At 50.1% G+C, this 141,809-nt stretch overlaps 2 protein-coding genes across 4 annotated transcripts; both read left to right on the forward strand.

Moving 5' to 3' along the window:
* Window positions 1–10,290: 10,290 nt before the first annotated feature.
* Window positions 10,291–83,022, forward strand: Poc1a (POC1 centriolar protein A). Of its 3 annotated transcripts, none has more exons than XR_013105734.1 (11): window positions 10,291–10,725; window positions 12,138–12,222; window positions 15,003–15,174; window positions 15,475–15,654; window positions 17,750–17,857; window positions 18,883–18,998; window positions 25,663–25,796; window positions 35,673–35,741; window positions 38,470–38,562; window positions 53,957–54,049; window positions 61,144–61,283. XR_013105734.1 is itself a non-coding variant. In XM_034525010.2 (11 exons), exons 1-11 carry the CDS (start codon window positions 10,708–10,710, stop codon window positions 81,019–81,021), a joined length of 1,218 nt encoding a protein of 405 aa, XP_034380901.1. In that variant the 5' UTR covers window positions 10,295–10,707; the 3' UTR covers window positions 81,022–83,022. The 3 variants fall into 3 exon arrangements, 2 of the variants coding, with proteins under 2 accessions (XP_034380902.1, XP_034380901.1); XM_034525010.2 differs by lacking the exon at window positions 53,957–54,049 and adding an exon at window positions 80,923–83,022 and having other exon boundaries at window positions 10,295–10,725; window positions 61,144–61,287; XM_034525011.2 differs by lacking the exons at window positions 53,957–54,049; window positions 61,144–61,283 and adding an exon at window positions 80,923–83,022.
* A 15,839-nt stretch (window positions 83,023–98,861) lies between these two features.
* On the forward strand, window positions 98,862–106,132 carry Dusp7 (dual specificity phosphatase 7). The gene is made up of 3 exons (XM_034484258.2): window positions 98,862–99,535; window positions 101,015–101,449; window positions 104,030–106,132. The coding sequence occupies exons 1-3, from the start codon at window positions 99,019–99,021 to the stop codon at window positions 104,335–104,337; spliced, it is 1,260 nt and encodes a 419-aa protein (XP_034340149.1). The 5' UTR covers window positions 98,862–99,018; the 3' UTR covers window positions 104,338–106,132.
* Window positions 106,133–141,809: the final 35,677 nt, after the last annotated feature.

Consider the following 141,809-nt stretch of genomic DNA (forward strand, 5'->3'; position numbering starts at 1 on the left):
GCATCACTATCACATGGGGACCTTTGCAAACTCAAGCTTCTGCCCTCTTTCTCAACAGAAGCCAACTCTGGCAGGCCTGAGGATTGACATTTAGAAGACCTCTAAGGACGCTTTAACCCCGTACCCTACATCCCCTGGAGCCTGGCTGGGGGGACTCACCCTATTTAGTGGCCAGCTGAGTAATGAGGCATGACAAGGTGGTACACATCATAATCTGAACACACAGGATGTGGAGGCAGGAGAATCTTGAGTTTGAGGTCAGCCTGGATACATCATGAATTCAAGGCTAGCCTAAGTTCCAGAGATCCTTTCTCCATCGAGGACTAAGTTGGGTGTGGTGGTGCATGCCTATAAACCCAGCATTGGGAAGGCTGAGACAGGTAGATCTCCAGGCCAGCCTGGTCTACAGAGTGAATCCCAGGACAGCTAGGGCTACACAGAGAAACCATGCCTCAGAAAATTAAAAATCAAAAACCAACAACAAACCCCAGGGCTGCGGGTGAGACAGCTCAGCAGGCAACGGTCCCGTCAACCGATGACGCAAGTCTGATGTTCTACGTTTGATCCCAGGAATTCATGCGAAGGTAGAAAGAACACACTCCAAAGAGTTGTCCTCTGACCTCCACAGGCATGCTGGGGCAAAGCACCACATTAAAAAGGCCCTAGGATGTAGCTCAGCACTAGAGAGCCTGCTTAACACAAGCAAGGTTTGAATTCTCTCCCCTGAAATTAAAAACAGTCTTAAAATACATGACCAGGGAATGAAGCCATAACTAAGTGGTTTAAGAGCATGGCTGCTCTTCCAGAAAACCCCAGTTCAATTCCCAGCACTCACGTGGAAGCTCACGACTGTCTGTAACTCCAGTTCCAGGGATCCAAACACCCACTTCTGCCCTTCATAGGCACAAGGCACACATGTAGTAAATTAACATGCGTATAGGCAAAACACCCATACACATAAAATAAATAATTTAAAAATATGACCATCTGAAGCCAGGTGGTAGTTTTGCAGACCTTTAATCCCAGCATTCCATAGGCAGAGTCAGGCAGATCTCTGAATTAGAGGCTAGCCTGGTTTACAGAGCAAGTTCCAGGATAGCCAGGGCCACAAAGAGAAACCTTGTCTCAAAAAAAAAAAAAAAAAAGTGTGTGTGTGTGTGTGTGTGTGTGTGTGTGTGTATACATATGACTATCTGAGTGACAGGTGACAATGACCCTTCACAGGACAACTTGGGACTTTCTGGCATGAGACTGGCTGCTGTGGGACAGTTTTAGCTCCATCTCTTTTATGTGTGTGTGGGGGGGCATGCATGTCTCGAGACCCCACCATGTAAGTATTACATCATCCTAAACTGGTACAGACTTCTTAGTCATTCTCCCCGAACACACTAGGGTTAAGAGGCCAGGTCTGTAGATAGATGAGTTCTAATCTACTGATAGATGAGTTCTAATCTTAGCACCTCTTTACCAACTCTGTGCCTCAGTTTTTCTATCAATAAAATGGGCTTAGCTCTGCGCTGCTCCTGGTGTCGTGGTTGACTTCGTTTGCATTCATTGTCTATTCACTCAGTAGGTGAGAGTTATTCTTTTCTGACCATCTGGCTTTAGGCTATTTCTTCAAGTCCCACTATGCTCTGACCTTTTTGGATATCAATGTTCAATGTCCTCAGGTCCTCTGGAAACAGCTGGAGAAGCCCTGTCACGGGGCATAAAGAGCTATGGCCAACCCTTTTCTGCCTTGCTCCAGGTATCTACGTTGGTCTAATGTCCCTGACCCCTTTCCTTCACCTGGATAATGGGGCATAGACCAAACAACTTCCACAGGTACTATAGATTGGACCCCACACCCCTTCATGACCGAAGTCCGAAGTCCGAAGTCCGAAGTCCGAAGTCCGAAGTCCGAAGTCCATTGACCACTTGGACGAAGTCAATGACTTTTCTGAATCCACAGAGCCAAGCCACATTCTGGAGCTGTGCTGGCCAACACAGTAGCCACCGGTTACACGCAGCTAATTAAATTGAAATGGCTTGAGGTACAGTAAGATGAGGAATTCAGTTCTTCAACCACTCTGGGTACTACGCACTCGCGCATGACCCATGTGCACCACGTTGGACAGAGCACCTGGACATCTGCACAGCCCTGGAAAAGTCTTTTGGTCGTCGCTGGTTTAGAGCAGGGTTCTCAGTCTTGGCTGCCCACTGGACTCACCTGGAGAACTTTAGAAACACTGATGGTGGACCAGGCATGATGGTGCACACTTTCGGTCCTAGCACACACAGGACAAGAAGTTCCATGAGTTCAATGCCAGCCAGGTCTACAGAACAACTTCCAGGCTGGCCAGGGATTAATGGTGAGACCATGGCACAAACAGAATCAGCAATGTCAGGCTGGGTATGTAGCTCATTAGGTAGAGTGCATGCCTCCTCACACGTACAAGGCCTTGTGTTTGAGTCTGGTGCCTTAGACGTGCCCCTAACCCCCACCCCACCCCAGGTCCTGACATAGTGAGTTTATGTTGACCACATAAACTGGGCCTGGTGGCACATGCCTGTTGATCCCAGCATTTAGGAGGCAGAGGCAGGAGGAGCTACATGCTGAATGGGATGCTAGCAGACAAGTGTACAGGGAGACGTTTAAAACAACAGCAAAGTAACAAAAACTAAAAACCACTGATATTGCTGCTTGCCCTTGCAGAGGGTCTACACAGTAGCCAGGCTGACCACTGCTGCTCTAAAGCTGCGGCCACTTTATTTATTGGGAAAGATCTACACTTTGAACCCAGGCCCTGTGTATTTAAACTCTGTTCTCGGCCCATGCTTGCAGGGCCCACAGCAGAGAATACTGCTGAAGAATTTGCCTTATCACAGCTGGCTCCTCCCTTGGCTCTGGGCACTGTGAAAATGGTCTGGGACTTTTAGGGGAGAGGAGAGAAAGGGCATACATAGGTCAGGCTTAGGGGATGCGACTAGAAGATCTAGAACACAGAGGCATCCCCATAGGACTTGAGCAGCCGGCGCAGTGCGGTTAACAGTCAGCTAGGATCCACACACTTCTTAGAAGTTAACTGAAGGGTTCAAAGTCAGCGTTATTTCTTGTTTCCAGGAAGCACAAGACAGTTCCAGGCCCGTCTTTGACCTGTAATGAGGGAAGAGAGGCCAAAGCTAGGTGCTCATCTAGAGGAAGCCCCCTTTAATGTAAGGATTAATTGGTAATTAATTATTGGTAAGGGATTTAAAAAAAATTGTTTTTGAACCAAAGCTGCTGCTGGACTGAGGAGCCTGGGTAGACAAGACTGTAGACCTATAACCCCATTGGCTCTCTTCTCTCTCTAGGATCTGGCCTACTTTTAGAGAAAGCTGACTCAGAGGGTCATGTCAGCTCTGCAAAGAGTACCACTGGGGCCAGAATTGCGGTGGGGATTCCTTAGGGAGGGGATGTTGCAGAATCACTCACAGTAGGTGGATCTGAGCCAGAGTCCCATCAGTCCCATCAGAGGGGAATGGGGAGCTCTTTTGTTTCACTGCAGCAGGTGGGTTTACTGGAGACGGATTCCAAGGATTCCAAAGATCTAGCCTTCGTCTTGTGTCCTCACAATCTGGTTTATCCTTGATCTCTGCTTTGTCCTGATCCTCATGTTTCTGTTTAGTTCTCTGAAGAGACCTTTGTTGAGGGTGTTACCTACAGACAAGCTGTCCTCCCTCAACCTGGTAAGGCAGCCCACACCTGTAATCACAGCACTTCAGACACAGAGGCAAGAGAACAGGAGTTCAACTGGAGGCTAGCCTGAGCTACGGGAGATTTTGATCTCGTCTGAAAACAAAACAAAACAAAACAAAAGCAAAAGCAAAAGCAAAAGCAAAAGCAAAAGCAAAAGCAAAAGCAAAAGCAAAAGCAAAAGATAAGGCTAGTTGTGGTGGCACAGGCCTGAGCACTCTGGAAGCAGAGGTGGACAGATCTCTGTGGATTTGAGGTCAGTCTGGTCTACACAGTGAGTTCCAGGCCAGCCTAAGCTACATAGTGAGACCCTATCTCCACAATGAAGGACAGTAATGAAATCAACCCAGTGTTTCAGATGGTAATAAGTCACTGGAGGAAAATGAAGCCGAGACGAGGGAGGGGAGGGATGAGGTTTTAAGTAGAGTGGCCATGATTGATGTTTCAAGATCTGATGGAAATGATAGACAAAACCAAGTTGTTGCAGGTACTGAAGTCAGTATAAACGTCATGAGCTGGGGAGAGTAGGGGAAGAGAGAGAGGGAGAAGGAAAGGGAGAGGGAGAAGGAGAGGGAGAGGGAGAGGGAGAGGGAGAAGGAGAGGGGGAGGGAGAGTGAGAGGGAGAGGGAGAGGGAGAGGGAGAGGGGGAGGGGGAGGGGGAGGGGGAGGGGGAGGGGGAGGGGGAGGGGGAGGGGGAGGGAGAGGGAGAGGGAGAGGGAGAGGGAGAGGGAGAGGGAGAGGGAGAGGGAGAGGGAGAGGGAGAGGGAGAGGGAGAGGGAGAGGGCTGGGAGTAGGGACAGGAGGTGTTGGTTAGACTGTCGCTGCAGAGGAAGTATGAAGTCACCCGCTTTCATATTAAATGACAGAGGATGGTCAGGCTCCAACATGAATTAATAGCTCACGGGATTCCCCTGTCCTCACTGTAACAGGTATAGTGCTATGATCATGCTATTACTGTGAGCAAAGAGTCTGGGAGGGGTGTTGTGACTCTTACTAGCTCATCCAGCTTGCAGGTGGCTGAGGATGGATGCATCCCCAGACCAGCTCAACCCTGAGGACAAGCCCTGAGCTGCCTTGGTACAGAATTTCAAACAGAACAAGACTGCCTGACAGTGTTGATGGGTTTTCCAGGCTGGGATGGACTGGGCTAGGCTAAGGAGAGGGGTGCCTGCCTTTCCTATCTCTGTCTTCATCCTGTCCTGGATGGCCTGAGGACTGGGGGTGTGGATGGTAGAGAGATTCATGCAGATGGACAAGCCTGTGGCCTCAGGCTGAGATCGAGACTTCCCTGGAACAGAGGCCTGAACAAGCAGGGTGGCACTTTAACATTAAGGTCCCTCCCACACGGAAGCTCCTCAAACATTGACCTCTGACACAACATGGATGCCCAAGTCAGAGCTGCAGTCCGATCTAAAGGAGCTGACGAGGGTAGGAGGGTGTCTCATCGCGGTGGGCGGCTCACTGAGGTGGGCTTCCCTTGTCTCTCTTCTCTGGCTGGTAGGGATAGAAGACTGCAATTTGGAAATCTTGGAGGAGACCTGGAGACCAAGCAAAGTCTTCCCATGACTTTAACTCGGAACACGACTGACATTTGAAAACTATTTTACTTAAGTTTTCTTTTGTGTTTTTTTGTTTTTGTTTTGTTTTGCTTTTTTGAGACAGGGTCTTTCTATGTAGTCTTGGATGTCCTGAAACTTACTCTGTAGACCAGGCTGGCCCTGAACTCAAGAGATCTTCCTGCCTCTGCCTCCAAGTGCTGAGATTAAAGGTGTTCACAACGCCTGGCTCAGAAGTTTTTCCAAATTCCACTTACCTTTTTCTTATTTATTTTGTGGTACTGAAGGTGAGATTTTGGGCCCTGGTGTGGTTACAGCCTCAGCTTCCGCTTTTACATACTTTATTTTTACATTTGTTTACTTTACTTGTGTGTGTGTGTAGGCACATGTGCCAGGGTGCAGGAGTGAAGTCAAAAGACAACTTGGAGGAGTTGGTTCTCTCTTTACACCTTGTAGGTTGCTTTCTTTGGGGTGGGATGGGAGGAAGATGTGTCCCTGTGATTTTGATGGCTACCAGAGTAACGATCAAGGGAAGAAAGAAGATAGTTTGGTTCAACACCACTAAGTAGCCAGTGTTGGCCTAGACTTGTAGACTCTGACCACAGTAATGTATCTTAGGTATATTTAAGCATAGCACAATTTGGTGAAAATAATCCTAGTGACAATTAGTTCCATCTCACGTGCACAATAAAGCAGAAGACATGATGACATTGAAACTCTTTGTATGTGTGACACCTACAATGGACAAGCTCATACTAAGGGTCCCCGGGAGGATCCCGTGTGATCTCAGCCACACAGAAAATGTGTGATAAGTGTCATCAGGCTATTAGCCACATTTGCTCCTAGCCTCCTGGACGGATAATGGGTAACACATCCCTTCCTTTGAAGGAACAAGCCTATGTGTTTAACATTCCTGGTTCCCTTAGTGCTTCTCTGTGAGCACAAACACCTCCGTGCCTCCCACACCTTCTGGGGATTGAACTCAAGACTGAACTCAACTTGCAGCAAGCTCTTTTCCTGCTCAGCCATATTGCTAGCCTTTTCCTTTAAAAATACCTATCTACCTATCTATCAATCATCCATCCATCCATCCATCCACCCATCTACTACATATCTAGTTTGTTTTGTGCGTGCGTATGTGTGTGTGTGTGCGTGTGTGTATGCGTGGGTACCGGCCTCTGTGTGAAAATGGAAGTCAGAAAAGGTGGGGGGAAGCAACGAGTTCTGGCAAACAGTTACTTACCCTTTTTGACTCTTTGTTTTGAGACAGGGTCTTACTGAGTTTCCCAGACTGGCCTCTTACATTTAACTTACTCTGCAGTGCAGGCAGGCTAAGAACCTGTGACCACTCTGTCTCAGATTCTCCAGTAATTGTGACTACAGGGTTGAGCCACTGAGCCCGCTTAAATGTAGTCTTCTGAACTGAAGATTTCTCTAACCAAGGGTATTTAACAGGTAAAATGGACAAAACCCCACTACCAGCTCCCTCCCCAAATGTTTATATTTATTATTATTATTGTTATTATTATTATTATTACTACTACTACTACTACTTAGAGACAGGGTTTCTTTGTATACTAACTAGCCTTAGCTGTCCTGGAACTCAGGCTGCAGACCAGGCTAGCCTATGAACTCACAGAGATCCACCTGCCTCTGGCTATAGTGTGCTCAGATTAAAGGCATGCACCACCAAATCCAGTTTAAATCTTAAATTTTGTACACAGACTTTTCTGCATTTTCTTTTTTTATCTCACCCCATAACCTCTCATCCCCTACCCCTGTGCCTTTAATGTTTAGCTGGCTATGGAGACAAGGTTGTGTCCTGCTCTAAATTACTCTACATTGTGTGAGACTGAGGCTTATCAGCTTTGCCTTGCCCGAGGGGACTCCACGGAGCACAGCAGAAGCTGGCTCTGGAGTGAATGCAAACACAGAGGAAGAATGACTCTTTGTTTGTTTGTGCATGTAGCTTATCACCAGCTGTCTAGGTACCAGTCATGATATACAGAGTAATAAACACCTCATCCTGTCAAATGAAAAGTCACCACCTACATCCTTCTCCAAGTAGGCACACAGGTGGTTTAAAACCGTACCAGAAACTCCAGGCCTGAGGACTTTGTTATTATTTTGTGCCAGGGTCTCACTCTGCAACTTTGGCTAATCTGGAAATAGCTGGCTTCAAATTCACAGAGACTCTCCTGCCTCTGCTTCCAAAGAGCTGAGATAGAAGGCATGTGCCCCTTGAGAAATTCTCAGAAGAGACTAGACCAACGAAGGCTGCAACAACCTGTCTGGGTCCCATGAAAAGAATATCTAACACCACAATGGTAACAGCCCCACCAACCTGTTTTCCAGTGACCAGTCGCCCAGTCACCAAGTGACTGTGTCAGGGAGCCAACAGAACTCACAGCCCTCAACATGCTGTAGCTCAGCACAGCTCCCTCTACTTAACTTGGCCCATTCGAATTTCTGTCTGTCCATCCATATCTGAGATGTCCTGTATCTATCTCTGCAGCCCCCATGCCTCTGCAGAGTGGCCCTGAGAACCTCTGGCAGCTCTCAACTGTGTTCACTAATATCATGTGTAACAATGTACATAACTCCTCCCATCTGTATCTGTTCCCCACCTCTCCTCCCAGCAAGGCTTCTTTGAACTCTGTAGCCTCTCATACCTCTCTATAGTCATTTTGTAGTCTTCATAATAATACACTGTGCATGCATATGTATTTATATACACATATATTTCCACGTATATTTTTTATGTAAAGGTAAGAGATCTGTAAGGAATATTAGTAATTAAGATTGTAATCATGAAATTAGAGTTATAGCTCAGAGGGGGCCTTGCTTTGCCTAGCATGCATGAATCCCCACCACTGTGCAAACCAAACACGACGGTATAAACCTGTATTTCCAGAACAGAAGCAGGATCATCTGAAGTTCAAAGCTTTCTTCAGCTAATGTAGTGATCTGCAGGCCAGCCTGGGCTACATGGAACCCTTCTTGTAACAGGTTCCCAGACCTTAGCACAACTGACTCCATGGTGGAAGTACCATTCAGGCTGTAAAACCCAGTACATAGATAGCACCACCTGCCAAAACTAAAACAAACACCTAATCCATCAAAGTCCAGAGATATGGGAAATGGTTTAAAAGCACTAACCTTGCCTTTGGGCTTCTGTGCTTCCTCTTCTGACTAACTGGTCTTGTTAACTTAAGTATGTCAACCCAGAACATGGTTTTATGCTTAAAAGCTCACCCTGAGAAAGACTTGTGGTTACAATGGGATTTCAAACAACACCCAGTGTAGTTGTTGGCTGGCTAATAAAGACTTTCTATTGTCTTACCCCATGTCTTAGCAGTCTTCTCTGGTGGCTACCCCACAACATTCTCAAAAAAAAAAAAAAAAAAAAAAAAAAAGCAAGACAAAAGAAACAGATTAGGGTAAAAGAGTCTGTGGCTGGTTGCTGGAGAGAACACCAAAGGGTACCTCTGCTCTTACTGAGGACCCAGTTTCAGTTCCTAGCACCCACATGGCAGCTCATTTGTAACTACAGTTCCAGGGGGATCTGATGTCTTCATAAGACATCAGACATAAGTGTGGTACATATACATACAGGTAGGCAAAGCACTCATACATATGAATCTAAAAAAGTAAAAATAAAAGGACCTGTGGCTGCCAGAAAGGAAGGAAAGCTAGGACTACATAGAGAGACCTTATCTCGAAAATAGAGCACCAGCAGCAAACTGATACAGCGTGTGAATATATGGTTATTCAATACATTTTGACATTGTAGGAATATACATGTTTCTGGAGTGGGCTGCTGATGACACTTATAGGCAAGAAAAAAACTGAATACTGTTTATGGGAAGCCTGGGAATTCGTCCTCTCAACAGTGCTGAATGATTCAGAGTATATCATGTATGTGAGCGACTATTTTTGTCTTAGGACTTTCACAATGCCTATGTTAAATTAAGCATTTCCAAGTAAAGGAACCAATTCTATGCCAACATAGTTAAAATAGGATCAGATATATATCCTGTATCTCTCATCAAAACATTAAAAATTATTTTTAATGATGTGTGTGTGCGCGCGCCTCAGGAGACAGTCAGGAGGTGTTGAATTGCCTCAGAGCTGGAGTTACAGGCAGTTGTAAGCCATCTGACATGGGAGCTGGGAATAGAACTTGTGTCCTCTGGGAGAATCGTATACATCCTTAACCAATGAGCCATTCTTTTAGGTCCAAATACACGCCCCTCCTACCCCCCACCCCCCACCCCCCACCCCCCACCCCAGTTTCTGAGTTTACTGTCCCTGCAGATTTAGGGACACAGTTTCAAGCCTAGGCATTTAGTAAGAAACCTCAGGAAGCAGCCAGCTCCTAATTAGTGTTTGAGTATGGACGAGTTGGCCTGCCCAGGAGAGGTGATGGAAGGTTCTTGAGTCTTACAAAACACCCAGTTCAAGTCAGATGCATATTAAGGTCACTCCAGGCCTTTGCTGCTTTTACTGCAGAAAGTGGGAAAGGGCGGCCTCTGGTGGTCGGACCCGTGAATTACTTCTTTTAATTTTTTTTTTTTCCCCGAAGCTAGGATCAGGCTATGGAACCCAAGATTATCCTCAGACTACCCAGAGATGGGAATACATCAACTTCTTCCAGGAAAAGACTTCTTAAGGCTAAAGACTTCTGAGCAAGACAGGCCGCAATCACATCCCTTCTTAGGACAAATGGGGAGGCAGATCCTCAGAGCAGACGCTTTTTTTAAGAACTGAACACAGGTCTCTCTACTCCATGGTTCTTACTTTAAGTGACTCCAGTTTTTTTTTAATAGACACTTAGGAGCATTTAAAGGAACGAACCATTTATTCTGGGGTCCCGAAGCACTAACGCCTGGTTCTCAATGGCGCCTTAGGCAGAAGCTTTAAGCCAAGAGCAATACCAGTGTCCTTTTTCCGGGATCCTTAAGGCCGTCACTCAGAATGGTAAAACTCCGCCCGCCCCGGGGCATCTCGGGAAATGTAGTTCTACCTTTACTAAGACTGTGGGGGTAAGCGCTATGTAGCACTTCATTTCCCCAATGGCTGCGCGCTCCATTATCTGAGCTAGAGCTGAAGGGCCGAAACCTTCATCTAGGATTTTTTAAGTTCTCAGGAGGAAAGTGTGATAGCGAACTGAGGCTTTTGGCTGCTCGGCGGGTTATTTCATCAGGCAGAGCTGGAGGACAAAAGCGTGGCGCCTATCGAGCGACCCAACTTCCTGTCGGCGGGCAAAAACCTAGGGCGCTTCTCCTTTAATTGCGGTGGGCGGGACGCGGCGACGCCACCGGCGTTGCTATTGGCGGCGATTGGGGGCGCGGAAACTGAACTGGCACAACTGCCGACCCAGCTATCTCGGGCATTTGGGGTGCCGCTGGTCCTGCCGGCCCCGCCAGCCCTGCCATGGCTACTCCCAACCAGGTAAGTCCCTGGAGAGTGGGCGCCTGGCTGCTTGGAACAATGGCCGCGAGAGGGGCGGGTGGTGACGTGGGGTTCTAGGGTGACCTCCTCATCCAAGGTTACCGGGTGGGTCCGGTCACTGACTTAGCACCCAAGTACCAGGCTAGATGCTGGGCCACCAGGGCGAAGAAATAAGTCCCTGCCTCTGGAATGTACGGCTTATCGAGGAAGACACAATCAAGGCCCGACCCTTGTGGTGGCCTGGGACGTGGCCAGGGACGTGGCCAGAGTGAGCTTCATAAACTTGTTCTCTTTTGAGCAACAGGGTTTTTTTTGGAGGTGACATCCTTTTCCAACAAGTAGAAGCAGTAGACCATTGGGATGCCTGGGATGGCGGAGGCCTGCAGTGTGACCTGGGCTCGATTCTGACCCCTCTTCCCAGTTCAGAAAAGGACTCCAAACTGGTCTTTTAAATAAGAATTTGCTTCCACAGGGCCAGGTGGGAACTGGTGGCTCTTGATGCACCCGGGAAAACTTGGTTAGAAATAGCACCCAGACTTTTGACTGCCAATTTGATATTCTGTTTACATTTAGCCCCACACAGATTTTAGGGTTGAAGAGGCCTACAAGCAGGAAACTGCTCAGGGAAAAAGGCATTGGGAAGAGGTCTCACTGATGAGGGTTGGACCTGAACATGCTTCTGCCCACTGAGTCTAGGATGGACACTTCCTCACTCTTACGTTTCTAAGAGGCTCTGGTGAGGGGTGAGGACAGGAGGCAGAACGAGCACTTGCTGCTTAGTTGGAGCCTTCCACCTGAACTACCACTCCATCGGTTAAAAGGCGTGGTCCTGAAGGAGTGTTTGGGGGTGGAGCTGGGCACTGGGCCTCACCTTTGTTTAGGGTAGAGTTTTGTGAAATAGCAATGGCTTTGCTGTGTTAGAGAAATATCTTTTCCCAAGCTGGGTTCCTTGGAGCTCCTAAGGTGTGGGGGTTTTGATTGTTTGTTTGTTTCCTTTTGTTGTTGTTTTTAAAATTTTTGGTGTTTGAGGTGGAGGGAGATAACTTACTATGGTCTTGGCTATCTTGGAACTTATTGTGTAGTCCAGGCTGGCCTTGAACTCACAGAGTTCCACCTGCCTCTACCTCCCAAGTGCTGGGATTAAAGGTGTTTGCCCCTACACTGGGCCTATATTTGGTTCATTTGTTGTGGATTTATTGATTTGTCTGTTCCTTTGTGGATGTGTGTTTGTTGATCGTGAACCCTTCCTTGCTGTACTAATTTATTCTAGTAGTTTTTAGTGGATTCCTTAGGATTTTCTACATACATGAGATCATGGTTTGAGTGCTTTTAACGTCTCCTCGTTCTAGGAAGTCTTAGTTCCAGAGTAGCCCCCTTTTCTGGTTATAAGCATTTGACCTTGCTTTTCCTAGGAGGACCCCTCACTGGAGAGACATTTTAAGGGCCACCGAGATGCAGTTACCTGTGTGGACTTCAGTCTCAACACCAAGCACCTGGGTAAAAGAAGGCCTCTGGATTCTAAACTGAGAAGGCTGAGTTTCTCACTGGGAGATATGGGAACACCAGAGTACAGGAAGGACACGTTGCTTTTTCTAGTCCTTAGCTTTGCTTCTAGCTGCCAGCCTTCTGGACTTACTTATTAGGCGCCTTAACCTCCTTTTTGCATGAGAAGAGTATAGTGTTCACAGAGGTTAGGAGCCTTGACAAGGTCATGCAGCATTTATTTATCTATTTATTTGATTATTCATTCATTCGTTTATTCCTTTTATTGAAACTAGATTCTTTTCTTACAAAATATGTCCTGGTTACACTGATTACAGTTTCCCCTCCCCCTATAACTTTTCCCAGTTCCTCCCCACCTCCCCTGCCATCTTGATCCACCCCCTTTCTGTCTCCCGTTAGAAAAGAACAGGCTTCTAAGGGATAATAATAAAATATAAGAAAATAAAATGTAGTAAGATAAAACAAAGAGTATCGTATCAGATTTGAACAAGACAAACAAACAGAAGGAAAAGAGCCTAAGAAGGCACAAGAATCAGAGACCCTGGGCTGGAGAAATAACTCAGCAGTTTAAGAGCACTAGCAGATTTTCTAGAGGACCTGACCCAAATTCAGTTCCCAGCACCCACATGGCAGCTCACAACTGTCTGTAGCTCCAGTCCCAAGAGATCCGACACCCCCTCACAGATATACTTGCAGGAAAAACACCAAATGCATATTTTAAGAAAAAGTATTAGAGACCCACTTGTTTACACACCCAGGAATCCCATAATGACATTAAATTGGAATTTATAGTATGTACCACAGAAGACCTGGGTGCAGACCCATGCAGGCTCTCTGTGCATTGCTGGTAATGCAGTCTTGAGAGAGACTAGGACCAGGCGTGGTGGCATGCAGCTTTAATCCCAGCTCCGGGAGGCAAAGGCAGGTGGATCTATTTGAGTTCCAGGACAGGCAGGGTTACACAGAGAAACCCTGTCTTGAAAGAGAGAGAGAGAGAGAGAGAGAGAGAGAGAGAGAGAGAGAGAGAGAGAGACTGACTGACTCTAATACTAGAGGGTTAGGTTTTCCCCTGTACATTCTGGCTACTTCTTGGGTCTGTTCTGTGGCATGGGCCTCAAACTAGCTTCTCTTCCCTCCCCGCCCCCCTTTGGTTTTTTTGTTTGTTTGGTTGGTTTTTGCTTTTTGCTTTTTTTTTTTTCAAGACAGGGTTTCTCTATGTAGTCCTGGCTGTCCTGGAACTCACTCTGTAGACCAGGCTGGCCTCAAACTCAGAAATCTGACTGTCTCTGCTTCCCAAGTGCTGTAATTAAAGCTGTGCGCCACCACCACCACCCATCATACTAGCTTCTTTTGAGTCTTCAGTTTGATTGTCCACAGTAATATGGCACATTTTCTTGTTTTAGAGGCCTGCAAGTGAAAAAGATGTCTAACAGGGTCTGTCTCCTAACTCCATACCCCTGCCACTTCCTCATACACACTGGGGTTCCTAAACAGCTTGCCTGGCTACAGCCTGCTTATTGCTTGGATTAAGCTTGCCTCTATATTTTATTGTTGAGGTTTCCTGCCAGACACTGTTGATATAGTGGTTTGCTATAAGCAAAGAAGGAGCTGAAGCCATTTTTTTGTCCTCTTCTTGGGCTTCTTATTAAGTTTGGTTCTTTCATTTTTACTCAATCTACCTACCTACCTACCTACCTACCTTATCTATCTATCTATCTATCTATCTATCTATCTATCTATCATCTATCTAATCTATCTTTTGGTTCTTTGGGACAAGGTTTCTCTGTATAGCCTTGAATGTCCTGGAACTCACACCATAGACCAGGCTGCCTTGAATTCACAGAAACCGCCTGCCTTTGCTCTCAAGTGCTGGGATTAAAGGTGTGCATCGCCACTGCGGCCACCACCTGGCCTTTCTTTTATTTTTAATTTATTTTTAGATTGTCTTATTTTATGTACATGAACGTTTTACCTGCATATACGTCTGTGCACCACATTTGTACCAGGTGGCCCCAGAGTTCAGAAGAGAACATCAGATCTGGAACTGGAGTACAGACTATTGTGAGCCACCATGTGGAAACTGAACCCAGATTCTCTAGAAGAGCAGCAAGTGCTCTTAATCACTGAGCCCTCTCTACAGCCCCAAATTGGGTCCTTTCTTTTATTTTCTTTCTTTTAAAGATTTATTTACTTATGTATATGGGTGTTTTGCCTGCACATACATTTGTACACCAGAAGAGGGCACTGGATTCCATGTGACTACAGTTGTAGGTGGTTATGAGCTACCTTGTGGGTGCTAAGAATTGAACTAAGGACCTCTGTAAGAGCATCCAGTGCTCCTAGCCACTGAGCCATCTCTCCAGTCCCAAATTGGGTCCTTCCAATAGTAAAAGGCCTTTTGTGTCTGAATGGCCCTGAGTGTTGGGAATACTTGCCCCTGAGCTCTTAGAGTATCAATGGGGAGACCATGGGTTGGTCATACAGGTTTAAATTTCATAGGAACTTGGGTTGCAGTACAGAAATGTACTGTGTACTAAATGTCCTGTTAGTCTTGTGTTGGCCTGCTGCAAGGAGAACTGCCAGGCTATAACTGTTCAAACTATAGGTCAGCAGTCATAGGAGATGTGGGCCATCCCAATGGGATCCTATCCTTGCCCTGTTGGGAATGCCTGTGAAGGTGGAGCTGGGCCTGTTGCTCTCCTGTATCTCTAGCATTGAGGTGGGTGCTCATGATTCTTGAAATCTGAGAATCATCATGTTACTTCCCTCCTCAGCCAGTGGCTCCATGGACTCAACCCTCATGATTTGGCACATGAAGCCCCAGTCACGTGCCTACCGCTTCACGGGCCACAAGGACGCTGTGACTTGTGTGAATTTCTCCCCATCCGGACACCTGCTTGCCTCAGGCTCCCGAGACAAGACTGTTCGCATCTGGGTACCCAATGTGTGAGTTGTGGACTTCAGGGGACTGACAGCATTGAGGGACTCGGTATAAGAGCTTTCCCTCCCTGGGTCCTTATCGTGGCTTTGAGCTGGTCACAGTGGGACATGTTACCTCTGAGCTGCCAATTGAGGCTGAAGCTTCACTTCATAAGGGCTGTCTCCTTATGTTGGAAGGACTGCTGTGTGGTGCTCTTTGGGGTGAGACCGGGATAGTCGGGCCTAGAGAGGTGGTGAGCACTTGGGGTCCTTGTAGGTTCTCATGTCTGTTATGAGTCTCCTGAGTCTGGATATCTATCCTCATAGCAAAGGCGAGTCAACTGTGTTTCGTGCACACACGGCCACAGTGAGGAGTGTCCACTTCTGCAGTGATGGTCAGTCGCTCGTGACAGCCTCTGATGACAAGACAGTCAAGGTGTGGTCAACTCATCGCCAGAGATTCCTGTTTTCCCTGACCCAGCACATCAACTGGGTCCGCTGTGCCAAGTGAGTATTTCCTGTCTGGAGAACCTGGGAGGATGAAGGGGTTTGGGGAGACAGAAGAGCTCGTAAGTGTCCGCTTTTAACCTTGGGCAAGTTGCTTAGCCTGCCTTTTGTGTATCTCCGAGTTCTTTACACACACACACACACACACACACACATTTTTTTGTTTTGTTTTGTTTTTGTTTTTCGAGACAGCGTTTCTGTCTTGGAACTCACTCTGTAGACCAGGCTGGGATCAGGCTGGCCTCGAACTCAGAAATCCGCCTGCCTCTGCCTCCCAAGTGCTGAGATTAAAGGTGTGCGCCACCACTTCCCGGCACCCTGAGTCTTACTTTTCTAATGTGTAGTATGTCAGTAGTGGTTGCTACCTTGAACTTGTTGGGAAACATTACTGAGCTCATGTGTGATACATATTAGTCAGCCATGACCCTCTGCAAGGTGTGCGGAGTACTCCCAGGATCCAGGTAACAGCAGCCACAGCAGCAAGGGCCTCAGTGCTACTGTGTGCTTTCTTGTTCCTGAGGACAGTTCTGCCAGCTAGGCAGCATCATTTTCATTTTGCAGAAAAAGAAACAGGCTTAGAACAGAACAGTATCTTTGCTCAGAGCTTAATTATGCTCCAGAGCTACTAGATAAGGACTTGGTCCAAAAAAAAAAAAAAAAGGACTTGGTCCAGAGGCCCTGGTTTTGGTGTGTGTCTTAGTTAGGCTTTTACTTGTGTGAACAGACACCATGACCAGGGCAACTCTTATAAGAACAACATTTAATTGGGGCTGGTTTATAAGTTCAGAGGTTCAGTCCATTATCATCAAGGCGGAAGCATGGCAGCATCCAGGCAGGCATGGGCGGAAGCATGGCAGCATCCAGGCAGGCATGGTACAGGAGGAGCTGAGAGTTCTACATCTTCATCTGAAGGCTGCTAGTGGAAGAATGACTCCTAGGCAGCTAGGGTGAGGTTCTTAAGCCCACACCCAACATCTACTCCAACAAGGCCACACCTCCTAATAGTGCCACTCCCTGAGCCAAGCATATACACACCATCACCGTGTGGGAGGTGACGCTGTGACGTGGGATGCAGGTGACTTGAAGCATTATAGAGACAGATATTCCTGCCTGTGGTTTTTTTTTTTTTTTTTTTTTAAAGATTTATTTATTTTATATATGTGAGTACATTGTCACTGTCCTCAGATCCCATTACAGATGGTTGTGAGCCACCATGTGGTTGCTGGGAATTGAACTCAAGACCTCTGGAAGAGCAGTCAGTGCTCTTAACCGCTGAGCCATCTCTCCAGCCCCCTGCCTGTGCTTTTGTCAGCTTCTTTCAACAGAGCGTTCTCCTGTCACAGCTCTGCTCCAGAGGAGGGGGTTAAGGTGTCCAGTGAGTACTAAGAAACCATGAAAGTCTGAAGTTGGGGGCCATTGAACTATCTTCCTCTGGAAATTTTTTATCCCTAGGACAGAACCATTCTTTATTCTGGGAGAGCCCTGTCCTGGGAGCAGGTACTGATGGTGAGGGCAAGCCAGCAAAGTGGGGTTCTATGTCCTCAGTAGGCCTTTGATGGTAGGTCCCAGGACCTCCTTGTGCTTTTGTTGGCCCAGCCTATTTTGCTAATGTACTCCTGTGGAGCTCCTGACCACCGCCAGGCATCAAGCAGCACCATCTGTGTACTGCTTCAGGCCACATGCCTCCTGGGCAGTCTGTGCTTCTGTGTGGTTACTGTGTGTTACAGTAGAGGACGGAGCTCACAGAGAGGGAGGCTGCTTGCCCAGGATCACTCAGAGTATCAGAGTAGCACATGTGACGATAGGTGGTTCCTGGGTCAGGCAGCTGGTGGTCCACACTTATAGTCTCAGGACTTGAGAGGCTGAGGCAGGAAGATTGCCACAGTTCTAGGACAGTTTGGTCTACATATAGAGTGTTGCAGACTAGCCAGTGCTACATAATAAGACCCTGTGTCAAAACAACATTTAAAAAACCCTAAATGCCCAGAGAGTTCCTGGATCAAGCAATAGCATGTGAGAGGAAGTGGCTGTGGAGAACACAGTGTGGTATTCAAAGAGTTTATTAGTAGTGTGACTTATGGCCCTGTCAACCTAGGTTCTCCCCTGACGGGCGGCTCATCGTGTCTGCCAGTGATGACAAAACTGTCAAGCTGTGGGACAAGACCAGCCGGGAGTGTATCCACTCATACTGTGAGCACGGCGGGTGAGTCCCTATTGTCTTCCCTCTGCAGGTCCTACAGAGTGTAGGTCAGGGCATGAGGATGCCCAGGGGCCTTCAGGAGCTGGAGCTGTGCATGCATCAGCCTTGCTTGCTCTCTTCAACTGAATCTGCCTTTCATAGGAGCTTTTACCTTATCCTTTGTGGATGGAGAGTTAAGCCCCATCCTTACCCTATAGACAGCAGAAATCTTACCTAAAGTCACAGTAATTCAGCCTCTTTTTTTCTCCCTTTTAGTTTCTAGTTCTCAATTATAATATGTCTCTCTGAGCATTGAATCAACCCCCTAAACTGCATGTTAAAAATTAGCATCACCCATGGTAGTGGCTCTTCATTCTGTGCCACATTATACGTGGAGAATGGGAGGAGCCTGCCCTTGGGCGGGGCTTTATCTTCTACATGTCTAAGAGGACTTGGCTTCATTCCTCATTCCCTAAGCTGGGACTCACCGGCAGGGGCCCCTCCAGGGTGCCTGAGTATTATGTGTATGCATTGAAGGCTCTTGGCCTGGCTTCTAGAGACAGATGGTGGTGAGCAGCCCTTGTAGCCCTGCTAGGCCTTTCCACCCAGACCTCAGTTGGTGGGACCTGTCTTGGAGCTAGCCCTGGCAAAGGAACCCCAGAGCAACTTGGCTAACCTGTTGGTCTAAAGATAGCTATCTCCACTTGTACTTAAAAAATCAGCAGTGGGCTGGATGTGTTACACTTGTAATCTTAGTCCTGAGGAGGGGAGGTGGGAAGGTCGGCCATGGCGACATACTGAGTACCAAGATGTTCTCTCAAAAAACTAGACAGAAAGGAGGGAGGGAGGGATATGGTCCCTGCTAAGTCTACTTTACGTCACTACTGGTCACTGTTGTCATCTGCTATTTGCTCTCTCTTGGCTACCTGGTAAAGCAGCGTGTTCCAGGTTGAGGGAACTGTGTGAGCAGACACACAGGGAAAGAGCACTTTGGGTCCATTCTACCCAGGGAAGACGTCTTATGGTATATGACTGTTCTGTCTCTCCAGTTTTGTCACCTATGTGGACTTCCACCCCAGTGGTACCTGCATTGCTGCTGCTGGCATGGACAACACGGTGAAGGTGTGGGATGCGCGGACTCACCGGCTGTTGCAGCATTATCAGTGTGAGTGCTGAGCAGTGTCCTAGGCCCACAGGCAGCCACTGCTGAGCTGCTGCTAGGGCTGGGCATTTGTCATTGCTGTGGTGCTTACATAGCTCCCAGGGACAGTCCAGTCTGGGAGACTTCCTGTGGCTGTTGGGTTCATCAGGTGAATAGTTGGTGGTATAGCCATCTTGGCTTGGGGTGTTGGTACCCCGCTATGAGATAGCAGAGTCTCACACACACTGTAGCTGAGGAGTCTTTGGTGAGTGTCTGGCTAGGACTGTCCCTGAGACCTCCTTCTTGAAAACCTCATGCTACTCATTTCTCCCTGTGACAGAGATGACTTTCCAGGGTCAAGAAGACAGGGCTGCCCATAGAGGTTGGTGGGACCTTGGCCTCATGTTATCTTCCACAGGTCTGCCTAGAGCCATGAACCACATAGAAGGTTGACTTTAGCTGGGGGCCAGGCCCTGGTACCAGGCCTAGGCCTATGGCCTCTTGTTTAACTGCCACTTGTGGATGCAGAGCAGCGGGGAGTTAGCGTTGGGTTTGGAGTTCAGTCTTTAGCACTCTCTACCCCAGTGTTCCCATAAGCACTTTCTTGGTTGCTTCTTGGATGCTGGAAAGCAGCACTTTCTTGGGTAACTTATGTGAGCAGATCTCCGGGAATTGGGAGAAGTTCCTGGCTTGGGACAGGACAGAATGGAGTGTGGATTCTGAAGCTGTGTGACACTAGGTGGGTCAGTGGACTCCTCCGAGCTCTTGGGACAGTGATAGGGTTCGTCTTACAGGTGGCAGGACAAGTTTTGAATTAGCTCTTGTTAAGAAGAGTGACTGGCACAACATGGGAACAGTGACAAAGATGCTATTACTGCTGTTTGAGGCATACAGTACACGGTGCCACCACTAGGTGGCAGGGCTTAGCCACAAGAACTAGGTCTTTCCTATTCAGAGAGCCTAGGCATCTACCATTGATGTTCTTTCAGAGGCTTCTAGAGCAGAACAGCAGTGGGGATTGAGCTTCCACCGGGACAGCTGTGGTCCCTCTTTTAGGCTTAGAGACTTTTTTTTTTTGTCTTGGCCCAGGCCCAAGCTAAGGACTAGGGTTGGAGACCGAGTACTATCTCCATGTTGACTGGTGAAGGTGGCAGAGCAAGGAGGGTTTGAGCAGGGAGAGATGAGACAGGAAAGTGACCAGGAGCACAGGCTGTGTTCTCTGACCCTTGCCCACAAGGTGGTAATCTGATGAGCGAGTATATATAGGTGTTATAGTATAGTGCATGGTGTGGTTGTCCTAGAGAGAGTATATATAGGTGTCATAGTATAGTGCATGGTGTGGTTGTCCTAGAGAGAGTATATATAGGTGTTATAGTATAGTGCATGGTGTGGTTGTCCTACAGGAGCCCCTGCACTGGGAGAAGAGGATTTCTAGCTGTCTCTGGAAGAGTCTCTCTGATGGATTGGGAAACCTGGGCCTGGTGTTCATGAGTTATAGCAGCATGGAACCATTGGAAGAACTTTGAATGCCAACTTTAAACCTAAGGTCCCAAATCCTAGGGCCTGGCACTCAGAGCAAATGGAGGAGGGGCATTTGAGAGGACAAGTGTTGAGTGAGATTCTGCTGTGATGTGTGGTTGATAGACCCTGGTCATTGGTGCATGGATTTCCGTGCCCAGTGTAGCATGAATGTATCAGAGTGGTCAGGCCAAGGAGCTGCTTATGTAGAACAAATAGAGGCAGAAGCTGATGCCGTGTTGGGGGAGGGGCCACCTGGGCCTTGGGATCTGGGACATGAGAAGGGCCAGTGCCATATTCTGAGCCATTATGGCTGAAGATAAAAGGTCTCCACAGCAGCCAAAGTGAGACCCAGGAGATAGCCAGGGAGGGCAGAGCCAGGAGGAGACTGGAATCTCAGGAGGGGCCGGCAGGAGGTGGAACTGTACAGAGGAGGTAGGGGAGAGGACAGTGGGTTTCATGGGAGTGGGCTTGGTTACGGGTAGAAGTGCAGCTCAGGGTTAGCAGGGCCAGGAGATATGTGGACTTGGGTGAGCACCAAGGCCAAGTTCCGAGTGCACAGGAGTGCTTGCAACCCACAGGTTCCTCTGAAAACTTTCAGTGGGCGTTTGCTGTTGTCCTTGCCTCTTGGGATGGAACTCCTCAGCAAGGCTGCAGGGTCATATTTCTCGGCTGTCCTGGTGTGTGTTGGAGCCTTGTGGGGACATTATACAGGCTATAAACACAGCCGGCTTCCTCCTGAGCTTCCTGCACAAGGCTGTGGCACCTGGTAGGTGTTCACACAAGAGCAAACTCAACCCCTAGCTTTGGGAATCACTTCCGGGAGAGGGGAGGGAGAGTCAAGGGCCTTCACAGAGAGCTCCTTGGCTCAAACACTGCAGAGACCATCACACCTCTTCAGTGCACCCATGGGTCTGTTTGGAGGCTCTCAGCACTATTGTCGTAGCAACCCTCTGATCTCTCCTCTGTTCAGATTCCTAAGAATCCCAGATGAGGGTTTTAAGGACACAGAGTCCAAATGTCTCCCTTAGTGATGTGGGATGGTTGCCAGACACTTGTAAGTGGCTCTCTGACTTGAGAGGCTGATGGGCTCTTCTAAGAGATATGGTTAGTGCTACTGCAGTGTGCACCCAGCTGCCCCGTGCTCGTGCTTCCTGCCCTTGCCTCAGTTGTTGGAGTAAAGCTTGCTCCAGCTTTGAGCTCCAGCATGTAGCCAGTGCTGTTTGTGTAAGGTTGGCTGACTGTCCTCCCAGGCAAGGTGTTTCTTGGCTCCTGCCTATCACTGCAAGGAGCAGTTCTGATTTCCTAATTCAGTGAGGAGCTGATGGGCTGGTAGAACCCTGATAGTGCCAGTCCCCATGGAGGTGGGCTAAGCGCCATATGCTCAGGGCCCACGTCAAGACTGTTCAACCATCTGAGCAGCAGCCCCCGCTATCCCCGAAACCCAGAATGTGCTCTGTGGTTTACAAACATATGCAGGTACGTAATTCAGGCATAGGCCTGGGTGACCAGCAAGGCATGGCCACTCCCGCCTCACCCACAGGTAATGTGAGGCTTGCCTAGAGCCACAAACTGGAAGCCAAATCTAGCTCTTCAGTAGGAAGGGTGGGAGTCTGCCCACTGTTCCCGCACTGCGTCCTACACACCCTAGTGTTTCATTTACAAAGTTCCTGGGAGTGGTGGGTTTTCTTGACGGGTTGTCAGGAGGCTTGGCGTGGTCATTTCCAGGAACTTGAGTTCTCTGGTCACTGGCTCCTGAGAACATTTGTGTACCTCCACCCTACCCAAGGTGCGTTTGTTTAATTTTATTTATTTCTGTAGGTATGAATGTTTTGCCTATACATATGTTTGTGTGCCAAATGTGTACAGTGTAAAGAGGCCGGAAGAGAGAGAGCAGAGTTACATACAGATTGTCGTGAGTAGCCATGAGGGTATGACCCATGACTTGAACCAGGGTTCTTCAGAAGAGTAGCTAGTTCTTGTAACCGCTGACCCGTCTCTGCAGTTTGTTGTTTTTAATGTGGCACTAGGAACTGAAGCTAAGACATCATCATGCCATCATCAAACCTTATACCCCAGTCTCATTACAAAGGCTTTTTTCTCGGTTTTGTTTTTTGATTAAAAAAAAAAAAATTGTGTGTGTGCTCTTTTCCTTGTCTCTCCTCTTTCCCTCCCCCTCCCCCTCCCACTCCCTCTCCCCCTCTCATTTCCCTCTGTCATTTGTCTCCTTCTCTTTCCCCTCCCCCATCCTCATGGCAGCTCTCCTGGCCTCAATCCTTGAGGCTATTGGGGCCAGTGAACTTATCCAACAGCAGATTCTAAATAAACCTGCATTTAATATTAAAAAAAATTGTGTGTGTGTGTGTGTTGGTGCCTGCAGAGGACAGAATAGGATACTGGATCCTCCAGATGTTGGGAACTAAACTTAGGTCCTCTGTAAGAGCAGTACACGTTCTTAACTGCTGCGCTCTCTCTCCAGAGCATCACAAAGGGCTTTTAAAAGGCTTTGTAGCTAGCAAGACACTGAGCCCTTTATTTGGTGTTTTAAATTTTTTAAAATTACATTAATTAATTTAAATGTTTGCTTGTTTGTTTAGAGAGTGTGCATGTGTGCACACACATGTATGTACATACATGTGAATGTGCCATGGCATACTTGTGGAGGCCGTAAGGCAGCTTTTGAGAGTTGGTTCTCTTTCTGTCATGTCGGACTCAGAGATTAAACTTAGGTTGTCAGGTTTGGCGAGCACTTGTTATTTCTCTGGTCCTACGTTGAGACTTAATGTATTTGTCAGGAGCAGTGCTGGCCAACCTACCTCACTGTCTCCTGCCATCCCAAAGTGGCCATTCATATGACCTTTGCAAAGAGGGACACATAAGGTGTCCTTGCTGCTAGTCTCAGGATACATTTAGGTATATTCAGCATTCCTTGGAGACCCAGAGGCCACCGAGTCACTGGGAAAATGAGTTAGCATCATGAGGAGCATGGTGGTCACTTGGAAGTGAGCAGGCCCATTGGTGACAGGATGTGGAAATGCAGCTCAGCCTAGCACTGTCTGCCTCAGAGAATTCCATCCTACCAGGCACCAGCCATTCTCTGGGTCCCTTGGTGTCCCTGGACTCTGTCAGGCTTAGATTTGCCAAAGGCTTCTTCCTGTACGCAAACTAGTGTAGGTGGAAAGGACTGTGTGTACTTACTCTCTTCAGGTTCTCTGCTGCCCACAAACTGTAGCCATTTCCTGGTGTTTGGGGACAGGGGCAGCAGGACCCCACTGGCTCCTGGCTGACCCGTAGCAGTGTGCTGCTGTGCATCTCGCATGAGTTCCAGTCCCCACTCTAGATCAGCTAGGGGCACGTGGCTACCAAATGATAATCTGTTGTCCCTAACATCTGCCACAAAGCCAAGGTGACCCAGACAGCTCAGGACTTCATAAAAAGGAGGTTGTTCTTGGACAGTCACTACTCAAGACATTCTGAGGAGAGGCTTACCCCTTTGAGGGCAGTTGAGCCCTTGAGTGGGAATATTATTCAGGGATGGCTTTTAAGATGAGGCTGGCCTAGATGGGTCCTGTCCACTACCTCAGCAAAGCAGAGTAAAGAGGCTGTGGCCAGCAGTCTAGGCAGGAGAGCAAGTGGGGAATAGTGGGAGTGGGTTCCATGTCTGGATGTCCCCCGAAGCCTGACATATCAGGCTCAGTCCTCCTTGGGAGCATATGGCTGTAGAAGTTGGAGAGCCTGGCATTTGTAACAGAGTGGGGCTTCTGTTGTTCTTCCATTGGGGATAGTTTTCTCTCAGGTAGGGGTGGGGTACATAGTGTTGTGTCTACATAGACTGCTGTCTTGGTGGTTCTGGGGAAGCCCAGGGCTCCTTGAGCATGCCTCACTGTGCTCCACCTTTCTGCCACTGGCTGTGTCTCTGCTGCTTCGTCTTAGGTGGGGCAGGGGTCAGGGTGGCCTTCATTCCAGGGCAGGCTGGGGGGTCTCTGTTCTGTCTCCAGGAGTTGGCTGCAGAAACCTTGAGATCTTTTCCATGCTGCTTCCCTGAGTTGTGTCATTGGAACGTGTTGTTCAGATATAAATATCAGGTTACATAACGCCTTGGCTGTCTCCCTAAGTGTTCCTGGGAACATGTCTGCACACTCCCCGCACATTCATACACCAATGTGGTTTGCATCTAAGAGGCTCCTTGTAATCCTTGTGGGCTCTGCTAAGGGCCTCAGAGGTTCCTGCATGCTCTCAGCCCAGGTGAAGGCCTGGGTTTTGAACTTGTCTCTATTTATGGTGATGCCTACCTGTCAGGGCCATGATTGCCTGAGCTCCACTGTTTCTTCACTAGATCAGGAAGGCACTGGGCTTTGCCTTTGCAGCATGTGACTTTAAGTGGAGAACTTTATGATCAGGGACAGGGAAAGAGACTTCTAGACCCATTGGGAACAGGGGATGAAAAGGCTCCACGGGTGGGTAAACCACCAAAGTTGGGAAGACAGATTCTTAGAGCGTGAAGGACGCCAGAATAGATGGTTGGCTTGGTGGGAAAGGAGTCTTGAATGGGTAGAGGAGAAGGGCACGGGGCGGCCAGAGGAGAGGGACACCCACACTGGCACTGGGGCAGGAGGTTCAGTTTGAGATTCACTGGTAGCATCCCCATGGCAGCCCCAACATTGCTATGGTGCCAATAAAGAAGATGCCCAGTTCAGTCAGAGTGATTGTTTAGGGTCACAAGGCAGGCCAGCCGGAGACTAGGATGGGAGCCCAGGCCCCTCTGGCTCCTGCAAATCTCTGCATCTCCTACTTGTCTGTCCCCACACAGGTCCTCGCCTAGAGGACAGTGCATGTGTTAGTATTTTGAGGGTTTCCCTGCAGTAACAGAATTCAGCACTATATCTGCGTGTTCTCTTCTCTTCCAGCTTTGCTGAGCATTGTGGGAAAAGGTGAAGGATCATTTGATCCTCTCGTATGTTTCTTCCTTGTGTCTTCCAGTGCCTGCCCTTGGTCCCCACGCATAGATTGTGCCACTCTCCTGGGAATCCATGTGGGGTTCCCTCACTTGCTCATCAGTGGCCATCCCAGGGGGCCATGCTGAAATGCTGTTGATTCTTACCGCCTGTCTCAGGCTTCAGCTGTATTCTGGGGCCTCCCAGCCCGTGTCTGATGGCTGTCCTTTCTCCAGTACACAGTGCAGCCGTGAATGCCCTCTCCTTCCACCCGTCGGGAAACTACCTCATCACAGCCTCCAGTGACTCAACCCTGAAGATCTTGGACCTGATGGAGGGCCGGCTACTCTACACACTCCATGGGCACCAGGTGAGGGGCATGGCATGGGGCAGAAGCATAGCTTTGACGTAGGTGCGGGGCTAGATTTCACCTAAGGAGATTCATCTGAGAGGCACTCCCCTGGAGCCCACCGTGGCTCCATCTCAGCATAGAAAATGCAGTGAGACACAGAGATAGGCCTGGTACCAGCAGGAGCTGACAGGCCTTTTTTGTGACCTCACTTGATTGCTGGGGTTGAACTTGGTGTGCCTGAGGAGGAAGTAGGGAACTAAGACTGGAGGAGGTGTGGGATGAATGGAATCAGTCCTATAAAGAGCTTAGGCTCCTTGGTCTGGTGGGCAAGTAGTGCCCTGGAACCCTAATCACCACTGGTGTTCTGGGACCCACTGATCGACTCCCCATGACCTCAGAGACGAAGATACAGTTCTCAGAGGTTGGGGCAAGAGAGGGAATCTGCTTGTTTGTTTGAGGATTTCTGGCATTGAATCAAGGGAGCAGAAGCTTTCTATCTGAGTGGCTTTAAAGAGCGTTAGCCCTCTGAACTCTTAGTGGGTGGTGGCTAGTGTTACGGCTCCTGTGGTCATTCATTGGAGTTGGGCTGCACGCAGCTCTCTCGAGCAGCTAGCCTGGGGCCAGGTCTCAGCTGTTCCCCTTACCAGGGAGTTGTGATGTAGATGTCTTCTCTAAACAGATCAGTTACCAAAGTTTCATCTGTTGGTACATAGTCACTATGCACAAGTCAGATAGAGTGTGGAGTCCATGGATTTTAATTGTGTCCTTTTCTCCATCTGTGAGCTGGAAGAAGACAAGATAAAGGGTAGGTCCTCGAGGGCTAAGGGGGCCCTGGAGCCAGGCGTGGAGGAGCTAGTCTAAGGCTTCTGAGCTGTTTTGGGAACCTGTTATCTGCTGTTAGGGCACATGGAGCCTTTTGGACATAGCCTTTTCTTCTTTCTTGGGATCTGAAAGCTACTTGTTGCCCCTAGCCTGGTGGTGAGGCCTGTCTTCCCTGTGTTGAGGAGTAGTTCTGTCTTCCTTGGGCAGCCACAGCCAGATCCAGTGTGCAGTGGCCTGGGGTGTAGTGACTGCAAGCTAAACGCTTAGATTCACGTGTAACCAGTTTGGGTCTTGTAACAGGAGGGCCTGTGAATGCCACCTCTCCTGCTTCCCGTGGGCAAAACAAAAGCACTCCTCAGAAACAACATGGAAGCAGGTGCATATCAAATGATGGTCTTCTCTCTCAGCCCAGGGACACTTCAGTGTGGATTGCAAATGGCATTCTCAGTATTCTGGTGCATTATTCAGCACACAAAGGCAAACCTGTTGACATTGTTCTCCCTGCATCTGTCTGTCATCTACTCCCTGCTCACTGGGTCATACAGGAGGGAGACAAAATGAAGGTCATGGTCCTACTCTCTGAAGCTTTACAGCCTGGGCTGTGAAGGACTGCACTTAAGGCAGAGGAGCTAAGGGACTAAGTCTTAGGAAGTACTGACGACAGGGTTGGGTAAGAGTGGGCAGACCTGCCTGTGTCCTGTGGTGTAGCTCAGATGGAGGTGATAGAATATAAGGTTTAAGCATTTCTCTCTACTTATCCTCTAAGTTCCCTGTCCAACACAGAAATGGTTGTTTGTCACAGGTTTTACGAATTTCTCTTCTTGAGGTCTATGATGCCCAGCCCTCTCTTGTGGTACTGCAGACCCAGGATATCCTAGACTTGACTTCTTCAGAGTTCTGCAAGTTGTCCAGGATGCCTGGGCTTGCCTGGCTCTGCTCCATGCCCATGTTTCTCAGAATTCCTGCTCTTTCTAGAGGCACTTGTTCTTTGTCTACCTCCTTCCTCTTCAAGGCCCTAGGCAAGACCCCTGTGCACTCACAGGTGGTGGTGGCCGCTCATGGCTGTTCTCAACACCTAGTTTCTTCGTCCTCTCAGTATAGGGTGGCTGCTTTAAGCTTTCTTTTGGGTGCTTACTAATGTAGAAGTGGTTTCTGTTTGAGAAGTTGAGTGTCAGGGTTAAGGTGAGGCAGTGAATGTGAGATGTGAGGTCAGGGGTCAGGGGTCAGGGCTGAAGGGACAAAAGGAGCTGACTGCTCTTAGTGCCTGGAGGAGGAGGCCTGTTGTAGATGAGAGAGAGATCAGAGCTAGAGGCAGGGACATCTGGGAGTCTAGAATAAACATGATCCGAAGCCAGGCTGTGTGAGGAGGGAGGGGAGAGGAGACCCAGGAGAGTACAGGGTAGACAAAAAGGATTGGTAACCAAAATGGCTGGATTATATAGGGAAGGGCAGCCCAGCCATACCCTGTAACAGGTAGGAGCTGAGGGATGCTGGGAGCGCCTGGCTGCTAAGGCCACTTTGATATGTTAAATAGGCACCTCAGCCATTTGTTATGGTTTGAGACCTAACAAGGGCTGCTTGAGTCTTATTTACCCCAGCTCAGTCCAGCTCACCCTCCTGGCTCTGCCCTGTATGGAGGTTCAGTGTCAGCTTCCCAAAGGGGAGAATGTTACAGAAGAACAGCCTTGATGATTTGAGTAGCTGGTTAAACCAAAGCCCACCAGCTGGATGGAACTGTGTGTATGGAGAGCTATGGCCGAGAGTGGAGTCTGAGCCGCTCCATCCTTGGAGGTTGGTCTGGGCTGTCTGTGACTTGAGAGTTTGTCAGCTGCTAGCAAACAGGTTTGGCTTAGCTGCAGGAAGAAGTACTCTCTGGCTGAGTCCTTGAGAGAGGATCTAGCTGGGAGTCATGTCACAAGAGGCTGTGGACAACCGGTTCCCAGTCCCAAGAACTACTCTTGGGAGGTCCATTTCCTGCCTTGATCTTCCAGAGGAAGTGCAGGTGGGCTCTGATGCCTTAAGCTTTCATATCCTGTTCCAGGGGGCAGTGGCATGATGGGGGATGAAGCGCAGCTGTTACCAGCCCCCACCCCCCACCCCCAGCTTTATGTGGTTTAGAAGCTCTAGGGCTTGTGATTGGCTCTGCCCTACAGATAAGCAGTGTGGCAGATTTGGAAGCACTTCTGAGAACAGGTGACATTGAGACCCTCATGAGCTTCTCAGGACAGTGGAGACAGAGACAGGCACTCACATCACAGTTTCTGCCACACCCACTTGCCTGTCACATATGGCTTTGACATTTGTGGTGTGGTTTTTATCCTTGGCTCTGCATCACTGGTCTGGATAAGGTGCCAGCAAGCCTCATGGCTGCTTCATCCCTACTTTATTGCTGTGTGACCTAATAGGAGGGCCACCCCATGAAACTCGCTTAAACTCGGGAGATGCAGCTATGGGTTATGGGGCTCTCACTGTGTGGCATTCCCCAGGTATAATCCCTAGACCTATGTCACAAAGAAGTCCACTAAGTAAAGCAACTTCCTTGTGCTTCTATTTCCACTAGCATGGGCTGAGGGTGGAGCCTGGGGGAGGTCAGCCTCAGAGTCATACCAGGAAGCAGCCCTTGGCCAGGAGGGAGGGGGCTGTGTATGCTGGAGAGCTGTGCTTCCGTGTCCTGTCAGGACAAGGCGTAAGCAAGCCCTTTTGAGGAGACTGTAGGGGAGGGTCCTACATAGGAGGAAGAAGGGTCAGAGCTGCAATGCTTTGGGTGTCTTTCCATCTGGGTTGAGGTCATAGCTGCCTCAGTGCATCTTTCCATTGTCTCCTTGGGCACAAGGGCATTAACATGAAGTAACTTGTCAAGCACCAGGATGATCTCAAAATCAATTCAAATCAGCTTTGGGTTTCTTCGATTGGACCTGTGTGCAGATATGGAAGGCAGATATCAGCTAAGGAGTCTGCCCATGTGGCAGTTTGGTCATTCCCTGGTATATGATGGGCCAGACTTCCCAGTGGCCCACTTGAAGGGCATTCTATGCAGCAAGGGACTTGTTATAGGGTAGAGGGCCCCCATTGTGATACTAGGGTCTCACTATGGGGTGAGGGGCTCACATTGTGGGGCAAAGGACTTAGTTTTGGTGAGTAGCTTACTTTGGTGAGCTAAAGGCACACTCTGAGTTGAGAGGCTCACTCTTGGGTGAGGAATTTGCTCTGTGTGGGAGGGCCTCACTTTGGGGTAAAGGACTGATTCTGTTGAGCTAAGGACTTCCTGTGTGGGTTCCGGGGCTCTCACTATGTAGAATGAGCCGAGGGCTCACTGCAGGGTGAGCAGGATTGCCTAGCACCATTTCATGTTTGCTGCAACAAATGCCTTAGTACCAAACCTCCAGGCATGGTTGCATACCCTAGCAGTCTGTTGAGGAGCCTAGACCCCAAGGTTTACAAGTTCAAGGACAGCCTGGGCTACATAGTAAGCTGTTGTCTCAAAACAACAGCTATAAATAAAAAATTTACCCAAGTTGGGCAATCAGTGAAGATAGGAAGTTGTTTCCTCATGCTCTGAGACTGAGAGAGCCAAAATCAAGGTGCTGGCCCCTGGTGAGGGTTGTTGCTGTTCTCTGCTTTCAAGGTAGTACCTTGACAGCACCTCCTTCTGGGGAGGAGTCCTGTGTCCCGTGTTTAACTCACTTGGCAGATAATAGATGGGCAAAAAAAGCCAAAATCCCTGTCCGTTTATAAGGCACAGCCTGATGGCTGGATTTCCTCTTAAAGACCACACTTTAGAACACTGCTGCTTTGGAACTAAATTTTAACATGAATTTTTAGAAGAACAAAAACATTCAAACCATCAGAGAGATAGAAATTGGTAAGCTTATTGTAGGCATGAAGATTTTGGTGTTGTCATGTGGCCCTGGCTTTGGGATTCCCTTAGTCCATTGTACAGTCCATGTTGCTTGCCTACACCTGGGCTTTGTGTGGTCGGCTCTTCTGAGGTTCTGTGGGAATACTGCTAAGTGACATGGCTGACAGGCCAGAGAGCCTTTGCTCTTTGAGTTCTTTGCTGGCTTGGACTTGAATGGGCCTTGGGCTTTTATCGCTCTGCCTTGGCTTGGAACCTCTCAGCAATGGTGGGAAGCAGTGGACTCTCTACAAGCCTGAGTGGACACTGCCACACTTTCATTCACTGGATCAGCTCAACTCCAGAGGGCCTGCTCTGAGTCTGAAGCTTGGGGGTCTGCCGCCATGGTGACAGCTAAGCAGGAAGGAAGGATTCCCAGCTTGTCTCTCCACTCAGTGCAGATTTAGGGAGTTGAGATCTGTATAGGAGCTGCTGTGTGCCCCCTCATCTTACATCAGGGAATACTGGCAGGAGAGGGAAGGGCTTTCCCACTAACTGCCGCTGTCATTTAAAGCTTTGTGCCCTGAGCAGGGCCCTCACAGATCCGTGTGGCAAGTGTGGGGGCAAGATGCTAGAAATAAAGATTGATTTTTCTGTATTTTCTGAAACACAGTCTTGAGGCACACTCATTTTGGTTTAAATCCCCTAGAGCTATTTGGGAGAGGATGGTGGGTGGGCGTGGGCAGAGAGTTAAATCTGGTGTTAGTGGCTGTGCACTTGGTATGCATGTTACGGCAGACTGTTACTGTGGAGAGACTGAGTTGCACATCATCCGGCGAACACAGGCGTCTGCCCTAATGTGGGTGGGAACGCTTGCATTGGACAGAGGCTGCTAGCTATACTCGGTGGGCTCCTGAGGGTTCCACAGATGTGTTCTGGGCACATGGGCCAGGCCAGGCCCTAGGCTGGGGTTGTGGAACTGGAGGAGAGAGAGGAATCTTTGGTGCTTGGACAGCCGCTCGGGCTTCAGCAGTGGAAGTGAGATTCTGGAGCATGTCTGCACTTATCCCTTTTCCAGTCCCTTCGTTTTGGAGTGTGTTGGTCATCGGGTCTTACTTGGGCCATTGTAGACAGGGAGTAGTAACGTGCACCCCTGTAAGAAACCTAGAGTCAGCTTGGCCCCTTGTCACCTTCTAGCAACCCAGAGTTGAGAGCTGGGAGCAGGGTCCTCGGTCAGGGTTGAAAGAGAGACTTGCTGTCCCTGGGCAGCACCTCCTACCCAGAGTTGCAATGTCCCTGTGGGTCACCTCTTAGATATATAAACACCTGATAGACTGGACTGAGTTTCAGCACAGGGTCAGAGGCTGGAGCACCCACACCAAGAGTTCCCTGACCTCCTAGTCAGCACATCTCTGATGGCACTCTTCTTTTTGTCCTCGAGGAGTGCGTGGTGAGACAGCTCTGTTTGCTTACTGTTACATGGTGTGTCAGGGTGCCTGGCTAGACTTACAGCATAGCTCTTAGGGTACCATGGTCAGAACCAGGTGACAGAGTCAGGAGAGTGTGAGTGAGGGGAGTGCTGAGCTGGATGGGCGCTTAGCGGTAGCAAAGTGTGCAACCAACTTAATCACTGTGGGGTCGTTCTGCCTGTCTGCCCGCCCACCATCCCTCCTTCCCATCCTCCCTCCTTCCATCTTTTTTTCTTGTTATACTGTTTAAAGGAAATAGATGGGGAACTGACCAGATGGCTTGTGGGTAAAGAACCTTGCTGCCAAGCCTGATGACCTACATTCTATACCCAGAACCCATGTGGTAGGAATAGAGAACCAACCTCTGCAAGTGGTCCTCCTACTTCCACATGTGTGCCATGGTGCACACATGTTCTTGCTAAATAACTAACTAAAGTGTAGAGAAAAAACAAACAAACGGAATAGCATAGATTCTGTGAGTCTGGAAATGGACAAGGGAAAAGAGGCATGTGGTGAAATGACTGGGTGTGAGTTCAGCCAAGCATGATAGGGTGAGCAGAGAAGACAGGGTAGACAGCATGTGTACGCGGTGTTCATGACAGATTAAGAAATGTCACCTCATAAAGCAACTTGAGGGAAGGAGAGGTGTTGGCCTCAGCTGAGCTTGTGAAGCATCTGCATGGATGGAGATGTAGTTAGGACCCAGACATGGAGCAGGGCTGCCCGCCTGGCCACTCCGCTGCCGTAGGGTGCAGGGAAGCTGGAATCTACACTGCTGAAGGCCCAGCAGGAGATGATGCTCAGGCCACATTTAGGACTCGATATGGAGGGACCAGGGACAGGCCTGTCCTTGGGAGAGAACTTAGCAACATCCCTGCCTGAAGCTGGGTACAGTGCACTAGGAGTGATTAATCAGATGGAAGGAATCGGCCGTCGCAGCTAGAATATACTGTATTTGATCAGTGACATGGATAGAAAGGAAGATTCATTCACTTCCAGATAACTGACTGCCCGAAGAAGAACTTGAGTCAAAACTGGCAGTTTGGGAGGGCATGTGTGTGAATGAGTTACAGACTACATTCTGAGATCTGGCTAAGATGGAGTCATAGACAAATGTATTTAATATGAAGGCAGATTGGAAATGGCTGAAGAGCTCAATGTTGGGGGCTCTAGAAGGAACACTGAGGAAGAGGCCATTTTTACCCAGCCTTTGAGGAACAGTGAGCAGTCGTAGGTTAGAGCTCTGGTGAAGGGAGGAAAGAGCCTGGCAAGATGAGCAGAGGCTGGCTTGTCAAGGCCTGAGAGCCTCGAGAGGCCCAGAGCAGTCAGCATAGAGAGCCTGGTCTCAGTCAGTCTGAACAGTACATCATCATTTGATCTGTCGTCAAGCAAACGTTGTAGCCTGTACTTCACACACTGAGGTGGCCACAATGGCACGGTGATGCAGTCTGATAGGAGTATAGGCTGCACTCAGTGCCCGGGCTGCTTCCTGGGGGTCTGGACAAGCTAACAAGCCGCTGGATGAGCACCGTTCTTCCTAGGAATGCAGTGGATCCTGGTTGCAGGTGTCTTGCAGTCCTCTTAGTAGACAGGCACTGCTGGGAAGGAGTGTGGGCCCCACAGAGCCTCGGGGTGGCTTGCGCGTCCCTGAACATGAGCACCTGGCCTCTAGCCCTGATCTCCCTGTAAGCTGGGTGCAGTCTCCAGTGAGTCCACTGCTGTTGCTGCTGCCATCTTGTTCCCAGCTTGGCATCCGGTGTTGGAGTGACGCCAGCAAAGGGAGTGAGCCACCAGTGTGTGTTTGCTTGCTTCATCGCTGGTCCTTCCTGGAGCTCTTCTCATGAGCTCTGGGTGGGCAAAGGGGCCCGTCTGCTTTTGAAGCTCTGTTCTCTGGTTTCCTTCCTGTTTCTTTCTTTCCTCTTTGTTTTTCCCCCCTCAAAATGAAAAGGCATTTTGTTGTCTTATTTTTTTTTTATTATATCACTGCCATACATTCATTAAAAACTTCCAAATATGAAAATGGCCAAGATTGTCAAGAATCAGGTAGCCATTCTTGGAAAGTGTATCACCTCTCTCCATCAGCCTTGTAACCCCTTGCCAACTGTTCACTGGAAGGGCCATTCCCCACCTCCACTCTGCACATGCAGCCAGTGTTACTCAAAAGTGTAGTCACATGGTCCAGGATGCCTTGCACCTGGTATTTGACACTCACTGTTCACAGACGTGAGTGAGTGGGCATTGTTCTGTATCAGTAAAAGTGGGTCCACATTATCTTGGCTAACGGTAGCCTAGAATTCCTGGGGCTGCCAGGGATAGAGTACACCAGAGCCTGTGGCTCCACTTGTGTGGAGAAGGGAGGTGACAGGCAGGCGTTGGCTTTGTATTGTGTCCACTTGGGCTTTGTTTCTCACAGCTTGGAGTAGTAAAGGCACACACTGTCCTCTGGGGATTGGCTGGGTCAGTGCAGGTGCAGGGCTCCGAGCCATCGCTAGCTGATGTGGGACTCTGTGTCTCTCACTCCATTCTGAACACCTTTGAGAGAAAGAACTAGAAATGGATTCTAGAAATGTGAGCAGGCATGCACCCTCTTGTCTCTGCTCAGCTTTCCTGTCTCTTGGGGGAGGAGAAGCTGCACATGGCTGTGAGTCTCTTTCTAACCTAAGCCATGCTGAATGCAGGGAGTCTCCCTAGGTTCCCCTTGTCTCTAGCCCAGGCTCTGCTGCTGAAGGCTCCTCCTGTGGCCAGTTCTTGTTACACTCTGGTGGTCTAGAGGAACTGAGACGACCTTTGTGACAGATGCAAGAGACAACCTTTGACTTGGTTTTGCCTGTAGAATGCCAGGCACTAGCCATGGTAAATGTACAGCTGGAGAGAGATGGTTGCGTCTGTGGCTGTGACCAGAACCTTGCTTGGCTTATCTTTCTGGAATGGATTCCCGGCATATGGGGAGGAATGTTCTTTCTCTATTGGGAGATCATGATCCTGCCACCCCCAACTCCCCACCTGGGCGTGTTTGTTGGAGAGTGCTGCATAGCATGTATTTGACATTCCCCTTTAGATGGTCACTCTGACCTTCAGTCCCTAGGAAGCCAGAGCAGCACACTGCCCAATGTTAAGGCCCAAACTTAAGGAAAATGCATGTGCAATTGAGACATTGGCGTCATTTTGTCCACTACCCAGGCACCTTCAGTGTTTCCTTCCTCGGCCTCCTTCCTGTGGTTCATTCAAGCCATTGGCTTCCCTTGGGTCTCCCTTTTCTCTGGGCTGCAGTAGGGCAGTGCTAGGCCTGTATCAGAGAGGTGAGTGCTGATCTCAGCTGTGCATTTCTGACCTTCTGCTTCTCACTGGGGAAGCCATGGAAATGGTGCCAGCCTGGCCAGACTGCCAGTGTGGGTGTCCTGCTCTCTCCCTTCTGCCTACCCTTAATCCCACAGCCTGGCCTTTGTTGAGATGTTTGGAGGCTGAGGCCCAGCTGTGCTTCTTGTACCTGAATACATGCAGGCTTCTTGGACAGAGGCTAAGAAGGACTGTGTGCTGAACAAGGGCTCAGACTTTTGTCCCACTGCAGCTCCCATTCAGAAACTATGCAGTTAGACTCAGAAAGTGACCTTCTGGGAGGGTTGCAGGGTGTATATTGAAATAGGGTCTTATGTACCCCAGGCTGGCCTAGAATTCCTGATCTCCCCACCATCACCTCCCAGTACTAGAGTCACTGACATGCCACTATGTCCAGCTGACCTTCAGTGTTTATTCTGTTTATTCTGCTAGGGGCCTGCTACCACTGTTGCCTTTTCAAGAACGGGGGAGTATTTCGCTTCTGGAGGCTCTGATGAACAGGTAAGAAAGAATGGCCTAAGAAATCAGAACCCCTTAGGAGGCTGGAGGCCATCTGAAGATAGGATGAACACACTGACAAAGTGTGGATGGGGGCACGCAGGTCCAAGGCATTGGCTGTTCCCCAACAAGTCTCCTTCAGGGATGACCTGTGGAAGTATCTCAGACTAGAATGGGTTGGAAGGACTTTGAGCTAATTATCATGGTGAAAAAGTTGAAGATTTTCAGGGTTTTTTTTTCCCCTGATTACATAAACAGTGAAGTATTACTGGCTACTTATTGCAGATCTGGTAATGTCATCAGTGTGGCAAGAACTTCATAGCTCATTTAGTTCTCCTGAGTCCTGTGGGGCAAGTCTTCCTATTTTATTCTTATAGATGAGAAGAGTCTGAGCAGAGATGGCGGAGAGGACAGACCCTAAGCCAATCTGACTGCTGGGCGTCCTATCCTGGGAGCCTCTGCTCCATTCTTTGCTGTCTTTTGCATCCCAGCTCGCTGTCCATCTAAAGGATCAGCATTTTCTGTATCCTTGGCTGTAGAGAGGAAGTCCTGTCCCACCTTATCACCACTTGCACTGAGGCTTCATCCTGTCAGCCCAGTGCTTCTTTGCCCAGACTGCTAAACGCCACAGGCTTATCTGCTGGGGGAGGGAAGTACTCTGACCTTGGTGTCTAGCTCAAAGCCTGGCCCAGGAAAGGTGTGGAGCACTGAGGGATGCACCTGTCAGCAGTCTCCCAGAGTATACACAGTGCCTTTTGTCCAAACACAGCAGAAGAAAAAGTGGTGGCCATAAACATGCTTGGTCTGGCGGGCTGCCGAGAATGTTCATCCTCTGGGTGCCCAGCCTTTGGGTGCTCAGCCTAGACAAGTCCTGCTGGCCTTCCATAAGTCCCAGCTGCAGTAAAATGTACTGATTTTACAGTAAAGCAGAGGTTAAATAATGTTCTTTGTCCATAGCCTAGATAAGAGCCTGCCTGTATCTTCCCACCCATCACTAGGTCCTAGCTATCAAGCAAAGAGGAGGAAGGTACTGGAAAGCCTTGAGCCTCCGATGAGTGTGAAAGCAGAAACTGTGTGGCAGATGCTCATGTTAACTGTGTAGTAGATGTACACACTAAAAGCCACGGTAAGACAAAGTCACCCGGCACAAAAAGTAACCGACTTGCTATGGCCATCCTCACACAGCAAGGCTGGCAATTCCCTCAACTTTTTACAGTTTGCTCATGTTTTTCTGGGGTGACGGTTATGTTGCGTCTACATTCATGCTGGCCACTCTGCTGTTAGTACTGTTAGGTCTCCACAGTTATATAAGGACGTGTACATGCTGTATGTATATGCCAACATTCTGTTGTAAAATGGTAGACGAGGCAGGTGCCATAAGCCCATCTCTCTGGGAGGTATAAACAGTGGTAACTGTGAGGAGCCTCTGGAGGAATCATGTTCATTGCTGTGTCTCCTCCCCACCCCCAATGGGTGGCATCCAGGATATGTCAAGTCTTCTAGGGTGATAGAGTTCTGGGGTTTTTGTTTTGCTTTGTTCTGGTTTTTGTTTGTTTGTTTTGTGACAGTCATTGACTACTCATCATGTTGCATGATCCCTCCTCTGATGGCCAAGCCACCCACCCTGAAAATAAGCCTGGCAGCACCCAGCCACCTATGACTTCTAGCTACCACTAGGGGGTGCTCTTACTTCCTAGCAGAGTAACTGAGCTTTTGTGGAATGCTTTTAGGCATTATCCTGTTTTGGAAGATACTGAATGTGGTTAGTTATTTATTTGGGATTTTTTTGACATTTATTTTTGTATCTTTAACTGTTTAAAAATGTGAATAGGTGTTTTGCTTCTATGTATATCTGTGTATTATATTTATGCAGTGCCTGTGGAGGCCAGAAGAGGGCGTCAGATCCCTGGTACTAGAGTTACAGAGTTATAGTAGCTGTGTTGGAATCAAACTATCTATCTATCTATTTATCTATCTATTTATCTATCTATCTATCTATCTATCTATCTATCTATCATTTGTGTTGAGGCAGAATCTCACTCTTTAGTGCTGGGTGGCCTATGTAGACCAGCTTGGCCTTGAACACACAGAGATTTACCTGCCTTTACCTTCAGTGTGTACGCTACCATACCTGGCTAAGAATGTATTTTTTTTTTATTATTAAACTTATTGGGCTTAGTATAATGAGTGTGTTACTCTCCATTCCCTGGTGCCAGTGACTGTGTCACACTGTGTCCTCTGAGCCTCGTAGCAGCTCTGAGAGCTGAGAGCTAGCATCTTTTCACAGAAGAGGGCACAGACATATGCTGAATCCCTCACCTAAGGCCTCACAGTAAGGGGCTGGAGCCAGGACATCAATCCAGTAGGGTGGTCTGGAGTGTATGTTCACCACTTCCCACAGTGTCATGGGCAAGCTACCACCCTCGAGCCTTCCTTTCCAGATCGGCATGACAAACAAGGAAAGGGAACAAATGGATTTAACAGTGATTCTGACATTGAGACAGCTATGACACTTGGGTAGAGAGACAAGCAGGTGCTAAGATCTAATCACGCTATGTGGTGATACCCACCCTGGCACCACATGCACCAGGCCTGTACCTAGAGAATCCTCACCAGGGATGTGAGGCAGGCCCCAGAGTTGAGTTGGTATATCAGGTGGGAGCCACTATGGCTGAGAACTTTGGGGTTGACTCAGTTACCTCTCTTATTCTCTACCTGTTGCTCTTGGCAGGTGATGGTCTGGAAGAGTAACTTTGACATCGTTGATTATGGAGACGTGAAGGCACGGAGGCCCCCACCCCTAACCAGCTCTGCTGGGACTCTGGTAAGTGGCTTGGCAGTTAGGGCTTGAGCCTTGTGACTCTGCGATAGTCACAGTGGTCAGCACAAGGCTTGGAGGTGAAGAGGCCTGAAGGCTTCTCTGTCATGAGAAAGGAACCCTGGTATTGTCCACCAAATAACACTTTGAGTCTTGACTCCAATCCAGACTGAACAAATGAGACATAAAGGCTGCAGAGCAGTTTTAGGGTCCAGAATGCTGGCCCCTCTTGTGGGGATACTGTCATGGCATGTGCTGGGAGGCCAAGGCACACAAAGGACCTGTCCAATGCTGGGCCTTCCTCTAATCACAGGACCCACGTACATGGTTCCTAGAGGGCTCAGCTGGGACGGATGGGAAAGACCCTGGTTTGGTTATTCTCACTTCTTTATTCTTTTTCCTCTTAAACCATGGAGAGGAAGTTTCTAAGCCACAAACCATTTTTAGTACTTTTGTTGGTTAAAGGACATTCAGTATTCTTGAATAAAAAGAATCTCATTTTTTAAAAATAAATCACTGAGTGAAAAAATGATAACTGATAGAGGCTCATTAAATAAACCTACCACTCATTTCAACTTTGGTTGAAATCCCAAAGGCTTTAGGCTTCTATGGCCATGGACTGTTTTATCCTCTCCTCCTCCTGGGCCAAAGAAACACTGTGGCCTCCTGGGTGGGAGGAAGCTGGCCTGAGCAACAGGAAGTGGCTCGCCCAAATCCCCAGCAAGTCAAGGCTGGAACTCAGAATAGAACCAGGAAGCCTCCTAGTCTGTCCCAGGCTTACTGTGGCTGACTCTCCTACCACGTGCCCCCAGTCTGCACTAGAGCTGCCTCTGGAGTAGGCCACATTGTGCCTACAATTTTCTCCCAAGAATCTCTCCCTTGACTCAGCCACCATGGCTGGAGGCTTTGTTTCTGCTCCGTGTTTGAGCTATGAGCTAGTTGGAGCTTTCTGGGTTGCCCCAGTGTTCTCCTTGCTTATAGTCCCTTTTCTGCTTAGAAAACACTTTGAATGGCAAGGCTAGGGTCCTGTGTGGATCCTGCCCTCTATCCTGCAGCTCCCTGACTGTCGGGCACTTACAGGGACCAGCACTGCTGCTTTCCATGTACTCACTGCCTGCAGAGTGAGTGGGTGGTTCTTGCCCTAGTTCTCAGGTGAGACTCTGAGCTATAACCATGCTGTCTCCTCTGAGCAAGGCTAAGTAGCCATGCAGGTGGCTGCTGGTGGCAGGGGGCTGCTTGATAGCTCTTTCTGTCCTATGCGGCCACTGCTCTCTGCCTCGGGGGAATGGGTAGCATCAGGTGGAAGAAAAATTGATATTACTGCTATTATTATTAAAAAGAATTTCATGCAAGTATTGAGCATATTTCTCTTACCCCCTGCCCTCTCATTTCTCTTCCCTCACCTCCTGATTGTTATCTTTGTCCCCTACAGTTTAACTTGTACTTTCATGTCATGTGTATGTATACAGGTTTATGAATCTATATAAAACGTAGGAACCACAAAAGAGAGAAAACATTTAGTGTTTGCCTTCCTGAGACTTCCTTGATTTATTTAATCCAGACATCTCTAGTTGCATCCGTTTGCCTGCAAACAACATAGCTTCATTCTTTTTGTAAGTTAGCTGTTGTGAGTGAGGCTGCAAGTGTCTCTGGGATATGCTGACTTGGAGTTCCTCCAGTAAATACGGAGCAGTGGTAGAGCTGGGCCACACGGTAGATCTGCTTTTAGTTGTTTGAGAAGCCCCCACCCTGAGTTCCACAGTGGCTACTAGCTTACGTTTCCACCAGTGGAGCCTAAGTGGTCATTTTGTCTACATCCTTGCCAACGTTTGTTGTTTCTTAATGGCAATTCTGACAGGACTGGGGTGGAATCTCATTGTAGTTTTTGATGATTAGTGAGATTGCCTGTATTTTTTTTTCTTATAATTAGGAAATTAACTTTGACAAAAACTGCCTGTTGTCCTTCAGCCCCACTCAGAATGGGAAACATACCCGCCTTGTTTCCCAGAGCTTCAGGGTCTAAGAGTCTAGGGTGCAGTCACATTACGTGGGTAGAGGAAAACAGCATGACAGGATGGAGAATTGGAGGTGAAGGACCCACCTTCACCCAATAGGACCCAGGGCAGCCAGTTGTCCCCAAACTACTCTTGAGGCCCATATCAGGGCTATTGCTGTAGTCCTACCAATGGGTGGCCCTACATGAGACTCAAGCAGGGGACAGGATATGAGTTATGGTACCATGGAGCTGCCTCTGAACCCTGTAGGGTAGTCCTGGACAAGCACCCCATCTTCCCCAGCCTCCATTTCTTCAGGGGTTCAGAGTACCCTACAGGCGTGTAATGAAGGCACCTAAAGTGACACAGTAATCTTAGAGTTATTCTTGGTTGAGACAGGAACTTCTTCTTTGTCAGAAGTTCCTTCTAGAGCTTTGAGAGAATGGATATGCCTTCTAGACACCCCCACACACACACCTAATGCTGCCTGAGGGGTTTCATTGAAAGGGAAAAAGAAGATGGCCCAGGGTATTGTTCTGCCTGGTGTGTGTGTGTGTGTGTGTGTGTGTGTGTGTGTGTGTGTATGATAAAACTGATCATTTTAACTATGTTTCAGTGTCTGTCTTAGTAAGCCATCAGCACCCACCGCCATAGTTTTTTCATTCTCCTGTGCTGGAAACAGCCAAGTTTTTGCAAAACTGTGATGGCTAGGTTCTCTCCTTAGGTAGGAAGGGACCTGGTTAGTTTCTTTCCTGACACTCAGATCCCCTGTATGGCCAGAGAGCTCAGTTCCTCAGGGGAGCCCAGGAGCACTGCTTTGTCCTGTGAACGAGCTCGGACAAGCTCCCATGCTTCATCTCTGCCCACATCCCGTCTCTCCAGTAACTCTGGGTTGCTCAGCCTCAGCAGTTTGCATTTGAGGCAAATATTCTTTGAGTGCAGTCCCATGCACCATGACATCTTTAGCATCCTTGGCCTTTACCTAATAGATGCCGATAGCATCTTGCTCCCAGTTGTGATGACCAGAAATGTCTCCAGCTATTGTCAGGTGTCACCATTGAGAATTACTGCAAAACCTCCTTGTTGAGGAGGAGCCCAGAAAGAAAGCGGTTGGAAGGCATGGGGTGAGGCTGTGGGAGGAGTGTGCAAGGCTGAGGTAGGCTGTGGGAGGGGTCTGCAGGGGGGCTGAGGTAGGCTGTGGGAGGGGTGTGCAGGGCTGAGGTAGGCTGTGGGAGGGGTGTGCAGGGCTGAGGTAGACTGTGGGAGGAGTGTGCAGGGCTGAGGTAGGCTGTGGGAGGGGTGTACAGGACTGAGGTAGACTGGGAGGAGTGTGCAGGGCTGAGGTAGACTGTGGGAGGAGTGTGCAGGGCTGAGGTAGACTGTGGGAGGAGTGTGCAGGGCTGAGGTAGACTGTGGGAGGAGTGTGCAGGGCTGAGGTAGACTGGGAGGAGTGTGCAGGGCTGAGGTAGACTGTGGGAGGAGTGTGCAGGGCTGAGGTAGACTGTGGGAGGAGTGTGCAGGGCTGAGGTAGACTGTGGGAGGAGTGTGCAGGGCTGAGGTAGACTGTGGGAGGAGTGTGCAGGGCTGAGGTAGACTGTGGGAGGAGTGTGCAGGGCTGAGGTAGACTGGGAGGAGTGTGCAGGGCTGAGGTAGACTGTGGGAGGAGTGTGCAGGGCTGAGGTAGACTGTGGGAGGAGTGTGCAGGGCTGAGGTAGACTGTGGGAGGAGTGTGCAGGGCTGAGGTAGACTGTGGGAGGAGTGTGCAGGGCTGAGGTAGACTGTGGGAGGAGTGTGCAGGGGAACTGAGGTAGGCTGCTTTAGGAGCCTGTGCAAGGATCCTGCTCAGCCGGGTCAGGTTTGGGTTCCCACCAGAAGACGTAGACCAGCGCTCTCAGCTCTCAGTCCATTTGGTAGCAATGCTGTTTGGTCTGTCAGATTCAGGCACTCTTAGAGATGTTGGTCAGCAGTTACCTTTAGCAACTGGGCTTTCCTCAGAATGGCTGTGTCTTGCCCTCCTGCCCAAAGGCTCCGACTCAGGCAATACCTAATGAGAGGCCTGTGGGTGGCTGGGGTGGTTTACTTCTCCAGTCCTGACCCAGCTGTGCTGCCGCTCTGATGTCCTTTGCCCCTTCCTTCATCTCTGTCTCCCAGTCACCTAGTCACCGAAACAAGGTGTGTACTCCTGGGCATTTGGAGTTGTCAGGGAGTTAGTTCATGGGGCCAACTACATGTGGAAGTTCTGACCTTGTGCTTTCTCCAGGGTGGCCATTGGAAACCAGAGGAACAGACCTTTCCTGGACCCCTTACTGCTCCCCCCACCCCCGAGCAGAGACTGGCAAGGACAACCTTGTGAGCCTGTGGAGGTCCTTCACCCTTGAGCCCCCTGCCTGTGACCTCGGCTCTGAACGTGACGTGTCAGCTTTCAGATCTTGGAATGAAGGCTGTCCTTAAACTCACTCCAAGCGGAGCTGTGCTCACTGTGGAGCTATTTTCAACCTCTGGTTGAAATTCACAGCTTATTTTTAGGCACATTTCATGTTGAAAAGCAAAAGCCATTTCCCAGCCATTCAGAATGAGAATAATGGGTGCCATTTTCCCTCTGTTCTTGGCTGAGTTGTACAAAGGAGGGATTTCAGGGCTCGTAGCTGGGGCTCTTTCTCTGCTTGGAAGGTTGCACATGAAGGATTCCAGGCCATGCTGTGGGCTGAGAGTGGGCAGGAATCTCCATGCTCTGCCCTGAAAGAAGGCTGGAAGGACTACTTGTGGGCAGATGAGTGCCTCCTGGAGGTGCGGGTGGGTACCCAGGGGGCTTCTCTGTAGCAGATACTTGTGCTGGTGTTTCAGGGAACTTTGCTTAGCAGGTTCCTTGCTGCAGCCCCGCCCACCATCTGTTCTTACCCACTCTCCTGCTCTCTGGACTTGAGGGTCTGTTCCTTAGGCAGAAAGACCCTGGTGTCTTGGCTAGTTTCAGAGTTAGCATTTTGCCTGTCCCAAATTTTCCCCAGGACAGATTTCTACCCCAACTGCAGAAGTACTTTTAAACTTTTTGTTTGTTTTGTTTTGGACAGGGTCTTACCATGTAGACAGGCTGACTTTGAACTTACAGATCTGCCTGCCTCTGCCTGCATATTGAAATTAAATGCATGTACTACCATGCCCAGCTTTTAAATCTACTTTTAATGAACAAGGATGCATTTATTTGGATCTGCCCTTATTTTTTCCATAGTCAGAGGCCCATTATGCAATTGAGAAGTTACACTAGGTGGGGTGGGAGAGGAAGAACACCATGTTCTAGGTAATTCAATGAAACTGACAGAGGGAAAAACCAACCCACTTCCTGAGCTCTCAAGGTTGGCTGCTCCAGGTTAGACATTAACTTTGATCTCTGGGTTGAGGGCTTTTCTTTGCTCACTTCTCAAGATTACGTTTGAAGGAGAAAAACTACCTGTGGTTAAGTCCTTGGCTTCTGGCTTCCGACCAACCAGTGATTGAATCCTGTCCCTGCCTTGTTTGAGCTGTGACCCCAGCCAGTGGCTGGATCTCTGAGGTCTTGGTTCCTCTTCTGTCAACCTGGGTCCTCCCCCTTTGATGAGATTTCACTGGTGGTATGCCGAGCAGCACTTGGCCCTGTTCCTGGCACACGGTGAGTGCTCACAAGGCATAGCTATTTCAAGAATGTTCTTTTCTCTCTTCAGTCTTTTGAGAGCCAGTCAGAGTGATCAAGTGTTCAAACTTTCTGGGGTGAGGGACATTGGACAAGAGTGTGGATGCGTTGCTGACTGGGATAATTTCAGGTGCTGGCTCCTCCCTCAGGTGGTTCTTGTGAAGAACAGGGAGGGTTTTAGACCCCTCCAAACATATATTATTTGTTTTAACTAACAAATAATAGTCCTCTGAGCTTGCAGATAAGAAAGTAAACCTGTGAGGAGGGTGGAAACAAATCATACATATACACCTACACACCACACCCATCCATCCATCACACCAGACAAACATACACCACACATACACTTATACCATACACACATATATACCACACATAGTACATCACACACACACACACACACACACACACACACACACACACACCCTCAAGACTCTTTAGGACAAAATGCCCAGGAACCTCAGAGACTTAGTGCTAGAACCTTTCCCAGAGAAGCAGTTGGCTCAGCCAAGAATATCTGCTCTTAGCCTGAGGCCTCTTTTTACTGGCCCACCTCTTCTGCCTTGTGCTTCAAGTTCTGAGGGCAAAGTTCTAGTCACCTGCTATGCTTGTGTTTCATTTTGAGTTCTGCCATGTGCTTCTGATATGGGGTGCAAAGGGGATCTGATTTCCATTCCATAGATACTTGCCCTATTCTGAGGATCTGGAGGGTCCTTAGTGCTTGTGGAGGGTTTAAGACCTAGCTTTTCCCCACAGGACCCTCACCTAAAGAGGCAAAGAGGAGACCCATTTCCACCTGCCTCAAGGATTTCATCTCAGTGCCCTTTGGCTGCTGTTACAAAATACTGTGGACTAGGTAGCTTTTAAACATATGAATGCCATAGGACACTGATATCTCACAGTTGTAGAGGCACTGGTGAGGATGTGGTGGTACAGAGGCCCACTGCGGTAGACAGTGCTGGCTAAAACCCTTTTATAAGGACACTAATCCTAATCATGGCAGCTCTGTCCTCATGACCCAGTTACCCTCCCCCAAAGACTTCATTCCAAATATGCCAGGGATTATGATTCTAACATATAAAGTTTATGGGGGTTACAAATACTCAAACTATTAGCAATCTGATTTCCTGAGTTGAATCTGTTTCCCAGAATATAAATTTCTGTTCTGGGGATTTGCTTTTTGTAGAGAGAAGTAAGGGCTCAAGCTGGTTATGGATGGCACACACCTGTAATTCTAGCCCTTGGAAGATGGTAGGAGGAAGATTGGAGGCCAGCCTGAGCTATAGGGGAGCTTGCCCCCAAAAAACAAAGCACAAAATAAAGGAAACTCAAATTCGAAGGCATGCTTAGCAGGAGGGTCACCGAGGGTATTAGAAGCAGAAAGAACCCCAGATTGTGTGTCTTAAAAAGGAACTTCTCCCTTCTCCACTTGACCCCATTTCTGCCTTTTTTTTTTTCTTTTTTTTTTCTTTTTTTTTTCCCCTCAAGACCATTAACGGGAATTCTTGGCTGACTGGCTGCTCCCATCGAATCAGATGCCCAGCAGCTGCACAGCTTGGAAAAAGGAGTTTGTTTTACCGGGCCCATCGCCCCATCATATGGCGCTGCCCCTGCCTCTGGGTCCAGGGCATCTCTGGTCCTTGCGCTGTATCTCTTTATGTGTGTATGTTGTACATCCACTGAATGACCAGCTTTGTCCACTGTGCCCCTCATCTCTGTGGGTGATAGCTTGGTAGGGAACAGGGAGTCAGGCCCTCTCCTGAGGGACCCCACTCCTCTGTTTGGTGTTGAGAGGCTTTGCAGATCTCAGACGGTTTTGAGGGATGACTTAGGAACAGTGGGGATGCTGAGACTTACCTGCACATGTCTGTGGCTCCTGGTACAATTCATTCATGCCTTCTGCATGCAGAAGAGGAACCTAGACTCAGGCCATGTGACATTCTAGTGAATGGTTCTAGACCCAGTCAAGTGCAGGCCCCTGGGGTGGGATGCAGCAAAACCAAGAGAGACTTGAATGAAGAATCAAAAGGTGTCTCTCCTTTTCTCCTTCAGCATCCTTAGACCTAAGACAAGCACCCAGACTCAGTGTGTGTATGAGTATATACTCACATGTGGAACCGTGGTGGCATTGCTGTCTTGGGGGCCTGGGAAGTCTGCATTTCTACCATCTTTGGTCAAATGTGGTCATTAGTGCCTACCACTGCTACGTAGTGTTATTCTGCAGACATGGGGTGCTGTGGATCCAGGAACAGGACGGGGGTGACAGGTAATCTGGCTGCTCAGATGCCTTCCTGGTATGAAAGTGGGAATATTACAAGGATGGATTGCATTTGCACAAGGTGACATTTGCAGGAGTCCATGTTAGCTGTCAGGATAAAGACAGGCTTTTTTTTTTTTTTTTTTTTTTTTTTTGACTTTCACTATAAAATCTTGGCTGCTGGCCTCAAACTTATAGAGATTTGTCTAGTTCTTGCTGCTTCCCCATTATTGGGATTAAAAGTGTATGGCCACCATGCCCAGTCAAGGCAGTCATTTTAACATTTGACATTTATTTATTGTCAAAAGCTCCTCCAGCTGGTTCTCAAACTCAGTCGTGCATCATGGCACACATGGGGATGTTAGAACCTAACTGCTGGGGGCGGGCATCCCCACGGGGTCTGATTTGCTAGAGAGTTTCCACTTCTAACACATCAGACACTGATGCAGCCAGTGCAGGACCCACTCTGAAAATTGGTCTATTGGAAGACAATGTATCCAATGGTGTTTGACGTCCTAGACTAGGGGTCCTTTTCAATCTTAGACATTTCTGTGACTGGTAGAAGTTACAGTTTGAGAGAAGCAATTGAAGAATAGGTTGTCTCTCTCATCCCACTCTAGTGGACAGTGAGTGTAGGGGAGGGATGTGGCTCTGGTTTGAATCTTCAATGTTGTTCCAAGAGATTCCAGTGCTGCCCTGTGGGTCTTTTAAACCTATGAGCACTCATCAGTGGGCTTAGAACTAGGCAGGCAGACCTACAACTTCTCACCAGCAGAGACTGTCAGGAAGGAAGATGCTGCCCTGGCATGGGCCATGTCAGGCTTGTCTTTCCGTCTTGCCTCCTGGCTGCTGTTAGATGCTCTGTCTATAATCTAGTAACTTATTCTTGAAGCTCCACTTCCAGCCACTGCTTTCTGCATTGTCCTCAGTGTCTCCTTTTGTCTATCTCTGTTTCCCACCTCACACCCCTTAGATGTGGATACTTAGACCAGCTTCATCCTCTAGAGAGCCTGCTGACTCTTGAATCTGCATGAAGCCCAGAGGCCTCAGATTCAGTTCTGCCTGTATCAGGACTCACCCAGCATGTAAATCCAACCACACATACCCTTTTTTGAGTTCTGCTAACTCCTTTGGGAGATCTTCCTTCTCCATGTGGGCCCAGGACTGTCGGTAGCTCCACTTTTACATGCGGAGAGATGGTTCCAAGTCAGACAACAATGGGGTAGCCAAACCCTCGTGCTTTACTTACTATAAGACACACACAGCCCTTGAGCACCTGCATCTGAGCTCTGGCATTGCCATTTTGCTGATGGTGATGACAAGCCACCTACAGCCCTGTCAGTCCACACTTGCAGACCCCTGTCTACATAAGAGCCAGCAGAGGCCACAGAAGAATATAGCCATCTTTGTGGAGCTGAGCAGAGCGTGCATGAGAACTGGGCTTTCAGGCGTTTGAGGCTCGTCCTTTTCTCTTCTTTTGGTTCTATTCTATTTTTTAAACCCAGAAAGCTGAAAGTGGGAGAAACAAGCCACATGTAGAAACAAGCCCAGATGCTTGGGCCTAGCTCTGCCTCTCGGGGGCACTGACACCTGTTCCCAGCAGAGCTGCCCTCCGCCATTGGTTTTTTCCTTCATGTAGTCTTCCCAGGTGTTTGGAGGCTGGAAATTCTTTCTCTTTTCTTTTTTTTCTTTTCCTTCCTTCCTTCCTTCCTTCCTTCCCTCCCTCCTTCCCTCCCTCCCTCCTTCCCTCCTTCCTTCCTTCCTTCCTTCTTTCCTTTCTTTTTAAAAAATCAAAAACAAAAAAACAAAAAAACAAAAAAAAAAAAAAAAAAACAGGGTCTTTCTCCATAGCTTGGCTGTCTTGAAAATCACTCTGTAGACCAGGCTGGCTTTGAACTCAGAGATCAGCCTGACTGTCTCCTGAGTATTAGCTCTTGAGTACTAAAGGTCATCATGTCCTGCCTTTTTTATTTTTAGATAGACAGACAGACAGACAGACAGACAGATGGCATGATTGTATGTGTGTTGCATTGCAGTGAAAGAGTGGAAGTCTGAGGACAACTTTCAGGAGTTCTCTCTTTCTACCATGTGACTCTTGAAAGGTCATCAAATTTAGTAGCAAGCACCTTGACTCACAGAGCTATCTCACCAGCCCTAGAAATTCTTGCAACTACGCCTGCCCAGAGCAGCCTACTTCCCAGAGTAGGCTCCCCTTTCCCACCATCAGTTAGTCACAGTTCTCCCCACAACGGCCAGTGTGTGGCTGAAACAGGATCCTGGGAGTCGGTGTGGAGGACGTATGCCTGGGACCACTGAGCAGTGTGCTTGAGAGTGTGAGCCTAGTGCCTGGGACCACTGAGCAGTGTGCTTGAGAGTGTGAGCCTAGTGCCTGGGACCACTGAGCAGTGTGCTTGAGAGTGTGAGCCTAGTGCCTGGGACCACTGAGCAGTGTGCTTGAGTGTGTGAACCTAGTGCCTGGGACCACTGAGCAGTGTGCTTGAGAGTGTGAGCCTAGTGCCTGGGACCACTGAGCAGTGTGCTTGAGAGTGTGAGCCTAGTGCCTGGGACCACTGAGCAGTGTGCTTGAGAGTGTGAGCCTAGTGCCTGGGACCACTGAGCAGTGTGCTTGAGAGTGTGAGCCTAGTGCCTGGGACCACTGAGCAGTGTGCTTGAGAGTGTGAGCCTAGTGCCTGGCTGTCTTTGGCCTTTCCTTAAGATGTTAATTTTTTTTTTTTTCATGGTTCCAGACTAAATGAAGAAAGTAACTTTCTGGCTTTGTTTGCTCCTCTGGCGGCTGATACCATGGGGTGGTACAGGCAGCTCTCAGGCCACGAAGGGAGGTAGAAGCTACTTGTCTGGACTAGACTCCAGAACTTCTTCTCATTTGAAACGGAAAACCCCTTTTTGCATTTTATATTTTCCAGATTGGCTAGTAGTGTTGACCATGTGGTGTAAGGGTGTTGGATAATACTTATGTTTATGTTCTTATTGGTTACCATGGCAAAAGAAAAAAATAAGAATAGATGGTTTCCATGGAGATTATCTTACAGTTAGTTTCCCTGAAGGTCTGGACACTGCTGTGGGCTCAGTGAATACTGTTACTGCCATCAGAGATTTTCTCTACAAAGTGCCATTGCCTTGTGCAGACATTCTCTAGACTTGGGCAAAGCCATCTGCCTCCCATGCTTGCAAACCCTAGTACCCTAAAGGTGGTGGTGACCCTGTGGCTCTGCTTCTTGCTGGGGTTTCTCAGCATGGCGTCAGCACTTGTCATCAAAACAAACAAAAGCCCTTGTGTGACAGAATAATTCAGATTAGCACTGGAGTGGAGCAGATAGCACCCCAACCCCTCTCTGGGTTCCCCACTCGCCAGCCTTACATCTTCCCCACGCTTTTTAGAATCCCAGAGCATTTCTTTAATTCCAGATACAACATTTTATGCTAAATAAGGATTTTCCTTGATTATGTAACTGTAAGGCTATTGTCACAGTCAACAATATTAATGATTTCTTCATAACAAATACCTAGAACATGCTCACGTTTTCCCACATTATAGCAAGAATGTCATTTTGGGGGTGTGGGTGTGGATATGGCTCAGTTGGCAGAGTACTGCATTTGATTCCCAACACCAAATTTAAAAAACAGGTGTGGTGATATATGCCTGCAATCCTAGCCTTTGGGAGCAAAGGCAGGAGGATCATAAGTTCAAGTCATCTTTGGCTACGTAGCAATTTCCTAAGCCTGGGGCAGGGGGAGGGGCGGGTGTCCACTTGAGTAAGGATATAAAGACTTGCATGACTGTGTGTATCATCCTGCGGTCTGCACACTGCTCCCCACCCTGCCCAGAGTTCAGAGTCAGGCCAGGAACAAGGGGACGTCCTGGACCCACTGTCCTTAGGAAGACCCAACTCTTTCTGGAGCTGTGGCAGCTACATAGGCAGCCTACTGCTAGGTGACCTGGGCCAGGCACTGGATAGGATGTGCTGGCCTTCTTTGGAGCCTGCAGGGGGAGGGGAGAGAGGGATGATGTAACTATAGTCTCTGCTGTCTGCAACTTCAGTTTCCAGGAAAGAGAGCCCATGAGACCCCATGGGACACAACCTCCTCCCTGGGAAGCATGGGGCACTGGCAAAGGACTCTAGCTAATCTGAGGCCAGCTGCCTCTGCTGATTGGCTAGAGTCAGCCCTGGGTATCTGTCTTGGCAGGCCTAGTTCACATACTTTTATGCTGTACAAAATATGAATTAACTGAGCTTGGGAGTGATGCCTGGGGTATGGTCTGTGACTCTGACACTCTCCATTGAACTAAGTGCAAGGAAACTTTAAAATAGTCTAGCCTTTGTTCCCAGAGTTTTACAATTCAACTCCAGTAGTTACAATGATCTGTCTTCAAGTGGATCTATAAATAAACTGCTACTGTTCTTCTTTGTCACCAAAGCTTCCGAGTCTCCCAGAGACGTCTCTGCTGCTCGTCTTCATCTGATGCCTCTCATCTGTAGGGCAGCTGCAGCCATCAGAAAGCTGGGCTGACACATGGAGTTTGTAAAAACAGCAGCACGTTCCCTTTGAAAAATCCAGTTCCCCCAAATTAACTACAGAGGGAGAAATAGCTTTGCTTTGGAGAAACTTGGAAAGTAGACAGTGCCCCACAGAGTCATCAGCATTAAGTCCTGGCTGCACAGGCCCTGCAGTGTCAAAGTGTGTAACCTGAATCCAGTCTCATGAAATATTAAGCAAACACAAATTGAGAAAATAACTGACCAGTATTGTTGGAAAGTATCAGTCATGAAAGGTAAAGGAGGCCTGGGGAGCTGACACAGATTGCAGGAGGCTGAATAAATTATAAAAGATGGTGAAGGAGCCTGGGAGCGGGCGGCTGGCAAAGCCTCAGCACACAAACCTGAGAACCTGAGTGTGGAACCCCAGCACTCATGTAGGAAGCCATGTGTGGCAGCTCACTGGCCGGCCAGGCTAGCTGAGTCAGTGAGCTTCAGGTTCTATGAGAAACCTTGTCTCAAAAAATAAAATAAAGTGGAGAGTAACTGAGGAAGTCAACCAGTGTTGACCTCTGTCCTTCACCGGTGTGTGCAGCTACACACATGCACATATACCACACATACATTTGATATATATATATATATATATATATATATATCACATATATAATATGTATGTAATATATATAACACATATATAATATGTATGTAATATATATATATTACACATACACACAATAGACATACATACATGCATACTATACACAATACATACACATACATACTATAATACTATATACCACACACACACACAAATCCTGGATAATATTCTGTCTAAGCTGGAGATTGGAGGATACCAGCTGCAGAAACTGGTGAAACTCATAACTTTTGGTTAGTGGTCTTTCCCAGTGTCGGTCTCCTGATTCAGTGACTGTGCTGTGGTTATGTAAGATGTTAACACAGGGGGCATAGAGTAATGGGCATTCTATGTACTATATTTTGCAACTTTTCTCTAAGTCTAAAATTAGTCCAAAGCAATTTAATCTTTTATTAAAAACCAACTATAGTCAACACTAGGGCTTTATTACAATTCTTAATCTCCTTCCTCCCTGCCCTCCAGGCACTTGCTGTGTGGAAACCCGGTGTAGCTGTAGTGGACCTTACAGAATATTTGTGGTGCTGACCGGAACACAAGCTGTCCTAACTGGGACCCCTGTGTGTCCCAAGGGAACACTCTTTCCCAGGAGGGAGTCTCTGCTTGGCTACATTGTTTCCTTTTTTAAAAGAAAAGGTTCCTGTGGGCTGACTACTCACCTTTATTCTGATTGTCTTCCTTAAATATTAGTTCACCTTTAAGATTTTTTTTTTTTTTTTTTTTTGGTTTGGGTTATTTTTCTTGTTTGTTTGGTTTTTTGTTTAGTTTAAGACAGTCTCTTTAAGTAACCATGGCTAACCTGAAATTGCCTATGAAGACCAGACTGGCCTTGAATTCAGAGATCTACTTGTCTCTGCTTCTCAAGGGCTGGAATTAAAGGGGAGCGACTCCATCATGCCTGGCAAACACTTAGTTGTTATGTATGTGTAGTCTGTCACACTTAAATGTGGAGGTCAGAGGTCAACCTGCAGAAGTCAGTTCTCTCATTCACCATGTGTATCCCAGGGCTCTAACTCAGGTCTTCAGCTCAGTGGCGAGCTGAGCCATGTGAGGACGCTCCAGAGATGTGTCTCACATAAGTCTCAGCGGGCTCTATGCAGGAAAGTGGGCTTTAGTTGGGTGGGCCTGCCTCCTCTGAGGCTCCTGTAAAGCAGGTTAAAGGACCTAGACCTCACTGTCCTTTGTGTGTTCCTGACTTCACCTTACCATGCTGCCACCAATGTGTGTCTCCTACTGTGCTATGGCAGTAATGCCCTGAACACCAACAAAAGGGCTGGTTGTTGTTGCTTCTCCCAGGAATGAAGGTTGGGGACCTCCTGGGACTTTGTGGTTATATGATGGGCATGGCCAGTTGCTGTCTCAAGGCCTCCATTGGTTTAAAGTGCTTGGCTTTCTCAGTTTCATCTTGTTCCCTCACCCCTCACTTCTCCTGAGAGCAGAGGTGAACCCTACCTCTGCATGCTCTCCCCTCTTTTGAAGACATCCCTGTACTCTATGTGAGAAATGCTTGGAAACTTTTGCAGAGCCGTGCTGGTTGTGGACCCAGGAGTAGCTGTCTCAGCCCTGGGGCAATCGGAGTGGGGTTCTGTGCTTTGCCTGTGTATCATTTGCTCCATGCTCGCAGGCCTGAGAGCAGCCCAGATGTAATGGAATCACCGGCATTCCCTGCCTCTCTGAGGGGAATCATGACATAAAAAGGTACACCATGTTGCCTTTAGTCCCAAAACAGATTACACTGGTCTATGTGGCAGGGAGGGCCTGGCATCAGTGTGTTGATCTGGCCTGTGGATCCCTTGCCGTCTATTTTAAAGACATACACTCAATTTCTAAGCAGTGAGAACCTATGTAGAGACAAGATGTATAGCTGGCTAGGACCTGGCTGGGATCTTTGGTTGCAGAGAATCCCATTCAGCTGCGAGGCTACTGTTTTGGCCTCAGACCTTGTGTTTGTCTGTCCCTCAACTTAAGCATGACCCAGCGCTCTGCCCTCCCCAGAGCCTGGTGTGGAGAACAGGCATGTTCATAAGTCTAGAAAGCCAGCAGCTGTAAGCAAACCCTAGGATCACACTTGGGCAAACATCGGCCAGACTGCCAAACAGTTAGATGCTTTTAAGAAACCAGGATTCCTCGTGGCTTCAGAGCTATGTTTAGAACCAGAAGTTCGTTCCCCTGTTGGATTCCAGGCTAGAACCCTAAATTACAAGACAAATAAGGGTATAGTACATCTAGTTTGCGAATGTGTGTGATTTAAGAAGCTAGCCCTGCCTCTTCCTCATGGGAAGCCGGGTGTGAGGCTGAGTCCAAGTGAGCTCTACCTTTTAATTCCCTCCCCAGGGTCCGGTTTAGCAAACCTGAAGGCAACTGTAACTTCTGGGAGCAGCCAGTGGCCTGAGGTCAGGACAGAGACCTCTGAGCTCCTCTTGCTAAGTGAGTAGACTGCAGTGAAAGAAAAGAAAGCTGAAGAGATTTAACTATAGTTTGTGTGTGTGTGTGTGTGTGTGTGTGTGTGTGTCCGTCCATGTGTGTGTCCATCCGTCCATCCATCTAGTCCTTTCAGTGTGGCTCTCAGCCTTTCTTTGGAAACTCAGTGATATGCTTTGATGTGTTAAGTAAGCAGTGACCAGGCAGGCTGTGCAAGGAGGAAACTAGTGAGGACCCGGCCTAGGTCACCTCAGCTTCCCCATTCTGCCCCATATGAAGCCATGGGTCAGTTCTTAGACACTGGTCCACTACAGAGTTTTCATTTTAGGAGCAGGCCAGGCAGAGGACAAGGTCTAGGGTGAACAATTAAAAGAAAAGGAGAAATGTGTACTCTGGGCAAACATTAATCATCACCCATCCACCCACCTGCAGCTCTGTTCTGTTAGTTCAGCATCGTCCAGGCAAATGGCAGGCACTTCTGGTTACTTGCCCACTGTGTGTGGTCCTTGCTTGATGCTGCATGGATCCCTGTGTAGCTAAGGGCTGCTTGGGGAATCCTGTCCATGAGAGTGTGCTTCCTCCTCTCTTCCACTGAGGAGACTATACTGAAATGAGGCGCTTTGCTCTACACATGTGGAAAATAGTTCACATATTGATGGCAAGCCTCATGGGCCTCTCACCTAGTCATCAGCCTCCAGCTTGGCCTTTTGGTGCTGCTATGTGGGGAGGGGGTGTGGGGAGGGTGGTGCTCTTCACCTTGAGTGTGGAGTGGTAGTGATGGACGGCCACATGTGGTGTGTGCTGGACAGGTGGGCTCCTAGGGGCACCTAGACGGAATAGTAGCTTTAGAGGGAGTTGATGGAGTTTTGTAATTACAATAGTAATGTTCACCTTGAAGAAGTGAGCAACTAGTTCTGAGTTTTGTCAAACAGATCCAGTTAGGTAATACCACACCCCAACACATGATCAAAATACAGAATATTTCATTTGTTTCAAAAGTTCCCTTGTGCCTCTTTGAATATACAAACAACACTAATTGACTTTCTTGTTGTAGGATTTTGTTTGTTTGTTTTTGAGACAGGGTCTCACTATGTAGGTTTGGCTGGCCTGGAACCTGCTTTGCAGTCAGGCAGGCTTCAAACTCATAGAGACCTGTCTGCCTCTGTCTCTGCTGAGGTTAAAGGCATGAGCCATCATGCACAGCTGTTGTGAGGTGAGTTTTTGGTTGGTTGGTTTTGATTTTGAGGGGTTTTTTTTTTTGTTTTTGTTTTTGTTTTGTTTGGGTTTTTTTTTTTTTTGCATATATGTGTGAGTAACATGTAAACATGTGCGGGTACATGTATATGCAGCTATGTGTGCACATGCTTATGGCATTTGACATTCAGTTATCCTCTGAACCCAGAGCTTGCTGATTCAGCTAGCCATCTTGCTCTTGGAATTCTGTCCCTGCCCCCAGAGTACTGGGATTGCAGGCTGGCCGGCACACCTGCTCAGCTTTATGAGGCTCGGTGAATCCAGTTCCAGCCCTTGTGCTTGCCTGCTAGGGCCTTTTACCCCCCTAAGCTGTCTCCCCAGCCCCAGTACTCACTGACTTTGCTGTCTAAGTTAGGTTGTACCTTTAGAATTTATGTAAGTGGAATTGTGTAATTACTTACTCATTTCATCCGGTTTCTTCCAGCCTAACTATTTTGATGTTGATCCATGTTGTTACATGTGTAAGTAGTTCATACCTTTTACTACTGAGGAGGATTCAATGGAGTGGATGTGTCACACAGTCTGTTTATCTACCTGAGGGTAAACATCAGGTTATTTTCTGTTATTTGGTTGTTACAAACAACAACAATGAAACAACAAAGCTGCTGTGACCTTTCATATGCATATTTTCTATGTATGTATGGTTCTGTTTTTCTTTCTGTCTTTCTTTTTTAATATTTATTTATTTATTTTATGTATGTGAGTACACTGTCACTCTCTTCAGACACACCAGGAGAGGGCATTGAATCCCATTACAGATGGTTGTGAACCACCATGTGGTTGCTGGGAATTGAACTCAGTACCTCTGGAAGAGCAGCCAGTGCTCTTAACCACTGAGCCATCTCTCCAGTCCTGCTTCCGTTTTTCTCACAGTGTATGGCTAGAACATATAATGGGTATAATACAAAGGTGATGCTGGTATAAGGTTTTAAGTAACTGTACAACTGCCATGGGCCCCCTGCTAGTCTTACATGCTACTGGGATCAGACCGAGGGCCTTGTGCATGCTAGATAACACACTGAGCTATATCCCTGACCTTAGCCCTTTTGGAGGCTGACAGGACAGTTCTTTCTTTCTTTTAAAAATGTATGTGTACGATGTGTTACCTACATGTATATACATGCCTTATGCCCGAGGGGATCAGAAGAGGGTGTCAAATCCCTGGAACTAGAGTTAAGAGTGGGTGTAAGCCACACTGCATAGTGCTAGGAACAGAACCCAGATTCTCTGGAAGAGAAAACAGCTTGGTTCCTTTAGGGTGTTCCCTTTTTTTCTTCTTAGGGTAGGATTGCTGCTTCCCCCCAGGTCCCAGTATCCGAGGCCCATTCGTATAGTCAGCCAACCTAGAGTCCAGCCAGGAAATCTACCCAGACTGATTTCTCTGACAACCAAGACCTACAGGCTGTTCAGGTTTGGTTTTAATGAAATTTCACGGGTTGATTCCTCGTGTGCCTGGGTGACTGAAATAGTGATTTTAATGCGTCTCTGCTGTGTATGAAGGGCGGAGCCCATAGTGGCATATGACAGGGAGCTGACAGAAGAAAAGAACCCAGGCAGACACCCTTTAAACATGCTGTGAGAGACTAGAATCATACTCCAAGGTGGCCTGAGAAGAGACCCCTATTGGTCCCAAGAGGAGTTTCCACATCTTTTTTTTGTGGTTTTGGTATTAAAATAATATTTGATATAAATGGCATAGTATGGAACTGTACATGTAGCCTGATCTTGGTGGGGAGTTTAGTTATGATGCACTGAATTATTAGGTTTTTTTCTCCTGCTGTGGGAAGAACCTAACAGAAAAAGGTAAGGAAGGTTTATTTCGGCTCCCAGTTTGAGAGGGAGGATACAGTTTGTCATGCTGGAAAGGCATGAGCCAGTGGCTGCAAGTCAGGAAACAGAAAAAGATGGATGCTGGTGTTCACTCAGTTCTCCTTTTTATTCAGCCTGGGACACAGCCGGTGGGGTTGCCGCCCACATTCAGGATGGGTCACTCCCCCTCTGTTAAAGCTTTGAAAACACCTGACAGTCAGGACCAAAGGTGTGTGCTCTGATGACTCCAAGAATAAGTATCACACACAAGAACCACTGTGGCCCCTAGGGTGCTTCATGTTAAACTGCTGTGACCTTTGCCCTTCCATGCTGCTGTGGCCTCTGCATCTCCATTACTCGGCTCTGCTACCGTGGCACTTAGCTTTCTTACGTCTGCGTTTGTGCTTATTCCCAGGCCTTCACAAAGAATGCTGGAGTGCGGGTGAGTGGGGCAGGGCCCATGGCCCTTTGCTGCAATGCAGATGCTGGAGAGGTTTTGTCACAGGAATTTCACTGCTCCTGTGGAGTGGGCCCTTCGAGGCATCAAGTATTTGTGGAGGGCCTCTGTTTTCACCTTGGTTGGCATTCCAGGATAGACAGGGAAGGGCAGTGATGCAGAAACAGTTAGGCTCAGAGGAGCTGCTGGCCTCCACAGAGATACTAAGGAGAAAGTGCACAAAGAAGTCCAGCTCCAGCCAGTTTGACATATCACCTGTCACAGACTACCTGATACCCAGGAATTTGTGCTTTGAGGTTAGATTCCAGCAGAATGATTTTGAGCAAGTATGTAGCGTGCCAGGGTGATCCTTCCTGAGAGAACACTTAGACTGAGTGTCCTCTATTTGAAAAATAATACTACCGTGAAGGACCCTCGAGGATTTAGTGAGGTGACGTTAAATCAGGGCGTGCAGTAGATGGCAGGTAAGCAGCACTGGCTAGCTTCAGTGCTGTAATGCTGGGGATTTGTTCTTTTGAGACAGGATGGCCTAGACCATGGCCTTAAGTTCACTTTGAAGCCCAGGCTAGCCTCACATTTGTGATCCTGCTGCCTCAGCTTCCCAAGTGCTGGGGTTACAGGGACTGTGCACAGCATCCAGAAGCCCAGATCCTTTTTAATTGTTTTCCCATTATATTTTTATTTTTATTATTTCTTTTTTAAATTAATACCACTTGGGAAGCAGGTGAATCTCTATGAGTTCACGGCCAGCCTGGTCTATAGAATGCACTATAGTTCTAGTACAGCCAGGGCTACTCAGGAATTTGTTTTTACTTTTGTTTTTCAAGACAGGGTTTCTCTGTATAGCCCTGGCTGTCCTGGAACTCACTCTGTAGACCAGGCTGGCCTCAAACTCAGAAATCCGTCTGTCTCTGCCTCCCAAGTGCTGGGTTTAAAGGCGTGCGCCACCACCGCCCGGCAGGAATTTTTTAAATTGAGTGTATGTGAATGCATTAGTCTGTGTGTAGTGTAGCGTGTGCATGGAGGGTAGAGGACAATATCTGTTTGTCATTTCCTTCCTTCTGCCATGGGTTTGGGATTGAACTTAGTAAGCACTTGTTCTCATCCTGCCACCCCATGTTTCCATGTGTAGCCCAAGCTACCCTGGAATTCACAGCGCTCTCGTCTTAGCCTCCAAGTGCCAGGCTCTGCATTTCTTTCCTCCGTTTCTTTTGTTGTGACATAAAGACAGCCCATATCCATGGTGTCTATGGGAACACGTATCTCCCCTGAAGCCACTTCTCCAGCTTGGAGCACCATGGCTCCAGTCTTTGCTGCTCCCTTGGATCTGCTCAGCTTTGGCTCAGAAGGAGATTGCTAAAGTTGGCACTCACTCCCCACCCCCACCTCATCATCCTGTTTCCAGGAGCTCAGTTCAGCGCTGGCAGCTTCCGGGCTGCTCTGCAGAAACACTCAGAATTTCCATTCCCTCCTTCCCAGGCAGCAGGCAGCACCAGTCTGGCTGTCCCCAAGAAGATGCCTGCTGTCGGGACAGGATGCCTGTAACCTTTTCTCAGTAGTCTGTTCTGGTGGATCCACAGTTCTCCTGCCTTGGGGAAGAGTGTGTCTGTCTAAAAGGAGTGGGCAGGGGCACAAGGCTTGATGGTGACTTCAGGTGAGCTTGTCTAACTCACTGACCCCATTTTACAGATGAAAAGGTAAAGTCACTAGTTATAGTGGTGGAGCTAAGGCCTCTCCAGCTTCTCATTCCTTACCAATGGCAGAACTACCTGAGCCTGGAGATCACTATACTGGGTCCAAGCTGTCTTGGCAAGACTGGTAGGCTTCTGAAGTGTTTCCTTATGGAATAGGCTTCTGGGTACATTGATTCCAGGTCCTGATAGCCAAGAGCTTAGGAAATGGGCACATCATACAACAGGCATGTCAACAGTGGGCATGTGGTCACAATATCAGTTTCCTTCTCAAGAATGTTGCTTTGGCTCATGTCTCACACTCAAAGTTCTTTGGCCACCAGAGCTGGCATTTTCAAGTTCACATCAATATGTCCTTGAGAGTTTGTGGTTTATAAGATCAGAACTCTTTCCTAAGAAAGAGAAATATTCAGGTAGATTCCACATGCTGACTTGTTGTGCATTCCTTTGTCACTTGAACCCTCTCCTGTGTTCCTTCTTTCCAAGGACTGTGATGTCATCTAGGTGAGTATGCCCAGGCCAGATCATTCTCTACAGCTGGGCTGACACTGAGGGGAGATGTAAACAGCCTGCGGGCTGATTGTGGGTCTATGGCATCCCAGTGCTGTCAGGGCTGGGCGGTGTCCTAGCTGAGTCCCAGGTGTCCCCAGTATACTCCACTGCCTGTGGCTCTGGGAGGTGGGCAGCTTCTGTGGTACATGGGTGATCCACAAGCTTTGAGCCTAGTGATGTCCTGGATTTGTGGGGAAAGGAGTGATGAGTACAGCCCACACAGGAGCCCCAGAGACAGGCAGCACCAATCGTCTTGTTCTGAAGATGAAGTGGCTAGAGGAACAGGGCGGGAAGGAGGAGGCCCCAGTATGCAGGGGGAAGAGGAGCTCCTGATGGGGAGGGCAGGGTACTTTTAGCAGAGGGAGGGGTAGGCAAAAGAATCCATGGAAAGGGAGATGCGATGTGAGTGCCAGGGTACAAGCAAGAGAGGATGTGGAAGGAGCTGGATATGATTGGACAGAGCCCTGGGGGTGACATGGTACATCTGGAATGTCCACTAGACATGTGTGGGTCATCAAAGCTTGGGGACTGACCCAGAGCATGGGCCATCAGTATTGCATAGTGGAGCTGCAGGATTGGGACTGTGGCATCTGCTGAGCTGCCTCCAGGCACCCGTGCTCAGGGAATCTTGCTCCATACATGCAAGCTGCTTCCTGGGGCAGGAGAAGCTTTCATTTGAGTACAGTGAGGGGCTCTACTTTTATGACTTGGGGGCTTAGTCACCCTTCAAGTCATAAAATCCCAAGTGCCTCCCATCCTTGGAGTCCTGTTTGAAACAAGCCAGCTGTGGCTGTCCTGTGGATTCTGGCTCCTACCAGCCATCTGGGCACAACAGTCACACAGAGATCTTTGTTTTTCCAAGGGATATGGGGCAGGGCAGGGGTTGGAACATCTCCTCTCATTTCTGGGCCACAGCTGCTAGGCCGTTGGGAGGGCAGAATTGAAATCAAGCTGTCTAGGAGAAGAGGGACTTCAGGACTTTGCAGTCTTTGTCTCTGGCTCCTCCAAGATGCATCCTGGTTGGTGCCTGAGAGTGAAGAGTTGCAAGCTTGACCAGCCTCCCTGAGGACCAGGAGTCCACCTGCCCTGTGTCCAGACCCCATCTAGTGTGGACTGCCGGGCACTCAACTCCACTTCTCAGTCTGCTGTGAAAGATGGGCATGTGAACCTTGGTGTGTGGAAGGGATGCATGTCCTGTCTCCCTGCTGTTTCCTGCTGACATAGAAGCCATTTCCTCAGCTCTCCTGGCTTCTCAGATAATCCTCTGGAGATGGTCCTCTCTCCTTGTTTCCTCAACTACTAAATAGACTGAGGGCCTGGTCTCTTTCTGTCTTTAGCCAGAAATGGATTTGCCTGTCCCACCAGGCAGAGAAAAGAGTCTGGAGTCAGTTCAAGGCGAACCTCAAGAGCCCATCAGCATGCCCCAAACACTGACCAGCACACTCGAGCACATCGTGGGCCAGCTGGACGTCCTCACACAGGTAGGGCCTGATAGGACTACACCCCTCATCTGCATTGGTTGGTGTTTGAACCACTTGATGTTGGTTGGCTGGTATTGAGTTTTGTTCTAATGAACCAGGGTCACCTTGTGTAGCCTAGGCTGACCTTGAACTGGAAAATCCCTTACTCCAGCCTCAGCACTGCTGCCACAGGTATGTGTCTGTCACCATCCCCAGTAACTGCTAGTTTTTTAAAGGCAAGTTCAGAGTGCCTTTGTGTTCCTCATGGACCATGTCCTCCACTGGATGAAAGGCATGGTGCCAGTCTTATTATGAATTCTCTTGCTGTGATCAAACACCATGGCCAAAACCAAAACAAGTTGGAGTAAAAGGGTTTATTTGGCTTACACTTCCACATTGTAGTCTGTCATCAGAGGAAGTCAGGACAGGAACTTAAAACAGGACAGGAACCTGAAAGCAGGAGCTTAATTAAGGCTTCTTCTTCCCAGATTACTATAGCTTGTGTCAAGTTGACATAAAACTAGCCAGCATGGTAGCTTACGCCTTTGATTTTAGCACTGGGGAAGCAGAGGCAAGTGGGTGTCTATGAGTTTGAGGCTAGCCTGGTCTATAATGTCTTTTTTTTTGTTTTTTGGGTTGGTTTGTTTTTTGTTTTTTTTTTTTTTTTTGTTTGGTTGGTTGGGTTTTTTTGAGACAGGGTTTCTCTGTGTAGTCCTGGCTGTCCTCCAGGACTCACTCTGTAGACCAGGCTGTCCTCAAACACAGAAATCCGCCTGCCTCTGCCTCCCAAGTGCTGGGATTAAAGGCATGCGCCACCACCACCCGGCTCTATAATAAATCTTAAGGCTGGTCTTAATAAGTTCCAGGCTGGCCAAAGTTACATAGTGTGAGACTCTGTCTTTTAAAAGAAGGAAGGAAGGAAGGAAGGAAGGAAGGAAGGAAGGAAGGAAGGAAGGAAGGAAAAAGGAAGGAAGGCAGGCAGGCGTTTCTGTGAATGTAAAGGGGGGGTGGGTGAAGGGGAGAATGGGCCTGTTTTCCAACTGACAATGAAATATCACTGTCTTCCCTGGGATTCTGACTGGTGGAGCTATGGAAGCCCCAGCCACTAAACTCCAAAATCAGCACACAGGTCTTTGCCAGAGTTTGCCTACCTTGGTATGGCTGGGTCACAACAGTGTTTGACAGAAATATGTCCATTCGGCTGTTCTCGCCTGCAAGCCTGGCTTTGAACTCATCTCTATTCGTGCTTTTCCCAGGTGCCCTTGGGACTTTAGTGCTTTAAACTCCAGTGTCCTGACTGTAATGCACAGGTGGTCTGGGCACTGACCTTTGCTATTTTGGTAAGATTAGCAGATTTGAATCTCTGCAGAGTGTTTGGCTCGTGCCTGATTCTAGGTATCTGCTGAGTAAGTGTTTACTATGGCCTATGATCCTTTTCAGTGAGGTAAATGTGGGTTCTACTCTTTGGAGCTTAGCTTGCAGTGGCAGCTTGCAACGTACAGCATAGCACCTTCAATAAGAGCAAAGTCTGCCACAGGAGGTGGCAGCTGCACTGTGGTTGCCCAGAGGAGCATCACATCTGAGGAAGGCCCTGACAGAAGAGCAACCTGCCTGTGGTCTGGTGGAAGCAATCCAGGGTAGCTGACATGCAGCACAAGGTGGGCAGTGGGCAAGGCAGTGTTGAAAGATCCTCTGTCTTCCTGCTGCCTTGGCTTTGGCTGCCTGGCAGGGACCCTGCAGATCCCTGCATCCCGTGCTGGCTTGTAGTTAGAAGGCTGTGGGACAGACAGCCTGCTAGGAAGGGTTGTAAAAGCAGGGAGAGGCAAGACTGTTCCTAGTTAGTCCTACAGGAGGACTGCAGAGGACAGCTGACAGTAATGGAGCTGAAGCAGCCTGCCATTCCTTCTCAGACTCTAAACCCTGGGCCAAGGGAGAAAAGCCACTTCATCTTGTCACATCATTGGTAGAGTGTCAGCCTTAGGCCCACAGATGGAAGTACCAGTGGGAGAGACTGAATGGCTGGGTGTCAGGGTTATGGGACTCCAGAGCACAGTGTACAGACATTCTGGGAAGCCTGTTAACCCTGAGAAGAAAGAAAGCCTTCTCTGAAGAGACATGAGCAGTGTGCCAAGGTTTTAAGATGAAATACCCACTTCAAGCCCGACAGAAACTGCCTCATGTTCTTCACAGCCTCTTCAAGTGAGAGGTCAGGGGAGGTGGAGTCATTAGGACTTTACAGGATAAAATTGGAAATTAAGTCTGAGAAGATAGCTAAAAATACAGGAGTATAGCACCAGAAACATTTCCTGCTGCTGACTTAGGAGAGCACGTGGAAGGTTGTTTTGTGTTAGCAGTCAGGAGTATGATAGTAGCTTTGTAAGAAACTCGTATCACAGAGTAGAAGTGGCCTGCAGCTGGGTGTCAGGATGTCCTACCTGACACTGGTCTCTTTGTAACTTCATACTGGCCTTCTCCTCTGACAGTGCCTGTGTATTCCTTGGTACCAGGAAGTGAAAAGGGTTGCCCTTGGACCCACTGTGTTTTGAGGAAGCTTGGATTCCTTAAAAGCTATGAGGCTCAGCCCCCTTTTGTACACTGTACATCCGAGTTCCTCAGACCGTGCTCTCTGGAGGCCTGGTCCTAACTGAACCAGCCCTGTCTTGAGGCTGAGCCCAGGTAGTTGCTGCTGCTTTTCTTTTCAAGTGGCTGCTTGAACAGGGCTCCCTGTTTAGTCTGTGAGTGCTGGCCTTAGGTGCTACCCCACTCCTCACTGTGTGCTTAGTCCCAAAGCTCTCTGTACTTTGGCCACCTCAGCACTGACTCCTGCTTCAGTGGTGTTCCTGTGAATCATCCCTCGTGCTGTGTGAGCATGCTTACTGCCCTTTTCCTCCTCTGCAGGGAAATCTACTCCCTCAAGGCCCCCTAGAGGAAGCTGGTACCTCCTGGTCGCTTACACTTCTATCCTGCAGAACAAACTTCCAGGAGAGCCATGCCATTGCACTGGATAGTGGACAGAGATGGTTTCTGAATGAGTCACAGGTCCTCCAGTACCCATTACAAAGGGCCCTGGGGTTTTTTTTTTCTTTCTTTTCTTGTTTTGTTTGTTTGGTGTTTGTTTTGTAGACAAGGTTTTCTATGTAGTCTTGGCTGTCTGGAACTTGCACTATAGATCAGGCTGGCTTTGAACACACAGAAATCCATGTACCTATGCCTTCCAAGTCCTGGGATCAAAGATGTGCAACACCACACTCAGCTAGGGCCCTGGTTCTTAAAGCTGGAATCATAGTTCATGCTGGCAACCCTGGCACGTGAAATGCGTGCAAGGGGCAAGAGGATCAACAGCGTAAGGCCAGCCCGATCTACAGAAATATAAACAGACAGAACCTACTGTACACACAGTCTCTGGTGTGTGCCTGTGCAGCTCCATGGGGCAAGACAGCCTTTATGGATATTTGTAGTCTGTTTACCGCCAGCCTGAGTGACAGAAATTCCCAGCCCTCTCCAGGGTGACACTCCACCCCAAGCAGCTCTTCTATAAAAGAAAGTCCTAAAGTCAGGAAACTAAGCACCGCCCCTCCACTATAGCCTCCTGTGGTGATCTTAAGAAAACCCAAGCCTCCTGTAGGTCTGGTCCGGCACCCACTCTCCAGGTCTCTGTGAATATGAAATGTGTCCACCCATGGGGCTCATCAAGCAGTGCCCAGTTGGGCTTTGTGCTCTTCTGGTGTTAGGAGCTGCCCCTGCTGTTCCCACTGCTACAACCCAAGGCTTGCTGGGGCCAGAGCATCACAAAGCCTTCTTCCAGTCTTCTACTGCCTCCTGAAGCTAGACCTTCCCAGGGCCCAAGAGAGCCATTTCTCAGCCCTTCCAATAGCAGTGATGGTTCCTTCTGTGAACACACATTCACTGAGCCTACTCTGTTTGCCCCTGTGTGAAACCCAGTGCCATCCCTGAGAAGTCTCCTTAACTGAATCTGATGTCAGAGCCAAGCTTTAAGGGGGAGCAGGCAGCTGGGGCCATTGGGAAAGCCAGGAGCCATGCATAAGGAGCCCAGCAGGTCAAGGCATGGAGACTTTGGGTCCTCTGGTGGGGGGTATGGAACACCAACCCAGGAGTGATGGGACACTGAAGAGAGCAGAGCTAGAGAGAGACAGAGACAGAGAGACTGACTGACTTAGGCAAGAGGCAGAGCTGTCACAGGCTTGCTCCTGGGAGGCAACTTCCTAAAATCTTGGAGCCAGACTTGACTACAGATCAAGCAAATGGGTGGTAAGATCAGCACAGCTGAGGCTTCTAGCCTCCCAAGCCAACAAGGTGGCTGCCAGAGTCAAGAGGCCTTGCAGGCCCCCAGCTTCCCAGCTTCCTTTATGGTTTATGCTGCATCAGAAATCAGTTCCTTAGCCCCATGTTGGGGTTGAGCTGGTTTTACCTTTTAGAGGCTCCCATGTCTATAAAGTGCACACATTAATTTTCAAAAGTGCATTTATGAGCCAGGTATGGTGGCTCACGCCTTTAATCCCAGCACTCAGGAGGCGAGGCAGGCGGGTCTCTGTGAGTTCAAGGTCAGCCTAGTCTACAGATTGAGTTCCAGGACAGCCAAGGCTACATAGAGAAACTCTGTCTTGGGGTGCAGGGGCCATCCATCTATAAGAGGAACACAGCTTTTGAAATGACCTTGCAAGGTGTGGGGTCATTTGCTCTGTCTCCTCCTGTCTGTATTTTCCCAGTCGGCAGTCCTCTGCCTGGCCTGGCCTTTCAGGTCTCCTCAAATTGTTTTAGATGGAAAGTCTCTAAGTGTGCACATCCTGATACTTGGCTGGAACCAACAGCTCTCCTGGGCTCTCCTCTGCACTCTCACTTGAGTTTGCCTTCGGATTTCACAGACCTTCGCCTCTTGCCAGGTGCTGATAAGGCCTCAATAATGGTGTCACCTAGATCCAGCCTGGGTCCACCCAGCCTGTGGCTTTGGCAGGAAGCAGGTAATCCTGATCTTAGCCACCGTGGGCAGAGCATCCCTGCATCCCTTGCTAAACAGTTTGGGTGGAATTTGGGATGTCTTCATCAAGAAGTTTCCTGCAGAACCAGCAAGACATCTCATCCAGTAAAGCATTTGCTGTGCATGCCTGCCAGTCTTTGATCCCTGGAACCCACAGAAAGCTGAGGGGGTAAACTGACTCCTCGGGGTCATTCTCTGACCTCTGTACACATGCTGTGGACTTTGTGCACTGTCTTTCAATGCTAGAGAGATGGTTTAGCTATTAAGAGAGAGTTTAAATTAAAAATGCTGGGGACATAGGTAGTGCTTGCCCAGCATTCACAACCCCCTGACTTCACCTTCTACTACTGCTGCCCACCGACACCATTTGACCTTCCTGAAGGACAGAGGCTCTGTAATCAGAACCCAGAAGGCTAGCCCCTGAGGCCATCTGCCCAACACACAAGCACACACTTACACTCCATATTCTCTCTCTATCTCCATCTCCATCTCTCTCTCTTACCTTGGCTTGTGCTCTTGGTGTAGGAGAGAGCTCATTCTTACCAGCCTATGAGGCTGCTACTTGGGGCTTCACTTGTTCCTCTGCTGAACTCATTGAAGATCTGATCCTTGCTGGATACCATCCATGCTTAGAGTACCCAGGATTCTTCAGTATCATTCATACCCACCAAATATGGAGGAGCTCACTCAACAAGCTGCCGCCTATCAGATGCCTCGACACATCCACTTTCCTAGATTTGAAGGCAACTGGATATCTTGGACCTTTGATACGATTCCTGTAGCCTCAGTTTCCTTCCTTCCTTCCTTCCTTCCTTCCTTCCTTCCTTCCTTCCTCCCTCTCCCCCCACCCCCCAGGCCCCGACAGGGTTTTTCTGTATAGTACTGGCTATCCTGGAATTCACTCTGTAGACCAGGCTGGCTTCGAACTCAGAGATCCACTTGTCTCTGCCTCCTAAGTGCTATGTATAGCCAAACCTACTAGGCTCCTTGGTTAACTGGTAAACTGGACTGAGGCAGCTGTGGTAAAGACCAGCAGTTAGTCCAGTGTTGTATGTGGCACCGTGGGACAGCCCTGCAAGCCTATAGCATGGGAACAGCAGGAGTGGACATCAAGTCTGGGAGTCCTGTGAGCTGCCAGGGAAGTGCAAGTGTCTGGGGAAGGAGGGGTGCACAGAAGGTGAAAGTGGCACTGGGGTGAAGCTGTTGAAAATTACGGGTGAGTCTTTGATCCTGGACTAAAGCATCCAGGGCCAAGATCAAAGTTCTTCAAAGATGTACACTTCTCATGACTGTCATTCTTAGAATGCAGTGACTGCAGTAGCCTGGGAGGCCACTGTGAGAAGGGCTAGGAAGGCCCAGCCAGCGCTGATTAGTTTGTTCTGGACATCAACAGCAACTGGCTCGGGGAAAATGTGGGTGTTTCTTCCTTCTTTTGTAAGATTTATTTATTTATTTATTTATTTATTTATTTATTTACTATTTATGTTTTTTGTGTTTTGTCTGTGCATTCCCATGTGTCTGGTGCCTGTGGAGGCCAAAAGAAGGCTTCAGACCCTCTGGAACTAGAGTTATAGATTATTGTGAGCTATCATGTAGGTGCTGGGAACCAAACCTAGGTCCTTTGGGAGAGTAGCCAGGCTCTTAATGGCTGAGCCTCTCTCTAGCCCTGAAAAAAATGGAGGGGGGTAGAGAGGCAGGGTTTCAACGTGTAACCTTGCCTGGCCTGGTACTCAACTTAAAGATTAAAAGCATGTCCTAGACTCTGAGTTTATCACCTCCATACAGCTACCCACATTACTCTCTCAATTGGCCTGCCTCGGTCATTACTGCTAACAAAGCTGGTTCTGCCCCAGAAGCCTATAGGGAAAAGGCAGGAGCAAGAGCAAAAATGCCTGGCCACTGTGGTTGGGCTTTGCTTCTTACAGCTTTCTGTAAGGTGGTGAGAGGCCCATGGAGTGGCCATTCCTGCTGTTTCTGCACAGCTGGCTGTCCCACTTCCCATGTTGTCCTTCAGAAACATGGATGTAACCACTGTGCTTTCTACCTTTCTGTCTTCTGAGGTCATCAGCAACTCTGGTAGAACCAGGGCTTCCCGTGAGGCCTTGTGAAATCTGCTGTGCTGCCATGCCAGGCTTGTCCCTCATAGCAAAACCTTAGGCCTCAATCCAGACCCTAGGCCATACTTGCTTGTGTGACTCGGTCATCAAGGGGCTCTAGCACAGGCTCTAACCTGCATGTTCTTTCCTCTTGTGCCCCTATATTGATGTTACAGGAAAGAAAGTTAGCTAGCAGGCAAATAGAGTCTTGATCAAGTTCAGCTCCCAATTGGCTCCCTTGTGTTACACTGTGGACTCAGAATCCTGAAGGATTGCTGGGTGGGGCCTTGCTACTTTCTTGAGCATTTGAGGCCCTGTTTCTCTTCAGGAGATGTGGTGGAGCTTGGAGATGTAGACAGCGACCCAGGAGCCTGGGAGGCTCGTGTGAGCAGCCCAGCACAGACTTAGCTAGGGGCTCAGTGGTTCTGTTTCAGGAGCCGACAGCAGAGTTATTTTTGACTCAAGTTTCACATCTTGCTGCTTTTTAAAAATACCAAGCCATGAAATTCTTGCAAATTCTTGCTCCAACTGTTTTTTTAATAGCATGCAGTGCTTCAGGCTAGCCCCAGCCATGCAGTGATGTCACAGTTGGGTCCTTATGGCTCATAGAGACTGCTAAACTCTAATCTAAGGCTTGAAATTTAAGCAAGAAGAACCAGGCCATAGAAGCTCTGCTGATTTGGGGCTCCTTGGCAGTTAAGTTTGCCAGATGTTGAGGTTCCTGAGTTCTGCTGATGTCGTTCAACAAGGCCAAGGGTTTGTGTTTGATTTGGGGATTTAGATGCCTTTACCCACCCTTCCCTGCCAAGTTCCAGCAGTTCCCTGCTTACTGGGCACCTGGCCTAAAGTGTCTACTTCCACACTAGTGGGAAAGGTGGGATTGCTAAAGTAGTTACACCATTTTGCCTATGGGTCCTCTCATGACTCCCAAACCCACTTTGTAGGGAAGGTACAGAGCAGGGGTTCCCTTGCATGCCTTCTGGCAGTCCCTGCTTACAACAGGGTACTTGTTTGTTTCCCCTGAGACCACCCTCCGCACATGTAACCACACACAGGCAGTCCAGAATGAGTCTGTCATCATCTCCATGTGGACATTCCTGGGCTACCCTTTCAGCACAGTCAGAACGGCCTGAGCCCCTGCCACTTAGAGACAAGAGGCTTGTTTGTCTTTCTGTTAAGAGGTTACTTCTTGGGAGACAAGGGACTCAAGACATTGTATAATCTGTGGTGGGGACAGTCTTGAGGCCTGCCTTTAGCTAGTTGCATACACTCCAGGGAAGAATAAGAACATGTCTAGCCCCTGCCTCCTCCTCCCCAGCCTTGTTGCTGGCTTTGGCATTCAGTCCACAGGCCCTGTGGCTTTAACATAGGGAAGGGTGGGGGAGGCCATTCCCACCTTAAGTACCAAGTCCAGGCAGTCTGCAGCCTCCCTCAAGGCGCGCAGCTTGTTAGCTGCACTCCAAAACTAGCTTGCATTTGGTATTGCGTGGCAGGCTGGATGGCAGCTCCCTTGGGGATCTGGCAGACATCTCTTGCTTTCCATCTTTCATCCCGTCTGCGGTTGTGGTGAAAAGTAACCCCCTCCCCCAAAGAGCTGCAGAGGGAAATGGGCTGGCCGATGGCTGTGGTTACCTCTGGAGCCTGGGAATGTTCACGGTTGGTCATGTGAGATTTCTTCTGAGGCTCCAAGCTAGAGTAGTAGGGCAGGCTGGGAGATGGTGAGCAGGAGCTGGGAGTGGGGACACATGAGATGCATGCAGATCATTCTGGCTGGTGCAGGATGTGCTTAGAAATGGGTGAGAAGAATCCAATATCTGCCTTGTTCATCTGGAGCTCTCTAAAGGAAGGGTCAAACACAGAACACAAGAAAGGGGCCTATGTAAGCTTTGTGTCAGGCAGCTGCAGACAGGCTGATGCTGCTTTGAGATTAACCAAGGCAAAGCTGACCCTGTGGACTGCCAGGTGCACTCTCTGCTGAAGTTCCATTACACCAAAGCCAGGGAAAGCAGGAAAGCCGCCACAGGCTTGCTATTCCCATCCATTCACTTTGAGCCAAGCCTATACTTGAGCTCAAATGCTTTCATACCCTGGGGGGCTGCAACCAGAAGAGAAAGAAGTGTTGAGCTTTGCCTAACACAGTGACAGAAGACAGTCCTATGCCTCATCCTGATTTTGGCCTGACTGGTGCTTCTAGAAAACTCAGGGCAGCCTAGTGGATTTTCCCTGGTGGGTCCAAGTGACAAAGGAAGCTTATGAAAACCCACCCTGATGACACATGCCCTTCTTTGTTCCTGTAGCTGTCTTCTTGGGCTGGAGCTGTAGCCAGCTTACCAGGCTGTAGTGATGTTGTGCAAGCTTCCCAGCTGCAGAGCACTCTTCCAGGCTTGGGGATGCAATAGGTGGCCAAGGCTCATGCCTCTACTTAGCTCTATTGGACTCAGTGTAGAATCAGTGGAGCAGAACACTGGACACGCATGCCTGGATCCTGTACCTTAGATTCTGTCAAACACCGGCTTCCCAGGTGCCTTTCCCATGGCTGCCAAAGAGAGGTGCTTAAACCCAGGTCCACGTTGGCAGGGCTGTGTTTTGGTCTCCTCTGGTGTGAACAGTACTCCATAGGTCCCAAGAGCATCTGGCTTTACAAACGCTGGAGGTGGGTCCTTTTATAGCTTCTCCTTTTAAGAAGAGGCTCTGCTTATTTGAGAGGTGGAAAGAGGGATTGCTATGAAGCCATGAGAAGGTAAATTAGTCAAAATTCCTTAATCCAGTGGTTAATCCAGTGACAGAAAATAGCATTTCGTGTACTTCCCTAAGAGCTAATCCTCAGTAGAGACGGGGACTGGGACAGGCAGACATGTCAGAGAAATCCTATACCCCTGAGATAATGGGAAACAGAGCCGAGACCCATGGGCTCCAGGAGCCAAAAGCTTGTATTGCTTGCAGCAGATTGGGGGCCGGGGGCTGGGGGGAGAGTGTTAGAGATTGTGAGGGATTTCTGTAGATTCTTGTGTTTTATGGGCCAACTATGTGTGATCCTGGGTACTTCAGCATTACAGATGTCATCATAAGAGAGGACCTCGACTCCTTCCCTCCAGACTTCCGGCCTTAAAGCTGTAAGTCATCAAGTCAGGGCTGATGGGAAGAGGAGAAACCCACAGATCCTTTGACTCCAGCTCCAACTTTGTCTTCTCCCATTTCCTGCTCTCTTAAAGTCACAGGGAGGGGGACTCTCCCAAGGCCAGGCAGTGGAGGGCCATGCTTGGGCTAGTGTCTGTCAACTCCCTCCCTCCCCTGCCACACTTAAGCTTGCTCTATCCAGGGATTAAAGTGAAATAAGTGCTGTTCAGCAGCCAGGCAGACCCATCACCAGCCTTGGGCTGCCCTTCACTCTCAGGAACTGTGTTCTCTGTACTCTCCCAACACCAGGGACTCAGCATTTGTCCATCACGTACTTTCTAAGTGCTACCCGTGTCTTGGAACAGAAGGTTTGGAACTTGTCTGTGAACAAGATTTATACAAAACCCTGCACTTTATGGTACAGACACTAGATGTCTGATTGACAGGCTGTTTGAGGGCCAGCATTGACACCCTCAGAGTTAAAAGCCCCCGTGCAACAAATCATTCGATGTGTGCTGTGACCAAGAGCCTGGGTGTCAGGAAGGATTGGACTCAAACTAGTGGCCTGTCCCTAGGGAGCTAAGTTGGCCCCTCTAGTTCCTAGTCACCTTGACATGTGACTGGCCAGGCACTGTCTACCATCAGCAAGACGGTTTCCTATATATCCATGTGTGTGTACACATAAGGCTATGTACCAAGAGACGGATTGGTGCTTGCTAGCAACAGGGTAGAGCTGGGACAGACTGCCTACCCAGCATCTGTACTTTGATTTAATAGCTCATAAGACCTCACACCAGAGAGAGACTCCCCATTTCATTGCTTCTGTTTTAGTTGTTGAGAATCTGAGTAGAGTCAAAACCATGCGATAGGGAGATTAATTCCACATTTTCTGTCTTTAAAATGAACAAGGGAGTTAGATGTGTATAGCACAGTCCAGGTCATGTGTGTGGAGCCAGTGACCATCCCCAGAACATTCCCCCAGACCTACCTACCACTTTCACTGACAGTGGTGTGCCACTTTTTTTTAAATGACACCCCTTATCCTCTAATAGAGTCCTTTACTCTATTATAGGAGGGAGAAGGTACTGGGGAGCCCAAGACCCTCCAGAAAGACCTCCTGGGGGAGCCCAAATCAGCCACAGTCCTGGAAATGATTAAAAGCAGTTTTCTATTGTAGGGGAGCTATAAGAAGCTCAGACCCTCCTAGGACTGATCACAGGAAACTTTCTTTGGAACTTCAGTGTGTCCCAATATCCCAAAGCCCAGCCAGGGCGAGAGCTAGGAGCGTTGTGTTGACCACAGTACATACACCCAGTTTCCACCCCAGCAGTGTGTGTTGAATAAACCATGAGTTGTTACGTGAGTGTTGCAGTAGCTTTGAGAGCTGCATTTTACATACAAGAAAACTGAAGCCCTGAGTCCAGTAACGTAGCCAAGGCCAGGCGGCAAGCTGGTCAAGTTCAGATTTGAGCATGGACCATCAAAGTCTGGATCCTTTGTTTTGTCATATAGGCCAAAGCTTCTCACTGAGAATTGCTGAGACATTTCCCAGGGGCATTTCCCAGCTAGAGTGGCTGGCGCACCGGGTACCTAACAGCTCACTTCTTTCTTCTGCTAAGATATATATCACTTACCATCAGTGATGGCAGAACAGTTTTGCCAAAACTCAGCCCTTCCAGACTTGTGCTGGTCACAGCAATGTCTAGAAGCCCTCTGCAACCAGCGTCCTTTATACTGCATGTGGTAGGCGCCTGTCAAGGGTGTGGTAAAAGGAGCTGTTGTATAACCCCTGCTGCAGCCACACACAAAGGAGAGCAAGGCAGGCCACAAGCATGAGCTGGGGCCAGGAGGGGATCCTGGGAGAGAAGTTGTACCTGGGCTTCAGGAAGCAGTAACGGCCACAAATGCCATAATACCATATAAGTGTCACACACACACACACAATCTGATGTCTCATGTAGAAACGGGATGTCTTAGAGGCAGTGGGAAGGATGGGAATCAAGGGTCACCTAGGACAGGGGTCACTAGGAAGCTGACATGTGGGTGTTGGAAGGACAGACAGAAGGTAAACCCCAGAGCATAGCAGGGAAGGTGTGGGTTCATAAGGCTGGTATATGCTGGAGTATGGTCCATAATGCAGTGTGTGCTAGTGCAGAAGGAGCCCCTTCTCTACAGAGCCCTGCTGTGGCTACCTTGGTTGCTATGAAACAGCCGAGTGCTACCTTCTGCCCAATGCTGCTGTCTTTTCCTAGCCAGAGTAGATCTCTGTCTTGCTCCAGACTAGGGAAGATGTCCCAGGCCCAGGCTTCCCTGCTAGACTTCAGTTACTCCTCCTCTTGCTCAGGCAGAAGCCATGTAACTGGGTGTTGGCATTCCACTTCCATCTGGCTGCCTGGCTTAGCTACTTTGCCCACTTCTGTGTTACCTGCTTTCCAGCTCATGGAGCAGGCCCAGGAGGTGCCCTCCTCTCTGGAATCTACTGTCTCTCCCAAGAGGGCCCAAGTTGGACCCTCCCAAGAGGAGGAATAAGACCTAGTCACAGGGAAGTGCCAGGATAGGCAGTAGCTTCTTGGAAAAAGGTCCCCAGAGCTGAGTGGGGAGTAGGGTAACCAAGGGAAGCTGCAGCGAGTCCTGCGCATGTGCAAACCTTCCTAAGAGTCTAGCCATGTATCTGAGAAGCATAGCTAGAGTGGCTGGCGCACCGGGTACCTAACAGCTCACTTCTTTCTTCTGCTAAGATATATATCACTTACCATCAGTGATGGCAGAACAGTTTTGCCAAAACTCAGCCCTTCCAGACTTGTGCTGGTCACAGCAATGTCTAGAAGCCCTCTGCAACCAGCGTCCTTTATACTGCATGTGGTAGGCGCCTGTCAAGGGTGTGGTAAAAGGAGCTGTTGTATATCCTGAGTGGGTCAGAAGGACCCTGAGTGTCTGTGATACTTCCACCAGAGAGGCCTTCTGCACAGTGGTAGCAGTGGCTGAGGGAGAAGCACCTGCTAAGTGTGTGGCTCTGAGCGTGTATCGTCGGTCTGTGTTCTGAAGGGCCTTCCATCCCCTACTTGTGGAACCAGGGAGCTAGGGACAGGTCTTCACCCAGAGTTCCTTACCATATCATCTTTCCTGATGGTACCTGCTCAGACATGTGGCTTAGGAACACAGCAATAGGAAACAGGAAGTGGAGGCTTCCTCTTCCCTCCCCTTTTTGGCTAGGACCCCCATTCTAACTTCTTTTCTTTTTTAAAAATTGTTTTGTCTTGTTTTTGTTTTTAAGATGGGGTTTCTCTGTATAGCCCTGGCCATCCTGTAGACCAGGCTGGCCTCGAACTCAGAAATCTGCTTGCCTTTGCCTCCCAAGTGCTGGGATTAATGGTGTGCGCCACCAGCAGCCCGCCCCACCCAGCACTTATTTCTATTATATATCTCTTCCTACCCAACACACTGGGCAGTACAGGACCATTTGCCTGGTGTCCCTTGGCCTTTCCACTCATCCTGTGCTTGAGAAGCACCACGATCTGCCACCTTGTGACATTTGTCAATCTTCTCTCAGAGGCAGCAGCCTCCCCAGCACTGAGAGCTGCAGCCTGAGGCCCAGAGCCCATTATATCAGAGGCACTATCCCAGTGGGTAAGACATTCACAGAGCTCTGCTCTCTTTTCCTTTCCCCAAACACACAGGGAAATGTGGGATAAAAGAAGAAATAAACAAGAAGAAAGAGTTGTAGAAAGATGCAGTATAAGCCCACCTTGAGAAAACCAGGCCAGAGAGGGAAAGGGACCAGTGAGACTATAGGAGAGGTCAGTGGTGAGGAGACAGGAGATGGGCCATCAGGAAGTAGAAGGGACAATAAAAGGCTCACATAACCCAGGGAGAGAACACAAGGGTCTTGGGGGGGGGGCAGTCCCTGAGGTGGGGGGATAACCACACAAGTTGTAGCTGACCATTTCACTATTTTGCCATCCCTCCACTATGGTCAAGTTGGAGGGACTCTGGTGAAAGGTTCTGAATATCTTCCTCTTCATCCCTCCCAAAATCTGGAATACTTATACCTTCCTCGTGTTATGTTTAAAGAAAAAATAAATATATTTAAGAAACCATTTTAAAATTAAAAAAACAAAAACAGAAGAAATCTAGTCTCAAGGTTCTGGACTTTTCTCACCCCTCCTTCAAATGCCCAAAGAACCTTTCTCTGGGAGTTTGCAGTGACTGCCAGCGCAGTGTGGCCACCTGTGAGGCCCTGTGAACTCGCCCTAGCTTCCTAGTCACACCAGTCAGAGAGGCCAAGAGTCTCTCCTCGGTCACCTCAGGCCAGTAGAGATACCCATGCAGAGCACCTGGTCTGGCCACTGTGGGTTCTTGGTCCTGTCAAGGACAAGGCAGGAGCTAGATTCAGCTGTTTGGGGGTCCCAGAGCTTTCTTGGGATCCTAGCGGGCCATCAGCAGACACCTCATAACTAATGCTAGCACAGAAAGGCATCTTTCAAAACGACCCAAGTGCTATGCTTCTCTGCCACTGGGGCAAGGGAGCCCAGTGCCGGACATGTCAGCTTGGCATTTTGGTGCAGCTTCTGTGAGAATCACCATGGTTCTTAGGTGACTAAAAATAAAGACTGCCACTTTCGAGTCAGTTCCTTTTAGACTGTGTAGAAGGCTCTTCAGAGGGTTACATAAAATGTCTTACTCGCCTTGAACTGTGAGTGGAAGAAGCCGCCTGTGCCTGGGGAACGTTGCCCTAACCGGAGGCAGATCGCTGTCTTCCCCTCCCCTTGCAGGAAAATCAGGATAGAAATAGAATACCATTGTTGAGCCTATCCTAGGAGGATTTTCCTCCAGAAGCCCAAGATGAGTCACACTGGCAGCCCTACCCCCTGGCCCCAGCTTCTAAATCCTCACTTGCTGTGCTGAGCCAAGGGCTGGTCCAGCCACTTGTCACTGCACCCTTGGGTCTTGTCCCCAGCACCTTACTCCTTTCCTCCTATCCATTCACCTAGGCTGGGCAGTCCCTCCATGGCTGTTCTGCAGGGCTCGGCAGCACCCTGGATTGTCCCCTTTCCTCCCTCCCGGGCTTGTGGAGGCACTGTCCTGCCCTCTTCTTCTGCCCCTCCGGCTCTCCCAACCGTGAGGATTGACTCAGAAGCACTTGCTCTGCTGCTCACTGTGCCTCCTCCAGACCTCTACAAGCCATGCATGCCCCTCCTTCCTCTCCCAGGGACCCTGCTCCCACTCCCTGTCTCTCCTGGGCTGTCTTCTCTAACCTGAGTCTTGGCTCACTCTCCAGAGAGTTCTCTTATTTTGTCTCTTTTGCTCCAGGGCTTCCCTTTCTCCAATCTGACCCACACCCACCCCTCCCATCCTCATTCCACCTTGTCTTCCCACAGCTCTGCAGCCCTCCCAGACTATCCCCTGGCCCAGCCGCACCCTCTCACTCTTCCTGCTGCTCTGAGGCTGTGCAGCCTGAGGCTGCCTCTCCTTGATCTACTACATGAGCTCCTGTGGTTGTCTCCCTTGCCTGGTGACCTCCCCAGCTCCTGCTGTTGCCTCATTTCCTCAGCATAGCCTGAGGCCAGGCAGGCCAGCACAGCCCCTGACCAGCGTAAAGCTTGCTGTTTGTCTCTTTGAACCAATAGATCCCTGTACACCCACTGACTATTGGACAAGATTGTCCCTGAAACATTACCTCGTTTTTTCTTCCTTCCTTCTCTTTAATTGTATATGTATGATGCACACACATATACACTCACACATACTCATGCTCACACACATCCCTGCACATGTACCACAGCATGCATGTAAAGGTCAGAGGACAACTCTGGGGATCACACTCAGAATGGCAGTCTTCTGTGACTTACCTGGGAGCCATCTCACCAACCCACCTTTTTTTTTTTTTTTTTTTTTTTTTTTTGTGCTTATGTTTTCTGTGAAAATTCCAAGCCTAGGTGTTTAGGCAAATCAAAGACCACTTGCCTGAGGTTTGGGGAGGGGATGCCAGCAATCTAGCTATCAGGTGTGTGACAAGGCCCTGCTTGGCCCTGAGCAAACTGGAGTTAGGAGCTCTGGGGGCCTCCGCCTTCCCTTTGGGCTGTGCATGCTTAGACATTGGGGCTGAAAGTTGTGACAGATGTTCTGCCCCTCGGGTACCTGCAACTCTGTTTGACACACATCCGTCTGAGGGACTGGGCCAGAACTAAATCACTGGAGGGCCTGGAAGGCCAGGCCTTATCTGCCTTTGTATTAAAGGCAGGCAGGCTAAGGAATGTGGACTCCCAATATTGCAGGTGTACTTTTTTTTTGTTTTAAGATTTATCATTTATGTATGTGAGTATTCTGTAGCTGTCTTCAGACACACCAGGAGAGGGCATTGGATCCCATTACAGATGGTTGTGAGCCACACCATGTGGGTGCTGGGAATTGAACTCATGTCCTCTGGAAGAGCAGTCAGTTCTCTTAACCTCTGAGCCATCTTTCCAGCCTCCTGCAGGTGTCCTTTTATTAAGGTCCCATTCACATTCTAAGGGTCAGGTATGGCCTGATGTCTCAGCCCAGACAGATCAGACCCTTTGTGACAGGAGATTCTCATGGGGTTGAAATGAGGTAGGCAGCTAGCCGCCTGTGTGACCAGGCTTCCTGCAAGGGCACTGGGCAGTCAGAGTCCTCTGGACACTGACACAATACATACTTACCAAGCCCTCTGAGTCTCCCACACGGGTAGACATGTGCTCCCTGCAGGTAAAAGTCACACTATGAAAAGGCCACATGAAGTGGCCTAAGGTTAGTCCTTACCAGGGAAGCCCCAGATGTCCACCATGATCCCCTAGGTGTTTGTACTTCCTCCTCTAGGTCCTGCCAAAGTGGCAGCAGCCTATTCTGACTGTTCCAGTGCTGTGGCCTATGCAGACCTCGGCCAGGGGCTTGCTTAGTTGCATCACCAGGCTGGGGAGTGTAATCCTGCTACTCAGATGCCCTGGTGGGGCCTTTGCACTGCTGAGAAAATCCTCTCCTTTGTAGAAGAAAAGAGCATCATGCACTGGGGATATAGCTGAGTAGGTAGAATACATGAATTTAGCATGCACAAAGCCCTAGATCTGATTGATACCCAGCATCTAACTGGGCATTAATCAGACATAGTGGCTCATGTATGCCTGTGATCCCAGCACTAGGAGGAAGAGGCAGGAAAAGTTCAAGGCCATCCTGTGCTCGTAAAGGTCTCCTGTATAAAACAAAGGAAAAAGAAGAAGAAGAAAATGTAGAATTTTTCTGGAAGGATATACAATTCCCATTAAAGTAGGTTACCGTATCCCACAGATGCTGCAGTGGGTGCCAAGAGCATGGTTCCCAGGGCACAGCTCTGTCATGGGGACCATTGTTCCAAGTGGAAATGAGTGCCTGTGTTTTATTGGAATGGGATCACTGAGAGAGGAAACTGTGAGCAAAGGATCCTAGACAGCGTTCTGATGCACAGATATCTAGAAAGCCCTCCTGCCCACTCCCATCCCTAAGGCTCAAAACACGTTAAGAGCAAATGTATCTTGTGTCATGTAGTTATCCCTGGTAGCAACTGCCGCCCACCTCCTTGACAGAATAGGCTCAGGGGCAGAGCAGATAAAGTGTAGTCCAGATGCAAAGATGTCATGATTCTTTAAGCTTGCCTGGCAGGGGGTGAAGCTTGAGAATAGTAGTGGGGGAGATGCAAGTACGAGGGGCACACTATGAAGTGCGCCTTGCCAGACATGGTGTTCTTGTCACTCATGCCTGGAAGGCAGGAAGATTGCCACAAGTTTGAGGTCTGGAGTACATACATCAAGTCTACAAAGCAAGGAGTACCCCTTCAGAACTGTTCACAAAAGTGTCCCCAGTAGGCCCAGCACCCTCCATTATTCGATTTAATCTAATAAGTACACATTTTAGGACCACATTTCTGCTGGGCTAAAGTATGGGCCTCCCACCCCTGGAACCAAGTAGAGGCCCCCAGTACTGCCATTGGCCCAGCATCTCTTGTTTTTTTAGGTCCACAGTCTCTGCATTTGGAAATTGGGTTCCTATTAAAAGTTTAAAAGCAGAAGGAAAAAAAAAAAAGCAGAAAAGGAAATGCCATCAGTCCTGCTCCCCCACTGTGGCCTTGAGTTCCGACTGTCTGTCGGTAAGGGGCTGGAAGGAGACTGATTCTGGCAGTGGAGTTTCACGGCAGCCAATGGAAACTTGCAGGAATGCTGCCTGGGCCAGCCGGGGGCTGTTTCCACTGCCACTTTTACGAGATGCAGACCTGGTCCTCCTTCCTTGGCTGGCCAACTTGGAGATGTGAGAAGTTCTTTGAGCTTAGCTCCGCCTGGGGGCTGAGGAGGGCCCAGTTCATGTTCTACAGGCAGTGATTTTTCAGGTTCTGTCCTATGACCTAGGGTACAGAGTCCTCCCATCCCTGACCAGTTCATGCAGAAGGGGCCAGCCATCAGATGGAGTACCCTCTGTGACAGCTGACATCCACACAGGATCCTGTGAGAATCTATAGCTGCATTGAAGGGGAAACTCTTTCTGAAAATGTCTGTTTTATTAAGTGTATGAAGCCTCCTTTCTGCTGGATCAAGCACAAGCCTTCATGGAGCCTCAAGGAATGAGACAAGACATTGGGAAACATGACCTGGCCTTTCTAGTGACAGTGGGAACCAGGCTTGCTACGCTTACATGCAGTGACCTTATCCTCAGTGGCTGGTGTGGCCTTCATGTATGCAGTAGGCACTCAGCAACCCTCAGTGGTGGAAATGAAATGACTGGCAGAACCTGGGGCAGCTTAGCAAGTATTAGAGTAGGCGAGACTCGGGGGCCATAAAGAGTGCCAGCCCTCTGTGAAGTATACAGCTGCCCAAAGCCGGGGGAGGTACACAGATTTTCACAGCCTTTGTGGGAGCCCTGTCTGCAAGACTGGTCTTGGTCCATGAAGTACACATAGCCTTAGGTATGCTGGGTGTGTGGAAGTGGTTCCATGTGGCATTGTCACTTGCCAGTGATCACCCTCATCCTCACCCCCAGGTGGCACTGTCTCACTCTGTCCTCCTAGGACCCACATAAGTAGAGCCGCCACCACTGCTCCCCCTTCTCCTCTGGGCTCAGGCTGGTAGGGTGGATGACACTCACTTCCCAGCTTTGCCCCCTGCCAGCCTTGGAAAGAGTGCCCTTAGCATAGAGGGAGGGCTGTGTCCTGGGCAGGAGTACCAGACTAGGGCTCAAAATTCCTTATACCATGTCTTGGGGGAAGCTATGAGATCTGCCATCTACCTTCCCTCTTCCTGCCCACAAACTCTAGAGACGGGCAGTGGCAAGGGCAAGGCCAGGCAGAGCCCACTGGTGGGAAGTGAGGCACTTGGCATTTGGGTACCAGGCTGAAGTGGCTTATAGTGATCCCTATGGCAGCAAGGTAGGCCCTCCATCCTAAGCCTGATCCCTTTTATTTTGCAGACAGTGTCCATTCTGGAACAGCGGCTGACACTGACAGAAGACAGGCTGAAGCAATGCCTGGAGAACCAGCAGCTAATCATGCAGAGACCACCACCATGATGGGGGAGGAAGGATCAGGAGTTCAGTTGACTGGGGGGACAGCAAGCCAGGGACTTGTAAATAAATAAAGGGATCCCACCTGAGGGAGCCACATCTCACCCAGTCTGGGATTGGGTGCCCTCATCCCCACCCCTCCCCTCCCCATCCCCACAAGTGCTGTTTGTACCTGGAGCCTCTCTCTGACAATGGGAAGCTCCCAGTGGGCAGAGCCACACAGAAAGGAGACTGGAGACCCAGAAGGCAGGACCACACTAATTTAACAAAAAGGAACCATTTCAACCATGTGTTTCCTCAGAATCCTAAGATGGTGGTGTGTTGGCTCGCGCTCTCTCTCTCTCTCTCATTCTCTTTCTCTCTCTTTCTCTCTCTTTCTCTCTCTCTCTCTCTCTCTCTCTCTCTCTCTCTCTCTCTCTCTCTCTCTCTCTCTCTCTCTCGTCTTGCCAGGTCTTCATCCACCTCACCTTCAGTCTCCTGACTGGTTTCTCAGTTGACAGCTCATTGCTTAGATGAGCCAAAACTGTCTTTCCATTTGGCCCCTTCCCTGCCCAAAGCCCCCAGGGGGCCCACCTGGGTCACGTTTGTTCAGGAACAAGCTAGGTGGAATAGGTAGGTCCTTTGCAATGGCCTTAATTTCTGTCACCACATATATTCACCAGGACCCATGGCTTCTTCCTCTCCATATGCATGAGAGTAAAGGAATCTGAAAATTAAAACTACTTTAACTGATCTTTTGCAGGAATGGCTTGTTCTGGGTAAGACCTTTTCAGTCCTCCCATCCCAAGGTCCCTAAGGGAGAATCACAGCATCAGTGGGAAGTGGGGTTCTCGGAGATCAAAGACACTCTTCTGTAGCTGTTTGGGGTACTAGGGTGCTGTACTACCCACACCCTCTTCCAGTACTACTGGCTTCCATAGGGAGGTGGAAGCCCCAGGCATCCTGTTTCCATTCATTCACAAGGGCTTCCAGGGGCCTCTTCCTCCACATCTGGACTGGGAAAGCCATAGTGAGCGCTTTCCATGTCTGAGTTGCTTGTGCCCTCAGCCTTGCGCATCTTGGGACTTAGCCATCAGGGAGGTCCTTATCCCCTAGCTTACTGCCCTACACTGAGGTGGGTCTCAAGTGCTGGAACTTCTCGCAAACTGTCAGTATCAGCGGTTAATGTAGTCCCAGCCCTTTCAGCTTCCTGGAGAGGCAGAGCCTGGATGTCTTAAGAGTTCAGGCCAGCAAGAGGACTAATCTGTATTGATTTCTGATAAACCCTAAGTGTGGGAGTTTGCTTCCTCCAGCTTCCAATAGATGAGGAAAGCTGAATTCCAGGGTCAGACCTTGGTCCTGCCCATCCCCAGCTATACCCCTTAATACTGTAGTCTAACCTCTCTGACGCTCTGATTATCTGAGTTTTGAAGTAATGACCCTATTCTTCCAGGTACTGCACCCTGCCCGGTGCAGAGTGCTGACTCAAGGGAACCTGTTGCTCTGTCCAGTCCCACTAGATGGCAGAGCCTATTGTCAGGGACAGCAGGTAGGGAAGAGCTAGGGCTCTCTGGATGCCCTGAGAAGCTCCTGGCAGGAAAGCCACTCAGCTGCCTCTGGGGATAGTAAGCACCCCATCCCATGAGCCTTAGCTGGCAGCCAACTCAAAGGGGACAGCTTTTGTGGCCAGCCTCATCATCTCCCACCTCCCATGTTGGCTCTGCCACCCAGCATGGGCTCTTTTGGTGGGGGCAGGGCAAGTGTAGATTAGGCCCACATGGGAGCACACGCCTTTAATTCCAGCACTCGGTAGGCAGAGGCAGGTCGATCTCTGAGTTTGAGCCTGCTCTCACAGTAAGACCCTGTCTCACTCAAAACGTAGATGGGGTGGGAACAGAGCATCAGCACCCATCCCTCCTCCTCTGCTTCCCTGCTGTGGGTTCTTGGTAACCAGCTACTTCAAGCTCAGGCTGCCATGGCTTCCCTACCGTGATGAACTGTGAACCAAATAAACCTTTCCTTCCTGAAGCTGCTTTCCCAAGTCTTTTGTCACACACCTCTCTCAGGAGAGCAGGCTTCCCCAGCCTATGCGTGGCTCTTGGGCAGATTTATGGGAGGCTAAGGCACATTTAAGACCAAGATCTCCCAACAGGACTTTGTTTTTTCTTTCTCTGAGATCCAACTCAGAACCTGCCTGGTTGGGGCGGGGTTCTACAGTGCTCTTACCACAGGGCACTGACCAGCTACACTGCCATCTCCTACACTCCGAAAGTTTAACCAGAAGCCCTGTACAGGCTGGTTTTCTGTGTCAACTTGACACAAGCTGGGGTTATCACAGAGAAAGGAGCCTCCCTTGAGGAAATGCCTCCACGAGATCCAGCTGTAAGGCATTTTCTCAATTAGTGATCAGGGGTGGGAGGGCTCATTGCTGGTGGTGCCATCTCTGTGCTGGTAGTTTTGGATTCTATAAGAAAGCAAGCTGAGCGCAGCAGGGGAAGCAAGCCAGTAAGTAACATCCCTCTGTGGCCTCTACATCAGCTCCTGCTTCCTGACCTGCTTGAGTTCCAGTCCTGACTTCCTTTGGTGATGAACAGCAATGTGGAAGTATAAGCTGAATAAACCCTTTCCTCCCCAACTTGCTTCTTGGTCATCATGTTTTGTGCAGGAATAGAAACCCTGACTAAGACAGGCTCCAAATCTTGGATTTGAGTAACTGAGCTCCCAGAAAGGCAAACTGTAGCTCCCATGGCCAATGTGCCCTATCCTTCTCCCTCCCTCTCTCTAAGAAGTAGCTAAGTTGCCATAGCCAGCTTCTCCATGTTCCAGGCCTTGGACCTCTACTTGTCAGAGACACAATGGTGGCAGGTGAGGTGGGCTTTGATGAGCACCATGCCAGGAAGAAATTGCCAAGCCTGATCACAGCCCGTGGTTTCCTAGTTTGCTTCTGGCTTACACATCCAGATCGCAGTCCATCCCTGAGGGAAAGTCAGGGCAGGAACCTGGAGGCAGAAACTGGCTTGCTCTCCATGGCTCAATCAGCACTTTTATACAATCCTAGACCACTAACTGAGGGCTGGCACCAGAGGGGGACTGAGCCTTCCCACACCCATCATTAATCATGAAAATGCCCCCCCAGACTTGCCTACAGGTAAGCCAATATGATGGAGGCATTTTCTCAATTGACGTTCCCAAATGACCCTAAATTGACCCAAACTAGCCAGCACACATGGCAAGCCCACCTGCCCCTCATCTTTGAGTACTACCCCCCAGGGGCATCTAACAGGTGGGTTCCAAGGACCCCAAAAGGCCTGTGACTATTTCACTGTCTCCATTGGAAGTCTCTCCCGGCTTCCTGCCTTCTGTCCTGGGATCTCTGTCATCTGACAGCTTTGCCACGGCTCAGGATTTCTTCCTTGTAGTGGGCATCTGGGGCAGGGACAGAAATTTTCTTCCTCATCCACTGCACCGATCCTGGCTCTGTGGTCTTGAAAAGTCCTCTCGTATTTCCTGGCCTCTGTGAGTGAATGTGGACAACATGTGACTGTCTTTTACCTTATAGCCAGGTCTCTTCCCTGGCATTTGGCCCTTCATGTCAGTGGGGACAGGGAACTTGGTTCCAGGGTCCCTCTGGTTCTAATTCTAGATGGCCTTCATTTCCTAATCCAAGAGCTCCTGCCACCGGCATCTTCAGGAGCAAGAAGGAAGTGTGAGGAGGTTAAAAACTCCAAGCTGCCACCTCCTGCCACAGGGAGGGCTAGCACAGGCTTCGGGTGGATGTTTGTGATTACCCAGAATCCCGGAAACCCAGCCCGCTGAGCAAGCGAGCACAGGGTGAGTCATCCTCCCCTCATCCCAACTCCCCTCGTTAACCTCATCTTCCTAATGACTTGCTCAACATAGGCCCCTGACAGCTCCAGCCTAAACTGGTGTGTGACCATTGGAGGGGGACCAGAAGTATGGGGGTAGTTTCTCACCAAGCAGCCCCACTCCTCTACCTGCCCCACCCCACCCTGGGCTGCTGGAGAGTGACACCATGTTTGCTAAGGGAGCACTGACAGGCTGGTGGCAGGATCATTGCCCTCAGAGCATAATTCCACTTCCTGTGAACATCGCTGGAAGGGCTTGGGACCTGGTTCCTTTGCCTGAAAGACTAGCCCACCCCAGCTACGGCACTGTGGGTTCACTTCCACCACACTAAGGAAGTGTCCCTCTAAGAGCTTCACTTTGTCTTTTGGCCCAGGATGGGGCGCTCATGACTGTGCCAGGATGGGCCTTAAACCATCCCTGGGTTCTTGCTGCCCAGCTGCGGGGGGGGGGGGGGGGGGGGGGAAGGGTGGTAAGGGGGGGAGCCAGCTTCTCTGCATATGGAAGCACTCTCCAGAGAACCTATTTATAGAGCAAGGGGAGGTGTTCCCACTTAGGTGAGGCCACCAACCGGGTGGCCTGGAGTCAGTTGTAGAAGAACCCCCAGCCCCTACCAGTACCCCACCCCTCCCATTCCTATTTCCTGGAGAAGTGAAGGGAAGAAGCCTGTTTTCCTATTGCTTCCTGTTTAGCCTCTGCTTCTCTCTTTCAGACACAGAGTGTGTTCCTGGAAGGGGTGCTTTAGTCTGTTCGGTGGGTACCCTGTGGCAGAGGTTGGGCCTTCGGGTCAGTGTCACGAAGGCAACACACACCTCAATGCCTCATCCATCTCCACCAGCACTTGGTGAGTTAGACTTCCCTAAGCACCCAGGCCTGTGCATTCCCTTGATCTCGAGGGCTAGCCCTAGTGGATGGTAGGTATGTTCACGCTCACGGCTTGCCCATGGTGACCTCTCGCCAGCCTTCTCAGGATCCAGCATCTTGCCCCATGACTGCTGCTGCAGAGTTTGTCTCTCAGAAGCCTCTGAACCCTGGAGCTGAAAGTAGCGGGTTAGCACTCCTGCCTCTCCAGGTAGCAGCTCACATGCGCCCACACCTATGCCTGCTCTCTGGAAACAAGGTACATTCTGTCCCAGTAAACGTGGCTGCTATGGACTCTGGCAGGAGCTGGGAGTCTGACCTCTGTTCTGAGGCTGTCCCTGGAGTGTGGGTTGTGAGCATCTCCCCCAAATAGTTGGGATGCACCTAGAGCAAAGCCAGTCATGAGCTCCCACAAGGATGGTCAAGCCCTGTGAAAGGTGACTAGTCTCCTGTTGAGAACCAATGCCTGATCTGAAAGAGACAGAAGTCCCATAGACCCCCTCTGATGGGAGTGGAAGTCTCAGGCAGGAATGCCAGGTGAGGACGACCAACATCCCCAAGAGCATGAACCTGTTCCCCTCCTGCAGATCAACAGAAAGCCCAGCATCAACCCAAAGCCTTTCCAACCTTTCTCCCATGCCTGCCCCTGGCAGCACAGCACTCAAGCTGCCAAAGGGTCAAGCAAAAGAGAGTAAATAATAGAAAGCTCATAAGACGCTCACCCCACTCCTGCTCAGCCTCCAAAGGCAGGCCAAGGGGGCCCTCATTTTCACACACACCCCCATGGTGTATTCTTCACTACTCAGCCCCAGGGTTCCTGCAGCCAGGAATGCAGGACCTCACCTCTGAGCCTCGGCCTTCACAGAGTGACAGCAGCAGTAGCCTTGTTGGCTGCTGAGCCAATTCACAGACGATTCTGAGAGCGGCAGTTTTTCTGCAGTGAAATAAGACCCACGGCCCAGGGAGTAGATAGGAACCCAAGAGGCAGGCCTGTATTATCGGTGCCCCCTCCATGCTAGCCAGCCTGGGCTCAACTGGAGCTCGGCCAGTGTTCCTAGGAGGGGTTCCATTGTGCTCCATGATGCCTCGAAGGTCACTGCCCAAATGTCACACCTCTTTTACTGGACTCCACCACCCACCACAGACCAGCATGGCCTCTTCCCAGTGGGACTTCCAACTGGCCAGTCCAGGTGCCTCCATACAACCCCATGTGGCAGGCCTTTCCCTGTACTAGTGAGTGCCAAGGTGAGGTTCAGACTGGTGATTAGCTCCTCAAGCCACCAGGCCTGGTGCAAGGACAGGACTTGAAGAGGATAGCTCTGTCACCAATCACTGGAAGCGAGGCTTCTATCTTCATCCTCCCCTGCCCGTTAGGTTCTATACCTGTAAACCTCTGTGGTCCAGAACCTAGACAAGCAGACCCAGGATTTTGGCTTTTTCTGTTTGAGAGAAGAGCAGCCTTCTAGGGGCCTCTTGCACCACCCCCATCGGACCACTGGCCTGGGGCCTCCTGCAGGGGCCTGGGAGCCTGCCTGCCAATTTGGGGTGCAGTAGAGCTTCTGGGGACTGAGCCTGCCTTGGCTTCCTCCACAGCCACATGTTTCCAATTCCTTTCCCGGCCCCTCTCCTCCTCCCCAGCCCCTTCCCATTTCCTCTCAGCCATCCACTCCATGTGGAACTTATTAAGAGACCCTCAGGGCTCATGTAACCCAACTCTGGCCTGGGCTTGGGGAGAGTGCTCTATCCACAGGCCTCATTCGGAGATTCAACCTCTCCATGTTCACCCCACAACGTCTCTGTCTGGCCCTGAGTAGCTCTAAGCCAAGACCACAAAGAACTGGTTATGACCAAGAGTCAGCCCGTGCTGAGGAAGGAAGGAAGTAGAGCCAGGCCATCTCGGCTCTTCCTGTCCTCTCCCTTTAAATAACCCAGCCTCCTCAGTAAGAACCTCACCTCTTCAGCAGCGTTAAGAGTTAAGAGGCCTGATCCTAATGGGCAACTGGACCAACTGGACTGGTGTAAAGGCAAAGCTCCATGTCCCTGGGGGCAGATTTTGAGGCTTCTGAGCCACTGGCTTGACGACCTTCAGCTTCCTGTGTAAAAAATGGGAAAGTCCAGGGGATTAATCAGTGCTCGTAGAATAGCCACCAAGCGAACATAAGGCCACATTCGCCTGAAAGCTCATTTCATGGATATTATGCATAGACAGACAGACAGACAGACAGATATCTGATCTGATCACTCTGATCACCAGACTTTGGGAACTACCAGGATGAGTGTGTATAGCTGACACCCTTCCTTCAGGACTTGTCAGAGCCTTCAGTGCATACCTACACAGTGGAATTGTTTCCCGATGTGTGACCACATGACCTTTTGTATAGAGGTGTACATAGCAAGCCCTAGAGTTGTGTGGAATCCATTCTGGAAAATACTACAAGTGAGACAGTCAGAGGCCCCTAATAAGAAAGACTCCTGTGGATCCAAACCAGCTATTTTCTTCTGGCTCTTAGGAAAGGTAGACACTCAATGGGTGGTGATGGTGGCAGCTAAGAAGTGGCAGGAGCCTACGGGGCAAGGGACATCTATGGTCAAGGCAGGAGGCTGAAGGAGACTTCAGTCAGGCCAGGGCCCTGGTGACTCTCCGCCTAAGAAAATCTTCCTTCCTCGTGGGAGAACAGGCAAGTGGGTGGAACAGCACTGGGTGCTGAGGCCCGGGCCAGCAGGCAGAGCCTTTCCCATGCAATGAGACCTGCACAGGCAGGCCCAGGGTGTTGGGAGTGTCTGCACTGCCACCCCACGGCAATATCAGCCTGGGGATGGGGCAGCTACTGGTTCAAGGTTCAAAAGAGTTCCTTTGTTTCTGCTTCCCACCCAGTTGGGGCCAGCCTCTGCCCAGAGTCCACTCTACCTACATGCTGGGCATGTAGGTACATGAGGGGCACAGGTGCCCCTCACCCTTCCTGGATCTCTGCTCCAGAAGGCCTCCCCACCAGGGTCCTCCACTAGTCTGCCTTGACTGAACAGAAGACATACCAGAGGCATACACGGGGGGGGGGGGGGGTGCTAGGGCTTTCACACACATGTCCACAGATCCTGAGATCCTGTCTTGTGGAGGGCTTGCATGGCATCTTAAACCCACTTCACAGAGAAAGAAACAGGTTGGGGAGAGGCAATGATGGCTTGAGTGAACCAATTACCTTAGCTTGGGCTTCACGGCTTCCACCTCACTCCGTCTCCCCCTGCTCTGTCTTGAAAGTCACAGCACAGCCTGGCAGGTGTCTGTACTTGATCTTATTCAACACAGTCTGACCAGGCCAAGACTACTGCTACATACAGAGAAGGGGACAGAGTCTGTGCTCAGCCAGCCCCCTTGGCCACAGAAGGCTTCTCCAGTATAAGAACCTGTCAGGCTTCCCTCTTCCTTAGAGGAGTTAGCTAGGCAGATGGAGAGAGGGAGGGCCACAGGCTGGAGCTCCACTTGGAGCCATCCAATTGACAGCACAGCTTTGTCTTTTCAGTCCTCCAGGTCTTTGTGCTGCTCTCGGAGCTGCCTAGGAGTCCCACATCTGGGCAGAGCCTGGGCCCTGAGGAGTTCCTGCACTGGGGGCAGTGTTCCTGGACCAGCTGTTGTTTTATAATCTCTGCTGAATGCCTATAGTCAAGCAACTCCTTAGGGCCCTTTCCCCTGCCCTAGGGCCCAGGTAGACTGTCAGACTGCCTGGGGATGGGGGTCAGAGCTGGGCTTCTGTTGTTTTGTTTTTGCTCTCCTGCTCCTGCTCTTCCTCCTCTTCCTCTTCACTTTTTACTTTTTGAAGGAGACAGGATCTCACTTTGTAGCTCTGGCTGTCCTAGAACCCACCATATAGACCAAGCTGGCTTTGAACTCACAGAGATTAGAGATCACCTGCTCCTATCTCCTGAGAGCTGGGATTAAAGGTATGTGCTACTATGCCTGGCTCATGCTGTCTTCTGAGACTTTATGACAGACACTTCATGAGCTAATCAGAGCTAGATGCCAGGAGAAAGGAGGCAGCTTCTAGCAAAGCTCGCCTCTTGCCCATCCTATCCTCACATCAGAGAGCAATCAGAGCTCTGAATCTCTGCCCTGCCAATAATCTTTTGCATGTTTCATGAGGTGGAGGGGGCCTGCCTTGGGAGGGACACCTGCTGATGTACCAGGTATAGGGCTGGGTGCAGCCAGGCCAGATAGCATATCCTCCCACCCCCAACCTATTTCCTGGTGTTACCAACCTGGGGTCAGGCCACCTAGCTCCAGGACAGCCCAGCTTGTGTGAGATATACTAGGTGTGACACCTAGGACAGGGACCTCAAGCCAGCACCCATGTCTAGGCCAGGCCAGGTGGTTCCCAGGCCATTTCCCTAGCATCATCATGGCCACCATCATTGCCACCATAATGCCTCATAGGAGGGATTCCTGAAAAACAGGGCTGCGTAGGCTGGTAGGGAGGGGAACAGACAGGCCCAGGCGACAGGCAGATGCTAATGAGGTAATTAGGCCTAGCAGCTACAGAGAGACCTGCCCACCCAAGACAAGCCCAGCCCAGGCCCCTGGCATATCCGCCAGCCCAGGCCAGGTGCCCTGGGAATTCCTGGCCTGCTCCACCCTAGCCACCTCAGAGGTGGGACTAGCTTCCTAGTCAAGAACCTTTTCACTCCAGCATCCCTAGTTCAAAAACCACGGTGAGTTTAGAAAGCTAGAGCCAGGGGACCTCTAAGTCCATCGCTACTTTTTACGAACAAGTTTAAGGGTTTAGCGGGGGCCCCAACCCATCAGTACTCCCTGGCTGAGGTAACCATAAAAGGACCTGAAGCTTGATGCCAGAGACCAAGGATAACATGGTGATGAGTGGCTGCCAGCAGCCAAACACCCTGCTCCCCAAAGACGTTCAGGGTGGGCTCATGGGAATGCTGCCTCTAGGGAAGGACAGAGTGCTTGGGATTTTGGAAAGGGGGATACTTTAAGACAGTGACCCCTTTCTTTCCCTCTCTGCCCAGCCTACCTCTGAGGCCCAAGAAAAATTTCAGCAGCCTACCTGATTCCCCTGGCTCTCTAAGGATGACTTCAGTGTCAGAAGATGGGGCATCTGGCTGAGTCAAAAATCCTCCACACCCCTCTTTCAGATTTAAGGGGTGCTGGCTGGTATGGGCCTGGAAACCAGGCTCAGGAGCCTAAGGAGTTGACATCCACAAAGAGGCTAGAGTTCTGGTCCAGCTTGTGGAAAAAAGGGTATGCCATCCTGTTCCTGGCAGGGGAGGGAAGAGCTCTGACAGGGGGCAGAGCAGAGGCTAATGGCAGGGAGCCTTTAGGCTCCAGAGAATCCTACTGAGCAGTGCCAGGCAGGTCAGAAGGGACATAGTGAAGGCCACATGGGGAATGGAAGCTAGAAGCTCTAGAGTTATACCATGTCGCAGGGGAGGCCCCAAAACATTTTAAATCATAGGAGCACATGCTATGGCTGACAATGTAGAAGCTTGCTGGGGTGGGTTCTAATCCCAACACAGCCACTTTGCGGGTATCTATTCGCGTCTAGAAGGGGACAGGGGAGTCTGGGGAAAAAAAGAAGGTAGTCAAAGGAAAAACCTGAAAGATAAGTTCTTAGCAGAGGGAATGATATGAATCCCGGCACACCCATACATTCAAGCAAGAACTGGCAGAGGTGTCTGAGAACTGGGTAGACCTTGTCAGAGTCTAGCCAAAGGGAATGTGGTAGGCAGCTGAGACCCTGGGGTAAAGTACAGAGAGTCAGAGCTAGACTGACCGCAGTGGCAGTGGGGACTTGGGGTAGACTATGCAGGGGCTGCTGAGGCTAGCTTGGACCTAGGTCAGGGCCAGCTCACTATCATTCTTAGACGGGCTGGGGGCAGCGTATAGCAGAGCCATAGGGCTGGAGATAGGAAGTTTGGAGAGAGACTGGAGGGACCCATGGGAGAGGTCAGAAGCCTGGGCTATGGAGTAATAGAGTCCAGGGGTCTCCAGGTCACAGGTACATTACTCACATTTGCTGTAGAAGTAGAAAACTGTCCTGCAGCCCTTCCCTCTGTGGGGCTGCCTCCCACTCCCAGTCTTCCCCACTGTACTGGTCCTCTGACCTGGGATGTTGCGGGCAGAGCAGAGGAGCCCGGAGCCAGATGAGGACACCTGGCAAAGAAAGAGGAGTTCTGGATCTTAGTCCGGACCCAGGCCTTGGCCACAGCTTGACTTGTGACCATGGGTCTCAGTTTCTTCATCTGTCAGCAGAGCTGGCAGCATGCCCAGAGCTGACACAAAGCCTACATGCAAGGCCAAGAGGGAATATGTTAGACACAGTCAGATGTGCACCTGGCCAGTAAGCCCAAGGGGACTGGTGTGTGGGAACTCATACTGGGAGCCCCAGGCAGTCTTCCACCCTCTCCCCAGCCTGCCCTTCCCTCTTGCTCATGTTTATATGTTTCCTTCCCGTCACCTGGGCCACCCTGACTCACCCCAGGCCCTGTGGGTATATGAGTAACTGGCTGGGACCAGAGCCAAGCCAGTGGGCAAGACACTTCCCTTCTTGTGCCTCAGTTTTCCCATCTGTAGAACGGTCAGAGCCCTGCTCCACACCTCGTTGAGGAAATGTGGGGCCATCACAGGGTTGAGAAGGTGAAAGCAAGAGATGCCACGGAAAGAGGGCAGCGCAGGCCTCACTGACCCGGGGCTGACCAGCCCGACAGTCCCTCTCTTCTCAAGGAGACCAAGAACTTGGGATGGCAGGTGGGCCTGGCCTGACAGTGGCTGGCAGGACTGTAGGGATGAAAGGGCCCAGATCCAAAGGGACCAACTGTCTTTGAGTGGGTAAAGGATGGGAACTGATGGACCCTATAAGGGGCAGTTTGGAGCTTTGAACAGATCCTACTATGTCCAGGCAGAAAAACTTCCTGAACAGGGGGCCCCCCAGGAACTAGAGATGTGATGGGCATTGTGGAATAGACATGTAATTCCAGCAGAGGGGATGGGACTGAAGTGAGGTTTGAGAGTTCAAGGCCAGCCGTAGGTACAAAGTGATACCCTTTCTCAACAACAACAAACAATCTAGGGATACAGCCCAATGGCAAAGTGCTCGTCTATTGTGCGAGAGCTGGGAAGTTATCTCGGCAGCATCTGGGAAGAAGATAGGATGAGTTCGGAGGGTGGGGACAGAAGCCCTGAGTCTGGAATGAGGAGCGGGAGGGTCAGGATGACATAGGTGAGTCGGTGGGGAGAGGCCAGAGCTGGTATGGCTGTAAATTAAGAGTCCACCACAAAGAAGGCTTGTTTTTGTAGTACCAGGGCCTGAATACAGAGTTAGAGAACAACTGTGAGAATCGGTTCTCCACTTCTGTCATGTGAGTCCCAGGGGTTTGACTCATCCATACTCTCAAACTCAGCATCAAGTGCCTGTATCCCATGAACCACTTCACCAGCCCCTACTTTTTATTTCTGAGCCAAGTTCTCACTAAGTTGGCCAAACTGTCCTTCAGTTCACTCTATAGTCTAGTCAGGTCTTGTGAGCCCCCCACCTCAGCCTCCTGGATAGCTGGAGACTACAGACTTGTGTCACCGGGACTGGCTGCAAAAAGGTGGTATGTCCTTTTTTCCTATCACAATTATTTGGCCTGGTAATGTTTGCTGTAAAGAAGGTGAAGCCAGCCAGGCAATGGTGGCGCATGCCTTTAATCCCAGCACTCAGGAGGCAGAGGCAGGCAGATTTCTGAGTTCGAGTCCAGCCTGGTCTACAGAGTAAGTTCCAAAGTTCCAGGATAGACAGGGCTACACAGAGAAACCTTGTCTCAAAAACAAACAAACAAACAAACAAACAAACCAAAAACGTGAAGTCAGGGTCTGGCTTAGCAAGAAGTGCTACAATTGACTAGTAATGTCTGCCTGGAATAAAACATGGATGACTGCCCCATGTAGGCTCCTGCCTACTATTTTCCATTCTCAGACTGGCCTCTGGAGATGGAGCCTGTGGCTGAGAAAGGCATACTCTGAGTGATCATGGGGACTCCATGTAAAGAGGTTCTGCCCTGTTCTGCTGGGTAAGGAGGACTTACATTCATCTGATCTTACCTGAATGCCCATTCCTCTGTCTTGTATCTTTCCTAGCACAGAGAAGGCTCTCCCAAAGTGTTTGAGAAGGAGCAGGTGAAAGGCTAGCCTAAGACCTGGCTTTCTTCTCTCTCCTCTTTGCTTTTTCAAGGCAGCCTTGGGGATCAGATTCCCACAGATTTCCCAGGGCCATCACGTCCTGTGCTCTGACCCGGACATGGTCCTAGCTCTTGCTCTAGTTATTTGTTCCCCAAGGCTCTGCATTCTCACCTGCTTTGCCCACACATCTGGGCAGATGTGGCTCCTAGCTGTCCCCTAGGACTATCATTTGAGACCAGGAGGAAGGCAGGGGGCAAGCCAAGGGTAGAGTCTTCTCTAAGAACTTCAAACCACTGAGACCCTAGAACTGGCCAGTAGGAGACAATGAGTCTGGTGAGTCGTGGGTAGGAGTGTAGTTCCCACTGAGTTGGTGGGACAACCCCTCTGGCTGGCCTGGCTGCCCTACCTAACAGGAGCAGCAAATGCCAGAGAGGGGGACTGCGTATGTGTATGCATATAACAACATATGTACACGTTGTTTATCTTTTCTATATGCACTTAGGTGCCTGTGGTATATGTCTATGATGCATATCTATGAGATGTGTGTCTCATAGGTAGATCCATGTCTTGGGGGCTGTGTTGTGTGTTCTTGAATGTCTATGTGTGTATAGAAGCAAACATATGAGGGTGCGGCAGGAGTTCTGTTCAGGACTAGTCTCTCACAGATCACTCCTGGCCTACTTACCTGGATATCGTCTCCCCAGGTGAGTAACCCAAGGACTGAGCAAACTGACAAGGCTCAAGGGCAAGCAAAGTGAGCGAGTTTCCGGTGGTGGCACGGGGAGCTTCACTGGGCACAGGGTGGCTGAGCCAACAGCAGCAGGAATCATTGACTGCACTGTTCTCACTGCCCTAGCCCCGCTCATTTCTCATAGGTGACGGGAGACAGCACGGCTCAGAAGCCAATCCACTTGGTTGGAATCACAGGATACACCTATAGGCCCAGTAATCAGGAGGCTGAAACAGGAATTGTTATTTGAAGCCAGTCTGGGCTCCAACCCAGACTACAAAAGAGAGGTCTTGTCCCAAAAAATAAACACAAGAAACAAAGATGGAGGGGTTGCAGAAAGAAGAAAGAGAACATAAGTAGGAATTCAAGTTCAACCTAAATACATCTAGCTTCTTTGGAGGACAAGAAAACGACCCAAGTGACCCTTCTCTACAGGTCATGCCACTCAAAACATAATGGTCCATCTTGAAGAAATTCTCAAGCACCAGAGGAAGTCTGTTTCAAAGATGCTTAAACTGACATAGCAGTGGGGTCACCAAGCCACACGGGAGGTAGGGGAGCAGAGGGGAAGAGGCAGGTACACACCAATTCACATCTGTTCTTGGAGATCTGCAGCTCCCCCTAGAAACAGCAATAGTCAGGAAATGCCCCGCATCGTGGCCAGGCTTGTCCTCCTCTGTCATTCTGGGTTGAATGTGTACACACAGGGAAGGCAGCTTCAAACGTGCCTCATGGGTTCCAGGTAATTAGGGATGAGGCAAGGACAGAGGAAGTGGGTGACCATAGATGCCACTGGGCATCCAAACTGAAGAAGTCTGTAGGGGTGTTGCCTGGCAGCTGTGATGGAATGCAGACCAGATGGGGTCAAGGGTCCTGGAAGCTCACAGCAGCTAGTCTGGACTGGACCATCAGAGGAAGCTTCTGGTCAGGGATACCTAAATTGAGATCAGAGAGCAGACAAAGGCTAGGGGCAAAAAAAAAAAAGTCCGAGTTTTTGTAGTCTATGGTTGTTGTGTAAGAGTTTCCTCTGGGATTGAAATACTCCATCCTGCAGGGAAGCTCCTTAAACAGAGAGGTAAACAACTCAAAATAGCTTCAGGAAGTCCCTGACACCGACCAGATTCACTAGGCCCCTCCCTGTCAGAGTCAGCAATAAAAGCTGAGAGTCTGTCTAGGAAGACCAGAGCTTAGAGGTAAAGAAGACTTCTGAGACCAGAACAGCTGCCTGGAAGCAGCAGAAACCAGCTGAGCTACCTGGAAGAGGTCTAGAACAACTGAGTCACGTGGAAAGCACACTCTCCGACCTGTTGAGTTGCCTGCAGGCTGTGCAGTGAGCTCCATGTGCCCAGCTTTTGTGAACTGTCACCCTTGCTGGAGTGGGCTTTGGTGACACCGCTGTCTTTGAGTCATTTCTGCTCCTGTAAATAACCCCAATAAAACTCATGGTTCACCAAATTGAACTTTGGTGGTATCCATACTTTAGTCTGTCATAGGCTTCCTATCTGGGGCCAGCAGATGTGTTTGTTGAGATCTCCTCTAGAATTCCTGTCCCAATGGTACAAAGGTCTGGAAGTGTGGAAGAGACTCTGACTGCAAAGAGCTAAAGTAAACCCACCTGCATACCACCTTCTGGGGGCTGCTTATCCCAAGGATGCAGACCTGTGAGGGAAGCCTTTGCTCTTCCTTTCCCTCAGGGATACCTTGGTAAGCTAGGCACTTCTGTGAGATGCAGGAGGGACTAAAAAGAATGGGGTACCAGGTTCCTACCAAAACAAACATCTCCTTCAAGGGCCTTCTCACAGGATCTTTGAGGGAGGTTCACAGGTTCTGGGTGTCCATTCAGAACCAAGGTTTCAGGGTGTTGCTCCAGCCTGGGTGGGTGATGGAGGTCCTGATCCTGACAGCATCTCACAGACTGCTTTTGCTCTGCTTTGTCCCAGCCCTTTGTCTCCACAGTCAACCCCTCCCCATATGGTCTCCCTCATCCAAACTCTGATGCTTTTTCCATTCCCGCTAAGTACACCCCACCCCATCCAGGACCATTTCCAGTTCCCAGCATCCTGCAGGTGTGTGTTCCTTTGAGGGACTCCAGAGGGGAGAAAGGCCAACCACTGAGACATCACAGCTAATGTAAGGAATGGCAGAGCCCCTAGCCTTTCTCTAGGGCATGGGGTGGAAATATGGGTGCACCCAAAAGGTGTCTCTTTCAATGGAGTCACTACTGGACAGAACCCAGCTAATTCCCACCTCCCATTCCAAGAACCTCAGAAGCAAGCATGCCTGCACACAATGGGTCCCAGCCTTGCCTGAGGACAGCAGGATTCTCTTATTAATGTGACTCTGGCCTGCCCCTGGGGTGTCTTCCTAACAGCTTGTTAGTAAATCATGAAATCATCTGAGGAGAGGCCCCAAACTCATCTTTCTCCTAAAGAGAAAGGTCTCTGGGTTTGAGTCCCAGCACCACGTGGTGTTGTAATTACAACCATCTGTAATTCTAGTTTTGTGGGCTCCTACACTCTCTTCTGGCCTCTGTGATACATGGACTTAGAGAAAACAGTTAAGTCTAGTCTTAAAAATTAAAAGAAGCTGAGAGGTGGTGGTGCACACCTTTAATCCTAACACTTGGGAGGCAGAGGTGCCAGGCGATCTCTGAGTTCATGGCTAGCCTGGGCTACCTAGAGAATTCTGTACACAGAGAAACCCTGTCACCACTGCTCACCTGAATTAGCTCTTGGCAAAACTGAAACCAAGAAGGGAGAATGGGACTCAGGATATACCACACATCACCAAGTGGCAGGACAGATTGGGACTTAGCACTGGGACTCTGGAAGCTGTCTACAAGCAGTGTCCAGTGCAATTCTTTACATGTTTACAACCCCTCCTAACCTAACAAGACCCTCCTTAGCTGCCCTACTGTGACCGTCCTCCTGAAAGTAAATGTAGAAGAGAGCTCCCGAAGCTGAGAAAAAAAAGCCCTTTAAGTGGGAGATGGGGACTGAAACTGCAGCCCGACCGGACACCACTGACACCCGGACACCACCGATACCGCAATCTCGGGTTGGGGTCAAGATGACTCAGAGATCACTAGCCCGGGACAGAGTGAGGGACTAAGCTTCAAGTTAGGCCACCGTGCCTGTTAGAGAGAATCCACCAGGGGCTTGGGAGGAACAACTTCCTCCAAGGAAAGACCGCCTTGGTACAGTCAAAACTGCGCGGTAGCTACAACGCACGCTTGCCACGGGAGCCCAGCGGCTTTGTTTGAGACCTACCTGCAGATCCATTTACCTCCTTTAGCCCCACCCACCTGGGAGCCTGAACGCCACGCTGGGCGAGGCCCCGCCCACTTCCATCTGGGTGGACCCGCCGCGGGACCCGCCTCCTTCCCCCGCAGCCTCTTTCGGCAGCGATTGACTCTCTGCCGAGCGCGTGCCCGCCTACCGCGAAAGTTGATTGGTGCATGGAGAGAGGTAGGTGAAGAGAAGCTGATTATGGAGCGCTCCCTCCAACCCACCCTCCCCAGTGGGAAAGTCACGTGGCGCTTCACTCCGCGCTAGTCACCACCGCACTTGTAAAAGCTTTCTTAAAGTGCTCGCGTTCCCTTACCCAGGGATGGTCCTTTCAGAATTCCTCCAGTTCTGCCCTGCGGTGTGTGAGAGCGGTCCTTGAACCATCCCCCAAGTCACCTAGGTGATGATACCCTCAGCAGACCCTCCAACTCAGGTCTGGAACTTACGACCATCGGGGGGGGGGGGGGGATGATGCGGTCATCTGAAACTAAGACTGCCTAACACAGAGCACGACACATAGTAGGAATTCAGTTTCCATTTGTTGAATGAACGCGATCAGAGAATGAATGAGGATAACAGACAAGAGGAGGGAAGATGGGCTCTGGGTGACCGCCCCTCACACTCCAATCATGAAGAAATTCTACTCCTGTAAATGTTAGGTGGGGTCCCAATGCAGCCTTTCTGCAGGGCACAGATCTAGGAGCTCAGCCAGAGGGGATCTGCGAGGCCGCCTTGGCTCGCCCCCTGGGCAGGTGGTAGCCAGGTTCCAGCTAGGCGGGACCGCAGGAGCCGGCCGAGGGCGCTCCCGCGCCGCTTGCGGGGGAGGGGCTGCGGAGGCGCGGTGCCTTTAAGCCCGGGCGCCGGCCTCACGGCCCCGCCTCCCGGAGGACGCCCGGGCGCGCGGCCGCCGGAGCCGCGGTTTAATTGGGGCTGTCAGGCCGCGGCACGCGCGGAGGGCCGGGCGGGCGGGACTGAGGCCGGAGGCTGGGAGGCCGGGGCGGCGGGCGCGCGGCTCGGCGGGAGGCGGGCGCCCGGATACGCGGCTGGGGCCAGCGCGGCCGGGGCGCCGTCCCAGGGCTGGGTTGCCCGGCCCCGGCCCCAGCCCCGGGATCCCCATGAAAAACCAGCTCCGCGGGCCCCCAGTGCGGGTGCACATGTCGACTTCGGGGGCGGCGGCGGCTGGGGGCACCCGGGCGGGGTCGGAGCCCGGTGCGGGATCTGGGTCCGGCGCAGGCATCGGAGCGGGAGCGACGACGGGAGCGGGGGCCATGCCCTGCAAGAGCGCCGAGTGGCTGCAGGAGGAGCTGGAGGCGCGCGGTGGCGCGTCCCTGCTGCTGCTGGATTGCCGGCCGCACGAGCTCTTCGAATCGTCGCACATTGAGACGGCCATCAACCTGGCCATCCCGGGTCTCATGCTGCGCCGCCTGCGCAAAGGCAACCTGCCCATCCGCTCCATCATTCCCAACCATGCCGACAAGGAGCGCTTCGCCACGCGTTGCAAGGCGGCCACCGTGCTGCTCTACGACGAGGCCACGGCTGAGTGGCAGCCTGAGCCCGGCGCCCCCGCCTCAGTTCTCGGCCTGCTCCTGCAGAAGCTACGAGACGACGGCTGCCAGGCCTACTACCTCCAAGGTGAGGGCTGAACCTAGACCCCAGACGGCATTGGGGCTGTGCCGCTGCTCCCTGGCGCCCTAGCTGCAGACTGCTTCCTTCCCACTCGCTTGGCCAGGCCGGGCGCCACGTCGCCCCTGGTCCGAATCCGCCCTTCTGGGAGCCATCCCCTAAGGTGTGGATTTAGCCAGGCATAGGGAACCCAATCTGTGTCCTCTTTCCCAGCACCATTCAATGGCTGAAAGAAACTTTTCCTTTCCTATTTATTTATTTTTTCTCTGTTGATGGGTAGACAACAGCGCACAGGCTCCGGCTGAGCTCAGAGGAAGGGGAGAGATCGCTGCTGGAACCCAGAAAGGAACAGGGCCCACAGGCTAGCCTGGCATTTGTGTCATTAGGAAGCTTAGGATCGGGAAGGCACCTTTCACAGTATCACCCACACTCCTGTGCATGGGGCCCGTTTAGGTTGGTTTCTCTGGAATCCCAGTATGGCCCCTATCAATCAGGATCGTGGCTTCTTGGAGGCACTTTGGCAGATGTGTGGACAGTGGCCCAGGTGTGTGTGTGTGTGTGTGTGTGTGTGTGTGTGTGTGTGTGTGTGTGTGTGTGTGTGTGTGTATTCGGAGGATGGGGAATGGTCCGCAGTTCGCTGCCCCTGAGTTTATAGAAGGGGGAGGCAGCAGCCTGCCGGCCGAGGGGTGAGGGAAGCTATTGGCTGCAGCCGGTGTTTCCAATTAACATTCCAAAATGGCCTCTTGCTGGCAGCAGACAGGCTGGGAGGGGAGGGGAGTCCTGCGGCACCCTCGGGTGCCGCAGGACCATGTCTAGCTGCGTGGTGCTCCTTGTCTGTCCTGTCCTTGTTTAGCCCCCATGGCCCCTCTCTTTGGGTCAGATGCAGTGTTTGGCGTGTTTGTGCTGAGGAAGGGCTCCAGAGAAAAGTGGATCGCTAGTACCCATTTCCCCTCTTGCTGGGGAAAAGGACTTCACACCACCCTCCCCAAGTGTGGTTGCTTGGGCTCTGCCTCTGACTGGCCCGTATGTGTTCTGGCTCCTTTCTCTTTGGAATAGCGGTTTGCTGGCCTGCAGGTGCTGGCCTGTGGTGGGATTGCTGGCCTTTCTTTGCCGGTTAGCCACTCTTGAGCACTCTGGTGTGTTGGTATATATGTGGGAGCTATGGAAGAGAGATGAACTGGTGCCTGTCCTCAGGTGCTCTCTGTCAAGTGATAGGGCCGGTATACTTTAACGGTCATGGAATGGCTCAAAGCTTAGGCCTCAGTTCCCTTATTTGTGAAGTGGTAATAGTTTAGATGGCCAGAACACATGAGTGGGTACATGTGTGATGTGTTTAGCATGGTCACATTGTATTTTGACATGGACATGTTGTGTGTGGCCTTATGACATGGGGAGTCCTGGCCATTAATAGTCTTTTGTGGCCCACTTGGACTCACCAGATGCCCTCTGTCCCCCCCCCCCACACCCCCCATCTCGCCCTGACCACAGGTGGTTTCAACAAGTTCCAGACGGAATATTCAGAGCATTGTGAGACTAATGTGGACAGCTCGTCCTCCCCGAGTGGCTCACCACCCACCTCTGTGCTGGGCCTGGGGGGCCTGCGCATTAGTTCTGACTGCTCAGATGGCGAGTCAGACCGAGAGCTGCCCAGCAGTGCCACTGAGTCGGATGGCAGCCCTGTGCCATCCAGCCAGCCAGCCTTTCCGGTCCAGATCCTGCCCTACCTCTACCTCGGCTGTGCCAAGGACTCTACCAACCTGGATGTACTTGGCAAGTACGGCATCAAATATATCCTCAATGTCACACCCAACCTGCCCAACGCCTTTGAGCACGGTGGCGAGTTCACCTACAAGCAAATCCCCATCTCTGACCACTGGAGTCAGAACCTCTCTCAGTTCTTCCCTGAGGCCATCAGCTTCATTGGTAGGTGTCCTTGTCTGGGCAAGGTGGGCGGGTGAGTGGGTGGGCGAGGCAAGGTAAGGTGTGTGAGGGACGCTGGGTGTCGCCCCTGCCCAGCTGGGTACCTCTGGGCCTGTCGAGACCTGTGTGTGTTCTGCATGTGCCGGCGTGTGCCCGTGGGTGTACCCATGCTTGCAGTGACTCACGGAGTCCCTCGGGCCCCTCTACCTGTTAGGACCTGAGCAGTCCCCTGAATCCCGGACTCCCCCAGCTCTGAGTACCTATTGGACTCTCTGTTTCAACCTATGTTTTTCTGGCTTTGCTGTAGTTTCAAGTGTAGCAAGCTGAAACATCACAGCTCACAGACTCCCACGGGTCTCACTTGTTCTACATCACGCCTCGGCACATGTGTCTCTGCAGGATGGGGCTGTCACGATGCCTCATTTGCCTTTATTATGCTTCAGAAAGGGCTAGGAGGTAGCCCAGGGAACCAGATTGACCCTAAACTGACATGGTGCTTTGGATATGGGATGCCCTCAAGTGCCTCTATGGGATCCAGATACTCTTAGCTGCCTACATAGAGAAGGTGGAGGCAGCTTGAGGAAGGCCTCTGTCCCCAGCCTCAGCTGACTCAGGCTCCTCCTCCTGCTTCCTCCTTGGCCAGCTGGCCTGGAGGTCATCTCTTCTGGCCTCAGGTCTTAACCAGGCAGCCAGCAAAGGACATAGGCTCGGGATAAACATGAACCTTGTGCTCTCTGAGCCTGGTGCTTCTGTTCCTGCCCAGCCTCCAGTGTCAGGGTGAGGGAGGACCTGGACAGTGTTTTTCAGATTGATGGCCACTGTGTCCAGCTGAGGGCGTTTAGTGTCAGCTGGGCCGGGCTAACTTTAACAACAGGAAGTGGGAGGCATCCCCCGCCTCATCCGCTTACTGGGAACCAAAACTAGGTGCCCGGGCTGGGAGGAAGGAAGGAAGCTGAGGTCTGGGGGAGGGGCTGCCTAGAGCTTCCAGCCCTGCCCCAGAAGCACTCTGGAGGTGCTGCCTCAGCATTTGGGCTCCCACAAAAAGGGAAGGTACAGAGAGAAGCACCCCAGGTTGCTCAGGACTAAAGCCTGACTTGTGGATGGTTTTATTCTTAAAAGCTCTCCTCCATTTCTGGGTGAGAAACAAGAGTGCAGGATGCCAAGGTGTAAGGGAAGGTTGGTTCCCAGATACGATAAGTGAAGGAATCGGCTCCCCACCCCCTAATTAGGACTCCCTGACACAGGACTGAGCCACACTCTCAAAGCTTCTAAGGAAAAGTTTCAGTGTGGGTCATCTGGGAGTGAACCGACCGTGTCACTCTGAGGGCTTTTCCCTCACCCCTTTCCCAAATTTCAAAGTCAGGCCACATCTGCCACCTGTCCTGCCCCTAGTACCAGGAGCCATCAGCCAGGCTGCCAGTCCTACTGTTTGCTTAAGAGTAGGTCTCCTAGGTGATCAGAGATGATGAGGGGAACTTGGCCAGGCCAGGGACAGTAAAGAATAACTGGTGAATGTATCCTACAGGAGAACATCAGTTGTCACCTGTGTCCCTGGCCCAGGGGGCTTGGAGGTTGGGCTCATAAGGGGCCTGGGGCTGTCTCCTGTTAGCTCATGTCCCTAGCAGCTGTGGTACAGAAAGAAGCTACTGCTGTGGGGTCTAAGGGAGAAGACCCCGGTGACACTATTGAGTAGCTCAGTCAGTGTTTGTAGAGTTCACGCTGTCTCAGGTGGAGGTGCCCTTGGTGGCCCTGGAGGAGCCTAGAAGGGTGCGGGGAGGAAAGGGATTGCCCCTGGCAGGGGGTGTTATTCTCATCCCTGGGTCTTCAGGAGCTGGAGTTAAGACCTAGAAGACTGAGTGGGTATAGTATGTGGTCATGCTAGGCCTAGCTGCCCACTTCTTTCCACAGGCGCCTGCCCCAAGCCCTCATCCCAGGATGTGCTGGGAGTTCCCCAGGGAGCGGGTGTGGAGTGGAATGACCCTCTGTGTGCCCTGTCACTTCATTTCTACATCCGTTTTCGCTTTGACTCGATGGGCTGACTGGCTGTGGTGTCATCAGGAGGATGTGGGTGACACCCTGTGTACCACTTGTGGCCATGTGGGACTAGAAGTGATCCCAGGGGTGACAGTAATTTGTGCTTGGTGAACCCCCTTGCCTCAGGTTCCTACAAAAGCACTGACAATACCTGGGCAGTGGTAGGGCGCACCTTTCATTCTAGCAGTCCAGGAGGCAGAGGCAGGCAGATCTCTGGGTTTGAGGCCAGCCTGGTCTACAGAGTGAGTTCTGGGACAGCCATGGCTACACCCTGGTGCTTCTGTTCCTGCCCAGCCTGTCTCTCTAAATCAGGTTGCATAGTGGAGAGCACTGAGGCCCACTGGTGGTCAGGGGCTCAGCTGTAGCATGGTATTGTACTCCAGCCCCCCATCTTCACTGAGCTTTGTCAGGTCCTTAAAGCATCTGCCTATGCCAGCCAGCTGCTAAGTTCTCCTCTGTGCCTCTGCCCTTCTTTGTGACCCATCTGCCCACCTGTCTTGGGGGTTGCTTGGAGATGGCTCTACTCTGACCCATGTCCCTATGTTTCAGATGAAGCCCGCTCCAAGAAGTGTGGTGTCTTGGTGCACTGCCTAGCAGGCATCAGCCGTTCAGTGACAGTTACTGTAGCCTACCTGATGCAAAAGATGAACCTGTCTCTCAACGACGCCTATGACTTCGTTAAGAGGAAAAAGTCTAACATCTCGCCTAACTTCAACTTCATGGGGCAGCTGCTGGACTTTGAGCGGACGCTGGGGCTCAGCAGCCCGTGCGACAACCACACACCCAGTGAGCAGCTCTACTTCTCCACACCCACCAACCATAACCTGTTCCCGATCAACACGCTCGAGTCCACGTGAGGCCGGATGCACTGATGTGTGTGGCACCGGGGTCTCTCAGCCCTCTGCAGGGCTTGGTGGGGGTCCCTAGCCTGCTGCCCCTCTGGCCTGAAGAACCCACAGATGTCATCTGTGTCCAGAGAACCAGGCTGAACAGTGGCTGAGTTCCCATTGCCATCCTGTGCAGGGCCCACAGCAAGGCCGCCTGTGACAGCACTTGCCAGATGGCTTCAGCTTTCCAGACATGTTGCTGAGGTGAGCATTGGCCTCAGCTTTCAGACTTGCGGCTTGGGGGCCAGCGGGGCCTTGTCTCTGCCCCAGGACATCCTTTCTGCTGATGGCTCGGCCATTCTGGCTATTTTTAAAGACATATCCACAGACCTGAGTTTGCTACTTTTGGCAGGTAAATTCAAGCTCCATGGAGCAGAGAGTGTTCAAGCTCTTCTTGGTTTTTCTTTTCTCTTCCTTCCTTTTTTTTTTAAACAAAAAGTGTTATTTTTCAGGCTAAATGCAACAATGGGTTGTATAAACCAATATTTCACCCCTTTCTGAGAGAGAGAGAGAGAGAGAGAGAGAGAGAGAGAGAGAGAGAGAGAGATATTGAGATTGATTCTCAGTTTCTTTTCTTGTTTCAAAAAGCAAACCCATCAGTGTATTTTGTTTTCAGTGGAAAAGACAAACCCCATGTTCTTGACCAAATGCATTTTGCACATGTGTAAAGTCTGTTTTTCCCAGCAGGCCATTCTTGAGGGGTGGGTTGTTGCTTTCCGGGCATCAGGACCCTGGCTATACCCATGGCCCAGCCAGCTCAGTGCCGCATTTGCATGGGCCAGTTGCTATGAGCTGTGCCTGGTGGGCACTGGTGGTCTTTGTGTTGTCTGCTCTCCTGCCAACCTTCTGAGAGTCCTGCAGACCTCTCTGCCAAGTCCTACTGGAGGTGGTGCTGCAGGGGAGTGCCAAGCAGTAGCATTAGCCATCTGGGCTCAGCCCCTCAGAGGGCTGGGCCCTGGCCCTTTTATAAGTTACCCACCACTTCTGTCCTCATTTCTGTCTCTTACCTGGGAGTAGAGGCCCACAGTGCCTGAGTAAAGCCTTCCCAGTCCCTCATCTTTGCCGGAGATTGCATCTAGGCCCACTCCCAGCCCCTTGTCCAGGTGCACACCTGCCCTGGCCTGTGTTGCCCATGCCTTTTGCCTGCAGGTAACTTACATCTATTGCGGTCCAAGAGCTGGGGCAGGTGGGGCAAGGACTGGCCAGTGGGAGTGTGAGGCCACCACCCCAGTATCCATAGCACAAAGCCACGGGCTCCATAATGCTCCTCTGGTTTCATTGCTTCTCAAGCCTTGGTTCTTACCAGGCACCATGAGGAACAGGAAGTACTAGGGTCCTGATGGGACCCACACCAACAATGGACAGTGAGTGAGGCCACAGGAACTCCACACCACCACATATTACCTCACAGGGGTGGTTTTCAGGGATTCTTTAGGGAAGCAGTTTAAATCTTGCCACAGTTGAGAAATTGACACACACACACAAAACTTCTGTTCTGTACATGGTGTCTCCCTCTCTCTTCATCTCTCTCTCTCATTTTTAAAAAGAAAACCCAGAAACATGGATCAGAGTGTAAATGAGGGTTTACCAGAGGGTGGCCAGTTTTGCTTTAAGATCTTATGAAGGAAAGTTTATGACTCTACATACCTATATATATATATATACACACACACACATACACAAACACACACACATATATATATATATCCCGAGCCAGCAACGGGACTTTGTTTATATTGCAAATAAATATTATTTTTTCTTTAAATGGAGTCCTGGTGTTCAGTAAGGGTCTGGGAAGACAAGGCAGGAGCAGTGTTGTCTGTTTCTGTGAGAGTGGGCCTCATCTTGCCTAGAGTTGGCCAGGAGGTGCTCAAATATAGGAGGTAGCAAGCAAGGGCTTCTGGATAAAAGCAAATCCAAGCCGGGCGGTTGGAATCACACACCTCTAATCCTAGCACTCAGGCAGAGAAACCCTGTTTTGAAAAGTATAAAGTAGACCCAAGCTCACTGAGACACTGAACTCCTCTTGTGTTTGGTGTGGTGAGCACCTGTTTTTCTGGTGAGGGCTTAGGCATGCTGGGGGCAGGTGGAAGCAGTGTGCTCGGGTGCCACTGGGGCTTCTAGAAGCAGGAAAGCAGCTCTGGATAGCAGGGACCACAGGGCATCAGCCCCTCCCCCCCCCCCAACCCCATGGACTGTTTCAGAATGCCTTATCCCCTTGCCTCTGCCTGCATCAGGTGGACACAGGTGCAAGGTGGGTACGCAGGCCCAGTCTCTCCTAGGACTTGGTCCTCTCTTGTCCTGGCTCTTCTCTGACCCTGTCTCCTTGCTGCCCCTCAGTCGCAGAGCACCAGAACAGTCTCCACCCTCACAGAGGGGCCAGGCTCTGCCACCCATTGGTGGCTTAACTGCTGGGACTGGCGTCCTGAATTCAGTGCTTGGGGACTCCAAGTAAAGGACCTTACATCCCTACAGGCTGAGGGCCAGTGAAGTGGGGTTCTCGCAATGTTGGCAAAGGGTCGGTTGCTACTTTTGCTGTCGGGGGTTCCTCAGGGCCCTGGTCCTTCTGTGCCAGGGGCAAGCAGGGGTGGGTGTCTGAGAAGGCAGAGACTGCCTCTTTGTTCCCTCTCAGTGCCCTTGCCTGGGGCTAGGGAAGCCCGAGGGCGCCTGGCTGGGGGCTGGGCCCTTAACAGGCCGAGTAAGTGCCTGGCAGTGCCAGTGTGCCTAAGGACATGATGGGGGTGGGAACAGCAGTGACTTCCTAAGCAGACTCCTCAAGCTGAGGACTGAGGGCTTGTGAGTGCATGAAGGGGGCCAACCCCATCCTTCCCAACCATGAAATCTTAAGCCCAGTGGTCTGCCTCGGACCCACAGTACCCTTGTTCTTTGGAAATTCTGCCCTTACTGCTTGCTAAGGCTGGGGCCAGAGCGCAGTGGTCCCGATGATGGCTGAGTGGCTGGGTCCCTGGGTACCTGGTCTGAAACCTTAGGCCAGGCCGTGCAGCTCTGGATCCTAAACTCCAACCTTGTGGACTCTCACGCTGTCTTTCTACTCACAGCCAAATCCCATTCGTGGGTTCTAAACATTTCAAGCCGATTCTCAGCTGGGCCCCCAGACACCAGCCCCCCTGAACTTTGGGTGCACACTTAACACTCAGGCCGTTCTACCCTGTCACTCTCTTAGCTCTGCAAGGTCCCTGTTTCTGCCTTCTCAGACTCTAGCCCCAGGAACCCAAAGAGTTCCACTTCTTTGTCGCTTTTCAACACTCTCAGGGGAGAAGGATCCAGGCTACTTACTCATGGGCACATTCATGCAGCAGCCATTTCCTGTGCTGGCTGGGCAGTCCCAGGAATGGGAACATGCCCCAGGGAAAGTTCTGTGATGTCAGCCTGGGTGGTAGGATAATGGGCCCTCAACTTGTCTTCTGATAAATGAATCAGATTGCAACAGCAAGCGTGACTAAGGCTGGACACCAAGAAGAACTTAAAGCACTATGAACTAGTCATCTTGGGGGGTTGTGGCGGGGCATTGTGACAAGGAGACCACATAAAAGATGTGGTCTAATGGTCCTGATCTGAGCCTGGGTTGAGAAAGACAGCTTTTAGGATAGGACCCACTCTACCTACCTGCCACCCTTAATATTGAAAACACTTAATGCCTCCTGAATGGGGTGAGCAGGGGGTGGTAGCAGACTGTGATGGGACCTTTCCATGTCACTGTTACTGCCCAGCACACTCGGGGCACTATGGTCACCAGCACTTCAAGCAAGCTGCATGCTCTGTGTAGGAGTCTTCATGAACCTCTGGACATCCTGGTAAGCGAAGGCACAAGTTTCTGGCTCTTGACCCTTTGCTCCACTCCTGTCCTGTGCACCACCAAGACATAGATAGGACTCTCCTACCCCAGAAGCCTCCTGGACGGGTTCTGTCTGATGTCAAGAGACCTAGCAGGCCCAAGGAGGCCTGAGACTCTTCAGGTACTCTCACAGTCGGGAAGAAGGGGTACCAGGGAGCAAGTCAGTCCTCACCCTCCTGCCTGTCTTTTCTCAAAGTTCTGCCTCCATCATCAGTCTGGAAACATTCCTTCCTCAGGCCCTGTGGGAGACCAGACACACACACTCATGTGTGCACATGAGGCCTCCTCATTTCACAGGCTAAACAGGTCCAAGCAAGTCCTACCAAGATGAAGGAGAGCCTGACTCTGACTACAGCTTCCTCCCATCCTTTAATGCCCTGAGTGACATCAGCCCTTCTCAGAACTGGACATTGAATTCCAACATTTAAAAGCTCTCAGGGGCCTTATCCTTGTTGTCTCTTGACTGAGCCACACAAGCCCCTGTCAGGGACTCTAGGTCAGTCGGGTATCCACCTTGCCTAGGTAGTCAGCCCCCTCCCCGAGGCTTCTGTGGGACATCTCTGGGGACACTACACATAGCGGAGCTTCTAGGTTCCATGGGTAGGTACTTCATGGCCACATGTCCTCTCATCTGGTGGCCTGTAGGCAAACCAATAGGAGCAGTTCCTTTCCACATGGGGCCAAAGGCCTGGAAACCTCTTAAGGGGGGGGGGAGCCCCTCCCTAAGTGACTTTCAGTTCAAGGCTGTCTGGATCTAACTGTATTGTCAGTTGTATACAATACAGTTGTATTGTATCTGACAATACAGTTAGTTGCCTGAAGGGCAAATATACAGGTGAGGGATGGTAAGGAGGCTAGACAGTCAGTCAGGGTGGGTCCAAAGGGCTGGACCACATGGCTCAGGAGCAGACAGTGAGAGGACATATGTTCTCTACCAACAAAGCTTGGCCCTGTGGGCATCGGATGTTACATGTGACCAGAGGATCCCAACTTGTCTGGGTCTGTGTCCAGAGCCTGAATCCTGACTGCCAGCAACCTCATGGGTCCAAGCCTAGGAAGACAAGATGGTTTAGTCGGGAGGGTATGAATTTCGATGCCCAGAATCCACATAAATGCCAGTCACTGCAGTGTGCCACTCTTATCCCAGCTAGGAAGGCAGAGACAAGCGGGTCCCTCAAGCTTGCTGGCCAGCCAGTCTCGTCCTGAATCAGTGTGTGCTTGGATGTTCAGTAAAAGACTCTGTCTGAAGAAATAAGATGGAAGAGCAATTGCAAAAAACCTCTGGTCTGCCCACATCGGTCCACACACACACTCACACTCACACACACTCACACACACACACACACTCACACACACACTCACACACACACACACACTCACACACACACTCACACACACACACACACTCACACACACTCACACACACACACACTCACACTCACACACACTCACACACACTCACACACACCATGGCCCTTAGCCAGGCTTTGTACGGGTCTCAGCCCCTACTCATATCTTCGGTGGGGAGCTCGTGCTGACCCTTACTGACTCTATACTGAGCACCCAGGAGAGGCAGCACCATAAGGTTCTTCCTTCTCCTGCTGCCTCCCAGGAAAGCACAATGATGGTGGCCCTTCTTAGTTTTAGGAATGTGGGCCACAGTGATAGTCATTTGCATAGGACCGCTCCACCCTTGCTGAAGGGCACTGAACTTTCAAGAAACAGCCACTGCTAATTCATTGAGACCTTGGGTAGGCCACTCTCATAGGGTCTTTACCCAGCCTGATAATGATAACAATCTGGAGAGACCTGACCCTCAAACTCAGACCCTCAGCCTTGTCCCAAGGACTGGATAGCTTGGCCTCAGTACCCAAGAGGAGCTCAGGGTCCAGTACTTAGCTTAAAGGGGCCAGTGCTGAAGTTTCACGGAGGGTCTAAGGGCTGCCAGGATAAGGTGAGACCAGGCTAGACCTTTTCCCACTCCAGCATCAGATCCCTCCACAGTAGCCTCTCTGTCTTCCTGTCCCTCCTCTCTTTCCAGGGGACACCCTCCTTCACTTGCTCCTGAGGTCCAGGGGAAGTCAGTGTTCTTAGCAGAAGGTACTTACCCTTGGGTTCCAGTTCCGCTAACTGCTCTGGTCTGGAAACCATTCAGGCATGCATTCTGGCTATCCCCATGTGGCCATTAGGAAAGGCCTTAATCCCAGCCTACTCCCTTCCACTCTTGTCTTTAGATCTGCTCATTTCCTATCCTATCCTCCTCCTGTCTTCCCACCCCCAACACTGCAAGCCCCTCCAGTCCTTCTAGCCAAGACCCGCTTTCTATCTGGCTCTGCCTCTCTTCCTCTCTGAAGACCTGGGAGCTGGGAATGCTCTGTCTCATGAACAAGGAGAGCGCAGGAGCAAAGCCTTGCTCATACCTAATTCCAGACCCCTAGAGCCGGAACTCTACTTTTCTCTACCCTGTCCCTGCAAGGCAGGGAAGTGGTGGGAGCTGAATGATAACTCGACCCCCTTAGTCGCTAGAAGTTCTGATAATTCAACATCTGCCCTTCCATACCTCTGGGCAGAGTTTTAGTGTGATTTCTCTACATCTGTGATTCTCTCCCTTGGGCATCGTGCCCAGAAGCAGCATTTCTGGGGCAAACACCTGTGTTCTGTTTTTTCGACTTGGCTTCCAAAGGGAAAGAACAGGGCTATTTGGCTTTCCTGTTGACCTATTGTTGCTGACTTGCGGAAAGCCAAAAGTCAGCTGTCCCTGGCAGAAGCTAGAGACCTAGCTAAGCACCCACCCCTCCTTGGCCCAAGCCCCTGTCTGGCCTGCACTGCCTCTCCTGGTTGGCCCTGCCTGGGGGCTAACTCATGGGATCCCCAGCAGTTCTAAGTGCAGCAAGAGTAAAGGTAATAATAACATACTCGGTGTGGTCCTCACTCTAGGTCTGGGTGTCCTGCAGGCTTAAGATGATAAACTCTTTTAATCCTCCCTGCAGCCTTCAAAGGGAAGGGCTGGGCTAGCCTTGATGGACAGATGAGAAAGCTGAGATAAAGCAGTATAGCCTTGGTCAGGAAGGTGCTACACTAGGTAGGCTTGGACTGGTAGATGAAAGGGACCTTCGGTGTTTGAGACTTTTTTTTTTAATTTGTTTGTGTGGTCATATGTGTACTTGGGCATGCTTGTGAGGGTCAGATGACAAACTACTGGAGTCACTTCTCTCTGTTCATCATGTGGGTCCGGGGGATAGAACTCCAGTTGTCAGACGTGGCAGCAAGCACACTGACCCATCTCACAGGCTCCTAAAGGGGCTTTTGGTCTTCATTCCCTTCCAAAGCTATAACAACCACCAGAAGCAGCTGAAGTCGAACATGGAGGCCCGGCCAGGACATCTGTGGGTGATTGAGAAGGGCACAGTTACTAACAGTGAGGGGAGCTTGGACGTGTGGGGTCAGCGCTACCCTACCACAACCTATAAGCTGGAGGAGCAGAAAGGTCGAGAGGCCCAGCTCTAACAGGAAACACCCTGGAAGGCTCCCCAGAGGAGGCAGCATCTTCCAGTGAACCCAGACCTTCTGCGCATCCTGTCTCCAGTCCTTGTTCATGTGTGTGGCTTTCTCTTTCTGGAATGTAGAACCACTCACTGTTTCCTTTCAGATGGCTACCACTTAACTGACTTTTCTCTGAGCCCATCTCCAATACCCCCACCTTTAGGACGCTCTCTTCTCTAAGCTCATCTTCCAAGCTGGGGTCTGATGTCTCTTCTGGTTTCCATGGGCCCCTATACAGAATCAACCCTGGGCCAGGCTCATCTGGTCATCCCCTGGGCCACCTGGGAAACATGACAAGCTTTGAGTATCTATCTGTCTATGTGAACTGTCCACATGAGGTACTGCCTAGGTCCTCAGAGGAATTGCCCCCTTTCATGCCTTCATATGGTCGGGTGACCCAATCCTGCCTGAGCAGGCTTGTAGTGATACAAAGGAGGTGGCACTGGACACCCCCATGGTGCTGCTCCCCTGCCTCTCCCCCACCCTGGTTGCTCCCCTGCCCTTGGCTAGGCTCCAGCCAGAGAAGGTTCTGGTCACTCTTGTTCAAAAAGATCTGCCATTGCCCCAGCTAAGTGGAGGGGTCTGGAAGCCACACTAATTGATTAATTAAACCCTTTCGGTTAATTAGCTACATTCCTCCAGGGAAAGAAGTCTAAAGCTGAGCCAAAGCTGGTTGGGACTGGGGGAGGGGTTCATTAGCCTTCATGCTCGATGGTTGGGGAGGCAGTGGAGAGAGGAGGGTTGGAGAGGTGTGTAGAGGAGTTCTGGGCTCTGGAGCCCACTGGTCCACTTAGGGGAGGGAGAAGGGCCTTTAGCTTTGTCCTGGACTCTGAGTGCATTCCCGAGCATACATGCTGTGAGCTGGAGACTAGGGGATATTTAGCTCTAGGGGAAGAGAGAGAAGCAGAGAATCCCAGAGCAGGGGGCTGAAGATGCAGCTGGCAGGATAAAGCCTGAACAGGGCTGGGAGGATCCAGGTAATCCTGTTCCTCTCTGCTGCTTCTATGCCTTGTGGGGGGAAGGCTTTTGAATGCCAGCACCGGAACATAAAATCTGGGCTGGGGGGGTTGGGGGAGGCTGCAGGAGGTTTGAAGCAGGGGCAGCACCTGTTCAGGTTTAGGTTTTAGAAAGAATCCAGGAGAGAAGCTTGGAGAAACAGGAGAAGGGTGGGAGCTGGGGCAGAGGGGCTTCAGGCACCCATAGAACAAGGACACCCATCCAGTCTGGGGATAGCAATAGATAGACTTCCACTGCATTGCCTAGGGACACCCAAGTTCTTCCTCTGGTTCTCTTTCCTCATCGGCAAGGTGCCAAGGGGGTGGTGGTGGGTAGAGAGGAAGAGGCCCCTAAAGCCTTGAGATATTAATGTCACTCAGTATGTTTTCTTGACCCAGGACAAAGCACCTTCTTCACCTCTGGGCTCTGGTGGCACTTACGGTCACTGAGGTGCACCTGCATGTGAAGTGACATGCCCAGCCCCCATGGATAAGCACCCCCACTCAGGATACGCAGAATTCTGATTCCAGGGTCGCAGAGGGACACCTGTGTCTAGCCTGGCTCAAGAGGAAGAGAGATTGGCCATGGGTCAGAGGCAGAAAGCCCAGGACATCCCGAGCAGCCCCAGGCAGCAGGCAAGGGCTACAGCCTTGGCACAAAGCCTGCCCTGGGCTGGTCCTCCAGCTCCCTGAGTGGCTGCCCAAGTGGGAACAATGACCCTTTCACGTCACGCCTCCTCCAGTCACAGCAACTTTGGCGCCGCAGGACAAAGGAGCCATTTCATCATTGTTGGGTTGGATCAACAGCCGGCTGACAGAGCTCTACTGCCCCCACCCAGCCAGGCCCAGGACTCTGTCTGGTCCAACTGCATGGGTCCCAGAGACCCTCCTGGTCCTCATCTTCCTTCTTCTGGCTTACTGTGAGAATGCTAGGCATGCTTGAGCCTCAGTCTGCCCATGTGGAAAAAGGGTAGAGCAGTACACTAACATGCTCCATTCAAGTTGACCATACTGAGATGTACCATCTTCTACCTGTGTCTTCTGTCCTCAGTCTGCCCTGGTCCCAAGGAGGGAGCAGTACCAAGGTGGGGCAGTACAACACAGTCTTTGGAAAAGGGCCCTGTCCTGAAGGTACAGGAAGGAGACCCTTGTCTGAGTCCTTGTCCCCTGCCTGGCCTTCTGGAGCTAGTGGCCTTCAATCGTGTGAGCTAGTCTAAGGCCAGAGTTACTCATTTTGGGGTTAGCCTCAGCCCAATTGAATACCTGACTGCACAGAGACCCAAGAAGGTGGCTTGAGTCAGTCTTGGCTAAGGGGAGAAGTATAGGAGGCCTTACTTTGCTTTTTGTGAAGAGACACACACCCTCCTGCAAATCAGCACTAGAATCCTGTCATCTAGGGCCCAACTTCCTCACAAATAAGCAAGGACTGTGGAACACAGAGCAGGTTGTGGTCCCATGCACCTTTGGGCCTGAAGACCACAATAGTATTAGTAAGTTCCATGGGTCCAGAAACCCAGAGACCCAGAGAGTCAAGGCAATGGGTCTGGGGATCACAGCTGTTCACACAGGATACGCCATCAAGCAGCCTGTTCCAACAGGAGAATGTTCAGCCATTCTGCTCAACGTGGGCACAGACTCAGGACCCCGAGAGTGGGACACACTTGCAGAGTGGGCTCTCTGTGTTGGGGATGGATGAACTAGGGTCGTATGTGTTTCACCATCATGCCAACTTCACAGGTGAGAACCTGAGGCTCTGAAGTAGTGTGGTCTTGAACCACAGTGACAGGGTTGGGAAGCCTCAGCAGTTAAGAGCACATTCTATGGTTTCCAGCATCCATAGCGACAGACAGCTCACAACCCCTTGTAACTCCAGCTCCAGGGAAGTGCAGTGCAGAGCTGGCCACCTCAGGCACCCCTACATGTGCTTGCACTTCCCACTACATATACATACATAATTTTTTTCTTTTTGGTTTTTTGAGACAGGGTTTCTCTGTATAGCTCTGGCTGTCCTGGAACTTGCTGTGTAAACCAGGCTGGCCTTGAACTCAGAGATCCACCTGCCTCTGCCTCTGCCTCTGCCTCTGCCTCTGCCTCTGCCTCTGCCTCTGCCTCTGCCTCTGCCTCTGCCTCTGCCTCTGCCTCTGCCTCTGCCTCTGCCTCTGCCTCTGCCTCTGCCTCTGCCTCTGCCTCTGCCTCTGCCTCTGCCTCTGCGAGTGCTGGGAGTAAAGGCATATGCCACCACTGTCCAGCTACACATATTTATTTTTTTAAAAAATAAATAAATCTTAAGAATAAGCATGCATACTCTGATATCTAACCTCTCTGACAGGTAAGGCGCATAGTTTAGGAGGGAGCTGGAACATGGGGCTGGGCTCAGAGTAGCTGCTGGGCAGCAGGATAGATGTGAAGGTCAAACATGGCATGTATGGGTGTGGGAGACCTGCTGGGCTAGGCTGCCTCCACAGCTTCTGCTGCCATAGTCCCTGCAGGCCTGGCGGCCCTACATAGACATTGCCCATTTACCCTGCCTCACTTCCTCTGACTAAGACTAAAGAATTACCCCTCCAGGGGAGTAGAGCCCTGGCATCCATCAGCAGGAAGTGCCCAGCTCAGCCTTCCCCAGAGCCACGTGCCCTGGCATCCTCATCTGGGCTCTTGCCCAGGCCTCCTAGGAGCATAGGGTTGGAGGTTCTGCCTTTTCTGAAGGTTGCTGAGCTCAGCCTGGGCCATCATTAGACAGTCTGGGGTAAAAGGGGGTGCCCTCTTACACAAGTCTAGCCAAGGATTCCCTTGTCTTAGATGCCAGTCTTGCTGACACCCTACCGTTTAGAAATCTCGATGTCTAAGAACCCAGGGCCTTGAGAGGAAGTCAAGTACGTGCTCAGCCCCCAACAGACAAGGAAGGCCTGCGCTTTCAAGCACTTTCGACTTCCTCAAATTCCTGGGCAGTGCTATTCAGGACCAGTGTCTATCCAAGGGCCTGAGAGGGTAAGAGTGCCTCAAGGCCTGGAGAAATTGGAGCCTGGCCTACAGACAGTGGAGACCAACTCCCTCTAGGATGCCTAAAGGATCAGGGTGAAGTAGTGTGGGACTTGGACTTTGAGCAGCTTCTAGATTGAGGGCACCTGTCCAAGTAGGGCCTGTCCTAAATAGAGAGCACTGAAGCCCCCAGGAGAGGAGCAGCGAGCCACAGAGATTCTCAGACGGCCCAGGAGGGTAAATCTCTGGATTTTCACTGTAGCTCTACCCCTAAAGGGACACAGATTTGCAGCCACATCCTGCCAGGGCTTGGTCCCAGTGTCTCCTAAGGCCGCAACACTGGCCAGCCTGCTATTAATGACGACCTTGGTTCAGACTCCTGAGTTCTTGCAAAATAACCCACTAGGCCAAACACTCTAGTGTCTTGTAAGCAGCAGGCTCAGTCAGCATGTTTGCAGGGAGTCCCTACGAGAGGATTCCACTCTGTTTTCCCATGGAGTGTCCGTCTGAGAAGGACACAGATGGCAGCCAGCATTGTAGTCGAGCAGAATGGCAAGTTACTCTTAGATGAAACAAGCTACCTCAGACCCGTATAACACTCACACCAAGGCTTATACAGAGGGACCTGAAAGCATTTCACCACTCAAACTATAAAATAGTGCAGCCCTGGGTGGACATGAGACAAATAGAAAGCCCCATAGACGCTGGGCCAGCAACCTGCACTCCTAAAACTCCTTAGCACGCTCTTTCTTATATATGTAGGTAATGCTGCCTGGGCTAGTCAGTGACTCCGTGCTATGTGATCCAGGGCCTCTCTCTGAGCTGCAACTGCAATTGCTACACAGTGAGTTCCTGCCCTCCTTAAAGGCTATGGGCAGAATCAGAGATCTCAGATGACCAAAGGCCATGGAGGGCTTTGCCATCAGACTGACCTGGAGCCCATTGTCAGAAGGGACCATCTGTGGGACTCTTGGGAAGGTCACTTCACTTCTCAGTCTCATTTGAATAATTACAATGAAGATACCACCTTCATTTATTTGAATAATTTACAATAATTTACATTTATTTACAATAAATAATTTACAATTATTTACAATAATTTACATTTATTCATTTGAATAATTACAATGAAGGTACCTGGGGTACCCTGGGGCCCCAGGGGAGATGAGGACAGCCCCTCCCAGGGCAGTAGTAGTGCATACACAGAGGATGTTCAAAAGTTTTAAGGATAGTCTGTTGGGGCCACCTGTGATGGACTTTCTACCTGTCCCAGGCTATCACTCTACGAGTAGATGGCACTGGATTGTGGTGGCTCCTGGGTTTCCACCAGTGCTTGTTGCTGTTTGTCTAAACTGCAAAGGCCTCTCCTGCTGAGGGAATGACCCAAGGTTGGGAGTTGTATTGTTGGGACTGTGCAAAGTGCAAACAACCCCGCTGTGGCATCTACCCCAACTGGAGGAGGACACGGGATAGAATGTACCCTGGTGACCCTATAGAATGGTGGAAGGAACAGAACACCAGGCCACTGTGCCTAATGCCAGAGTTAGAGGAGGGGTTCCGCCAGTGAAGGAAGGTCCCCTGGCCATGATAGTTTGAGCCTGTAACCTGGGGAATCCAGAGTCCTGAACCACTGACAATGAACTCTGTCAAATTCCCCTCCCAGAAGGGGTCTCCTTTCCTGACATCTGGGGCCAGCAGTGACCAAGTTGAAGACTTGGCTCAAGTTCTCCAACTTACTTCATTAGGTTCATACTTACTATGAGTGTGGACACTGAGGCCAGTGTTCAATAAAATGGGGTAGGATGGGGACCCCTGTTGTGGCAATTTTGGAGTTGGGGTTTCTTTAAAAAAAAAAAACACACACACACAAATAAGAATGTAGTTTCATTTTAATCTCAGGTGTAAGATTTGGGGCTGCTTCGGATTGTCCAAAGCAGCTGACTATGATTTGCCTTGTGCTCTAGCAGAGGCGTGATTTTGCCAGCTGCAGATAATTTCTGTGATTGATGTTTGGAATTCTGGGAACTTTTTGGAGGGTATAGAAATGCTAGGCCCCTGAGAAGCTGGGTGGGTTGTTGGTTGGTTGGTCTTGTTTGTGGTTTTTAGTAGTATGCACAAAGAAGAAACATCAACAAGAAGAAATTAGATATCCTGATGGCGAAGATCAAACTTGCCCCAAGAAACTCTCTGCCCCTAATCAGTAGTCTAATGATAACATTGCCCCCTTTCACCTCTATCCTTTCTCTCCTATCTAGCGGGGTTGAAGGGGTGGAAAGGGGCAGAGAAAGGTCTACGGACTACAAAGTAGTAAAGCTACCTACCACACGTGGCACCCAAATGTGGGGCTAGGCAGAATGAGAAATTTGATTTTAAGTGCTGTAGAGAAAACAGCAAGGAATAAAGAGTGGATTTTTTTTTCAAGATGCTAGCAAAAAAGTTATTGTGTCTGGTACCATTGGGATATCCCCCACTATGTTCCCAGAGGCCTCCTCTTCTTCCTCCTCCTCTTCCGCTTCCTATATTCTGTTTCAAAAAAGGTAGGAGTCATTCTACTCTCTTGTTTCTGAAAGGGTTACAGAGTTGGTGAGGTGCACTGGAAAAGGCAGAACAAAAAGGCTCAGTCCCAGTAACTGAGCAGGATAGAGAGAGTTTCTATCTATCTAGAGAGGAGGAAAGAGGGAAAGAAACTGTACCTGAGGGTGGTCAGGTCAGAGAAAAGCTGAAAAGGCAGGAGGACAATCTCATGAAACAGCCTGTTTCAAAAGAAAGAGTTAATCTTGAACCAACTGTGCCACCAGTTAGAGGAGGGGCAGCCCTGGGTTGCGAGACCATCACCAGCTTTCCCAGTAGGCATACAGCATATGCCCACTAAGAAATAGGATGGCATCTTACAGGCATGGCAGATCTAAGGCCAGTTAAGGAGGTCATGATTTCACATGAGATGCACTTGCCTTACGTGAAACGAATTCTAAATGGCAGGGCTACTCAGAATAGAATTATTCCCCAAGACTGGAAGGGATTGTTAACAGCTGTGCTAGAGGTCAGTCCACAGTTGCAATGGTTAACATGATGGAGGGAGGAAGCTATGGATATTGAACCACGAAATGGAGAGAGGGGAATGAATACAGTAAAAGACCAGTTTCTGGGTGAAGGGTGACACTATGATCTACAAGAACAGATTCAGTTTGATGATGCTACTATAGAATAATGTTGCTTAGTGGCTTTAAGAGCCTGGGACAACGTTGAGGAGCTTAGAGGGAAGTTCACCTCATTTACAAAGATTATACAAAGCTCTGGAGAATCCTTCACTGTTTTTTTTTTTTTTTTTTTTTTAACAGATATTAGTCTCAGCTGTGAACAAAGCCATATCAGACTCTGATGGAGACCTTAGTGTTTGAAATGCAGATACTCAATGTAAAAATGTTATTGGATCGTTAAAGGCACGGGGAGTGTCAATGGATGACTGGGTAAGGGATACAACCCCAAAGGCTTCAGACTCCAAAGGTCCAGCCCTTGCTTGGACAGGAGGGATAGACTTGAGCTGGTTTGTCTTGGGCCTTGGCTCTACCTCTGAGAGGCTTAGGAATCAGGCTCTCCCATGGGCCTCTGTTTAGTCTATCCCACTGTGCCAGAGGCTGCCTCCTGCTTGAGCTGGTATCACCTCTTCCAGGGACAGATGAAGGCTGTGGCTTGGATGTACCCTCCTCCCTGCTCCTCCCTCTACAGGGCAAGACTAGTCCATTCACTATCAAGTCTCCAAAGAAGTAAGTGAAGTGGAAGGAGACACAAGAAGAGACCACAAGGCCATGGAACCTTGGGGTCAGGTCAGAGGTCCTCCTATACTGGCAGTGGGGCTCTAGGTGGCCTCATCCCCAGCCCCAGGAATGACTGAACTACCAGCATGGGGATGGGCGGCTCAGTTGTACCTGGCTCAGCTGTCTTATAATTTCCCGGGTACATCAGAGCTTGAAATGCTTTCTGAAAGCCTTTTGACCACATGAGTCAAAAAGGCCTGAAAATATACACAGATTTTAACCCAGAAATCCCATCTATCCTTGTGTGTCTGCCCCCAAGGAAACTGCCACTTGAACACACAGGGAAGGGGGGGGCTCTAACTTGCTCTGTGATCCTGACTCATGTGGGCTGTCAGTTATATCCAGACTTCCTCACTGGGATTGTCCCCTCCCACGGACTCAAGGTCCCATATCTATGCTATTCCCTGCCCACCCAGACAGGATATCTATTTCTCGGGAATACAGATATCCACAGAGGCAGGGAAAAGCGGGCTGTGAGCTTTAGTCCTCTTGTGTTCCAGGCTCCATTCTAGGTACGTAACACTCCATCCTGTCCTCACAGCAAGGTTTTATTCTCCCTGTCTTTCATGCAATAAAACCAAGGCATCCAGGGAAGCTGAGGCAAAGAGCCAAGGAACTCAGCTGTAATCCTGCAGGCAGCAGAGGGAGTCCTAAGAGACATGGTGGGCAGGGAGGAGATGCAAGCCCCTCAGCTCCTTCACAGCCCATCCTGATTCTTTGCAGCATTTCCCTTCACAACACTATAGCAGGTGCTAGAGGCAGAAGGTAATTCTCTCTCTCTCTCTCTCTCTCTCTCTCTCTCTCTCTCTCTCTCTCTCTCTGCCATAGACACCAAGCCCTGGTGTCCCCCCACCCCCAGCCTCTGCTGCAGCCTCTGGATGTGCCTGGAATCCCAACATTGAGCTGCAGAGATGCCTGGCTAGAGCCGCAAGGTCAATCCCTCTCTTAGCTCTGTACACACTACTGCAGCATCTAGCCAGCCTCAGGGGAGCTTCCACCCCCCACCCCATCTTGAAGAAACAGAGTCAACTGCCGTCCCACCTCTAGATCTGGGAGACTATCATGAGAGAGAAAGATGCAGGGTTCCTGCAGAGCTGTGGACCCCTCTCTTCAAGGTAACTGCTGCTGAACCCCCCCCCCCACAAGCACTGTCCAGAGGCCTGAAGGCAGAGCCAGGCAAAATCTAATGTTCTTCCCCTGGGAGCCTCCAGTTTAACATAGAACCCTGTGAAGCAAGTTGCAGTCCCCTGAGAGCCACATGTGGCCTCTGAGCAGGGAACAGGCTCAGGATAGCCAGGTTGGAGCCCCAACTGTGCTACCTGCAGCTCTGTGATTTGGGACACTTAATCCTAGTATGTCGCAGAGTCCTGTGTGGAAAATGGGGAGAGGCTGATCAGAACCTCAGAAGTTTAGAAGAGGAGGGTCAGGACCTGACATGACCATGATGGCTCCTGCCACCGTCACCTGAGTGTGTGGCCTTGGTCTGTTCAGCCTCTGCACAAAGCCTTTTGTGTGTGCCTTGAATCACCACAAAAAATCCCATGAGACACACCTATTCTCCTCAAGCATGCAGTATGCTCCATGGGTCACAGACAGACAGTCAGAGAGGGCTGAATCACCTTGTGGTGAGGCCAGTGATGGAGATGAGGGGATATTGAATGATGGGGGTTGGAGGACAGGAATGAGATTTGAATGGGAAGCATAAGAAGATGGGAGTCTGAGTATAGGCAGGTGCTGGACCAGCTTGTTCAGAGGCCAGTGTTGATCTCAGTCAACTTTCCAAAGTGCTACAAAGGAGTGCTCCTGGGGTCCCGTTCTTAGTGGATGCCTGAGCCTTCGGCGCTGCTGTTGTGGCTGCCAGTCCTGGTCGCTCCTGTGTTGCTTAGCCCAGTCAGGCTGAGACAGATACGCTCAGAAGGTAGCAGGCTTAGGTGGTTGATTCCAAGTAACCAGGCTCCTATCCAGACCCTGACTGTCCCTGGGACACAGATGCAGCTCCTGCCTTGTCCCCCTCCCCCCAGTAGAGGCCAGCAGAATGCTCAACCATTGCTCTCCAGCCTGCACATGGAGCTGGCTAGGCTCCCAGAGAAGTCACCAACATGAATGGATTCCTTGCCCTGCCACCCCAGCCCCCAGCGGATGAGGGATAGCCAGCATTGAGACAACAGGAGGCCTGCTTCTGATCAACCCTGGCAGCTTCCTCTTTCCTTCGGAGAAAGTGCCAGCACCAGCCTGGAGACTCCAGGCCAAGGCTCAACTTTGCCTGCTCTGTGCTACACCCTAGCAGGTAAGGATCAAAGTTAAGAGTTAGAAAAAGCTCTCCCATGGTCCTTTGCCCTGGACCTTTCGCTCCCCGCATCATGTGACATGCTTCTTGGTCCATCAGACCTGACACTGGGCACCTGAGAAGCCCCTGGGGGTGAAATTCAAGGATGGGAATGGAGTCTGAGCCTGCTGAGGAGTGGGTCCCATTGCTGTCATGAGTGGGGAGGCCACTTGGAGGGGCGACATCTAGATAAGGTTGGTCAGCTGCCATTAGTCAAAGGATGCAAAAGTACAGCTCGGCCACGCATGGCTGAGGAGAGGGCACGCCTGGCTTGGGCCTTAGGCTTTAGGACCTGCTGGTGATTAAAGGCCAATGGCCCTTGTGACTGCTTCTCAGAGTTGTTCTGAGCATCACCAAGCTGAGATGTGGAGCGGTGAGAGCCATGAAAGCGGCAGGCACGGGGCTCACAGAGACCAGTGGGTTCCAGTGGGCCCCATCTCAGGCAGGTCCTTGGCATCCTCATTGCATGTAGGCCACAGATTACCAAGAAGCAGTCCTATCAGATCTTGGCACCAGCTGAGTGATCTCAGGCCAGGCTGAGTGAAGTAAGTTGTGGTATTTAAATGAAAGGGGACCAGGGAGGCTGTGATGAATGGGGATTGGCTGTGACAGGCCTGTAGTCGGCATGAGTTGTCCTGTTTGTTTGTTTGCTTGCTTGTTTTTAATGCCAGGACTCCCTATATAGTTCTGACTGTCCTGGAGCTAAATATGTAGAACAGGCTGGCACTGAACTCACAGAGATCCTCCTGCCTCTGCCTCCCAAGTGCTAGGTTAAAGACATGCAATGCCATGTCCAGCCCATTGATTGTCTTCTTGGTCCAGGTGAATGAATATCCCTAAGGCCTATACCTTCCCACACTCTCCCATCCCTTGTCCCATTTGACAGATGGAGAAACTGAGCTGAGTATGATGCCTGGATGGTCAAAGGCTGTTAGGAGTTTGTTTCAGAAGCAGCTTGGCTTGCCTCACCTTGGTCTTCTGGGCCACAGGAAATAGTCAGGTGTTTGGGCTGGTGGGAGAGATGGGAAACCCCAAAGCCTTAACCTATTCTCTGGAAAGCCTTGGCTGTGAGTATGGCCCTCTCCAGCTTCCCTCTCACCTGTGAAGCCTCAATCCTTTCTCTCTAGCTTCTGATGCCATACCTACCTTGAGCATCTTCCATCTTCCCATAATGCAATCGGGCTCAGGACCGCTACAGGAGACAGACGCTGAGGTCTGTGGTTCCTATGTTCCTTCCTATTCAAGCTCAGCCCAAGGGAAACATGGAGCCTAGCTGGAGTGAGGCTCAGAAAATTTTACCCCTAAACAGATGCCCAGAGGTGGAAGGTATAACTTGTGTCAGAGGTGACAGAAAGGAGAGCGGGGTAAGAGGGTAGGGAGTAAGGAGGTGGGGGTGGGGCAGTGACTGAGAGAGAAGAGAAATGAGCTGAGGAACGGCAAAGTGAAGGTTCTTAAGCTGCCAGTCATGTCTGGGCCGGCCCTGCAGCCCTAGTCAGGATGCCTTCCTGGGTCTCAGTTCTCTTCTCTTTTCCCTTTGTCCGCAGCAAAGACACAGAGCCCGAGGAGACAGAGAGCCTGTGAGGGGCCCCTGGTGGGGGATCTGTGTGTGTGCAGGCACAGAGAGGGCCCCAAGAGTGCTTCTTGGGCTGTCTGTACACAGCGTGGCCCTGTGTGTATGTATTCAATGCCTCAGTTAGAATCACAGGTGTGCTCCAGAGGGTTGATCCACATTGCTGAAACCAATTTTCCTCTAGCAATGGGCTTGTGTTGTTTCTCTGCTTTGTCTTGGCCCCACTACCAGTTCCTGCACCCATCTGATTGGCATCCCATGGAAGGGACCTGAGTGAGGCACATTAAGTCCCCCAGGATTCCGCACTGGGGATCTTCCTGGCACAAACTCCCTGGCCAGGACTGTGTTCTTAAGCAGTGAGGTACTCCCTGGGGCGTGTCAGTCCCTGTGAGTGTGTGCACTGGGCATGAGGATTATTGATGCTCTATGATGCCCGGCAGGGTTCAGCCCCTCTGGGCTTCTGTTCCTCATCTGTAAAGAGGGATTAATAATTGTGCAAATCTCCCAGGGTCATGAGAATTAATTAAACAAGAGAGTACCAGAAAACTGAGCTCAGCCAGCATCTGGGGCAGAGACAGAGCAGAATGTGCTTGCTATCCTCTAGGTTTCTTGGGTTGTCCTGTGATCACATGGCTGCTCTGTCCCCTGAGGAGACCTGCCTGCTCTGTCTGTACCCTGCAGCCGGCACCACTTTCACTTCCCCATACAAATACCAGAACCACTTCCTAAGGCTAAGAATTTTCTGTGAGGGGATTGCTTTGGCTTCTGGCTTCTGGTTCAGGGGCCAGCCAAAGAAAGGATCTTGTGTCTCCCCATGGCTTAATATCAGGTCACTCAACCAGTGTCATGTAGCAAAAATCCCTTCTGTAACTTCCAGTCTATGCAAGTTTATCTCAGAGTGCGGGTGGAGGCCCCTGGCCAGATTGAAGGAAGGCAACTTAGTATGGGAGCCTCCAGGGGCCTACGGCAGTCAGACTGGCACCCATCCATCAGATCTGTGAGATTCTTTCTGCATGACTATAATGACCACAGGCTCCCTTCTGAGGCCCAGAGACCCTACTGATCCAAAGCTAGACTTTCATGCCTTCCCAGCAAGGCGCAGGCTAAAGAAAGAGGATATAGAATCTCTTAGAAGATAGACAGTTGTGAGTCCTGGTACCCGCCTCCCCAGCCCCCTGGGACTTCTATTGCCTGTCAGATGAACTCAAAGGGAAATATTTCTGGGTTAAGTCTACGCCTGAATACTAGAATACAGAAGAAATTCAGATCTTCTCCCTAAGACTTTCCCTAGATCCTGAGGTTTATCCTCCTCTAACACCTGAATGCAGCATCCCTAAGGGATGCCAGGAGAGAGGGCTGCAAGTGTTCACCCCAGAGGGATGATAAATCTGGCTCCAGCTAGGAGAATCCCCTCACTCATCCTCCTTCCCTCCCCTATCTCTGAAATCCAAAGCTTAGACTCAACTTCTTGGCTTCCAAAGAGGCCACTGTCATTTTTTTATGGGGAATTATGGAGACCCAGCAGATGAGGGACCAATAAGGATCTTGTCATATGCTGGAAAGCTGACTCTATGGGTAAAGGTACTTACTGCCAACCCTGGAGACCTGAGGTCAATATCCAGAACCCACCCAAGTCTAGCTTGGGATCAGTAGGGTTCCTGGTAGAAGGACAGAAAAATCTCCTGCAAGCTGTCCTCTGACTCCTACACATGAACCACTGCACATGCACACATGCACACACACACACACACACAAAATGAAGAAATGTAATAAAAACTATTTTTAAAGGTTGGTATTACTTATGCTTTATTCAGAAGTTTTTTACTTTCTCTTCCTTTTTTTTGTTTTTTTGGTTTTTTGGTTTTTTGTTTTTCGAGATAGGGTTTCTCTGTGTAGTCCTGGCTGTCCTGGAACTCACTCTGTAGACCAGGCTGACCTCGAACTCAGAAATCTGCCTGTCTCTGCCTCCCAAGTGCTGGGATTAAAGGCGTGCACCACCACTGCCCGGCGTCTCTTTTGTATTTTGACAGAGTCTTTCTTATATAGTCCAGGCAGCCTCCAACTCTCAATTCTTCTACCTCAGCTTCCTGAGTACCAGGATTACAGGTATGTGTCACCACATTTGGCTTTCCCAAAGCATATATTGAACCCTACTGAATGTCAAAAGAGGGCAGAAAGGAAGGCAGAACAACCCAGGTCATCCAGACAATTTAGGGATGATAGCTTCTATCTGGGCAGAAGGACCCCAGAGCTTCTTCTGCCTGGTGGGTTTGTTCTAGACTCTGCCAGTCAGTGCCCAAGGCCACAATGAGCTGACAGTGCTCTACTCTGGCTTGGAACGCTTCTCCAAGTGCTCAGCCTTCAAACTCAGTTTGACTACTTCCAAGAGATGGGGCCTGGGCCTAGGGACTTCATCTGTCTGGACATCGTCTCCATCTGGTCCACACCATGATGGGAACTGCACAGAGGTCACATGGTGTGTGTGTGTGTGTGTGTGTGTGTGTGTGTGTGTAGTACCCAGTAAGGTAGGTCATGAGTTTTCTTCCCACCCACATTGTTCAGCTGGGCAAAGGGCAGACTGGGGTCCAGTGTTTGTTTGCTTCCTCTGCTAAGAGGAGGCCAAAGCCAGACTCTATACCTTACTTTCTCATTTAAAAGTCAGCCATATAGAATCACAGGGGCCATGCTACTGAAGAGTTTAACCAAAAGGAAACTAAGACCAGGCACTTGTGGCCTGTGGTTGTGGGCACAGGTAGGGAGTGTTGAAGTGAGCCCAGGATGGAGACATGATTTGTCCCATGACCTCTGAGTGACCCTGGGTTATCTTCTAGTTCTGCTCTCTGACCACTGCTTATCTTTCCCTGATAAATGGCCCAGTGTCCTTTAGAAGAAGAGCTATATCTGTGTCCTTTAGAGCCTTCCCTGCCTGGCCTGGGCATAGCAGGGCCTAGGCATGTGGCCTCTGGACAAGAGTTTGCCAGGTAAGGATAGGGTTCTGCACCCAGAGAGGTTGGCTCTCTCCAGAATGTCCTGACGACCAGGGTCTGATAAGAGAGACAAGATTGACCTTACGGACTCTGAGAGAGGCAAGGTCTGGTTCTCACAATAGGCTCTCATTACTTCTCTGAGTGCCTGCTTCCTGCACATGGCCACCACTACATACACCACATAGTCTTGACTCCTCAGACACACTGAGCAGTGATGGTCTCTTAGGGAGGAAGTGGACATTGCTCTGAATTGTAATCCATATGTGACTCTTAGCAACCACAGCTGGGGATAAGAACCTACCAATGAGGCCGTCAAATGGACATCTACAGAAGAGAAAGGCCCATGCCTTTCTCTGTGGAGTCCCTTGGTCCTCACAACTGTTTGAAGATTGTCTCTTGAGGGCCAGGGCCAGGCTCCCAAGAGAAACAGGAAACTTCCAGGAGCCTGCAGCCCCTAACCCTTGCCCTTCTGCAGATAGCACATGTCCAGAGAGCAAACAGTAAGAGAAATAGCTTCCCTTCCCTTTGGTCAGAGAGCTAAAAACCACTGATCCTGCTTCTCCTGGCTTTAGCTTGATGCCTACCTAGGCAAAGGCAGGTTTTGTCTGTCTGTCTGTCCACATACACGGTACTCATTCAACCCAGGGTATGTATTAGAGCTAAAGGAAATCTGTCGATGGGTGGATGCTGGCTCCGTACGCCTGAATATCTGAATATTTTCATTCAAAAAAACATTTTGACCGGGCGGTGGTGGCGCACGCCTTTAATCCCAGCACTTGGGAGGCAGAGGCAGGCGGATTTCTGAGTTTGAGGCCAGCCTGGAACAGAGTGAGTTCCAGGATAGCCAGGGCTACACAGAGAAACCCTGTCCCAAAAAACCAAAAAACAAACAAACAAACAAACAAAAAACATTTTTTGAGTTGTGAGATAGGGTCTTACAAACTTTCTATGGTGATCAAGCAGGCCTCGAACCCCTGATTCTCCTGCCTCTACTTCCTAACTACTAAAATTACCATTATGTAACACCATGCCCAACTTCAGATATGTTTTTCTCTTTTCTCACTCATTTCATAATGAAATGGCCACCGACTTAGCTGGTGTACTACTGTTGCTGATCTCTTCAGGGCTGCCCCCAAACCAGCCACAGGTGACACAGGAGGACCAGAAGCTTGTGTCTCCCCATGAGTTAATGTTGGGTTATCCAGGCAGTGCCATGGAGCAAATCCCCTTTCCATACCTTCCACTCTCACACAGCCTGGTTTGGAGTGGAGGTAGGGGCCTGCAGTCAGGTTTTAAAGACACTGGGGCTGACTCTAGGCTGGCATCCTTTTGTACTCAAATCTAACCTTGTCTGTGTTACTGTAATTGCTGTGAAGAGACTCAATGATTGAGGCAACTTGCAGAAGAAAGGTTATTGGGCTTACAGTTTTCAGAGGGTTAGAGTCCATGCCCATCATTCCAGGGAGCATGGCAACAGGTAGACAGGCATGACTGGTGCTCTAGCTGAGAGCTTTCATCCTTATCTATAAGCTCAAGGCAGAGAGAGAGAGAGAGAGAGAGAGAGAGAGAGAGAGAGAGAGAGAGAGAGAGCTGGGAATGGTGTGGGCTTCTGAAACCTCAAAGTACCTCTGACTCCATGTGACACACCTCCTCCAACAAGGCCTTCCAACACCTAATCCTTCCCAAACAGTTCCATTAACTGGGGACCAAGCATTCAAAATGTATGAGCCTATGGGCCCTCTGGCCATCTTGGAGGACCTGAACTTGTGTGTTTGTTCTAGAAACACTGTGGTTTCCACATTTATTTACTCAATAGGCACATATATTTATTAAGAACACACTCTGGGCTCATTCTGTGGGTGGAGTGATGAGATATAGCAATGGCCAATAAAATCACGGTGTACTGTCTATAGTGGAGGCTGTTGTCACACACACAGAGGGGGTTGGGGGATCTAATTCCATGCTGAATGCTAAGTAGGACATGTGGGGACAGGCATGGGACCTATCAAAGCCTTAGGAGCTTGGGCGGCTGCTCTGAGAGTGTAGTAACCAACAAGACAGGGCCAGACGGGCTGGCACACACCTGTAGTCCTAGCACTCAGGAGACAGAAAAAGGCAGATCTCTGCGAGTTCCAAGATAGTCTGGTCTACATAGAAAGACCCTGACTCAAAAAAGAGGGCGGGGAGAGGAGGAAAGAAAAAGAAAATAAAGGAAGGAAGTGAAGGAAAACAGAAAGGAAGGAAGGAAGGAAGGAAGGAAGGAAGGAAGGAAGGAAGAAAACAAAATGGAGTGATTCACAAAATGGAGACACTCCTGACATCAGAGCATGCTAGCAGCAGAAGCAAGCACCTCAGCATAACCAGCAGTACCCTGGGAGCAGTCAGCCCTCACCAATCAGGAGCAGGCCAAAGAGTCTGCAATTACATGATAAGCCTCAGAAGGACCTAAAAACTCAGGCTCCAAGCAGCTCAGCAGACTTGCTCTCCAACATAACTTAACACGCTAGTCACATACTCCAGCAACAGTGAAGACCCTCTCAATGACTTCATCTCCCACTGTGATATCCTGACTTTGGCCTGCCTCTCACGTTGTGACCACTGAGTGTCCAGCACTTTGGTTGACATGGCTAAGCATAACTGAGGCCATGACCAGTTAGCTTCTGTCAGTCTTGAGCCAGCACTACTGTCCTTTCCCTGCCAGTGGATGTGGACATGATGACTTGCTGTGCACTGGGCTATCATGACTGAAACCCACTTGTGCCTCCTCTGCCTACTGTCTGTGAGTCCTTTCCCTGGATAGTGGTGATACCACTTAGAAGCTAGATTGTTAGATTCATTTGTTATGAGTTGTGCTGGGCCCCTGTTGAGAACCGAACTAGCCCCACGTTAGGCGCCAAAAATGTTGAGGCCTGAGCTAGTCCCACGTTTGGGCGGCCAAAAATGTTGGGGCCTAGGCTGCCCCACTTTGGGCAGCCTAAAATGTTGAGGCCCTCTCCACTCCGCGCTTGGCGGCCACTGTATTCCGGCCCAAGCTGCCGCTCTGGTCCACGGGTCGGGGTTCAGCAAGAGAGAGAGTGAGGACGGACTCGAAGAATGGAGACCAGACAGAGTGTGTTTCAATTCAATCCCATTTATTCTTTAGTCTCTCTTCCTAGTCCAAGTCCCAAGTCTTGAGTTCCTAGTTCCTAGTTCCTAGATGTACTCAATCGTGTCTAATGTCTACTCCTATTCCTAGTGTCTGAATCTCTGTTACTCCAAATTGTTCTCTCCAAATTATTCTCCCTAAAGTGTCTGATTCTCTGATCTCTCTTCTGTCTGCCTCTCCACTTTATATGTCTCACTTCTAAGCCATGCCTTTAGGTCACGCCTTTAAGTCATTCCCTTAGGTCTTGTCTCTAAATCTGATCTCTACGTCACACTCTTAAATCACACACCTTTAATCTCACACACCTTTAATCTCACACACCCAAGGAAAGTCCTGGGTACCTAAAGCAAGATGTTATCAGAGTGTGCTGAGCTGTTGTAGGCTATTGTAATCCAAGTCTCATGTCAGGGTATATGGCTCAAGATGGCTGCAAAGCTGATAGCCGCTTTCTGCTAAAAGTCGGCTCCCAACAGGCCCCTTTTATATATGAACAAAAAACTGTGTGTTCAAAAAGGAGACCTGATTGTCTACCTCCCTGTAAGGATTTGAGACAGGAGGGGGCTAAGAGGCTGGCTCTTGAGCAGGAAATGATGAGTGAAATGGGAAGGGAAAATGAGGCATTGTGTTGACACGTGGGTTTAATTTGAACACTTGGGAGGCAGAAGCAGGTGGAGCTCCGTGAGTTCACGACTACCTCGGTCTCCGGTCTCCATAGTGAGTTCCAGGACAGTCAGGGCTCCAGAGAGAGATTCTGTCACAAAACAAACAAACAAAATCACAAAGAGGTTTCTGGCAGAGAGAGAAGTCCAGCACAGGCAGATGGCCAGAGGGATCATTAAAGTAGACAGGGCACTAGAATTGGAGGCAGGGTGGAAGCTGGTTTCCAGGAAGAGGCAGAGGAGGGGTGGAGCAAAACAGCACACGGGGCCACTTGGGGAGCTGCCTTAGGGTTTCTACTGTTTTGACAAAACATCATGATCAAATAGTCAATTGGGGAGGAAAGGGTTTATTCAGCAAATACTTCTACATTGCTGACCATTACCAAAGGAAGTCAGGACCAGAAATCAAGCATGGCAGGATCCTGGAGGCAGGAGCTGATGCAGAGGCCACGGAAGGATGCTGCTTACTGGCTTGCTTCCCCTGGCTTGCTCAGCTTGCTTTCTTATAAACCCCAGCACCACCAGCCCAGGGATGACACCTCCCACAGTGGGCTGGGCCCTCCCCGCTTGATCACTAATTGAGAAAATGCCTTACAGCTGGACCTCATGGAGACCCTTCCTCTACTGAGGCTCCTTGCTCTCTGATGACTAACTTATGTCAACTTGACACACAAAACCACCCAGTATGGAGCCATGGCAGGTTAACCTGAAGAAGCAGGAGACCAAGGGTGATTTTGAGAGATTCCCTTCTGGTTGCCAAGTGGAAGGTAGCTTCTGAAGGACTTTGCTCCCCAAAGTCTGGGGCAGGTTTTGCTATTATGGCCAGGGACTTGTTATCATCTGCTGCCTCCCTTGTGGCTGACTAGACAGCACTTGAGGGCAGAGATTGGGGTTGGGTCTCCATCTAACTCATTTAGTTCTCTCTCTCTCTCTCTCTCTCTCTCTCTCTCTCTCTCTCTCTCTCTCTCTCTCTGTCTCCCTCTCTGACATAAGGTCTCATTATGTAGCTCAGGCTGGCCTTAAACTTACTACATAGCCTAGGTTGGCCCTAAACTTATGATCTTCCTGCCTCTGCCTTCCAAGTGCTGGAATTACGGATGAGTAGAACTATGCTAGGCTGGCATCTAATTAATTTCTAAAAGTCCAGAGCTAGACACAGCAGAGGCTGACAGAGGAGCTCGCTGATCAAGTGTTCATCTATCTGATGATGACCCTGAAGTCGTCTCTCTAGTACTGCCTCTGCCTAAGGGCTGGTATCCACAATTTGGTCAGGCACCATTGGGCCAGCCCAGGCAGATGTGCACGGTAACAAGTTAGGCATCCAGAAAGCAAGCTGGGTACTTCCAATGTGCACATGTTGGCTGTCAACTGGGGAAGTCTCACCTAGAATCTCACATATGGCCAGAACTGCCAGCATCATCCATCAACGAGAAATCAGTCTGGCAGACAGTGCCACGAAGAACTCAAGGTCCTGCCCAGGGTCCACCTGTCTTTCTCAGGCTTTCTCAGGCAAATGAGGTAACAGGACAAAGATGGGAACTAGGAGTGGCTGCAGGTTAGTTTGCAGGGAACCATGGCCAGGTGCTTAAAGAGAATAGCCCCTCATCCAGACGGGATGAAGCTGGCCACACTCATAAGCAGCTGGTGAGCAATGAGATCTCTGGTAGGGGAGCTGCGTAAACCAGAACAGATGCGCAAGGAACCTCCCAGCTCCGGTTCACCCCACCATGTTCCCTTTGCCTACTGGGCTTCAGAAGCCATGCCCTCCTGCCCCCTGCAGCCAGTCCTGATGATTGTGCTGTCTGTGGAGGAGGCTAGTGTGGGATAACCCAGAGAGCCCTCCTCTTCCTCCTTACCTCTTCACATCACACACACACACACACACACACACACACACACTGACAAGGCCCTCAGATCTGAATGAACTAGTAGCTGCTCTCAATTGCTTCTTGTGTCCTCTCCCCAACTCTGCTCCCATTGCGTGTGCTCTGCTCCCCTGGAATTCTCTTCCCCTGGTTAAGGATGCATCCATCCTTTAGGTCTCAGTTCATTTGCCTCTTCTTTCAGGGAGTCCTCCATAACCTCATCAGGAGTTCCCATAGGCTCTTGTTATCTCATGGTAAAACTTCTCACTCTGTCCTATAATGTCTGGCCACATGACTGTCACCTTCATTGCCATTTGGTGTTTCAGAACACAGTGTCAGACAAGAATGATCTCCAAAATCCCTTTGAACTTGGGACTGGTCTTGACTGGACCTCTTGACTCTAACACTGTCAAATACCTACAGAGTTACAGGCTTGACCTGAATACTGACTGGTGCCTGGGACCTGGGATCCCTGCACTGAGAAATAGCTGTGTGTAGGACTTTTTGTAGCATGGTCCTCACTTGGGAACTGGCTTCTAGAGCAGGAAGCAGAAAGGGAACTTACCTTCTGTTCTCCCACCCAATCTCCAATTTAGAAGTGGTGCACCCTGTAATTTGGAAGACTAATTTGGTGTAGGGTTAGAAGGAAGCACTGTGTACCAAATGATGCCAAGCTTTTGGAGCCATACTTCTTCCTGCCTATCGGATTAAACCCATGCCCAAGCAGTCCTCTCTGGTGACTATGCCACAACAAACCAGTCCCTCTATGTGGCCAAGGCTGAACTTGAGTCCTTCCAGAGTCAGCCTGCTGAGGTTGAAGGTGTGCATTATCATCTCCTTGCTTCCAGCATTCCAACAGTTTTACGTCCTCCCCTGTAAAAATCCTCTGTGACTGACAGGAGGCCCATTCAGGTTACCTACCTTAGAGGTACCTAGTTGCCTTCCCATCAGGACATGGACTTGGTGAGCAGAGTTGGCCCAGAGCCCTGCCCAGGGTATGGCTTGGCAGAGCTGTGATATCTGATAGGCAGAGAGGCCACTCCACTCATGACTGTGTGGCCCTGGGCCAGAACTGGCACTTTTTTGGGGCCTCAGTTTGCTTGTTTGTGGGCCAGACATAGAACATTCATTAGCGAACACTCAAATGACTGAGTAGAGCAGGCATAGCCTGGGCAGTCCCTAACTCTCCAATATCTAAGCCCTGCTCCCCTAAGGTATAAGTATCCTAGCTCAAACACATGTCAGCAAGGAGGACCATCACCCTTTGTGTGTTTAACCTGGGCGGAAACTGGGGGTGGGGGGGGGTGGGGGGGGATGGGCAGAGCAGGTAAGAGCTGAAAGCTGTGGCTGAGGTATCAGGTGACAGGCTTAGGCAGAGAGGGACGAAACACTGAAACACTCATTAGAGTGGTCCCCCCAATGGATCAGTCCTTTCAGTTCAAGTATTCCAGATAACCTGGGGTAGCAGACTGTCCCCATGCTGCACGCCCCCCACCCTCAGTTCACCCACACCCTAGCAACTCTGAAACTCCTGCTAACTGGGCTCAAACCGTCTGTCGCTGGTGATTCACACACCGCTCCTCTTTCCTCTTCCTGACTAATTATAGCTCTTGCGTGTTTTTCCTCCTGGAAAAAAAAAAAATGTCTTCTTAAAAAATATATCCCCAAGCCAGTGGTAATTAATTTGGTGAGCCTCGCTGTATACATTGCAGACTGGCTTTGAGGACAGGCAGGTCCCGGTGTAGGGGTATATACCGTGCCACAGAGGAAGGGCTGATGTGGGCATGCGATATGTGTGAGCACAAGTAGCAGAAGCTCATCCCATCCCTCACAAGATCCACCATGGTTTAGGGACCCTGGAGAGTAGCAGTAACAATTCAAGAGTCGTGAGGATTGTGCTGAATCCGATGTCCTGTGCTTAAGGGCAAACCACCTACCATATGCATAGACATTTGTACCCTGGTACTTGCTAAAGCATGCCTGGATAGAGACACAACCCTTTAGAAGAGGGTCCCACAGTCATGACCTAAATAGAGATAGGCTCTAGAAAAATTAAGCCCTCCAAGGGCAGGGACTCCCCTCACTTGCCTTTTGGGAGTCACAGTGACTGGCCTGGAACAGGACGCCATTAGCACTTTCTTTCTTTCTTTCTTTCTTTTTTTTTTTTTTCTTTTTTTTTTTTAAATTGGATTTTATATTCACATTTCAGATTTTATCCCTTTACCCCATTCCCCCCACCACCCAGGAACCTCCTATCCCACCATTAGCACTTTCTAAGCTTCTCCAAAGTTTCAGCTGCTGTGGGCAGCTTGGGAAGGAAGGGGGGGGGGGTCCAGGAACAACTGTGAAAGGGGCAATCTAATTGGATCAGAGGGTGCCAGGCAGAGCCTGAGAGGAGGCAGAGAGCCATGGGATATCTGGAGAGACAGAGAGGAAGCCTCACCCAGAGACAGGTCTGGGTCCACGACTGAGAGATAAAGATAAATACAGCCTAACAAGACAGGACAGGAGCAAGGACCCAGCAAAGAGAGTAGTTGGCGTCTTGGACAGAGTCACAGGGACAGCTGGGATGGGCAGATCCTGCATAGCAGTGGGATGGGTTGTGAGCCATCATGTGGGTGCTAGGAATCGACCCCAGGTCCTCTGGAAGTGCAACCAGTGCTCAAAACCACTGAGCTATCTCTTAGCCCAAGATTCTGTCTTAAACAAATAACAAAGGACCTAGTGTTCTGGGGTATACCTGGAATCCCAGTGTCACAGTTTGAATATACTTGGCCCAGGGAGTAGCACTATTTGGAGGTATGGCCTTGTTGGCTTTAAGACCCTAGTCCTAGTTACCTGGAAGCCAGTATTCTGCTAGCAGCCTTCAGATGAAGATGTAGAACTCTCAACTCCTCCTGTACCATGCCTGCCCGGACACTGCCATGCTCCTGCCTTGATGATAATGGATTGAACCTCTGAACCTGTAAGACAGCCCCAATTAAAATGTTGGCCTTATAAGACTTGCTTTGGTCAAGGTGTCTGTTGATAGCAGTAAAACCCTAAGACATCCAGTTTTCAGTAGGCAGAGACAGGAGAATTACTGGTAACTTTGGGACCCACCTGGTCTTTATAGAGAGTTTCAATCCAACCAAGGCTACTTAGCAAAACCATGTCTCAAAAAAACCAAAAACAAATGTATGTATATACATATCTGTGTATGTATGTATGTATGTATGTATGCATGCATATATGTATGTATATCCTTTCTGCCAACTCCTAATACCAGCAGCCTGTCCCTTCTTCAGTCTCCTCAGGCCAGATGAACTCCTTTAGCATAGCATATGACTATGCTTCTTTCCCTGGCCCATAAGAGCAAGATCTGTCTCCTGCTTAGATCCCTCAAGACAAAGTCTGTCAGATCTCCAGGACAAAACTTGATGGCCTCCTCAGACTTCAGAACAGGATCTGTCACCTCCTCAGACCCTTCATGACAGAGCCCTGGCTGCTCTCTCAGATTCCTCAGGACAAAGCCTGTCAGCTTCTCAGATCCTCCCTGCAACCATCCAGATCAGGGAAAGACCCCTCCCCCAGCTCCTGGTCTGCCTGGCTCTGGCAGCTGAGGAGGTGTTGACAGCTTGCTAACCACAGGCAGAATGCCTCTGACTTCAGCCATCACCTCCCCCAACTTCTCTGGACACCTGACATGGCCTCCGCCTGGCCAGGGTCAGGGCTGGGTGCCCAGGACCTTTTAGCCAGGCAGCTGTCGGGATTTCCGGCAGGCACGAGGAGTCTCTCAGCCACTTTCTTGTCTGTAATCTCCTGGCCAAGTCTGTGCTCTTCTGGGGTCTGTGTCTGAACTTTGGGACATCTGTCATTAGAAAAGAGAGGGCTACAACAGAGAGCAGGTGGCCTTTGGTGGCCTTTATCCCAGAAGGCTCAAGGACAGTGCCCATGAGCCCCAGGAATGGGGGAAAATGGCTGCCAATTCTGGGGCAGGGCTTTAGCCAGTGCATGAATCTGGAGGACTGGGGACTACTCATTGGTGGTCCGGGCAGCCCACTGGGTCTGCGATACAGGATGGGCCAGGAATTTTTCATGGAAACGGATGTTTTTTCATAGGCCCACAAAACAAACCAGAAAGCTTCCTTTTGTAACAACTGATAACTAGAGGCAGCACAGCTTGGGTTAATCCAGCCCACACTCTGAGCAGACTATACCACCCACCTCAGTTTTTTTATCTGTAAAATGGATTACAGTAAACCCTCTTTTTTCTTTTCTTTTCTCTCTCCCTCCTCTTCCTTCTCCTCTTTCTTTTTCTTTCTTTTCTTTCTTCTTCTTTTTATTTTTTTATTTTTTTATTTTTGAGACAGGGTCTCTCCATAGCACCTTGGCTGTTCCGGAACTTACTCTGTAGACCAGTCTGGCCTTGAACTCACAGAGATCCGCCAGCCTCTGATCCTTGAGTCTTGGGATTAAAGGTGTTTGGCATGCCAGTTAGTGATGGCAACCAAGACTCCACCTAGAGGCTTCAAATCTTTCCCTGAAGCCATTTTTCTTCTGTTGAGCACCTAATGGCTTAAGCTTAGCTACCCCAACCCACTGTAACCCAAGGGGACTACACTGAGCTCTGCAGGAAAAAGAAGCCTGGATAGGCACTTAGAATGAAGATCTAGAGTGGAATCCCTTGTGGAAAGGAACACATGGCCGAACCCCCTCCCTCCCAGCCTCTACAAAACGGGTCGCTGTTGGCTGAGGGCCTGTTCCTCTGATGTGGAAGCCACAGACTGTGCCCGGAGATCTCCTATCCTCTGTCTTCACTAGGCCTCCCTGCCTTCCAAGCTATTCTGACCTTTGGCCTCAACTCCTTCAACAAGATGAGGAGGAGGAGAGATGGCCACCCCCACCCCAGACCTTTTTTAGCCCCCCTGGGAACTCGGCGTCCTCCCAGCAAGGGTGCGTGGGTCGAGGTATTAATAGCTTAGCTGGAGGAGGTGACAGGGACTATCATAGCCAAACTCTGGAAACTTCACTTCCTAGGCAGGCCAAGCAGCCCTCCTGTCCCCACCTCCCCTGTTGGCTGTTAAGTGTCTCCATTTCTGTCCCCAGGGGCTCTCTCAGCCCCACAATTCCCACCCCCTCAGGCATGCCTCTAGCTGCCTCTTGGTTTGAGCCTTCGTGAGATCCTCTTAGGCCAGAGCTCTATTGGGTTGATGGCTTGAGGCTGATCTGTGACCTGCCCGTGGGGGATGAGAACAGAGGGGGGCTTGTCTATGATAAGGAATTTGTCTGCACCCTTTCCTGTCCCCTGGCTGCCTGCTTCTTCCTACATGCTCCCTCCATTTTTGGTTCTGATGGAACTGTGCTATGTCCTCAGAGTCTTTGTCCATGCTCTGTTGAGTATAGGAAGACGTGGAGAAACTGAGGCAGAGGAATACAAGTCTGGGAAAAGTGCTTGCATACTGTTCAGGTGGGCCAACTCTCAGGGCAGCTTGGCAAAAGGATGACACTCTAAGCTGTGACTGGGGACAGTGCCTTGGCTCAGTGCTGTCCTTAAGGCTAGGCTAGGCTAACCCACAGACACCCATCTAGAACACTCATCTCTACTTTCTGAGCTCACCCTCCCTGCCCTGCAGCCTTAGTCTTAGGGGAAGGTGATGCAGAACCTGGCAACATCAAAGGGGCATGGTAAGTGCTGGATATGGCCCATAGTTCAGCGACTAGCAATGGAGACTATGACTGGGGGGCAGGGGGCATCCTGAGGGCAGGAAAGCTGAGTTGGTGCCACAGAAGTGGGGCTTTGGTCCCTAGCTCTTTCAAAAGTCATATTCAACCCCTGGAAGCCCCATCTTGCTTAATCTCTGTTCCCAGCCTGGCTGATTGATTTCTAGGAAATGCAAGTTTCTGGGTCTCTGAAGGCTTCCTCCTCAGTCACCAGCAGCTGACTAACATGAAGTCCTCTGACCCCTGACTTCTAATCCCACCTTAGTCTAAGTCCTAGCCTTAACCCCAGGCTGAACTTGCACCTCTACCCTCAACAGATCTGAGTAGTGTTCCTGTCCTGTGGTCCCTGATTTCAGATCAAGTCTGGACCTCTGCTGCCAAGCAAGGTAAAAACTCCAACCCTCTGACGGAGAGGTTCAATTGAAAACTCATCCCTGAGGCCAGATGGATGCAGGATCTCTGACCCATGATTCAACTGAGCTTCATACCAGTGGCAGGCCTAGGGAGACTAGTCCCTCCTCCCTTTCTCAACTTCTATCCTTGTACCCAGGCCCCTCGCTCTGGAGGAGCCTTTGTGTATGTCACAGCCACCTTGCCCTGGGTCTTGAAGCAAGATGACACTAGGAACACATCACAGCAGGTGATTTGTGACTTGGAAGAAGAGAGGTAGAGGGGAATGCTATGTCTGGGATGAAGCTTACTGGTTTAGACTGAGGACAGAGCAGAACTCTTGATGGGATAGGTGGGGGAGGAGGCAGATGGACCCTCAGACACATAAATACAGCATGATGGATAATCTGAGACTGGGGCAAAAAGGCAGACATCCATATCCCAGCCAGGAGGCAACAAATTGTAATAACAGATACCCTTAACTCCTGTATCTGCTTTTCTCTCTAGTGAAGGAATATGTACTCCTAGAGCTCACAGTAGAAATTGGTTTTGAGTCTTGCTTCTCCTTCCTAGGAACAATGACCTGAGCCGAACTACACAGCTTCAGCCCATAGTAGCCTCTGTATTCCCATCTGTAAAATGGGACCCTTCTACTATATTCATTTCAGAAGTTTACAACTTCAAAATACAATTGCCTAGTGACTCTCTGCACATGTCCAGTACACATGGAGAGCTTGGGAGAGCTGGTTAGGTATGGTGGTACATATCTGTAATTCTAGAACCCCAGAGGTGAGGCAGGATGGTCAGCTCATGTCCAGTTTCAGCTACATAGTGAATGTGAAACCAAGCCTGGGCTACATGAGATCCTATCTTTAAAAAAAAAAATCAAAAAAGAAGGAAGAGCTAAAATTAGCTCTGATTATGAGGCGAAGCCCCCGTTTGCTGCCCTGCCTTGGGCACTCATCTCACCCTCCGAGCCCAGGGCTCCTGAGAGACACACTTTGGAAACTCTGAATAAGATTCTTGGCCTGCAGCAGAAGCATGAGCTGACAATTACAGGAGCTGGAACAACATGGGATTTGTCGACATGGAATTAGGTCACAGAACTCTTAAAACCAAGAAACTACAGAAGCCCCAATAATTCAACATCCTGGGGGACAATGCTCATCGAATTTCCTGAACCAAGCACAAAGGGCACAAACAGGCCAAAAAGAGGGGGGAGGGGCAGGGGTCCTGCCTGGGCACTCTCAGATCCTGAATCCTAAAGGGGGGCTGAGGGTTCAGAGAGGGTGAGGCTCTCTGGCTTCACCAGGGTCTTTTTTGTTTGTTTGTTTGTTTGTTTTGTCTTGTTTTGTTTTTCCAGACAGGGTTTCTCTGTGTAGTCCTGGCTGTCCTGGAACTCACCCTGTAGACCAGGCTGGTCTCAAACTCAGAAATCCACCTGCCTCTGCCTCCCAAGTGCTGGGATTAAAGGCGTGCGCCACCACTGCCCAGCTAGGGTCTTATTTTTTAAAATTTATTTTATTGTTAATTATGTGTGTATGTATGTATCTGTGTAGGGTGTGTGCACATGGGTGCGGAAGCCTACCGTGGCCAGCAGAGGGCATCAAATCCCCTGGAGCTAGAGTTACAAACAGTTGTAAACTGATGGACTTGGGTTCTGGGAACTGAACTTGGGTCCTCTGCAAGAACAGAATGTACTCTTAACAGCTGACCTGTGTCTCCAGCTCACTACTATGGACTTGACTCTCCCATTCCCTGCAATTCTTCTCTGGCAGCTTAGGTTTCCTAATGGTCCTTTTTTTTTTTTTTTTTTTTTTTTTTTTTTTCTTCTAGATCACTTCCCTGGCCTGTCTACTCTCTTCTGATTCCTAGGATACCATACTCAGCTGGATGAATCCTTGGGGCTGTCCCCACTCCCCTTGGCTTTCAGGATAGTATTCTACAGAGTGGAATTCTGACGCACTCATGACCACAAGCCCTCTCCTCTCTGGCCTCCCTCACAAGTGCAGAAAGTATTGATCTGTAGGAAGGATGAAAGCATTGAGCATATGTAAGATACCTACTGTGCACCAGGGGTTTACACACATCCTCTCTTCGGGAGCCCGAAGACCAGGCAGAGGAATTACATACCCAAGACCACTTTGCTGAAGGCGGCAAGGGAGCTCTGAACTGCAGCTAGTGTCCTGAGAGGAGAGAGGCCGTTATGTAGCAGCTGTCAAACAGGTTATGGTTTAAGTGCTGCAACAGCGACCTGTGGCCTGATCTCTGGAATGGGGGTGGAGGTGCTAGACACCACCATGGCTGGCTAAGTAAACCCTTTCCCTTGGTGCCAATCCCGTATGACCTTTCTAGGTGGTTAATGAGGGCCCAGACACCACTCAGTAATTGGCCTCATTAGGTAGCTAGGACTGCTCAGGGGATGGGGTGGCGGATGCTGGGGCCCTGTGGGGACAGGCCAGACAGCAGCCTGTTAATTACCTGAGAAATCAGACAATTAGGCTTTCTGCCACCTGCCTGCCCATGTCCTGCTGGCCCCTAATTACTGAACGGCTGCTGAGCAGGCCAGGAGTGACCTGAATTTGGACTGGGGACCGGCCCCTGACATTTCCCCACCTCCAGTCTCTGCCTCCATCTCAAGATACAGAGACTTGGGGCTGGGTATCTCCTTCAGGGATCTACCCCTGCAGACCCCCTGACCTCCACTTCTTTTCCAGCCCTTGGACTCTCTTGTCCTATCTCTCCTGCCCAAGGCAGCTCTAAGCAGCATGAGACAGATGCTGAGGTATCCACCGTGATGAGATGAAGAGTGTGGGTTGTTACAATGGGACCCAAAGTGGGGATTCAGGAGGTGAGAGGGTGATGAAGCCCTTCAGGGTCTCTGTATGACTTCCTCAGGGAGGAGGTACCAGATATGGCTGAGGAGATGACATTGAGAGCCTAAATGTACCCCCAAGAGCTGTGTAGGCTAGATCTGTCCTTGGGGATCCCTTCCACACAGAACTAAAGAGAAGACTGATGGGCAGCACGTGTTCAGGTGTTCAGGGGAGGTACAAGGAGAAGGCTATGTTGGGAAGTTCTGGAACCCTAATAAAAACGGAATGACCACCAGGCGGTGGTGGCGCACGCCTTTAATCCCAGCACTTGGGAGGTAGAGGCAGGCGGATTTCTGAGTTAGAGGCCAGCCTGGTCTACAGAGTGAATTCCAGGACAGCCAAGGGCTACACAGAGAAACCTTGTCTCAAAAAAACCAAAACAACAAAAACAAACAAACAAACAAACAAAACAAAAACAAAACAAAAACAAAAAAAATGGAATGACCAGGCTGAGTCAGGTAAGGGCAGCTTAACAGCACTTTGGGGGCCTGGAGGTAGATTCTCAAGCGGCTGCTGTGTACTAGGCAACTGACTGGAGAGAGTCAGATGGGCTCTGCCCTGGGATAGTAAGTGAGAAGCTGGTTGGTTCAGTGGGCAGGGCAGAGACATGGGCTATGTCTCATCCTGAACATACAAGGACCTGCTGTCTGTCAGGGTCTGACGGAGGAAGTGAGATCATGAAGAACTAGCTTGCAGGAAATACCTGGGTTTGCTGCTTTCCATACTAAGGCTC

This window comes from Arvicanthis niloticus, chromosome 21 (genome assembly GCF_011762505.2).
Source record: "Arvicanthis niloticus isolate mArvNil1 chromosome 21, mArvNil1.pat.X, whole genome shotgun sequence".
NCBI classification, from domain to species: Eukaryota; Metazoa; Chordata; class Mammalia; order Rodentia; family Muridae; genus Arvicanthis; species Arvicanthis niloticus.

Excerpts from the sequence above, each read along its gene's own strand:
- Poc1a (XM_034525010.2), top strand. Across the intron at positions 15,175-15,474 it reads CGCATCTGGGTACCCAATGT|CAAAGGCGAGTCAACTGTGT; the intron begins GTGAGTTGTGGA and ends CTATCCTCATAG. Across the intron at positions 18,999-25,662 it reads GCTGTTGCAGCATTATCAGT|TACACAGTGCAGCCGTGAAT; the intron begins GTGAGTGCTGAG and ends TCCTTTCTCCAG.
- Dusp7 (XM_034484258.2), top strand. The coding sequence starts at position 99,019 with ATGAAAAACCAGCTCCGCGGGCCCCCAGTGCGGGTGCACATGTCGACT. Across the intron at positions 99,536-101,014 it reads CCAGGCCTACTACCTCCAAG|GTGGTTTCAACAAGTTCCAG; the intron begins GTGAGGGCTGAA and ends CCCTGACCACAG. Across the intron at positions 101,450-104,029 it reads TGAGGCCATCAGCTTCATTG|ATGAAGCCCGCTCCAAGAAG; the intron begins GTAGGTGTCCTT and ends CCTATGTTTCAG.